General features: G+C 39.6%; 6 protein-coding genes and 1 pseudogene across 10 annotated transcripts in view; 3 read left to right on the top strand and 4 right to left on the bottom strand.

The window, feature by feature from the left end:
• Positions 1-7,677: 7,677 nt before the first annotated feature.
• Positions 7,678-19,004, bottom strand: spmap2l (sperm microtubule associated protein 2 like). 4 transcript variants are annotated; one of them, XM_086258862.1, is made up of 8 exons: positions 18,709-19,004; positions 18,587-18,617; positions 17,004-17,060; positions 16,424-16,558; positions 14,398-14,526; positions 11,144-11,285; positions 10,515-10,649; positions 7,678-9,822 (listed from the first exon to the last, which is right to left on the bottom strand). In XM_086258862.1, exons 1-8 carry the CDS (start codon positions 18,725-18,727, stop codon positions 9,688-9,690), a joined length of 783 nt encoding a protein of 260 aa, XP_086114988.1. In that variant the 5' UTR covers positions 18,728-19,004; the 3' UTR covers positions 7,678-9,687. The 4 variants fall into 4 exon arrangements, with proteins under 4 accessions (XP_086114988.1, XP_086114980.1, XP_086114997.1 ...); XM_086258854.1 differs by having other exon boundaries at positions 16,424-16,604; positions 17,004-18,617; XM_086258871.1 differs by lacking the exons at positions 16,424-16,558; positions 17,004-17,060.
• A 136-nt stretch (positions 19,005-19,140) lies between these two features.
• On the bottom strand, positions 19,141-27,538 carry arl9 (ADP-ribosylation factor-like 9). Its single transcript, XM_086258832.1, has 4 exons — positions 27,037-27,538; positions 25,338-25,515; positions 22,170-22,345; positions 19,141-21,092 (listed from the first exon to the last, which is right to left on the bottom strand). Exons 1-4 carry the CDS (start codon positions 27,322-27,324, stop codon positions 20,916-20,918), a joined length of 819 nt encoding a protein of 272 aa, XP_086114958.1. The 5' UTR covers positions 27,325-27,538; the 3' UTR covers positions 19,141-20,915.
• An 858-nt stretch (positions 27,539-28,396) lies between these two features.
• On the bottom strand, positions 28,397-30,170 carry LOC147338174 (snRNA-activating protein complex subunit 1-like). Its single transcript, XM_086258821.1, has one exon. The coding sequence runs from the start codon at positions 30,048-30,050 to the stop codon at positions 28,953-28,955; it is 1,098 nt and encodes a 365-aa protein (XP_086114947.1). The 5' UTR covers positions 30,051-30,170; the 3' UTR covers positions 28,397-28,952.
• A 1,240-nt stretch (positions 30,171-31,410) lies between these two features.
• srp72 (signal recognition particle 72) lies at positions 31,411-40,387 on the bottom strand. The gene is made up of 19 exons (XM_086258810.1): positions 40,227-40,387; positions 39,651-39,771; positions 39,317-39,437; positions 37,600-37,743; positions 37,330-37,441; positions 37,200-37,231; positions 36,772-36,896; positions 36,572-36,629; positions 36,335-36,466; positions 36,121-36,249; positions 35,544-35,616; positions 35,214-35,278; positions 34,970-35,065; positions 34,696-34,799; positions 34,473-34,550; positions 33,947-34,084; positions 33,745-33,782; positions 33,274-33,433; positions 31,411-32,449 (listed from the first exon to the last, which is right to left on the bottom strand). The coding sequence occupies exons 1-19, from the start codon at positions 40,324-40,326 to the stop codon at positions 32,269-32,271; spliced, it is 2,007 nt and encodes a 668-aa protein (XP_086114936.1). The 5' UTR covers positions 40,327-40,387; the 3' UTR covers positions 31,411-32,268.
• Positions 40,388-40,768: 381 nt separating this feature from the next.
• On the top strand, positions 40,769-48,103 carry LOC147338176 (leptin receptor overlapping transcript-like 1). The gene is made up of 4 exons (XM_086258883.1): positions 40,769-40,907; positions 41,547-41,622; positions 43,465-43,651; positions 45,252-48,103. Exons 1-4 carry the CDS (start codon positions 40,892-40,894, stop codon positions 45,366-45,368), a joined length of 396 nt encoding a protein of 131 aa, XP_086115009.1. The 5' UTR covers positions 40,769-40,891; the 3' UTR covers positions 45,369-48,103.
• A 931-nt stretch (positions 48,104-49,034) lies between these two features.
• Positions 49,035-73,436, top strand: LOC147338177 (uncharacterized). The gene is made up of 9 exons (XM_086258897.1): positions 49,035-49,190; positions 56,319-56,681; positions 58,990-59,147; positions 60,341-60,597; positions 62,103-62,190; positions 64,518-64,630; positions 67,200-67,349; positions 67,458-67,548; positions 73,161-73,436. The coding sequence occupies exons 2-9, from the start codon at positions 56,585-56,587 to the stop codon at positions 73,197-73,199; spliced, it is 993 nt and encodes a 330-aa protein (XP_086115023.1). The 5' UTR covers positions 49,035-49,190; positions 56,319-56,584; the 3' UTR covers positions 73,200-73,436.
• A 64,137-nt stretch (positions 73,437-137,573) lies between these two features.
• The window catches only part of LOC147338178 (uncharacterized), an 8,605-nt pseudogene continuing 1,999 nt past the window's right edge, over positions 137,574-144,179 (top strand). The window contains exons 1-8 of the transcript XR_015124410.1: positions 137,574-137,974; positions 138,163-138,225; positions 140,069-140,494; positions 140,701-140,761; positions 141,341-141,476; positions 141,699-141,794; positions 142,022-142,286; positions 144,038-144,179. The exon at positions 144,038-144,179 is cut by the window's right edge and continues 82 nt beyond it. The product of XR_015124410.1 is annotated as an uncharacterized LOC147338178 (transcript). The remainder of the gene's footprint in view (positions 137,975-138,162; positions 138,226-140,068; positions 140,495-140,700; positions 140,762-141,340; positions 141,477-141,698; positions 141,795-142,021; positions 142,287-144,037) is intronic.

Below are 144,179 nucleotides of genomic sequence, written 5' to 3' on the forward strand. Positions count from 1 at the left end.
TTTTAGTTTAAAAAACCTTTGAATTCAAATTCACTTCTTTTCTGTCAGTCATTTACTTTTATGGGCATCTTTTTGGTTGTTGTTCTCAGACATCATGACAGAAATAATTACGGACATTCCTAATCCTAAATATCTTACAAGACACAGGACTTAAGCTCTTTACGACTCTTGTTTACAAAATGAATGATTTTTAGGTAAAGTATCTATTCATATAAGTGAAGACAGTCATGAAGCATCGTCTCCCAGGCTCCTCCATACAACAGAAAGCAGACCTGTATTTCTGTCAGCTTTCCTCAGATTTTTTTTTGTCAGACTAAGCGACTGAGCCCGCACTCATGTCACACACAGACATACCTTGACTCCATCGCTTTGCAGGGCAAAATCTAGCCACAAGCAGTGATATGTGATATATCGCTGGCTGTTGCTCATAAATAGATCGTTTCTCTTGGAAGGGGTGGTTGGGATTTTTAAGTGCCTCTTTAGCTTGCTTGGCATAGACTCAGCAACACCCAACCTCTCCTGACTGATGATGCACTTAAGGTGAGGGAGGCTGGTGTGCCTATTGCAACTGAAAGAACTGGACAGGGAACTTTTGTGATCCTGCCTTCAGAAAGCATCTTTTTTTCTCCTTTCTTGGGTGTTGGGTCATTTGCACTGGTATTTAATTATGATTAGACAACTAATTAACCTTCTTGCTGTCAAACAGAGCCCTTGATGCTCCCTTAGTTCACATTCCATCTTATTTACCGTCATCCAGCAAACTGTGCAAACAGACTTCAGTTCCCTTTAACAGAAGGGTTTAACTTAAAGGGAATTTAATCTGTAAAGTAAGCAGCAGTAAATTAGTAAATTTTTAAGCAGTTATATAATGCATTAATATCCAAAATATCCTGTGACACACCTGGCTTTGTCTCAAGGTACACCATTTGGGGGCCACAGCTCTGCAGTAGCCTGTAGTTAAGCTTAATATAGTGATGCCATGCAACCACGTTAACCTTTTCTCGTCATCGTATGAAAGCGCGTTAAAGTTATGAGATGACGCGAGTGAAAATGCACTATGCTACTGTATGAACAAATGCTGAGGAAAAACAACAGAGAAATCTCACGTCAGCTCCTTCTACATGATCAGGAGATGAGCAACCAAAACTGGTGCCCATTAGGTCCCCGAAGGTTCTTATCTATATCAGATGCTATGATGTCATTGTGTTGCCTAGCAAGCTCCTACAAACAAGTTAAAATCGCCTGTTTGTTGCAAAAAAACCTTTTAAAGACACTATCTCTACTTTTAAGATTAGGCTTAAAACTTTCCTTTTTGCTAAAGCATATAGTTAGGGCTGGACCAGGTGACCCTGAATCCTCCCTTAGTTATGCTGCAATAGACGTAGGCTGCCGGGGGATTCCCATGATGCACTGAGTTTTTCCTTTCCAGTCACCTTTCTCACTCACTATGTATTAATAGACCTCTCTGCATTGAATCATATCTGTTATTAACCTCTGTCTCTCTTCCACAGCATGTCTTTTATCCTGTCTTCCTTCTCTCACCCCAACCGGTCGCAGCAGATGGCCGCACCTCCCTGAGCCTGGTTCTGCCGGAGGTTTCTTCCTGTTAAAAGGGAGTTTTTCCTTCCCACTGTTGCCAAAGTGCTTGCTCATAGGGGGTCATATGATTGTTGGGTTTTTCTCTGTATCTATGAAGCGCCTTGAGGCGACTTTTGTTGTGATTTGGCGCTATATAAATAAAATTGAATTGAAAGCCATCTTATCATTTTCATCTCATGACAATAACTTCTATCAATTATATACACAAAACTTTCATTATACGTAAACTAAATTATGACATCATCATGTTGCCCAGCAACCACATAACAATGTAATAAAAAGCACAGGAAAAACAATACAGCAGCATGAGCATGTATTAGTACAATGACAATGAAAAAAATTAAATTTAAAGTCTACTCTGAGCATTAACTTACTTATGCTGCTGACGTTTTAGATATGAAAATGTGTTCTGAACTTATCTGAACTGAAAATTTGGTGTGAGAGAAAAGGAAAGGAGGTCTCCTGCCAAGAGGCCAGGAGCAAAAACCCTGATCGTGGGAACTTTCTGCAGAAACCAACACCGACCCAACAGGTAGTTCCACTGCTCATTAACACAGCTGCTTTTCATAGTTGATGTTTTAACTGGCACACTCGTGAATTATGACCTATTAGCGTTTACATTCACAATTATTGAGAGGCTTTAGAGGACTTGTCTAGAAATACAAAGCACACACACACACACGCACACACACACACACAGTGGTGGTGTCTGTTTCCTGAGCCTGGGGGTGTTTTCCTCTGTTCAACCAAGCGTAAAAAGAAAGAGAAAAAAGTCACACCCACCAAAGAAAAAACAAGCGCATTTTTTATAGTCCCTGTAGAAAACACACATTGTATCACAGACCCTGCTCCTCTTCGCCTCCTCATAAATCTCCATCTTATCTCACAGTTTGGATTGCTTAAAATTGTAAATTGGTTTCAGGAGATATATGTGGTTGACTTTTCTTTTCTTTACTGCCTATAACAGTACAAAAGTTCAGCAGGTTTGTTAGAAGATTCACCAGGTTTAAAGGGTTAATATGAGTAGTTAACCATAGTTACCTCATAGGGTTTGCTCTTGAAACTAAGCTGTGTAATTGGCCTGTCTGTGTTTCAATTTAGACGTGTTTAAAGCTACACTTTATTTACACGTTGGTGGCACCATGTGAACAAGGTGTATGGTGCATGTTGTAGGATATTTTCTCCATGTTCATTTTAGCACATGTTCAGTTTCCAACATCAGTTTGTGTTCCTTTAGTCTCTAATCTTCACTCTCTTCTTGTCTTTTCTCTAAAAAAAACATTGTGATGGTTTGAAAATAGGACACTTGCACCTGTTTCTATTCACACCGTGGCTGTGCAGAACAGTCGGTTTGTGGGTGACAATACTTTAGAACAGGGGTGTCAAACTCAAATACACAGTGGGCCAAAATTCGAAATGGAACAAAGTCGCGGGCTAACATTAATATTTATTGAAAAAAAAAATCTTCCTCCAGATATAAGAATGAATCTTTTCTTATGGACTCAAACAAGTTTAGCTGAAAAACTGAATATGGAACAAGCAAAGCTTAATACTAAACAATATATATATTAGCTGTATAATACCAGTAGGCCTGCTCTAATAGTAATTTGGTATGGCTTCGCGGGCCAAATGTAATTAGGCTGCGGGCCAAATTTGGCCCGCGGGCCAGAGTTTGACACCTATGCTTTAGAACTACTCAGCCAGCATGAGCAAGTGTTTGAGGTTATTCGTAACAGCAAACCAAAGATAATAAATAGACACAATCAGGCAGATCATAGACAATAATATAGTTTGTGTAGTTTTATAAAGTTGCGATTGTGAGAATCAGTTTGAGGTTTTTTCTCATACCCCATCACAGGACTCGATTTAGACATAAAGTTTTTTGGGTTCTGGGTTTCAGTTATTATGGTTGTAAGATGCTTGGGTATGTACTTGAACGTCCTCACATAGCCAAACAAGCATGCCTGTGTGTGCATGCACACAGGGTGGAGCAGGCAGCAGTCACTGTTGGTGTAACAGTGGCAATTTACAGCCATAATGTGAGAACTGCTCATCCAAATGGCTTGAAATTCATTACTATAATCACTTGTGTGACCAGTAATGCACAGGCAGACTTTATCTAAGGGAAATACCCACAGTGCATAGTGTTGTGATGTAAAACAGAGAGTTGTAGTGTGAGCTAAAAGTATCCGGTTGTTCAGTCTGACGTCACTAGCCGTGTCTGGGTCTAAACTCCGCTGCAGGTCCATATATCAAACGATCACTATGGCATTACTGAGAGTTGAAAAACTGTCTAAAGTCTTTCATCTTTAATAAAATGATCAGTGTTCTGCTCTACCAGGTGTAACAATTGAGTTTAACATCCAGGCATCCATGAAAACGGAATTTATGACATTTAACGGAGTTAGAAGTTAGCAGGGAGTTAGCTCGCTAGCTTCTATCTAAATACAATATAGCATGTCCTGACTGCGGGGTTTTGGAAACAAATTAAAACGTACAGCTCTGTTATCACTTCCAACATAAATGAAGACAGAAAACTAAACAGCAGTGACATTTGTAGGGTTACTGAAGTTGGGCTAGCTGGTATATAATGATGTGCTACGTGATCGCTAGTGACACAGCTATGTTAGCATAATATAAACAAGCTAACTTTATTTCCACTCGATAAATGTTAACGTGAGTGTTCTCGGTCAGGAACAAATGTAATCGCATGGCAGGATGCTGTAAAAGGACCAAACTTCAACCAGGAGAACAACTGAGATAATCCATCCACAATACGAGGTTAGTCATTCATATACTGCTGCATGGGCTGGGCTGTAGTTACATCCTAAGGTTTTAAAAACTGAGCTTAAATAAATGATTAGTGGTAATAAAAGCCGAGCGAGGTCAACAGTGATCACTGACTGTTTTAGGAGCTTTTTGAGATTAAACAGAAGAAAATACATAACATTGAACATGTTAACAACACAAAAGCCATATTAAACGCCGACTACTTTAGGCCCGGAAGTAGGATTCGTCACGTCATCACTTAACGACCGGATTTGCAGATCATAATAAGGAAAGCCAAAGGAATGCTGCACATTAGATAGAAATCACTTAGGTGAAAAAAAGGCATGAGGCATGTTGTGCAAAGCGCTTTGAGTGCTCAAGTAGAGTAAAAAAGTGTTATATGAGAAGTAAGGTAAAAGGCTGGTGGATGCTCGGATCACCCATAACCAGTGTTATACCAGGGGAGTAACAGAATACATGCACCGTCATGACGTATTTAGAATACAAAATATGAGTAACTGTATTCCGTTATAGTTACCGTTTAAAAAGGTGGTATGTAGAATACAGTTACTTTGTTGAAATAAAGGGATTACATGGCGGTCTTTTCCTGTTTCATATGTTCGACTATGCCCTCTCTATTTTTGGTAATTCCATACCGGTGGAAACCCAAACAAAACACGCATTAAGAGGCTCAAATCCCTGCAATCTCGCATCTCATAATGACGTGAAGAAATATTTTTTAAATTATTTAATATGAAGGCAATAGGCAGAGTGTTACAGGCATTGCTCAAAAGAATGTAGCCTCATGGGCCTCACTTAAGTAATCCAAAGTATTCAGAATACGTTACTCTCATTGAGTAACGTAACGGAATACGTTACAAAATACATTTTGAGGCATGTATTTTGTAATCTGTAGTGGAATACATTTGAAAAGTAACCTTCCCAACAATGCCCATAGGTTCCTTGGCATTAAAATACTCACAATACTAAGAAATATGTTTTGGTGCTGTAACACCAAACATATGTTCGAACACTTCATGAAGTCTCACATTCAGGATTCACCGCTGTGTACACAGGTAAAGTAATTTAAGTGTTTGAGGGCCGAGTGCTCAGGTTTGCTGGTCTGGGCCAAACACTTGCAGAAAAAAACATGAAGACTTCGGCTGATGTTGTAAAGGGTCAAAGGTCATGGAGCTGTGGAAGTGAGGCTGATGTTCTTGCTCTCATCATGTTTGGCAGAGGAAATGTTTGCGCCTGTCCTCGAGTCACTCCAGCGAAAGGATGTTCTGCCTCCCCGATGAGCGTGTGAGCAGAATTTGAATGGAGTCTGGTTTTGTGTGTTGCTAAGAGGACTCTGCAGAGCTGCGAGGAATCTGCACTGCTCAGTTTGCAACTCACTTTTTTTTGGTCCAGTAAAAGGGCAACTGTTCTGATCATTTTAACCACCAGGACAGAAAAACAAAATAGATAATCTCTTTTAGCTTCCTGAACTCTGACTGAGACTTCCTGTGTGTTTTAATCTTTCTGGTTGAGTTGTTTTCTGTATCTTAAAGGCCCAACTTGACGTTTTATTAGTTTAACAGCAGTTAGTTTTAGACTGAACTGATTTCAAACTTTACAGATAACTGAAAATTCATTTTTGGATCATTTGCATTATAAAAACTAACAAAACTGAACATCACTTGATGTTATTCAAAAGCCAAACAGAAGAAAAAACACAGGTAGCCATAATCTGTCATCAATCTAAGAATCGACACCTTGTATAAAAAGCTTTAACTGAAGATAATCATTGAAATTAAGAGTCAGCTTGGTGATCCTGTGCACACAGAAGCATGGGATACTTAGTCTCAAGCGCACACAGTGATGCTTTAAAGACCTTCAGCAGGGTGTCAGACTTAATGCATGTCATTGTTTATGTGCTATTAATAGCAAAGTTCTTTCTGAAAGAACACTCCTCATTTTCTAATAGGTCCAGCACCACTCACTTACTCAGAAATTTCACCCACATATTAAAAGTCAACACATCACAGAGAGATCAGCACTTATATTTGTAAAGATTTGTCCTTTTAAATGGCTATAAAACTAAAAAACAACAACAACACTGAGTACAGATATTTAAAATGCATTTTGCAGTGCTGACCAATGTTACATGATTGCGAAAAGACATCTACACTAACAGCAAACCACCTCTGAACTACTTGGGGATATTAACCCTTGTGTGGTGTTCGTATTTTTGTTACTCAGCCAGTGTTCATGGGTCTGGTGGACCCGCTAGAGTTTTGGCTTTCCAAATTAACACTATCAAACAATTTTATGTTAAATTACTCAACAGATGTTTACTTCATCCCAATTACAAGACATATGAACAGCAAACATGGTTAATTTTTTCCCTTTACCTTTGTTAGATCACATTTATGAATTAATGTGCTTCTCGTTTTTCTTTTATATAAAATGTTATAAATAAATCAGTTATAATCAAGTGGAGTGAGTGGAAAGACACAACACATTTACACGTGAAAAAATAATTAATTGTTTAATTTTTCTTTTGAAAAAAACTGAACACGGGTCTCACAGACCCGAACACCATACAAGGGTTAAAGGAAGTACACAATCCTGTTTAGACACTTGTAGGCCCGCAGACAGACCTCTAACCCGCTTTCCAAACTAAAATTTGAACATCCTTGGACTTATGACACACTTTCAGGCACTTGGGATTTACACTCTGGCATCCTTTCCTCCTCCTGACCATTTTTCACTTATCTGTTTTGTCTGGTTCTGGAACATTTACTCAAAAGAAATAACCCAAAGTGAACTCATATAGAAGTTCTGCTTTTACCTCAACTTATATGCATATAAATGGTGGTTGATTAAAAGAGTTTGCAGACTGAAGTCCAGCAGATGTATTAGTTCAAAACCACAGAAGCAGCAGGCAGAGCTGCTGCTGTGGTTGCCAGGTTCTCACTGCTCTGGGAAATATTTACCAAAGGGATTTTGTTTGTAGAAAGTCCCTGTAACTCCACCCTGACACAGTTGTTTGCAGAGCAATGCCATGCAAACAGGAATGAAAGAGATAAATGAATTCTTAAATACTACGATTTATCTGTGGTAATTCTGAAGGATCTTCATAACCGGACTGGTAAATATTAGTTTTAAACTCGGGTCTAAAACAGGACGGTTTTATAACATGAACATTGTGCCATGAGTGACTGCATCATCACCCTAAGAACATCTCACTTTAACTGCTTCCTGTATTTAGCAGGTGTGGACTAACCATACAGCAGCAAAACATCCTGTGTCAGGCTGCATGTGAGAGATAAAAGTGAAGTGAAACGCAAAGACAGCAAAGACACAGAAACAAAGTCCCGGCGGCAAAACAAACGTGGGCGTGGACATAAAATAAATGGACTCATCATTTTATTTAAAACGGCTCCGTTTATAAGCTGTAAAAAAAGAGGAGTAAAGAAATGCTCACACCCTTCAGGACCTGACGTGCTATCAATATTTCTTGTTTAGTCTCAAAGATTTGCATATTTACACTTGCTACTTTGAGCACACTATTGTTAACCTGGAATCACGGTACAACTCGCATGATAGTTCAACTCAGGAGAGCAAAATGTACCCGCCTCAGCCAGTTGCTGTCTTTTTACTGAAGCTTTTGCTGCTACTTTTTCAGAAAGTGTTTTTCTCTGGCTTTTGCTGTTTTATCCCACCCATTTTCAGGTCAGTCCTGGGATCCTTCAGTTGATTCATCTACTGTTCACTGAAGCCTCAGCAGAAATAGTTTCAGGGTGAGGGTTAAAGCCTGAAAGAAGACATCCTTATGGGAGGGAAACAGGGAGAAAAGGTTTTTGCCAAATTACACAAGAGCTGGAATGAAATCAGGACTCATGGAGTCCAGATTAAAAGTTTTTGATTTAAATCATCAGCAGTATTTCCTTGCACGGAGGAGGTCAGGAGGAGAGGTACAACAGTGAGTCTCTACAGCCATCTGTAAAACATGGTGGTGGCTCTATTGTGGTTTGGGCTGCATTTCAGCCAGTGGTGTTGGGATTCATGTCAAAAGCGATTGAATTGTAAATGCGGAAAATTATCACCGTGCAATATCGTCTGGAAAGCATCCGATTGACTACAGCTTCATTTTTCAGCACGATCCCAAAGACTGTCTTTGGGTGTCTAATATGACAAAATGATAAAGCAAGTCCTTTTTGTATCTGAAATGTCAAAGGTCATATCAGGACAGATGTGGATCTAAACAACAATGTAAACAGTTGCAGAGGTAGAAATTCTTATTTTTTGCTTTACTCTCATGAATAAATGTTTAAGGTAAATTAAGGGGGAACTGTTTAAAATCATGTTAAATGCAAAGCATAAATGGAGAAACTAAACGATTTTTTGACTCCTCTTGCATCTCAGTCAAATTCCCACCTCTGAGAACGTTTTCTCAGCTAACAGGATTTCTACTTTTTATTATTTGCTTTGCCTCCATCCTCGCCACCTCCTCTGCCTTCTTTACACCTCACGGTTGGATGTCGTGATTGCAGCCGGCTAATCCCTGATTAGCCTCACAGTGGGTTGTAGGTTCACTCTAGAATAATGGATGAGCAATTTTTTACAAAGCGCTTAGTTACAGCAGCCAGTGTTGTAAATAAGATAACAGCAGGATTTTCACGATGATGTCCCGGCACCCTATGTCAAAGACATGACCTTTGACATAGGAGCAGCTTCTGAATAGCTTCTACTTTACCCTGAAAAAAAAAATCCAGAGATTTGTGACATGACTCAGAGTGTTTATAGATTCATACACACATGGTTGTAATAAAATGCAGAATCCTGCTCGGCTGCAAAGGCAAAAACCACGTGGATCGCAGTATCGTGCCAAGGCTCAGACAAAAGCTGCAGACTGTAGACAGAGAGAGCCACAGACATGTTTTTATTCTTAACATTACTCCCTCAATCTGCCAAGGCATCAGAGATTTAAACCAGCAATATATCATGTCAGCCATATCCAGTCCAACGATAACTCATTTAAGATTTCATAGACATGCTGATGATGATGACGACAGAGCTACACAGAGACAGACACTCCAGTGTTTCCCTGTTGGATCTCTCTGGCTCGTCATTAATTTCACAGTAAGTCGGGGGTTCATTCTTGGTACTACTTTTTCTGTTCACAAGCTGTGATAACTCGCTCGAAATAACTGTCATAATTACCAGTAAAGAGGCTGTGAATGTAAATAAAGCACAGAAACACGAATACAGGATCTGAATTTCGACCTTTAAATGTTTCTGCTTTAGTCTGGGGTGGAAAACACAAAGAGTTCAGTCTGGTGAAACACCGACTCGATGGCGACGCGCTGGGTCTCGTGGTGGGATGTAGTCCTTGGAAAGCTGCTTTGGTTCTGCCAGCATCTCAATGCGAGCGCTCGCTGTGGCTCTCCTCGCTGCTCTTGAAACCTTATTATTGAGATTCAAACATTAAATTCCATTAATCACAGCCACTTGGAAAAAAAGAATAAGTGAGCAATAAAAATTTAAACTCTAGTGGTAAAAGCTGGTAATTATGCTGCATTTTTATGACCTTCATCAAAACATAAAAGGCATCCTGCAAAACAACAAGTCCCAGAATTTCTCCATCGGCAGAACAACATTAAGTATTCATTTGCCTGATTATAATTATTGGAAAGTGTCACAGTTCATTAAAACAAGGTTTTTATGATGTAAAACAACTGGTTCACACAGCTGGAAAATATTTGAATTGACAGTGTGATGTTGAATACACAACCCTAGCAAACAGTTTTAATTTATGCTTTGCTGAAAGACTTTTCTAGTGTTCCTTAAAAGCTGCACATTACTGGTCTTTGAGCCTCCTGATGGTATTTATTTGGCATCATAAACTTGGGGTTAGACTAATGTTGGTGTTATACTATCTGTAACAGAGTATGTGAGGGTTTGCTGGGGAAATTTCAGAGGTTGCAAAGGTGTAAAATAAGGCCACCAGCAACACCGGCTCTTTTAAGTGGCCTCCAAGAGGATGAAGAAATGATAAAATAAGAACACACTTCTTGTTCTTGGAGTCTGCATGCTAGACTAAAAGTAGTACAGTATTTAGTGACATGGGGTGATGCTGTATTAGTGAGAGCACTTACAGTCCAGATGGATTCCTCTGGACGTCCAAGTGTGCAGCAGATGTTGCTCTCCTTCAGTCTGGGCAGCGACAGCTGGACGAGTCTCTGCGAGATGCGAGCTTTTCTGGATGAGAGAGAGACGATGGAAGCAACGCTCTGCAGACGAACAGAAGGTATTAGTTTCTACTTTCACAACACATCCCTGCAGAGACAGAGGAAGGCTGATTTGTTTATAAATCTGCTCGACCACTTCACATTTAGGTGCAAAAAATTTAAGAGCCCGAGGTTTAAAACATTTAGTTTAGATCAAAGTGGCTGCTAACGATTACGTGGAAGAAAAGTTCCTAATTACCCGAACCTAAAAAGATTTTATCTTTTAAGCTACAAATATGTGGCTTTTATTTCTTTTTTTCCTATTACAGCTAATTCAATGCAGTGTAAACCCCATTAAACAAATTCTTTCACCACCAAAAAAACAACAATTTTCAAGCTGAATCTATGCCAATAAAATATTGAAAGCATATTTCACAAAAGCGTGTGTGATTAAGCCTCCCTGTGATTACACAAGAAGCCATGAGGCACCAAACTGAAAAAGAGCATGGATGTTTGCACGGATTTGTTTCTGAAATGATCTGCTCTGCTCCTCTTACCTCCCTGCTCCTCTGGAAGTCCGGATGTGCGAGTTTGGGTTTGGAAAGCTGCAGCAGTCGAGGTGTGATCACGGCACTTTTCACCCTGGGATCGGTGTGCCACACAGGACAGTTTTTTTCACACTGAGGCGTGTGAGGAGGCCTGTGGGACAAGCAGACGGCATCTTATACCGTGAGAAATAAACCCCTGATAATGCAGAGCTTCGTAATTCTCACATTCTTCTTACATTAGGCCTCGCACAATCGTGTTCCTCAAATAATCCTCAAAATCTTTATCATTCTTGTCAGTACCAGCAGCTCTCTGCCACGCAGCTTCAAAAAATATGCAAATACATGTTAAAGATAAGCTGATAAGTATTCTAAACACTATGGTATGGTGAAACTTTCATTCCCATTGAAGGCACGGATAAGGCCAAAAGCTAGAAAACAAACAGACAAAGCTAAATGAGTAAACCTTACTGGGAAAGTGACTAAGATGTGCGTCATGTAAGTACAACAAAACTCTGTCACAGCCTAATAAAGGAAAAATGTCAAAAAAAAAGAGAATATTTACAACATTTAAGCTTTTTTGGGTAGTTTATTGCCTGATCGTGTGTCCAGTTTGCTTGTTATTATTCAGTCTTCGTGTGCTTCCATTTATGTATAATTATTGCCTCAGTAGTTCAGCTTATCTTCACTACAGGATCAGATACAGAAATGCTCCCAAATCATTTTGGCTTACTCTGCGCTTTTTTCCTTCACAATCTCCTTTTTGAGTTTGATTTTATCTGCTTTGTTTTGTCTCACTCATTTATCCGTCTGTATCTCTTAGAGCAACAAGATGAGAGTCTGGCAATTGTTACTTCTTATACAGGACATTAAAACAGCAATCACTGTGATATTTGTAGCCTAAAAAATGCAGACATCAACTTGTACTGATTTGAAACAAACAAACAAACAAACAAAACAAACAAAACCTGGGATGCATCTCACTCCATCCAACTACATGTTCAGCTGCTGCCGCTGGGCTCGGGATTTATAAAAAGACTTCCGCGGCAGTCCACGAGGGTCCCAGAGGTGCTGAGCCTTGGACAATAAGCTCTATTGTCTCGTCTCCTCGCTCTTCCACAGTCTGTCACTGAAATAACAGATGTACGAACGCTGGCTTCCTCACACTGCACAGTGTTGGGCCTGATCCTCTGCTCGGCCTTCTCAGATTTAACTTTATGATTTGTTACATTCTGCTGGAATTAAACTTGAGACTTTGGTTTGCATGTGAGCTCCTGCAGGGAGAATAAAGGCTTTGGAGTTTGACATGTGATGGGGGGCCGTGGAAATATCGTTTAGAACAGACAGCTCAAAGAGTTTGTCTGGCTGCTGCTTATATGCTTCTCAACGCCGAAGCAGTAACGAGCAGTTTGACATAATGGCAAATGGGGGAAATATATAAATATACCATGTAAAATTTCAAATCCACCAAACCAAACTGAGTCACATAAGCTTTTACTTAATGAAAATGCATTTATTTATAAACTTCTTACTACACAATTGATTTAGTGTTTAGTCTTAAAAAGCTCAGAGTTGCCAAAGTATTGCAACAAAATAAAAGACTCGTGATTTTATTTGCATCAATGCAGGACTAATCTACGGTAAGTAAGCTCCATGTTAAGACACCTCACATCTGGAAAACTGGTAGACGGTAGGTCCTTAATTGTGTGATATATGATAAATTGTATTACTGATCATGTTAATCTCTAAAACAGCAGCATGGCTCATATAACAGGCAAAGAAAGATTCCCTCCGCAAAAAGAAAATCTTTCAGCTTGTCTGCTGCCCCTTTGAGGCCCTCTCCTTGAGCACCTCTGGACAGCTTCCAGTGGTGACCAAGGAAAGATATTTTAACAGTGCTGTGCACAGTTACGGCCATTTTTTGTTGAATGTCTTCTCTCAGACTCGTCAGGATGTTATAGCCCAAACGATTTGGGGAGAAAAGGTTTTTTAAAATGTTTCATTTGGATGAGTCTTGGTATTTAACCTGTGGTGGGGTTATTACCTTCGAGGTGGTCCTGAGGATCGTCATGTGCAAAGATGTCTACCTCACTAGAGGTTAAATACCTGGGAGTTGCAATCGGACATCTAGCTCTCTGTTAATCTCTGAAAAGAAAAATTATGGTGTTTGTTTCCCAGACTAGGATTAAGCCTAGTCCTAGACTAAAAAGATTATCAGTGGTGATCTTTGTGGCATTTTTCCTTATAGTCTGGGACTTAAACCATGACTGGGAAAGTTGATCATGGTCGCTCATTGTGTTTGATACAGTGGTTGATGTTTGCCCTCTGTGCTAATTTGATGTTGCAGATGATGCAAAAACACCAGGGACCTTCAAACACCTTCAAACCGTTTGAAGCACTTGAGGGGAGATCAAGAATAGAATAGCCCTTTATTGCCATTCTACATGTAACATGAAATTATGGGTGCTCCACGCCAACTGTGCAGGAGTAAAAAAATTTTTATGAATAGTAAAAACATCAGGAAAAAAATAGCAAACAGAAGAGATATATACAGTCTAGAGGAATACATATAAACTGGAGGAATATATACAAAACAATGGAAAGGCACACATTGGAGAGCAAAGTGCTTGGAGGTAGTGCAAAGAAAAGACTTGGTCTGAATGGAGTCTGTATGTGAGTGACATGAGTGATGAGAGTTACTCAGACCGTGGCTCAGATTGGTGAGGTGGGTGGGCAGTGGTGGTTTGTGAGGAGATAGTGTTTGTTAACAGTCTAAATGGCTCAGGGGAAGAAGGTGCTGTGAGTCTGGAGGTGTGGGACCTGACTGCCCTGAGGCACTGACCAGGGTCAGTGGTGGGTGGGGTGCGAGGCGTCACCTGTGATGGACCTGGTATTCCTGAAACAGGACGATCTGGCGATAGCCTCCAAGGAGACAACCGTGAAGGAGAAGGTTTTGTGTTTTCATTTTTTATGACCAGAAACAAAAAACGTTTCCATCCCATCTTGTGTTGCATAAAAACATTTAAACCTGATGCTTCTTATGCCTAGACGTCAGAGGAAATAGTATCCCTTGAGTGTCACTGATTGACCTGTAGGTTACATGTAACAGCTGTTTCAGACAGATCATTTGGAAATGGTTCACATTGAAATAGAGAAGTAGAAGTAGAAGATGCTTATTGTGCAGGGCTCTCCAGCTGCAAAGATAATATGTTTGCATGTAACATGAACACACATGGATTAAGTTTAGCATGCACTGAGGCTTTTACCCTGCATCCTGGGAGCTTCGAGTCCTGGTTCTGGGTGTCGACAAACGCAGGGTGTTTTCGTACTGGGACGTCTTGGAGGAAGGTCGCTGGGTCTTCCTGAAGAGGCTCGCCGTCGCCTCCTCCTCCTTCCTGCAGGAAAATGGAAGCCATTAGCGTGCCCATTATGTGCTGTGTTGTGTGTCTGGAACAAAACATTGTCTTGAGCCAGAAAGAAGAAAGTAGGAGGAGGGGATGATGATGAAGGGGCAATTCAGAACAATGGTTAAGTGTCAGTGTTCAGCTGATGACGGGGGAATGAGTGGAAAATGCAGCCGGAAAAACATTTAAATTTCATTACGCAGCCGAGACTGCGGAGTGACACTCGAGGTTAAATGCTCGCTTCGCATTGTTTTGCTCCTCGACGGTGTGTCACCGATGCAGAATCCTTCCTGATTCAAATAACGAGGAAAAAATCTGATCAAACTTTTTATATCAATAAAAAAGACGAATGGCACATAGAAAGATTAACAAATTGGTTTTGGACTTTTCATGGCATTTGTTGACACTAGCAATAAAAAATACAAAATCTTACTCTTTTGTTGTTAATGCCGTTATCTTGAACTAACGATCCACTCCTCTAATCTAAAAAAGCTGAGTAAAAAGTACAAAATTGCCACCACAAACAATTTATCCACACAACAGTTCAAATTTGAGCAATTTTCTCTTAAAAAGCAGAAATCAGAAAATATTTAATTGTTAAAGGTAACTATTGTAAATTCCTGAGCTTAAAATAGTTATAGTTGTCACTATAATGTGAAGAACCAACTGCTATGACTTCATGTCCATAGTGTCTATGTATTATGTATTATGCTGGAGAGACGTTTGCTGAAGTTGAAATGGGGCTGGACTGTATTTTTGTGCAATACCAATTTATACCACAAGATGGTGTATTTAAGTAATGTAGTCTTTTTTCAGAAAGGTATCTTAACTTAAATGGTGACCCGGAAAAGGCAAAAAACTGAGGGCGAGCAAAAAGAAGCTGCACATTTCAACACTGCCCCTTGTGGTGAAACCTTTAATTAAAGGGTAATTAAAGAACGTACCTTTGATTAATGATTTTACATGTTAACATATTAATTTTCTAATACATCTGAAAAGATTTTCAGTGATTACCTATCATCTTTTTAGGCTGTTTTTCTTTACAGATGCCAAAAAAGCTTCTCAAATATATGGATTTGTTGATTTTCTTTGTTTTATATTAACACTGACATCATCTGTCTGGATTTAGGGATCATCAAGTCAAATAGTGATTATAATAATAATAAATAATAATAATTAGCTGCACACCTAATTGGCCTGAAAAATTCAAAAGTTCCAGATGCCAAGTAAAATAATTAACGTGACACTATTGATAAAGAAACCTTGACCACAGAGCCAAATAATCAGATTAGAAATGAACAAAGCGGACTAGACATCTTGCCTGCACTCTCATTAAATTAGGCATTGAGGCTAATTATCAGATACAATAGCCCTGTAAATACATTTAACTGATGTAGCTTACAGCAAATCAGAGGCAGGGAAAAAAGGATCAGTATGTATGCAGTGAGCATCGGGAATCAAGCTCCTCTATAGCTGATGGTCTGCACCAAACCAGCAGGTGATCAGTGTCATCTTCCGTTACAGTGAATTATTACTGCAGTTCAGTGAGCTGCACTTCCTGCGCGTGGGTTTCTGATTGAGTTACACTGAACATCGTTGCTCCTCTCATCCGACAGCTGATGCAGGAGAAACAACAAACAGAAGAGCTGTGGACCTGTAGCTAGCACTAATCGAGCCTGACAGCTCTCGAGGGTGATCACCTGGCATCAGTCCCGAACATCACTTTACTCTGTGCTAAAGAGCTCTGCGAAGATTTCCACACAAATATGTTGATGCATCACAACATAAAAAGCTTGTGTACACTGCTCTGATCACAAACAGCCCTCCCTCTCATGTCTTTTTGATAGAGTCATCAATAATGTTGGAGGAACAGCCGGGCTACAGTTACCTCCGGTGGTCCTCCCTTGCTGAGAAATCTCTTTTGTGCCTGGATAGGTATTGGATTCTTGCACTTGGAGCGGCTCCGAGCGCTGAAGCGGAGATGGGCCATACAGGCCCCTGGTTGCCCCAGCTCAGCTTCTCACTGATCAATGGAAAGGTTTCCAAAAAGGAGCTGTGATGATAAGCATCTTTGTGCAGAGGCAGAATAAATATTTTCCCAAAGAAAAAAAAAAAAGATCCATTCAATCAACAAACCATAAATTCTTCTCATTTCTCTATTGTTTTTCTCTTTTAAACACACATTCGGTGGGTGCCAGACATCTGTCTTTAATTATGCACTTTGGAGAAATTGCACTCAAAAGAAGGAAACACTGACCACATAGGCTCCTGAATTCTTGGGAGTCAGTTTTAAGTCAATTTTCAAATGATGTAACAGCTGGAAGAGAACTAAGTATGCTCAAAATGTTTAGGGCTTTAAAAACAGACGTGTGATGAATAGTGGCCATTGTGGCGTTACAAAAAGTCTGTGTGCAGAAAGAATTCGGTTTTAATCAAGGGGAAGATGCTCGTGTGAGTCAGCTACTCACCAAGGAGTCGTGGCCCAGACTGTTTTTGAGGTTTTGTGTTGAGCCAACTCCAAGATTCTGTCAAACGACACAGCATTCACAAAACAGCAAAAACTAACAATAAATACGAGTGTATTTCAGGGACTGTGGGCCCAAAGCGGGGCTGTGCAATCGCTCAGCGAGTTTCCCTTCTCTGTTTAGGGTTTTCCATATTTTGGCTCCCAAACAGTCTCGCTCATTTTTTTAAAATCTCTGTTTCAACTTTAAATCTTTACCACCAATCAAAAAGCAAAGACGCGAATGCCAGAGTTTGACTGTGAGTCATTCATTTTCATGACAGTGGTTTCCTATTTTGCACCACCACCTCCATTTAACCCCTTTAATATCTGCAATGTTCCAAAAATACTCCCTACTAGAGGTTACTGATTATATAAAACATGGATTTTTACAACATAGCTTTGAATTTTCAGGTGTTGGTTTTAAGCTTGCATCAGTATTAGCATCAAAAGCTTAATCTAAAACTGTAGGCAAACTATTTCCCCCATTTATTCATTATGTTGGTTTCAGCTGGTTACACTTTTAGCTCCTTTAAATGGTTTAATCCTGACTTTTAGCTTAATGTTTCTATTCTTTCTTAATGACTTTATGTTAATTAGATGGTTTTATCATGATTTTACCTAACCTGTTAAGAGTTTTGGTGTTTTAACTGTTTATTGCTGACATTTAAGTTTCAAATTTCTTTGCCAGACTTGAAGCTAAATTTTTCTTCCAGACTTTTTATTACTTTTAACTTCATTCCTGCCTTAAGCCTTTTTATTCTCAACACTGAGTTTTTTTAAAAACTGTTAGCTACTATTGAGGTTTTGTACTCACATGAGCACTCGCCATGTTTAGAATAAGGCCCCAACTACACAGGCCTTGACTGGTCCACGAGTAACATTTTAGCAGTCGCCCACAGTTTGTATGGAACACACCAACTTTACCTGCAACTACTCTCAGAGTGTTAGTGATACACCCCAGAAACTGGAAACAGAGACCTTTCTACTTCATAAAAAACTTTAACTTTTATTTTGCAGTAAAGTTGCGCCACTGCTCAGTTTGCAGACAAGTTTGTATCTTCTATGAAAATTATAGGCAACTGCAGCAATCTGCAAGCAACCAATGCAATTACAAAGAGATTTTTTTTTTTGGAAAAGTATCGTCTCTGCAACCGATTTCCCTTCGCCAACCTATCGGGGGATATTTTTTCCCCCTCACAACCTACATTTTGTTACACCCGATATGGTGGAAAACTCTTGAGCAAGAAAATGCTGTTTCAGCTGTTTATTCCTGAGTTTATAGTTAAATGGCCTGTATTTGTATAGCGCTTTTACTAGTCCCCCCTAGGGACCCCAAAGCGCTTTACACACCCACTCATCCACCCATTCACACACTGGTGGAGGCAAGCTACAGTTGTAGCCACAGCTGCCCTGGGGCAGACTGTTGGTAGGAATGTTGCAACGCACAATATCTCCTTATAGTGGTCAATATTTTACACAAACACACCAAATCTATTGAGAATGATTAACTTTCTGAGAAAGGCATAAAGATCAAAACCATTTCACCTCTGTGATGGACCAAATGTGGACTGAACAGCTGCAAGAATAAAAAACAAAAGCAAAAAATGAGTTAAGGCTACCCCCCAATATTTGATGACTATTTTGCATGTATAAAGTGATAAATTTACCTTGTTTTCCAGACACCATCTCCCCTTGCGGCTGCTGTGAGCTGGATGCGTCAGCTTGATGTCACATTACTCTCTCCATAGCCACAGCAGGAGTCCTTAGCAACCAGCTCCACACCTGAGGACGCCCTGAAACTGGAGTCTGTGTGGTTAACTCAACCATCCGGCCCACTCAAGACTTCAGAAGCTGAACGTTATAAGGAAAGTGGACACTTCTAGGTCAGTTGGGAGGCCTACTGTTGCTGTGGCATTCTGGAGAGCTCGATTCAAAATATAAATGTGCTCCAATGGTGTGAAGTGACTAAATGTCAAGCGCTATGTTTGTGATGAGGCTTTGTGCTCACATGAGCAACGACACAGAGCTGTGCTGTTGTAAACAAAACTATGTGAAAGGTCAGTGGTTCAAAACACTAAAGATTTAATGCAAAAGAATAATTCAGTGGAAACTGTTTATTTAAATGTGAAATAATGGCCAATAAGACATCATCAAACTGTTTACACATTACTGTAAAATGCATGTTTTGGTTTTGGAAAAATAGGAGTCACAAAAAACAAAAAGTAATGCGCCCTTTTAAATCACCAAAGTGTTACATATGAAGGTGTTTCGTTTTATTCAGTTCTTAAGATAAAAAACCAAACTCCTTTTTAAAGCATTAAGACGACACACAATGAATAAGATAACAATGAACGCGTTACATACGTGTGTTTTTAAAGCTGTAACACTCCTGAGCGATAATAAACTCAAAATAAAGCAGCAGTATTGCAGCAAAGAGCCATGTCTTTTAGTTTTTTTCCGTTATGCTTAAATGTTTCAAGATTTTGATATTAACGGCAGAACAGAGTCAAAGTTTGCACTTTAGCGGCCCCACATGGCAAAATGGTGTCACTTTCAGACATTTTAACAGTTGAACCTTTCATGAATTTTTTGTTGTTGTAATTTTGCCTTTTCCCATACACCACCACAGAGGATTTTAAATCAAACAGTCCAGATGTGTTTGAAGAACAGACTTATCTTAAATTTAAGGGCTTCAACAAAAAATGTCAACTGTTTAGGAATTACAGCCTTTTAATACACAGTCCAGTCTCAAAAGTAATTGGACAGTTGATGAACAATTCCCTGCTCGTTTTTCAATAGAAAGCAGATAAATGATTTGAAGTTGCTTCCAAGTGTTAAACTTGCATCTGATAGCCGTTCACTGGATTTCTCAATATGAGGTCCAAAGAAGTGTCGATTAAAGCGGAGAAGGTCTTCATTGATCTGAAAACCAAACTACACCTATCAGAGAGACAGCAAACACTTGAGGAGAGGCCAAATCAATAATGCGGTATCGGCCAGCTCAGCAAAACCTAAAGGCCTGGAAGACCGGGGAGGAAAAATCAGTGAGAATGATCCCAGAGTTCTTTCCATGGTTACGAAACATCATTACTATCTAACCAGTCAAGACTGCTCTCAGGGAGGTGGGCAAATCACTGTTAGTGTACAATCCAGGAAAGCCCGATCATACTTTGTCAAAAATCATATAAATATATATACGTTTGAACAGATTAAACCAAGACTAACTAACAGAATAATGGGTAGAGAAATGTATGGAGAAGGAGGGGTGTGTATAAAAATGGCTGTAATTCCTCAACAGTTTATGCAGCACTTCTATTAAAACCCACGAATTAATACTGAAAGTCTGGACTTGATGTTCACTGTGGTGGTGTACAGTCCAAAAGCACAAAATTTTATGTTTTAATTTGAGATCTCAGTCAGTAAAAGTTAGTTTGGGCCACTTGTCTCAGCTGATATGACGAATTTAAGCAGCTTGAGATTTGTATGCAAGTATGAAATACGCTGACACATTTAAATCATTAAGATCGATTTGAAAACTACTGCAACTGCAGCTCCAAACAACATTAGAAGGAATTAAAAATTTAAAACACAGTAACAGTCTTGTAAATGTTAACATTTGTGGCTCCACACATCACCTGCTGGGACAAAAATAGAGATAATGGTTTTGTGTTCTCCCAGTTTGACACAAATCAATAAAAAAAATTTAACAGGCCAACAAACAGTGAGGGTTTTTTTTCCTCCTCACAAACGTGAAATACCAACAGAAATAAATACCAGAGGTTTAGCCTACAAACGTAGTGAAAACAGTAAAGTTAAAAAAAAAGTGCAAAGAGCTCACTGAATGTGATTAAGTGACAGGAGTTAACAGTGCGTTTCATAAACCGTCACAAACCAACTGGGAGATCAGGGCCTGAGCGTCCTGCACGCCAGAGCTCAGCTCCGTCTCGCCCTCCTTCACGTGGGTAGCGATGAGGAACAAGCGCCGGTCGCCGAGCTCGGACAGAGACAGAGCGTCGTGGAGGTCAGTGATGCCGCAGGAACCTGGAAGGTCCTGGAGAAAGAAAAAAACATTGAGCATTAAGTAAGATAAGGATGATATACTCCTATATTATATAAAAAAATATAAAGATGAACTTATTTGAAGGGCGTAATGTCTGAGAAATCTTTGCTGACATTTTATCCACCACCAAATTACTGCAGAATAAAATTTGCAGGGTTTGCTGCTTCAGTGATTTTAACCCAAAATATGAAAATGAGAAAAGGATGGAAGCCATCTTTCAGATTTTATTTTGTGACATCTAAATCGACATACGTGCTTTTCAGATGGACAGAAAATGCAAACAGATACAAATCAAAAGGAAATGCAAGTGATAGACTGCCACATCATTCAGTTTTAAAACACCTGTCTGTGAAGGTTCTCAGTCATCCAGGTCATCGTAGTGAAAGGAGCTTGCAAAGAAAAGCGTCTGGACTTCTTTAAGTTGCTTGAAGACGTTTCACCTCTCATCCGAGAAGCTTCTTCAGAGAAGGATCAAAGAAGAAGCTTCTCGGATGAGAGGTGAAATGTCTTCAAGCAACTTAAAGAAGCCCAGACGCTTTTCTTTGCAAGCGTCTGGGCAAGTTGCTCTCATGGCTAATCGGTGCATGGAGTCTGTTGACATCACATTTTCAGATCAACTTAGCTCGCTTTGAACCCTGGCCAAGGTGTTCTATCCTTTAGATCGCTATCCACAGCTCGTGCAGAGGGAAGGAGCACACATCTACCAGTAACATCACTGGTGCATGTTAAAATGTTTATGTGGCACAGACATGCCTTTTATTAAAAAGCTGAACATGTCGTACAGAGGAGCTTAGTGAGAGTGATCACAAGACTGTGATGAGGTGTGTTCATCGAAGCCTAATGCAGCCTTCTCCAAACTTCAGGCAGCTGCAGCTTAGCTTGATATCTGAAAATCTCTATTTTGTTGTTTCCTGCTGTTGACATGTTACAAGATAGGAGTTCAGGATAGAAAATAAATAAATAAATGCAATTCTTCACATTAAAAGCCAGTTCTATTTTGTGTTTACTTTAGTTGCATCAGTTGCAAGTCTGAAACAAATCAATTGAACTTGTTTCTTTCACGCCCACCTGTTTGTTGGCCAGCACCATTAAAGGCAGGCTTGGACGAGAGGCCAGCAGCTCGTGTAGGTGTTTCTTTGCCACTGGAAAGAGCTGCGGGTTGGACGAGTCGACTACAAATACCAGCAGCAGTGCTTTAGGGATATATTTCTGCCAATATGGCCGCAGATCCTCTTTACCTCCAACTGTCAAAAGAGAGAGACAACACACACTGTTCAAATACAACTCCCGTGTTTATTTCTGTTACATTTTATGCATTATCAAGTCAAAGTCAAAAGTCAAAGTCAACTTTATTTGTCGATTCTGCCACATGTACAGGACATACAGAGAATAGAAATTGCGTTACTCTCAATCCCTAGATAAATAGCAAATGAACATTTAAATATATTTAAATATAAAAGTGATTAAAAATGCAAGTAAAATAATTAAAAAGTAAAAATTTAAATAAATACAATTTTACATATAACAAGAAAGCTATACAATATACACTATAATGGGTAAGTGACATTGAGTGTAAACCAGGCAGAGTAGTGCAAATAGGCAAATAGTGCAAATGGAGATTTAGTAGTGTACGGTAAGAGAAAGTATAACAACAAAGTCTTATGAGGTAATGGCAGTCCAATGCTCCACAAAGTGACTGGTAACTGGTGCAGGCCAGTGAGTGAGTCAGAGAGTGTGTGTGTTTGTGTGTGTGTGACAGAGTTCAGTGAGACCGTGGAGGAGAGAGGGGAGAGGGGGCAGAATCGGGAGGGAGTTAAGCTTCCTGACAGCCTGATGGATGAAGCTGTCCTTCAGCCTGCTGGTCCTGGCCTGGAGACTCCGCAGTCTCCTCCCCGACGGCAGCAGCTTGAAGAAGCTTTGCATTGGGTGCGTGGGATCAGCCGCTATGCAAAGGGCTTTTTTAGTGAGACGGGTGCTGTAAATGTCCTGGAGGGAGGGGAGAGAGACACCAATGATCCTCTCTGCAGCTCTCACTATGCGTTGGAGGGTTCTATGACAGGACGCATTGCAGGCTCCAAACCACACAGTGATGCAGCTCGACAGGATGCTCTCGATGGTGCCTCTGTAGAAAGTGTACATGATGGGGGCTGGTGCTCCTGCTCTTCTTAGTTTGCGGAGAAAGAAGAGACGCTGCTGTGATTTCTTGGCCAGTGCTGTGGTGTTGTACGTCCAGGAGAGATCCTCTGTGATGTGCACACCCAAGAACTTGGTGCTGCTCACTCTCTCCACAGACGCTCCGTCAATGGTCAGAGGAGCATGTTGGGTGTGCATTCTCCTGAAGTCCACAACAATCTCCTTCGTCTTCTCCACATTCAGAGAGAGATTGTTGTCAGCACACCACGTGGCCAGGCGTCTCACCTCACTTCTGTAGTCGGTCTCATCCCTGTTGCTAATGAGACCCACCACCGTTGTGTCGTCCGCAAACTTGATGAAGAGGTTGGAGCTGTATGATGGAGTGCAGTCATGGGTCAGCAGAGTGAAGAGGAGGGGGCTCAGCACACATCCCTGCGGGGCCCCCGTGTTTAAAATGATGGTGCTGGATGTATTACTGCCAACCCGTACTGCTTGAGGTCTTCCGGTGAGGAAATCCAACAGCCAGTTGCACAGTGAGGTGTTGAGCCCCAGCTGGACCAGTTTTTGAATGAGCTGTTGGGGGATTATGGTGTTGAATGCTGAACTGAAATCTATGAACAGCATTCGAACATATGAGTCATTTTTGTCCAGGTGTGTGAGTGCCGAGTGGAGTGCAGTGGAGATGGCATCATCGGTTGAGCGGTTGGGCCGATACGCAAACTGGAAGGGATCCAAGGAGGGGGGCAGGACAGTCTTGATGTGTTGCATGACTAGTCGTTCGAAGCACTTCATCAGGATGGGAGTAAGTGCAACAGGACGGTAGTCATTAAAGCAGGAGGGAGATGACTTTTTTGGAACCGGAATGATTGTGGTGGCTTTAAAACATGTGGGGACGACAGCCTGGATGAGTGATATGTTGAGGATGTCTGTGAAGACATCAGTGAGTTCCACTGCACAGTCTCTCAGTACACGACCAGGAATGTTGTCAGGACCCGGAGCTTTACGTGCATTGATCCTGCTGAGGGATCTCCTCACGCTGTCCGGTGACAGAGTCATCACCTGGTCACCAGGAGGGGGTGGGGTCTTCTGTGCAGTGGTGCTGTTTTGGACTTCAAAGCGAGCAAAGAAAGTGTTCAGCTCGTTCAGCAGGGGGATAGTGCTATCACAGGTCTGTGGTGGGGGCTTGTAATCTGTGATGGTCTGAATGCCCCGCCACAGGCTCCGTGAGTCTCTGCTGTCTTTGAAGTGATGAGATATTTTCCTGGAGTACTGTCTCTTAGCCTCTCTGATGCCACGGGAAAGGTTGGCCCTAGCTGTCCTCAGGCTTGCCTCGTCTCCAACTCTGAAGGCAACATTCCGAGCTTTCAGCAGCCTGTAGACCTCTCCTGTCATCCATGGTTTTTGATTGGCCCGGACAGTTATGGTTTTCGTGACTGTTACATCCTCAATACACTTGTTGATGTAGGCAGTAACAGTCTCTGCGTACTCCTGGAGGTCAGTGGTGTTGTTATAGGTGGCAGCCTGCTTAAACATGTTCCAGTCTGTAGTATTAAAGCAGTCCTGTAGAGCCTCTGAAGACCCCTCTGGCCACACTTGTATCCACTTACGAACCGGTTTGGTCACTTTAACGAGCGGTCTGTAAGCAGGCATTAGCATGACAGTGATATGGTCTGAGGCGCCGAGGTGGGGGAGGGGAAAAGCTTTGTAAGCTCCTCTCTGGGTGGTGTAAACAAAGTCCAGTGTGTTATTTCCCCTTGTTGGAAAGTCTATGTGTTGTTGTATTTTTGGAAACACGCACTTTAAGTCTGCATGATTGAAATCCCCAGCCAGGATGAGAAAAGCATCAGGATGGGCTGTCTGCTGCTCACTGATGTGCTGGTACAGTTCATTCAGTGCCTCATTCCTGTTGTTGACATTGGAGGAGGGAGGGATGTACACAGCGCACAGGAGTATGGCTGTATATTCCCTCGGTAGATAGAATGGCCGGCACTTAATAACCATTAACTCCAGCACTGGTGAGCAGTACAGCAATACAGCAACACATATGTGATTTTCAACTGGATCATATGAGACAGAGCATACTAAAGATGGGCTCAGGCTTACTTTCCAGAAACTCGATATAGCAGTCATCTTTGTTGATGGAGACGGCGTTGAAGCCCTGTGTTGGCTGTATGTCCTGCTCCAGGCGGCCGGTGGACAAAGACTGCAGCAGGCTGGTCTTTCCGGATCCATCGAGACCCAGAACCAGAACCTGTGTTCCCTTTGACTCCACAGGCTGGGACTGGAACACAGACCACACTGGATCAGAGCCTGATATTCACACCAATATGAAAAAGGATTATTTCCTCTATGATGTCATTGGTTCAGGAAATGTAAATGTAAAAATTGAGTTTTATTTAAAAAAATTATTTAAGTCAAAAAAAGATGTTTAATTATTATCTTAAGAAGAAAATCAGATGTTAGCTGACAGAACTGATATTGCAGGTTAGTAATTAAAAATAAATCTCAGGCTAGAAGTACTGTAGACAGTTTCTCAATCTCAAAGAAACGCCAAAATGTATATAATTCTTTAGAAAAATATTATTTAGGACCAGCTAATATTGATAATATATACCAAACAACTGTCTTAATGTTTCAGATTTTGTTTAGTATTTAAAAATACTGTGAATAGGTCTAATATACGACATAGTGTAGAACTGTGCAGAAATAAGCAGTTTTTCCTGTTTCTCATGTTAAATCTTGGAAGGAAGGTCCTTTTTACTCTTTATTCATAATCATGCCAAATAGTGTCTCTTAACTTGTTCCAGGCCGAGTTATCATAGTTTTGTATTTTCTTGATTAGTTTTTATATTTATTTCACTTTGACTTTTGTTTTTATTTCAGTTTAGTTTCAGTTAATTTCCAGAGTGTGATTGCTCATTTTAGTTTATTTTTATTGTCTGAAAAATGATTAGTTTTAGTTTAGTTTTTGTAAGTTTCAGGGCCAGAGTTTTAGTCTTTTAAAGTATTATTGTATTTGGGGTACATGCCAGATGCAGGATTTAGGAAATTGACTATAGATGTTACAATATAAACACAGAACTTTTTGAAAGCAGTTGATTCCAGTCTTAACCAAAATAACAAAACTTAGCACATTTAATTGGTCTTTTTTTAAAAAAATACTTAGTTTTTCAATTTTTTTTCTTATTATTTTTATATTCGTTAAATACAATTAGACAGATTTTTTTTAAGTTAACTATAATAAGCTTCCGTCCAGTAGGTCGAGCTCAGACATTATTTTAGTTTAGTTAGTAAAATGTAATATGCACTAATAATAATAATAACCTAAAAGAAAAAAAAAATCTCTTTTTTGGTTTACACATCCCATATTTTATTTTAGATATTTCAAAATGTCCATTTACTCAGTGAAAATTTTTTTTACTTTTGTATTTATTTAATTATTTTATTTAATAACTTCTCTTGGGATGTAAATAAAAAAAAAATGAATTAATATATAAAATGTGCAGATTAATCCAGCCGCTGCCTCACTAAACTGTCCCGAAAACCGCCTTTGAGTTGAATGGAACAGCCTACATTTCCCAGAACACCACGTGGGAACCCCAAAGAACGTGCCTATGCATTTGCCGCTGAAATATGTACAACTTTACGCAACATGTAAAATAAGTTATTTTACCGAAACGCTTCTTCGTCTCGTCTTAAGTGTAAAACCCGGGGGGGGGGCAGCTGGGGTGAAGGCACAGATGTAGTGTTTTAGGAGCAGCAGTCTGAACATTTCCACACAGGTGTGTCCGGTGAACGTTACCTGTGATGTGTTCCGAACTTCAGCAGCTGCTACAGGTTCAACCACGGCCGTTGTGGGCTCAGCACACTGTGTCTGCTGCTGCTGAGCTTTAATCACCGGAGTCTCTTCCTCTCTTATTTCATCCTTCTCTCCTTCCCGCTGCTCTCTGTCACTTTCACCGACCTCTCCCAGGCGTGTTTCGGGCTTCTCCTCCCCGGAGGAGGACGCATAGTTCCAGATAAGATAAGCGACTCCTCCCGCCACAGCGACGGAGGCGCCGACGATACCAGCTCTGCTCAAACTCAACATGGTGCTCAACTGCCGGCTTTGCTGCTCTGTCTGGGCGCCGTTTACCCGTTTGCCTGCGACATGATTGGAGTTCTGGTGAAAATGTAAGTCCGTAAGCGCTTCCCCGCCCCTCTCCTCTGCTCAACAAGTGGATTAACAGACCGGAAGCTCCGGAGGAACTTCTCAAAACGATATTTCCGGATAAAGTGCGCGGAGGTGTTGATGCAGTTCTGAGACCGGCCGCCAGATGGCGCAAAATAATCTTGAAATGTTTTAATGCAACCATTTCTTTAACGCTGTTATTCGCACTCTGACCGCTAGGGTGTCCAACTACTGTATAATACACTTGCATTTAAAATATATAAATTACTAGTAGCCAATATAAAGTTTAAATTTTAAGAACAATTACTGCAGTAAAAAAAGAAGCGGTAACTGTTCTAATTATCCTGCTTAGTCAAAGTATAATTTTTTATTTAATTTGCGATATTTGATGGTTTTATGTATTTTTATTTTTACCCCATATTTTTTCATTGTTTTGTCATTATTCCATGTTATTTTATTGATCACTTATTTGAGCTAAGTGCTAATATTAGTTTAACTGTAATTTTACCCAATGTCACACCTTCTTTATTTTTAATGTTGGAAAAAGTAAATATTTATTTTCAAGAATAAAAAAAATTGTGAAAATGTTAAAGGAGGGATAGCAAGCTGGGGATCAAATTGGCTACAAAAGGGTTGAATCCAGACCGCTAGGTGGCTTTAACCCAAGTGTCATTAATAAAATGAACTACTATTCCTGCAGTGGAGATACCTGAACTCATACACAAGAAAAAAAAAAAACTGAAATTAAAATGTTTAACATTTTAATTGCTTGAATAACAGCGCATACATAAAATCCTTCCCTTCTTATTTAACATCTAAGCATTTTGTGATTTAAAGACTGGGATCCATACATTTTAATTAAATATATATTTTAAAAAAAACACTCTTAGTCCCCCCCCCCCCCCCCCCCCTTTCTTTTGCAAATGGATAGGGCATTAGATGCATTCTCAGAATTTATTTTATATTGTTTTTGTTATACAAATCAAAGGAGAAAACTCCAGAGGTAATTCAGACTTTATATTAAATTAAACTCAAAAAGGTTACAATGTGGTCCTTAAAAATGTAAATAAATCTCGCTTAGTAACACAAAGACAGGCTAAATCAAATAAATAAGACGAAATTTATTTCATTTTACAATTCTTATAGCCTAATTTTAACTATGATAAAAGTTTCCTCCTCATTTATTTTTTTTCCCCATTGCAAAGGTGGTACCTATTATATTATTCTTTCTTTCTATTTCCACCCGTGGTATTAAAATACACTTCTGGGTGATTTCAGAGGCTTTAAAGCATGTAAGTGATTCATTAAGGATTACAAAAGGATTCAGACCTGCAACAGTTTAACATGAAATTAACACAAAACACAGTTAACTGGTTTCTAATGTTAGATTCGAAAATGTATAGAAAAATTATTTTAGATATATTGAAGCCTTTCAAATTATGATTTTTATAACAAAAACATTTATTTATAGTTTCTTAACTTATTCCAGTTGAACAGTGACAAACATAGTAGATTAAATTATTTTAATGATCTTCTCTCCTCCTCCTTCACATCCTGTAGGGCTCCGCCTGGTTGGTCCTCCTCACTGGCACCCCGTCCTCCAGCTCAGGAGCACTCAGCAGCCAGGGTGGCAGGTTGCTGTCCTGTTGTTTCACCCCGAGGTTCTTCCAGGTCCGGGCCCGGAGAGAAGGTGGTCTTTTTTTCTGTGGGACCCGCTGGACCTGCTCAGTCCCCAAACTGGACAAGTCCGCTGGCTCACCCTGCCGGTGCCTCCTGGACTTGGGCGCCTTCTGAACATTGCTGTAGCTCTTCTGCTTGATGGAGGACAGAAGCCTCGCTCTTTTGCTGCAGGACTCCTTCTCATCTTCTTCCTCCTCTTCTTCTTCTTCCTCCTCCTCTTCATCTCTTTCCTTCTTGTCTTTGAGTAGCTGTGAGGTGAACGTTTTGTTCTGCCAGGTGATGAACTCTGACATGCAGTCTCTCAGGCGTGAGGTGAAGTCTCTGTGGGTCATTGTGATCTGGGAACCCACATCCTTGGTGGTCTCCTTCAGCTTCTCGTACAGGCCCTGGAGGTTGGCTATCTCTTCCAGGGTGTCTGCACTGATGAGCTCACGCACCGCGGTTGTCCTGCTCAGAAACTCAGGGCACACATGGTCCTTCTTTGGCTTCTGCTGCTTCTGGAAGGTCAGAAAATGCGGCATGGCCGTGTAGTGGATGGCTTTGGATGCCACAAGCTTCTTGTAGATATAAACTACATCAAGATGGCCGGATTCTACAGATTCCTTGAGAAAGGCTTGCACGTGGGTCCAGTCCTTCAGAGCGAGCCGGATCATCACAGGTGGTTCGGCGAGCTGCGTGTGGTAGAAACCAAACATCAGGTACAAGCCCCCCACTCGGATCTGGTAGCTGTATGGAGGTAGGAAGTACTTTACAGCTGTGGCCAGAGTCACCCTGCAGAACCGCTTCAGTTCACCCGCATTGATGGTGCCAATGAAGAGATCAGAGAAGCCCATCTCCCTCCAGAGGGCTGAAAAATCCTCATACCTGACCGAGTCTATCTGCTGGAAGCGCCCCAGTAGCTCCTCCACATCTTCAGTCAGAGGGCCATAGAAGAAGTCTGAGTAAACACACGGCAAACGAGGCATCGTTTCATCCAAAACCCACAGAGATTCACTCAGGCTGGCTGCTCCACAAGTGAGCTGTGGTCAAAGCAGGTGTAGTGCGTTGATGGCAAATTACCAAGCAAGAGCGCCCAGTAGTGGCAGGATGTACCAAGTAAAAACCATTTAAACCAGGTGCATCAAACATACTGGGCCCTAACTTAGCCCAGGGGATGACTTTGCACAATGAGAGGCTGGGTTTTTCTTAATAACAGCTTATTTTGACAAACTTAACATTTCCTTTTTTATGACATTTTGTAAGAGTAAAGCAGTGCTATGGCAACCTCATGCCATACAGGTAGGTAGGCAGGAATAGGACCAGCATGGAGTTGTACTGGCAAAAAGACAGGAGGGTGAGCTGGACATGGCAGAACTGAAAGTAAGACTGGGAGTAACCAGGGTGGACAAGATTAGACAGAAGCTTATCAGAGGGACTGCTCAGATTTAGTGGATTTGGACCAACGTTAGAGAGGCGAGGCAGAGTCCAGGCAAGAGCATCAGGAAGTGAACCAGCTGGTTGGTAAATTGACATTTGTTGCTGTTAATCACTTAGAAATGATGCACCAGTGACCTTTAGATTATGTGCTACTACAGCAAGTGAAATCCATGTTTATTCTGTTGTTTTTTTTCAAAAATGCTGGATTAAAATATTACAAGCACACCACGGTAATCTGATTTTCAGTATAATAGAAGTTCCTCCTATAATAACAAGTAAAAAAGGGATTTTTGGAGATTTTAAATAAATGGCTACACATGTAATTTTTCTCTGTGACCACATGATGGCTTCATATCTCACAGAGCAACAGAGATTATTAAGTATGAGAAAATTTAAGGTGCAGTTTAACTTCCTTTACTTAAATTATAAAAAATGACCTGCGTTAACCATTAAAAAAACCCCCAAATATTACATTAACAGGACATTTTAAAGCATTGCATAATTTAATTTCAGCTACATTTAGTCTTAAATGTCAAAGTTATGATCTTTTTCTTCATCATGATCTGGATCATTTGGCTCCATCTCACATTCATAGCTGTGGTCTTCCTCTTTTCCAGCACATCCACTATTCTCCATACACGTTCAGTGTATGCTCTAATGACCCCAGGAGGTATGTTGTCATGGAAAATTTGCCCCTGAAAAAAAGCTTCTAAGGTGAAATTTTTTTTCTAATGTGTGAGAGTAAGAACTTTGGAGTGATGGATAAAATTTAAACAGCAACCCATCTTTAAGAAGACCAGCAGAGAATTTTCAGTAAACATCAACAAATACATCCAGTCTCTCTATAAACATCTCCATTCATGCACAAAGCCTCAAAATGAGCCATACTAGGAAAAAAACTCACAGCAGGAGCATCGCTGTTCAGTTTTATTTAGACTTAACAAAATGAAAACCTGTTTGGCCAAAATAGTGTCTTTCTGAACACATGCATGTGACAGAATCAAAATCCTTTTGCTTGAATTCAGACAAATAAATTCAAAAATAAATATCTGTTACTTTACTGTAGCTAACTGAAAATACATTGAAATATTAAAGAAAGGTGAAACTATCAGGTGGAGCTGGACACGCTAATACTGAAACTCAACAGGTTTAAGCACCATTACCCTAAATTCTGAACTTTGAGTTACTCTGCAAAAGCAGTTTTATAACGCCCCTAATTCTAATGAAGGATACTCGCTGTTTTAAGAGTACTTAACAATGCTTAAAATGCAATAAAGACATGACTGAGCTCCTTAATGCATACATGATTTAAACACTTAATTCATTTTTGATTGATCAGAATTTGTTTTTGCTTAAAAATAAAGAAAAATGCTAAATACAGTGCAACTGTTAAGGTGTAGAAATATGCAGCCAAGAAGACAATTCAATGGACATTTAATGAGAATATGGATATCTGTGGTGTTATTGATTCAGTGAAAACAAACGCTGGTTTTGCAGAGCAACAAAAAGTCAATTTCAGTGGAACTGTCCTTTCAATCGTCAACTCTTTTTTTTCTCCTTTACTTTGTAAAAAAAAGTCAGATTCATGGTGTCGATGAGCAGCGGGGAGGATTTTGGTTTGATCAAATGACCTGAACAGAAAAAAAAAAAAAGAAAAAAAAAAAAGAAAACTGAATTTTAAAAAAACGAAGGAAAAAAAAAAAAAGCTTCTAAATTCTCTGCTGCTCAGATGCCAACAGCCTTCTTCCTCACATTGCTTCCCACTGTCTACCAGCCTCCTTTGCCTCCTTTCTTCTTCTTTTGCGGTGCTTTCTTGCGAGTGGCGCCTGAGGACGACGGTTTCTGCTGTCGCGGGGGAACTACGCCGCTGGCGGGGGCTGTAGAAGAGCCGGACGCAGACCCTGGTCTCGGTGAGGTAGGGGGGCTGCTGGCAGTCTTACTGGCATCCCTGAAGAGAGACAAGAGCCACAGTGCAGTTAGAAGGGCCGGAAAATTATAGCGCTGAGTTTGTTTATTCAGGATCTGAGTTTCCTTCTGTGACGTGGATGAGTGAAATAAACGTTTGATTAGCAACAAAGCTTTTGTTGGACAGTGTCTCCCACCACCTCCACTTTTCATGTATTTATAAATTCAGGTAGCAGCATGATGTTTGATAAGTTTATCATCCATGTTTGAATAACTGACTTTCAACAGTGACCTGCTCAGCCTGCCATTAGGGTCCAAGTCCAGCTGGTTAACGGCGACTGAACTTTCAAAGAGCAATAAGTTGCATCTGCATCTTCAGACATCCTTGGGTGGTGCAACAACAGCACAAACTTTGTTAGGATTATTAATAAATAATTTTAGCTTCTGTAAAAGAGAAACTGGAGGGCATCAAAGAGTAACCTGCTCAGTTGCTAATAGGGAAACTCAAGCTCAAGGGCTGTAAGTAGCTGGTTAATAGCAATTGAAATTTCAAAGTAAAAGTGAGGGTATGTGCAGAAAAATCTGTTGTAGATGGAGTCATTCTCTCCCCTGTTCTGTTTTGGAGCTGCGGTAGTTCAGATGAATGTTGGCAGATGGATTTCTCCTTTAGGAGAGACTGAGAATAATTTTGTTCTCAACAAGCAGCTGCGGCTCTGATCTGATTTCAGAGTTCATTGGCATGAAAACAAAAGAACAATCTCAGTTGCTTTTCCTCCATTAGTGCCGTTAATAACTGGGTTTACAATTACAGGAAATTGCACCCAGGCGCCTCGGCTGGTTGTGCGTGTGACTGCGGAGTTTACTCACAGCTCTGCTGAAGCTCCTGCCGTCGCTCCCTGTGTGCCTTTTCCTATTTGATCCTTCTTCTTGCCCTTCTTCTTCCCTCTGTAGTAGGAGCGCTCCTTCATAGGAAGCCACCTCTCGGGGTCAGGGGTCACTTTGGGGTCATAGTTCTTGGGCAATTTTCCTAATAGGAAGATGGTATGGTGTGAGTACTTTATGAGCAATAACTAGACAAAATATCTTCAACAGAGAAAACAAAAAAAAATCTGAATTATTCTCTTTTCCTAACAGTGGTTTTAATGTTTTGGCCGCTCAGTGTGCATTTGAATTTCCTACATCATTAATCAAACTCTTTTTCTCTAAAGAGAACAAAAAAGATACAATTAGATGTTTTTGCTCATTTAGAAGAAATAATTTCATGGCCTTTTGTATGTGTAAATAAAAACTTCCAGAACAGATTCAATCTAAATCTTAGCAAGTGATTGAAAGACATACCTTTCTTTTTCTTCTTCTTCTTTTTGATTTCACCATGGCTTTTAAAGAAAATAAAGGAGAAAAAAAACAAAGAAACTTGTCAATGTGTCCCTCGTTCTTTTGAATGTTTTGTTTACAACCCCCCCCCAAAAAAAAACACAACAAAACACAAAAACAAAAAAAATAACAAAAGTAGCCACAGAAGAGAGTAACAGACATTTACCCTTGTTCTTTGGGAGGGTTTTCTCCCACGACTTTAGCGGCTTTTTTCCTGACGTATGTGGCTCCGTGGGAATTCTCCAGCTCGTCAACGTCCACGTTGAAAGACATGGTGTCTGCAGACGGTAGGTGTTTGCTGAGCCTGTAGAAAAAAGCTAAGGATGCAACAACTGCTGACATCCAGATTACATCCTGGTCTTCCTGGGTTACATTTACTTCAATAAGGTATGGATCATTTGTAAAATTAATAAACTATTTTGTCAACATAATACCAAGCTTTGTTGAAAATGAGCTAAAGAAGGTCTTTTTATCTTTTTTGTTTTCTCTCTGACTTCCAAGCACAAAAACATTAGTTTCCCACAGAGAAAAATAACAAATCCTCAAATTGAAGGAGCTAAAATCAGAATATATTTGATATTTTTCACAAAACAAATGTTATTTGAGAATCCAAATATGTTCCAGTTAGTAAAAAAAACAAAACAAAACCGTTTAAGCATCCATAAGTTGTATTTAATAATATGAAAGGATACGATTTGGCTTTATCCGTGTCCACTAGAGAATATGCAGAGATGAGTTGTGCCAATGTGTGGACGTCCTTGGTGTTTTGTCTGTTTTGAGAAAAGTGATTTTTATGAAAACTGTTTGATGACATTTGAGGTATATTTTATAAAGAAATAAAACCAGCATCTGTGAGATTTAAAAAGACTTGACACATGTTGAACCAGCCGAGTGTTTAGCAGGGATTTAACTCACTTCCACAGCTGCTCCAGATCACTAATGGCTTCTTTTTTCCGTCCATACTTCAGCTTGAAATTGGCAGCTTCTCTTACAAGAGCCAAATGTGTAGCAGATCCAGGCTGTGTAGGAGAAAAGACACAGTGGGAACACGTTCACACGTCTAAAATGAAAGCTAACTGAAATCAAAATGCACACTTAAAAAGTGTTTGACCTATACACAACAGAAATTAAAGTGTAAAACAGTGGTTCAGACTTGCACAACACGAACCACCATCCGTGACACACAAACCTGTTCAGACTGGTAATGCTCAATAGCTTGTTTGAAAACATCGATGGCGCTGTCGATGTCTTCTTCATGGGAGTACATTGTTACCAGAGCTGAAACCTGAAGAGACGATGACATGGTCAAAATAAATATATGAGAGAACAAAAAACGTAAAAGTCAACAATTTTGACATTAACGGGGCATTTTAATTAAGAAAAACAACAATTTAAGAAGAAAAAAAAAGTCAAAGTAGCATCTTTAGTCTTACCATCCCTGGTTTGTGCTTGAACTCTTCAATGGACCTCAGGACATCACAGGCTTTTGTCACATGACCTGAAGACCAAACCATTCATTGGATTATAACACCTAATGAGGAGCATGTATCAAAATTAAACTGCTCAAAGTTTAAAGGTAAAAAACCTTTTGAAGTTGCACTCGTTTGTTTCTTTATTAATTATTGTTGTTTCAGTACTCAGGCGATAATAATCAATGTGCGTGTTTGTTTTAGGAAGCTAGAAATATGAAATACTATCACGTCCACAGAGAAAAAAAACAGTAAGACAGAGCGGGGTGTGTGTGTTCGAATGCAGATCACTACCTTGTACTAAATAGAGTTGTGCCATTGTCAGTTTGATGCCAGACGCACTCTCTGGATTCTGATCGGAGAATTGCTGCAAAATAAAAAAAAAGAAAAGAAAAAGATCAGTTAACAGAATTAATGAAACTATTAATTACTGAAGGACAAAATACGAACATTTTCATCCAAACCCAATAGTGTTGTAAGTGTTTTAGGGCATCTTTTTTTTGTATCCCTTTTTGTATTCCCGTCTTCACAGTTAAGCATCACTTTTAACTGTGAAGACATTTTTCAGTATTTTTAAAAACCACACAACCACAGTGAAAACATTTCGTAGATGAATTCTTTTAAAAAACAAACAACAAAAAAAAAAACTGAAAAAAGCAAATCTTTCAGTACTTTTTTCTGCTTCTATACTTTTTAACATTTTCATTGAAGGATTTTTAAAGTGCGATATTAACTATATATTCAATCAGCTTTCACCACTGTGATTTTTTAGGTTAACTGGTGCATCATTTGATCATTTTCTCATAATCAGACAAAAGGAGGAGAATGTGTATCGGTTCTCATAATAAGGAGCAGTGTGCATCATTAATACCTGGAGCAGCTCTATGGCCCTGCTGTGCTGCTTCTCTCTGCACAGCTGAGCCACCTGGATAAGGACCGGCCGTGGATGTCCTGGATTTTGAGCCTGAAGACTGGATGACAGCTTCCTGCACTGGTCAGCCTGTTAACGGGCAAAAGCACCATCGGTGTGAAAATAATTACCTATTATTAATTAGTTTTCATTCCTCCTCCAATCACACCCGTACCTGATTAGTGTACATGGCCAGCAAGGCTTTGTTGAAGTCAATGGCCTGCAGCTGTTTCTTTGCCAGCTTGTACTCAACACCTTCAGCATTCGTCAGCTTCACCTTTTTCTTTGAGTCAAACACGTTTTGGTCCTGAGGAAAGAGACCGAGCCTTAGCACCAGCGTCGTGGCTGAAATTTTAGTTTTATGATCCCTGTTTAGCGTCTGAAAGTGGATTTCAGGGAGGTTCAAACCCACCTTGTTTATGGTGATGATATTGTTGGCAGTCACAGCAAGCAGCCCCACGTCAGATGGCCTGAAATTAAATCAAAGAATTAGAGCAAGCTGAAAATCTATTTAACAACTTAATGCCTGCCTCTAGATGCTTCTGAACTGTCTAAATGCATCCCCATCATCTTTTTTGAGACTAAATTTGATGCGATGATGCCACAACTCACTTGAGCTTGATGACCTGGTTGTAGAGCTGCAGAGCCTCATCTGTGCGACCCTGCAACTGCATGACGTACGCCATCTGAGAATGGATGACGGCCAGCTCCGACTGGATGTCCTCCTCAGTCATATCCTGAAAGGGACAAACAAGAAATGATGGTGATTAGCTGGAAAACGGTGAAAACTAAGTGTTACAAATACAAGATAATTATGAACAAGCTTAGCATATCAATATACATATATGGCCAAAATATGATTACAGCAAGGTTATTCCCATACAATTTTTATGTAAATAATGCATAAATGTAGAATATTTTAAGACTTAAAAGTATGTTAAGAGTGGACTAAATTTCACTAGACTTGTGACATACTTCTGGACCATCGTTTAGGTGAACTTACTAGAAGTGAAATTGAAATAGGTCTCAAAAACACTTACAGAATCATCTGCCAGCGAGACTCTGCAAAGCTCTGTCAGAAGAAATGATCAGTTTATGTCTGAGGTCATTACATCATTTTAAAAATACATCAAACACCAGCTTGATAGCAGAGACTGAATATAAACTGACCTTCTGCTTGCTGTAGTTTATTGAGGGCCTCTGTAAGCTTTCCTTGGCCAATCAGAGAACAGGTAGCATTGTAGCAGAGCTCATACGTTGACTCAGGCAGACCCAGATCTTCCTGCAAAAGGAAAACATAACATGTTCAAACATGAGTTTATTCTAGTTCTACTCAAACAGTCCGACTCCAGTTCTGTGCAACAAAGTGGAGGGAGTAAGTTTTTGATTTAAAAACTCAAATGAAAAGCTGACTGATGAACTGTGCCAATGAATGCTTACCATTGGAGCCTTCTCCCACTGACTCATTGCAGCCACCACAGCGGCGAGGTTGGTCTTCCTCTCCTCTTCGTACTCGTCCTGGGAGTTCCTGATCAGATCCGTGTAGACAGACTTGCACTCATCGTAGCGCTCCAGTCTGTACAACTGCACAAAGAAAAGAGCTGGTTCAGATTAGCAGACGTCGTCACTCTTCTCACAACAAGACGAAAATAATATCCTGTTAGAAATACACAGAAATTGCCAAGCTGACCATTTATTACAAATCTCTCATTCTCACTCACCAACCAACAAAACCCAAAACACTTGTGTTCTCAAAAGAATGTCTCACTGTAATAAATAATAATAGTAAATCATACAGACTGCATAAAGATTGTAACAAGCTGATATTCACAAATATTGGGGATAGTTTTAACAACACTGAAGTTACTTTAAGACAAACATAAATAGAGCAGTGGCGTTAAGAGGTGAAAATGCTTCGCTCTACAACCCTGATGTCTCCGTTTCAGAGAAAAATTGCTCAATTACACTTTTGCTATCTGCTTTTTTACAATGTTACTTAACAACATTTAAATGTTTTTACAATCATGTTTCAAATACAGAAGCCACATATTCAAACAGCAAGCTGTTTGCATTTATTGTATACCGTTTAATTTGAATATGATTTGTTTGCAGTTCTGATGCTAGATGATCAGATTTTAAAATGCCACATATTAACAATCAGCAGCTTTAAAGGCCTCAACACTTTCTTTTCTTCTAACTTTGCTGCTCTTTTCAACAAGTAGATGACCAATGACTGACTTCTTTAGCACAAACAGTAAATATACACTAAACTGTATAAAAAAAATGTAAAATAAATAAATAAATAAATACAGTAATATAATCTACTTCTATCAACAGCTCCCTTTAGGGATCATCTGCTTCCATCTCACCATATTCCAGCATACTCTACTGTCAGATCAACCCTCTGCATGCCCTCCTTCACTACCATCCATGAAACTTCTCTGTGGTCTTTCTCTTTTCCTCCTGCCTGGCAGCTTCTTGTTCATCATCCTTTGTCCAATATATCCACTATCCCTGCTCTGCACATGTCCACACCATCTCAGCCTTGCCTCTCTAACTCCTATCTTGGTCACTCCCAATGAAAATTTTAACATCTTCGGCTCGCTCTCCGTTCTTTTGGTCAGTGTCGCCAACATCTTCAAACCATACATCATAGAAGTCCCCACCATCTTGTGAACCTTCCCCTTCCCTCTTGCTGCTATCTTTCTGTCACAAATCACTGCAAACACTAACTCCACCCTGCCTACACTCTCTTATAAAGCTCTCTGGTGTACTGTGTGTTGCTTTGGATGACTGACAAATATTTAAACTACTCAAGATACACCTCTGCTCCTTGCGTCTTCACTGTTACATCATATATTCCGTTTTGCTTCTCTGTCTTGCTGTATTTCTGTCTTACTACAAATCAGTCTTATTTGTGAACATCAGTCCACTGAGGCTCCTGCCTGACCTCATCTGTCGACCTGCAAGTCTCTATTGCCACCTCCTTACTGTCCTCATACATGTACTACACTACCCTCACATATTTCTCTGCCGCTCTTAAAGCAAAATTCTATAGTGCCTTAAGGTCTTAACCTAGCTTCATCAACTCTTTCCTACAGCTTCCATCAACTGCATGACTACAAACAGTAATAATATAATATAATATAAGCCTCACCACTTGACCGTAAAGCTCCTTCAGCTTGTCTGTCTGCTCAGGAGCACTCTCGATGGTCTTCAGGGAGCTCTCCACTCTGTTCAGCCGGTACTCGCAGTATGCCTTCTCAAACACCACCTCACTGAGTGGAAAAAAGACCCCCATCCACCCCCGAAAAAGGGTTTAAATGTGCAACACACCATAAAGAACAAACCTTACAAGACTTTTGTACGTTTTTCTTAGAGCATGGCAGAATTGCTGTGAAACTATACACCGTTAGACACTTAAATGTCAACAGTGAACTACAGGAGTAATTTATACGTCAAGCACAGGTGAGTGACAGCGTGCCGCTTACCTGCCGAGCACCTTTGAGTGGGTGTTCATCACATTTAGCGCCTCTTTGAAGCTCCCATTCTGGATATGGCAAACCACTTTACAGTGCAGTGCCGTCACATCGTCTCTGTTTTCGTGTAAAACTGCGACAGGACAGAAAGAAAACAGCAGTGAACATCACTCGCTACGAACAAAAAAAAAGATTTTGCCCTGACGCTGATGTGATTGTGCAAGGACAGAGGAGTGTAAAGCAGCCGCTTAACGTTTCCAGGACAGCCGCCTGGCTAATCATGGGTTAGCTGTCGTGGTTGGCTAGGGACACGTCAGTCATGAGACAGTGGATTTAGGGGGCTAAATATTATTTAACGATGGCTCAAAGTCACACAACAAATAGCTAATTCAGCAGGTATATATATATGTTTATTACACATCGTTAATCGGAGCTTAATACACGAAGCTCCACGGGTGTATTTAACACCCTGACTGCCGTTAGCTCAGACACATGCTAACAGCTGGTACTGCTCTGCGGGAGCAGAGGGGAAAATCCGCCGCGTGTCCGCTCTCTGGTTCCGTTTTCAGAGTCAGCCTGTATACCTACTTTTAGTAAGAGCTTTGAGGGCTCTGGTGTAGTCTCCATTCTGTCCGCAGCGGTTGACTTCGGTCCAAAGAGAAGCCACAGATACTCCTCCACTCGCCATCTCCGCTGAGTGGACGCTCTCGGTGCCGGAAACAGAATGTGTTTACATCCGGGACAGCAACAAATACGTTTATTAATTTTTAAATAATTTCTGTGCGGAATAAATGAAACGTAGTCATAAATTGGGACGCTCTTCCAATGTTAATAAAAGCCTACTATTTGGGGGGCATGTAGTTTTTAATTTCAAAATGACGCATGCAACTGACGCATTCACGGCTAACCCTACTACACGTTAAATTGAAGTGCAAACATAGTACTTTATATTAAACTACATTTATTAGCCTACACATTAAGGAAATTATATTTATGAATACTTTTGGAGGAGTTTATAGAATTCTAAAACGAACAGTTCTGCGGTGTCAGTGCTTTTAATTTGGGTGCTTTTAGGATCGTAGTGGTAATTATCGGAATTCCTACATTTGTGTCAGCATATGAAAGCAGCACGGTGGGCAGGGTAGGAGCTACGGGGAGACTCGGTTGGCTTCGGTCAGACTCGGCTACCGAGCAAAGGAGGGGGGACTGTTGTCATTCGTCCGGGCTGTGTGGCGAGCTTTTGTCCAGCAGAGATGGCCGGGATTAAAGGTAAGCAGCAGGGGATTTTCATTCCCTTCAGAAAGCTTCTGAACTCAGCCTCTGTTTATATAATTTCAACAAAATGTGCACAAGGCACGTTTGTCACGCTCAGATAAGTAACGATAGAAGGAGTTAGCGCAGGGCCAGTACTGACAGACGTTAGCATTAGCTCGGTGATGAACCTGCACTGTTTCGGTAGAGGCAACCGCAACCGCAACATAACAAAAATAACCAAACCAACTTCTGCGTTTCGTAATGAAAATAATGTAGCAGTGCAGCGTGCTGCATTCTTGCGCCACAGTTAACGCCATTCTTGTTTAATACTACAACAACGCAGAAATAACCGTAACGCTAATGCTAGCTGCGCCTTAACTTCCCACAGCCGCTGACTGATTCCAGGCAGCCGCTGGGATTTTAATAGAATTTAACCAGTGGCCGCACGGACTATGGCTGTCTGGGTTTAACGTGGACCCATGTTAGCAGGGTTTATGCTGCTAACGTAGCTGTCACACACGTGAAATCAGCTGATTCATCACATGGTAGCCCCAAATCTCCAGGGGCCCTGCAGCCACCATGAGATTAGTGATTTCCTGTGGATAATACCCTGTGCTAACACTGGGGTCCCCCTATCCTCTGCTTCTCTTGCAGCTCTCATCAGCCTTTCCTTTGGAGGGGCCATCGGCCTCATGTTCCTCATGCTTGGATGTGCCCTCCCTGTGTATGAGTAAGTATAACCATCACAGACCATGTGAGCCTAGTACTTCCTGGCACCTTTGATGATCCCGTCACAGCTTCACAGCTTTAACTATAGCTGCATTCATGACCAGATTAGCGTTCTTAGAACATCTAGAGCATAAGGACACCATATAAAACCAGGGAAGTGTGACAGAACCTGACCACTTTTAGTGGAGGAAAGCAGGATTGCATTAAATTAAGCAATTATCAGAGTTACAGGCTCTTGAAGTACATAAATGTGGGCTGGAATTTGGTACTTTTAAATTTACTTTATTTTCTCATGCCTTTTTGAACAATCATAACTTTAGGTTAAATGTGACTCACATCATCTTCACGTGTCACCCCCCTCCTAAAAAAAAAAAGAATAACAAAAAAATAGAGGTAAATTCAACATACCCAGGATATCTTTACCTTTTGTGGCTTAATTCATCCTAACATTGCCAATCAGATGTAGTGGTCATATGAAGCTGTTTGATGATTAAATAATCCTGGTTTTTCAGGTCTATGAATGTACACTGGCAACAAACAGAGAAAATGATCCTAGTGGAGAAGAGTGAAGAGGTTAAACATATGATGTATGTGATAGGAAAAGTGCTGTGTTAATGTGTTCATGTGGCTTTTAGTGTAAGTGCAGTTAGTGGTTTGTTAGACTGGAGAAATTCTACACATGCAGTCTGTGTAAAGATAAGAAGGTAAACTGGAAAAAAAACATGTTGCACAATTGTTTCGGGATGGGAAGATGTTGTAATAAAACTGTATCATTTTCATTAAATTGATGTGCTGCTTAGATGTTTCCCGATGGTGTTCAGGACTGTTTTAGTCTTATTCTTGAAGCTGGAATCTTGATGGTATTAAATGTTCGAAAGGTGCGATTTAAACCAGTAAGTAGGCTGATTTACTGATGCTTTTATAAAAGTAAGGCTGTTCAGTTTTGAAATCACATTTAGTTTGGCCATTAATGAGAAATGGTTATTTGTTAGAATTACTCACACTCTGGAAAAACAGTGGCTTTATTTAAAAGTACAAGCTTACTTTTTGCCATCAACGTTAATTATAATTCACCTTAATAAGATAAATAATTAATTAAATATATGTGAACTGAACTAAACCTGTAGAAAAAAAATAAATAAGCATCTATCTCAGCTATATTGTTATAATAATCTGTGTATTATAATTTTAAGTGATGTGTAATTGCACAGCCATAGTACAAAGCCTGTTTTAGAATTATAGCACTTTATATACACTTTTAGGTTAATAGAAGTTCTTGCAGTTTGCAGGATAATTATACTCTTTACTTACAAGACAACCTGATCAGTTTTGTGTGTGTGCACACCATCACACCTCTTGGTTATTATTCTAATGAGTGCAGACAGTTTCTCGTTTGCTGTATGTGGGATGAGCAACAGCAACATATTTGGCCTTTTTTCATCTAATTTGCATTTCAGCCATTGTATTTACAGTAAATAACAGCTTCACTTCAGCATAATGCGTATTTATCAGCCTATAAGTGACAAGAAAATGCGTAATTCCTTGGATATATATATATAGCACAATGTTTTCCACACAGTTTTATTTTTACAGTTTTATTTTTTTTGTTCGTTTTTCATCAGTGAAATATCTCCTGCATCAGGCCTGCATCTGATCTGTATTCAAATCTAGAGGTTACAGAAACGTAGCTCCTGCCTTATGAAAGAAACCCCTTAAGTTGGCGTGTGGAGTGCTCAGCAGCGATTCCTTCTTTATCCTTCGATTCACTTCACTGCATCCTTTGTCATCATAGCATGTGGGTGTTTATGCCCCCTGTTTCTCTCGCTTTTTCGCCTCTCTGCAGCAAATACTGGCCTTTGTTCCTGCTCTTTTTCTACATCCTCTCTCCCATCCCTTACTGCATCTCGCGGAGAGTGGTCGATGACACAGACTCGGCCAGTAACGCCTGCAAAGAGCTGGCCATCTTCCTCACGACGGGCATCGTCATCTCAGCTTTCGGCCTGCCAATCGTCTTTGCAAGAGCTGAAGTAGTAAGTAACTGAAACCTGTTAATTCAGCGTGTACTGCATGGTTATTTAAGCAGTGGTTCCCAAACCAAGGGTCTGGATCCTCTGCGTTGGGCTTACTTTAAATGTTCTGACTTTTGTCTATATAAAGTACACACAACTATATAAGGGCTTAGTTTTAAGATAAGCTAAAAGCAACAGCAACCAAAACATGAAAAAAAAGTGCCTTGCTCAATAAAATAAATACAATGACATAAAACAAGATGGCTAAAAAAAGCTATACAAAAGTATCACAGAAGTATGGAAAAATGGCGAAAGCAGAAGAGCTCAGTTAATCAAAAATCTAAGTGTAAAACAATAAAGAGCTAAACTCTGACAGATAACTGCAAGTATAGTGTTGTGAGGTCATAGACTTCCTGTATCTTTCAGTATTTACGCCCAATGAAAGTGACAGTTTCATTGTGTGGTCAGCCAGCAGGGCCAATTATAAACAGATTATATTCACCACCAGCAAGTGATAAATGACTGCAAAGGTGCTGTAAACAGCATCCAGTGTTTCAAATGATTATCAGTTGTGCAGATAAATGCAGAGGTTCTGCATTTCTCTATGAGCGACATGCATGCAAGCACATCATTTCTTAGGACATTTTAGGTAGAGTGCTGGAGCTCAGTCATTAGTTTGAGGAAGTCTGATTTGACTTTCTGGTCCTTAGCAGTCTCTGTAGTTTCTCCAGCCATCCAAAAAAAAGATAGTAGACTATATTATATGCAGTTTGCTTTAAAGCATTCATGACACAGCTTGTTGCAAAGAAAGAAAAAAAGAATATAACCAATTTTGGGTTATTTTGGTTTTAAACTGGCTGAAAGCAGCCAGCAAAGGGGCCTAAATAACATAATCAGTTGAATTAATTAAAAGAACAGTAACGTATGCTATGAAATGATCAGGGTGCACAACAGCATATATAGTCTTTAATCTGATTTTTAAATATGATTTCTTAGTTAATGTTAAGGGGCGATCGTGGCTCTAAGAGTTGGCAGTTCGTCTTGTAACTGGAAGGTTGCTGGTTCGAGCCCCGACGTTGTGTCCTTGGGCAAGACACTTCACCTACCGCCTACTGGTGATGGCCAGAGGGGCCGATGGCGCGATATGGCAGCCTCACTTCTGTCAGTCTGCCCCAGGGAAGCTGTGGCTACAACCATAGCTTGCCTCCACCAGTGTGTGAATGTGAGAGTGAATGAATAGTGGAACTGTATAGCGCTTTGAGGGCCCTGAAAGCGCTATATAAATGCAATCCATTATTATTATTATTATTATTATTATTATTATTATTACTGCACCAACTGATAGGACAATTTAGCAACTGCTAAATACTGCTTGTCAACGAGTCACCGCCTTGTTTCGTAAAAGGTGGAAAAAAGTGCAACAAGGGTGTGTGAACGATTGTCTAACTTTAACTGTCAGTTCCTTTTTGTCCAACTCTGAAAAAGTACTTTGCATGTTAATGATTTAGAGCTGAATTCTACAAAAAGCAGGTCTTTAAATCAGCAAAATAAAATGTCTCAGTTACCCAAATAAGCTCTGTAGCATTCAGCATTCACCTGAATTTCCTTTATCACTTTACAGATTGCCTGGGGAGCATGTGCGCTTGTGCTAACAGGTAACGTAGTCATCTTTGGGACGATCCTGGGCTTCTTCCTGGTCTTTGGATCCAACGATGACTTCAGTTGGCAGCAGTGGTAAAACGGCAGCTGGAGGGGACCTTAGTCTGAACTGTTTTTATTAGCGTTACAATTATTATTATTATTATTATTATTATTATTATTATTATTACTACTACTGTTATGGTATTACCGTTCTTGGTTCTTGTTGTTATTTATATGATGACCGCCCATCCATAGACTCACATCAAACCAGTGCAATACTTTTTTTTTTTTTTTTTTTACCACTCACATCATGCTGAACTGACACAAGTGAGATGGAAAATGCTGACTTTCAGTTGGATTTTTTCCCATTTTTAAGTTTCACTCTTTCTGACTTTGTGCTGTGAGTCTTTGTTTTCCATCTTTTTGTATGTGTCCACTTTTATTTAAAGGATTACAAGCTGGTGAACAACTTTTACAGTGTAGTATCTTTGAAGATGTGTTAAAAAGATTTCAAAATGAATGACCAAAAGGATACGGTCAGTAATGTCTGGCCTTCTTTTTGCAATTAAAAACACTGGAAGGAGCTTCTTCTTTGTGAAATTAATGTAAGTCAGCTGGAAATTGAGGAAAAATCTGCACAATATGAGCCAAAATTTCATCAGACACGTCTCTGTTTCATACAGGTCTTACTGGATTTGAGTGTCAACAGTTCAGCTGATATAATGCAGGCTTTTCTCAGCTTTCAGTCAGTAAAATGTGAACAACACTAAGCTTGAGTGTTCTTGTGAAAGCAGCAGGCTGTTATTGCCACCAACAGTACCTAACATGTGAACTCCATTATGTGTAAATGTGATATAAATTTTTCTCATGACACAAAGTGAGGAGGTGGTGTTCAGGAGCAGTGTGCAAGGATTCATTTTAAACTCCCTCTCTATCACACCAGAGATCAAATTAAACTGACTTAGTGATTTCCCAGGTGCAAACATGGCGGGCTGCTTATTCACCAGGTTTTTCTGCATCCAATTGGCTCGTATTCCAGTTTGTGTGAGTTAGCGTTTTTCTGTTAGGTCAAGAAAGCATGCAAAGCCAGTAGCAGCCGCCAGCTAGCATTGGATTAGCTCAAGGACAGCAGCCTTGTTGGAAACTCGGCCAAGCTACCCTAAGAGCCAGGCTACTTATAACTGAGGCCCAGTCAGTCATTTAACAGCCTTTAAGCTTTTGAACGCGACTCCCTCAAAGTGAAAGAATCCAGTGACTTTGCTCTGCATTCCAGCTCTGGCACATACTGTATTTCCTCACACCAGCAAAACAAAAAAAGAACAAAAAAACACACCGTATGATTAAAGTTTGAAAGTACTGGGTCGTGTAAAAAAAGTCTGCATGCTGGTTTATGTAATCTGCTGCAGCTTCTTGAAAATCAGGGCCTGCAGTCAGTCAGGTGCAGCGCCTCAGACTGCTGTTACATTTAAACTGCATTAGTAGTGACTAAACAAAGAGTAAAGCAAATGCTACCCTGTAAAGAACTGCAGTGACTAATGGAGCTTCAGGTGTGTTTTGTTGCTTTCTTTGGGTTTTTTCTTTTTGGTTTTTTTGTTGTTTTTTTTGTAGATGGCACTGTTTGAAAATCTCTGAGTTTCTCCAGCCATTACAAGAATCCAATGTTTTGTTTCCATGCAAATTTCCAGTGGACATCTTCACACGTTTTGGCCGTCAATCAGTTTAATTTCCATATTTAAATCGTATTTTTAGGGTTTTAGAAGCACACATCCAGCAAATAAAACAGAAACAGTCCTACAGGAATTGTTTAGCATTTTGGTGAACTCGCTCACATGTCTTGCATATGAAGCTAGACGTGATTGATTGCTTATCATAAGAACTTTCACAGGAGGACATCTGGGCTCTGAAAGAAAACCAAGCCTGTCAACAAGTCCAAAGTTCAACATTAATCAGAATTTACTGAATTTGTTTTAATCCATACAACTAAAGTTTAAAGCTATTTGTGATTTTAGAGTTAGTTTTTGAGCTCTAACTACTCTTTGTTAAGAAATATTGGTAATTTTGTATTTTAGTTTAATTTCCCTTTACTTACAATTTAAAAAGTAAACTTTAGGTATTTTAGCAGAGCTGTATTATAGCTGTGTACCCCTTTGTTCCAGTCTTTAATGGTCAATTAATTAGATCTGTATTTGAGCTTTGTCAAATCAGACTTCGAGTATGACTCTTACAGTATTTCCTGCATTAGTCAAAGACCATCCAAGAAAATCATTAGGAACCATTTGAATGACCCTCTGGCTGAAATATATGGGCTGACTGACCTTTGCTGGGTTAATTTGAACTTGTGATCACAGAGCTCATATTTCCGGCCTTCGTTCAGCCCTACGAAAGATACAAATATTTTTAAAAGCAACACATTGACGGCAGATTTTTGTTTTATGTTAAAAACATGCTTTAAAATGTACTACTGACATGATTTGTGCGTATCACGATGTAGTCTGTGAGCCTGTCTGTGGTTCAGACAAGCAGGGTAACTCTGCGTGGTGTTTCTGGGACGTGCGCATCTGTATGACACGTTTAGCTAAACGTGTTCTAAATGTTCTCAGATTTTCTGTTTTGTAGTCTGCCGTTAATTCTGAACTGTCAGTCTGGCGTGAAGATGTGGGATTATTCTTAGGTTTCTCTCACAGATCTTTGAAGGATGTTGTATTTATTTATTTGACTGAATGCTTTGTGTCAAGGTTCAACGCCATTTTCTATCTCAATTGTTATGTTGAAGATGAGGAAGTCAGCATGGTGGTTTCTTTTTTTTTAATAAACGCCATTTTTGAAAGTCTTCTTCATTTGAATGACTACAGATGCACTTAGCACAACTGTATCAGGTGGAGAGATGCTGATTTGTCTTCAGAGGGAATAACTGAGTGAGTTAGTGATGCTGTTAAGAGACGCTCATGAGTGTGAGGGGGAAAAAAAACAGCGAAAACGTCTCATAAACCCTCTGTAGGTTGCAAGAATAGTATTCTGATATGCTTAACATTTCCATAGTTATTTTTAAAGACACAGAAACACGGACTCCGATGTCTTCCAGTGTCTTATTTTTGTCTAACCTACTGCACAAAATCCCCCAAATATCCAGTTCACTCTTGTGTAAAATAATAAAAAGAAGAAAGGTGTCACTCCTCAGAAGTTTGGTAAATATCTCCTGCTTGCTTTAATAACTTATCAAAAAAAATCTCCCAGTTAATTTTCTAGCTCTGCAGTTATGAACACAAATTTTGATAGTGGCAGAACTTTTTGTTTCACTTTCACTTTTTATTCAGATGCATTCAGATAATCAAATCCTGATTGATGGCGATCCATGCGTGGTTATCAGTGCTCCACATTGATCACTTTGTTCTTCTCCTGCCTTTTTAGGCCTGATTGTAGATCCAAAATGGAGATCTCTGAGCCTCATAGCTATCTGCTACATTTGCTTTGGGACATGGTTCTCCATTATGGTGGAAAATGTGCAGATTGTCACCAGAAAAAGCAAACTAAATAAATAATAGTACCAGTTAATTAATTAAAATATCAACTTATTTTGATTATGTTTTTTAAAATAATTTCAATATTTTATTATTTATTATTTTCGTGTTCCTTTGCTGGGCTTGTAACAAGCTTTGCGGCTGTCTTCATTTTAAATATCCATGAATGTAAACCTAATCAAAAAAAATGTCTTCGATTGTACACACAGGGGAGTGGCTCTTAGAGGCAGTGTGTCTCCCTCTGGTGGCAGAAAAACTGGACCACAGGTTCGAGAGCGAACCACAGTCCCCTCTCGAGGTGTCCAGCTCTATTATATAAAGCAGGAGAAAGGATTTAGGAAAATAAAGACAAAGCGTCTCCTTTATGAGCACCAATGCGCCGTGGCCTCACACCGCTGAAGGTAAATTTGTCCTAAAAAGTTCAAGACTTCCTGTACATGACCTCAAATAAATGGAAAAGCTGTGTATCACTTACAGAGAAGGCTTTTCCGTGTTGTTTGTAAAGTAAATAACAGTCAGTGACCTGAACACGCTCACCTTCACCAAGGCTGCACAGTCCTCTGGATTTTTTTACTTGTGTTAGGTTCAAAATATTGGGGATGGAGACAAGAGAAAAACCACAATAACAACACTGGTCCGGTCGGGTTGAGTCAAACGATGATTTAATGATCACACACGTGGGAGATGGACACTGATGCAGACAGCCTCAAATCTCAAAGTGGTGGAGCATTGCTCAAACTCTTATAGCCTCTGGTTCTCCCATCTTATCATAAAAGCCTAAACATTCACATGCTTCTTCCTTTTGTGGTTTATAACCTTATATTTTATTTCAACCTACTTTGTCTCTAAATATTTGAAGAATTTTTCAAGTTCGGGGTCAAATTTTAAGAATTTGACCATAAGTGAAAGTTATGGTGTTATCACCCCCTTTGGGGCTTACCTTTCCCAGTTTGATGATATTCCTCCCCATTCTTTATTTTTTGCAAGTACCCCTCTTCGGTGGCGAGAAACTGTTGGTGTGATCAAGCGGGTGCTGTAAAAACAAAAGCTCAGGACAGAACAGTCACCAGTCATGTACTTCATTCAAAATTAACAAATATCAAGCTTCATATTGATCCTCTGAGTGTAATGGTACATTTTAATTTGCACTTCTCAAAACTAAAAACAATATTTTCTTTATTTTACTCTTGTTCTTGTGCAGCACCACCCCTCAGCACATGCCCCTGTTATTTTATCTTACTTTTAAATTGTTGACTACTTCAAGATGTCACCCAAAAGGCGGGGACCAGTATTTATCATTACATTATCTCTATTTTGCGTGTGGCAAGTCTATCATTCCCTGTTATTTATAGGCCTCGGTAGAGGGTTTTTTCTTTTTTTTTCTTTCTTTCCTCTATAAAAGTTACTTGACTCTTTACAGTGACCCACTATGATTAATACTAATAACATGTTCAGTCATAAGTGAATTCAAACCTTTTCTTCATTTTAGCATTTAACATTCCCAACCATTTTATAATGGTACCCTAATCGAAACACAGCTACTAAAACACAATTTTTTATGTAAGCATCAGTAACTCCAACTTGGCAACCCAAGGGTTAAATCCGCAGTTCACACTCCTGTGAAGCTACAGCCTCCCCCCTCAGTCTCTGTCAACCTTCTGCTCTTGCAAAAACAAAACAAAGCAAGACAAAACATCCACCCTTCTTTTACAGGCTGGGTGAACTGTCTGTGGACATTTACTAATCCTAAAGTCGGTACCGTCTTTGTCTCAGTACCAAGTCAGTTAAAGCTTTTAGTCGTCAGTCCATAACAGTCCAGTCACATGCATACATCCACACACATTCATACCAGATATTGCTGATAATGGAGTCTCACGCGCAACCTATTCGAGGCTCCTTCACCAGCAAGATGACGTCATCATTTTAAAGGAAACAATTCCTTATTTATTGCTTTTTCTTGGACTGGATTGACTCGCTGCAATCCTTTTAGGATCAGGACTTTTCATTCGACCAGTGTCCCATACAAGTGAATTTCTCCTCAGCCCATTATAATCATGGAGAAAAATACTTCGCGACTGTTTTCAGTAAGAATATTTTATAGCACTTTAAAATTCACTCTCTCAGGCCTGGATTAAGGAGCCGATTTGTTAAATCAGGAGCTCACAAAATACCAAAATATCACCACCGGTGGATCACACCTCTCAGATGTTCTTATCTCAGTGCACTGTAACGAAAGCAAACACAGACGTAACCAATTAAACACTCATATAATAACAGATACTGGGGCCCATTACAAACATGCCCAAGCATAAAACCATCCTTTTCTCTCTCAGAGAAAGAAAACAATCCAAACCTCACTGATAGAATCAACCTAGTATCAAACAAAACCCAAAGATCAACCAAAACTCCTTTTTGCACCAACAAAACATGTTGGATTTACTTGACTCAATAGTGGACACTAGTTACACACCAACTCTTTACTTTGGCAAAAACGTAAACAACTAAGTTGAATCAACACAACCTTTTCATAATCTCTTCGAAATAAAACTCACACCATTCATTCATCATTTTCGCTCTGTACCACTGCTCCTTGTTAGACTGTGTGAAGCACAGTAAACAATTCAGTGGAGGCTTTGAGCCATAAACAGACATCACGCACAGACATTGTTTTCATTATCAAAGTGCTTCAGACCATGTCCTCTAAATCTACACAAATGCCCTCTGCGTGGCATGAAATACATTTAAGCAATAAATAATCAATCAGTTCTTGCTGTTGTAACCAACTCCGTATTTGGATGTTTGTGTGCAGCATTTGTTAGTAAAGCATTCTTCATTGCATCAGCGTGTGTGTGTGTGGATCACTTCTCAGTTCATTGAATCAACATTTTAATTTGTGTGTGTGTGTGTGTCATTTCTCCCTCAATCAACGAGTGCATATGTTCATATGTATGTTTCTTTTCACTCTGAGTCGGTGCATGTAGATGTGTGTGTTTGTGTGGGTGTTTGTGTTCATCACTTTCCTGTTGTAGTGTTCTGGGTAAACCACGGCCTGAAGCGTGCCCTGGGGTCCTGCCCTCCTCCTTTTCAGTCCGTTTGCATCCGTTGGTGCTGCTGCTCAAAGTTCTGTCCATACTGGTTCTGGCCCCAATTGAGGCAGTCCTTTTCTCCAGTGTCCAGCATCTTCTCCTTATTTCGCTCCTCCTTAACTTGACCCTTTTGCTTCGGTCTTCCTTCAGGGTTTTGATACGCAGCTCAATTGTCTGGATGTCCGTTTGTTGCTTGCAGAAGTGCGACTGCTGTCCGTTTGTTTGCAGGTGGAACGGCTGACATCCAGAAGGTGTATAGGAGAGTCTGCAGCTTCCACCTCCCCAGTGGAAGACCTCAATCTTTGTTCTGTTAGTTTAACACAGGCCTCAAGGCTCTCTGGGATCCCTGCTTGCACTTTCAAGCCCACGGCTCAGGTCGTAGTCGTGGTCCCATTCCAGGGGAATGGAGTCCATGGTTGTTTGGGTGTCTCGGCCCGAGCGTTCAGTCCGGAGCTGGGCAGCCCAGGACGCTGAGCGATCGGAGGACGGCAGAGGCGACAGGAAGCCATCCCCCTAACGTTTGCTCCATAGCAGACCGGACAAATCACACTGCTCATCTAGCTCCAGGATGCTCCGGCCTGATTTCAAGTCCGGTGTCTTGGACTCCAAGCCTGATGGGTTCGATTTTCAGCTAGCTCCTCCTGGGCCATGCTCAGTTTCTGCTCTGATGCCTCGAGGTCTTATTGAGGGCAGAAACCTCAGAGTCTTTTCCGTAGAAATCAGATTAAAGTCCATTGATGTTTCCCTTGGACCTTCTGTGGTTCTGCTGTTCGGCTCTTCCCAGAGGTCAGCTCCTGTCTGAGCCCCGACCCCTGTGCCTTCAGCTTATTTTCTCCTGGTGTTTTTCTCCATTCTGAGGTGCCTCCTGTCCTCAGTTTTCCTTTGTCTGTGGCACGCCCTGTTTTGCTGCCCGATCATCAGTGTTGGTCCGTCACTGTCCTGCACAGTTTTAATGCAGAGTTGTTAAGGTCAGCATTGTTTTGCTCGGCCTCACTTTTCCTCCGGGCTTAATGGGCGTGTCGTCACAGCTCTGTCCGCTGAAGCTGTCTTTTTCCATATGGCAAGAATGTGAAGAGTGTGTGAGAGGGGTGTGTCCGATCAGGCACTGCCTGCTGTGGATTGAGTGCAGGTCAAGGTGTTCGGAGCGGATGGTGCGCTCAGCTGCTCGCATAACCCTCTGTAGAGCTCGTCTGTCCGGCATGTTGCTGTTCCCGAACCAGACAGTGATACAGCTGCTCAGTATGCTCTCGATAGTTCCTCTATAGCAGGTGGTCAAAGTCATTGGTGGGAGCCGGACCTTTCTCAATCTTCTCATTTAAGAAGAGAGACTGACGGAAATCTCCCCGTGTAGTGAAACGGGCCTTGGATTTAACACTCTCCATCTCCGCAGCCTGATATCGTTTTCCTGCAGCACTGTTGACATTTTCAAGCTGTTGTTATAGGTCCAGCTGCTGTAGCATTTGGTCAGGGTCACTTCAAAGATGGTGGAGGAGTGAGCAACGATGGTGGAGGGGAGAGCAGGCGTCCAGGTCAGCCTCGGCTTCCCTACCTGTAATCAAACATAAAGAGAAAAAAAACAAAAAAAACAAAACAAAACAAAACTAAACTAATGATGTTGTATTGGCTATATCAGTCAGAGAGGGGAGAAACACCGGGGCCAGGCCCTGTGTCAGCCTTCACTCCCCCTTTTTTTTCTCTCCATATAATCCTCTCATAACCCACCAAGCTGACAGGACGACACAGGTACATTTTAAAATTCTTAAGATTGTATTTAAAGTTCAAAATGGAATTTTCTTTCATTCAGTAATCACCTATATTTATCAATCGGCAGAAAACTTGTCACAATTTGACTTTTCTAACCACTAAATTTGTCATATCTTCACTGGTTTGTCAGACCAGTTTTTTTTTTTTTGTTTTTTTTTTTGAAGTTAAGATGTTGTCCTGCAACCCAGAGAGTTTATTCGTTAGTAGTGGATAAACTTTATTGTGTAACGGCGGGTGTATGTTAAGCTTCACTGCTTTAAACTTGCTGGAAAATCTTCACATGTTCATGGGTGTAAGCTGTTTCTTCATTGTGTGTATGTGCGTTTGTAGGTGGGTTAACTTAACTTTTTGTTTGCTCATGGGGCCGGGTGGTCCAGGCCCGTAGCCACCTGTATCAACACACTAAGAGATTTATTTAATATCATTTTCATCACAATCACACTCTGCCGACTGAAGTGCCGATCTTACTCAAACACAATTTATCTCTTCTATATTAAAATCCAGCCGAACATCAAACATTCAGCGTAGTCATTCAAATCCTTATTTATAATATTATAATCAACAAAATCAGCGTTTTTATTACAAGCTTGTATCATTATTTGCAAATCCCACAAAACACACTAAACAGGAAGCAAAAGTCCTCTGTGTAGTTCACAGCTCATTTGCATGTTCACACACAGTCTAAAAATAGCCCTCAGCGCCGCAGCTGCACGTCACACACAGTCTCACACCAAGCTCAGGCAAAACTCTATTATTTTATATTACAAAAGACGTCTTGTATTTACAATCACTGACAGGCCTAACAGATTGAGCACCTAAGAAATTTCGACAAATTTAAAATAACGAGTAATCAATTAACCAGTATCTGTTTCCTCCAGAACAGCCTATGGCCTGATTTCTAAAGAACCTAAACAATTTCGACAAATTTAACCATAACGGGTCCAACCGAAGAAAGTTAACTTTTTTGTAATCAATTAAACAGTATCTGTTACTTCTGGAACAGTTTCTGACCTAATTTCTAAAATCCCTAACTCAATTTAACAGTATCCAAACAAGCACATGACACCGTTTAAAACGGTGAGGAGGTCAAAGCCGCGCGTCCACGACTAGGAGGGGGCGTAACCCCCGGGCTATGTGCTTCTTAGCAACTTCTGGTGCCGTCCTATAATAATTTTCACCTAACCGATTTTGAGAAATTTTACCATAACGGGTCCAACCGAAGAAAGATAACTTTTTTACGACCAATTAAACAGTCTCTGTTACTTCTGGAACAGTTTCTGACCTAATTTGTAAAACTATTAACCAGTCTCTGTTACTTCTGGAACAGTTTCTGACCTAATTTGTAAAACTATTAACCAGTCTCTGTTACTTCTGGAACAGTTTCTGTCCTAATTTCCCTACTAAACTACCTGAGCCTTCAGCTCACTATCCAGGGACTCAAACCCAACATTCTCTGTTACTTCTGGAACAGTTTCATATTTCTTCAACTTCATTAAATACTCTTAAGCAACTTTAACTGCATAACACACGGTGATTCTCATCAAAATCAAAACAGACACTCTACCAGTAATTTCAGTGAGTAGACTTTAATTTAGTCATATCCAATTTGGCACATTTTGGAAATAATTCAACAGGTAGTGCCTTACCTTTAGATAAGCCGGCTTTTGTCCACTCAAATCAGACCACTGGCTCATGCCTGTCCGTTCGACAACCTCGGACCGTCCAAACTTTTAAATTCCACCCCAATACCACAGGACGAGCCCCCAAAATGTTAAGGTTCAAAATATTGGGGATGGAGACAAGAGAAAAACCACAATAACAACACTGGTCCGGTCGGGTTGAGTCAAACGATGATTTAATGATCACACACGTGGGAGATGGACACTGATGCAGACAGCCTCAAATCTCAAAGTGGTGGAGCATTGCTCAAACTCTTATAGCCTCTGGTTCTCCCATCTTATCATAAAAGCCTAAACATTCACATTCTTTCTCTCACACGGCGCCTAAGCTACGACCTTGGCTCCCTGTTTATCTGCTCGTGCTGAGATGGGGCAGAAAACTCCAGCATGTTCTATTCTCTTCTAATCAGACAAATAAGGCGATGACTTTCTGCGAACAGTATTCCTTATAACTCAACAGTATAATGCATCATAAACAATATCATTCATTCACAATAAATCAGCAGTCTAATGCAATGCAAATCAGTTTAAATACTGCAATAATTATCACCTTCTTCTAATTCAGGAGAATAATGCCAACTTAAACTACATAATAATTCACAATCTTTATTTCGGGGTCTAACATGGCATAAAATAATATCATAATTTTACACTAGCAACAAAATACTGAAAACATAGTGAGCTCATCTCCATGGCAATATATCAAACCTAAACCAACACATAGACACTTTAACAGAATACATTTGATAAAGTTCTAGATTTTAATGCACATTCATGGGATTTTCCTTTATTAAACCTCTTATGCAGTCATATATAATAAAGCACTAACCTGAGGCTGCTGCCATAAAGACTCCTGTCTGCTAGATACAACATGCCCAACCTCTTCAGCTCAGCCACTGCCTCGGGGGAGAACTTCACAACACAATTTGCATATAAAATAAGATCAGCCTTTTACTTTGTGCATGATGCAAACTTTAGTTTTCCCTCTTTATTCAAGTAGCAGGCCAGATGGCAAGAAAATCCACAGAGAGACACCGCAGCAGCACTCGCTTCCATGTTGTGACAACAGCAGCTTGTTTTAATGCTGAAACCTGCCCCTTGTAGGTGTGCACCAGGTAGGAGTCCTCTTTAAGACCTTCAGGTAAGGTTAAATATTGCGGGAAATGTGCACGCTATGTCCTCTCAGACCATGTGGGACACACCCGCCCTCCCCCGAGGATCATGGGAAGGCGGTTTTAGGTCTTTCAGGGAGCAGATGAGACACAGATGATCATGAGGCGGTTTTTCCGAGCACACCGGGACGAGGACTTCAGTCAGATCCAGTATCTGACGGCCAAGTGCACCCGCCTAGCTCATGACAAAGGTAAGTCACAAAGGTCAAGACGGGTTCAGCTGACTGTTAATCTCTTATCTACATGAAAACTGCTAGTTTACTACAAGGGAAAAAAAACCCTCTTCTCCCTTCAGGAAGGTTATAATGTTGAGTCCACTGAGGCGTTCAGATTATAGTCAAGTAGTAGATCAGATGAGCACCACACAATGTCTATACAGCTAACAGTTTAAATAAGATGGAAATTAATATTTAAAATGTCATCAGAACTGCAGAAAGTGCTCCCATCCTTTTCTTTAGTCAAAGTATTGCTGGCTTTATTATCATGCTTTGCTACAAGTCAAAGTCCTGCACAGAAAAAGTTGCTTAGTATAATTATGTGACTGTTGAAAATGGAAGTGCTGCTGCTTACTTATAGATTCATGAGTTTTTAAAGATTGCTTTGTTTGTAAAAATAGTAAAGGTAATAAACAAATGCCCGTCACAAATGTCCATAGTTAGACTTTACTAATAAATCTGAAAAATAAAGTAATAATAATTTGAAAAATGTCTTGGAAAAAAAGAAAGAAAAACTACATGAAACATGGCAAACATGTTTCAAAATATAAATTGATTAGCTTCAGTTTAGCTTAATTTCTAAACTTAATTTAGCTCAGTTTATAAAATGTATTAATTTTATTTTACACTATGATAAAGAGCATATGCTGAATGCATATTAATACATTCTGCATTCCATGTATAGGAACAGTCTGACCTGCTGTTTCATCTATTTATATGTAAATATCTCTTTATGTGCTGTTGCATTGTGTGTGTGCATTGGAATCCACTTGACCCAGGGTCAAATTTCCTGAATGGAAAAACACGCTTGCCAAATAAACATCAAATTCAATCGAAGGTCACAGGTTTGTTAGAAGAACCACACATGTTTTGCGTGAAAAGAAATACTTTCATCTTTACGCTGTCAAGTAAAATGTGACGAACTAAAACACTGATCTTTAATGAAAACAGGCTTTATTGCAGGGTCGCTGCATTAGTTTGAGCCCGGTGTTCTTAATAAACAGAAAACAAAGTGCATGTTTCCTGCAGCAGATTACACTTTAACAGAATCAACTTTATAGTCATTGTGCAACAGTTTCCAAGTCAATGCAGTCACAGTTACAGGGTATCTGACTAGAGCAAAGTTTATTTACAGAAATTTCTGGTAGTTTTTTTTAACATGTAATATAACTACAGTTTGTATTATCTGTTTTTATTGCAATCTGGGTCAGTGTTGATCTACTTAAAGCCCATACTGAGTTACAATGCACATTTACCTCTGTAATAAGATGTAAGAGTAGCGAGTGGTGACAGTGGTGTTATCTACTTTTTTAATTCAATTAAATTCCATGTTTAATTAAAATTTTATTCCATGTTATAAAATTAAAAAATATTGTAACAGGCTAAATCCTACATTAGTACTGATGTTAGTACTTGAGAGCCTTTCTGGTTGTGTGTTTATTGTTTTGGTATCATAAGGATTTAGAGCTGTACTGACATAAAAACTTAACAATGTAACTAAGTATATTTACTCAAGTACTGTATTATAGAAAAATATACTATAGAAAAAAATCAGAATGTAAGTATTATACTCTACAAAATTGTGCTACATTACAACTTTTTACTCCTTAAACATATCACACACAAAAATAAGTACAAGCAAAACTAAAACAATCAGTGGTTAAAGTTCACATCTTAACTTTGTTTTTAAATTTTATTTATTTATATTCATTTATTCTTTAAGAAAATGTTAATCCTGAATAAAAAATAATTTGTTGCAGCAAAAACAATTATTGAGCAGCTACATCAATAAAACTACAACAATTCAGAGTTTACTTACTTAATGGTTTAAATATAGAACTTTTAAATAACTGAGCTAATTAAGTATAACTGACGGAATCGGTATTTTTAAGTATCAAAAGTAGTCTATGCAGTAGATTTTCTGCTTGGTAAAACTGATGTATCAGTTTTTAAGCAGAATTTATTTATTACATTAAGTGCATTAAGTATTATAATAGACATACTGGCAACTGTTATACAAACTACAGAGAAGTTCTGATACACTGTTCATATTTTATTTTTAAAATATGATTTATTTTTTAGTTAACTTACTTTTTTGTTTTTTATTTTTTTCCCGCACTAATCAGTTAATGAAATGAAACCATCAGTGATTAATGTCTTTGGAGTGATAAATGTCTGCAGTACAAAATTGACTGTTTAACATTAAGTATTTAAGTAAAGTCAGCCACACAGTTACATCTAATGTGCTCAGTTTAACTAACTCTTCTTGGTTTTGTGGCCTCAGCGGTGTTGGACAGAGAGTTTCTGGTGTCCCGAGAGAGGGAGAGAAGGCTGCAGAATGATCTGGAAGCTGTGACCGCCCAACTCCTCAAGCAAGACCAGCTCAATATGGACCTCAGGATGAACCAGACCCAACTCATCAGCAGGATCCAGCAGCAGCAGGTGGACCGATTATGACTTATCTTTTACATGTAGACAGAACAAGGCTGTCTGCTATAAATGTTACATTTATATATTCAACATAGATCAAATAGAGTAAGTTGCTAATAATTTACTAATAAATACACCGTAAAGTTTTACCTTCACATCTTACTTGCACAAAGCTCTGAGGTATTCGCTTTTAGTTGAATCTGTAATCACTGCCACTTCCCAATAGTTCTTGCTCATTCATACGCTACTCATTTTACAGTAGAAGTGGAAATAAATTACATTTTGCAGGATGTAAGTATTTGTTGGATTGTATTTGTTACTTGGTTGAAATTTAAACTGTCACTGAGTGTTGCTGCTGAGTGACATCTGTGTATATCTATAGATTTTCTTATTGGTTGGTTTCTGTACAGAAATCTCTCTCTTTTAAATATATTGCTTCTAGTTTAAGTCTAGTTTAAATCATTTAAACTAGACTTAAACTAGTTGAAATATTCTTAAGAAGTAGTGGATAAATACAGCTTATGAAATGAATAGGAAACTTTCCATTTATCCACATAATCTGTACCTCTGACATCAACAAATCAGCTCATCTTTGCTGTCTGTTAGTTACAGTGGAATTAAGTTTACAGTAAATGTGTTTGCACATGGAAAATGCTGATGTTTTGGCATTGGTTACTTACAAACTGCATAAGTATGAGCTACAAGAAGTAAGAGTTTTGAACCACAGAGACATTTCACTGAACTAAAGAAATCTAATGAGCATCAAAACAGCTTTCTTGTCATATTAATTTCCCTGGAACTTCTAAAATTAGGTTAAAGTTGTTTCAGCAGCTTATCAAAGTGGTCAGAAGGATTATTTTTCATGCTTTTAGAGACACAAGTCATTTTTCAGCAGGGCACAGCTCAGCATTTATCCTGTGTCCTACTTTAAGGTTGCACAGTAACAAATTATCAGGCCTCTTAGAGACATCAGTGGTATTTATTACAGTTTTGGAGAGCTTGACTCCTTCACTTTCCCCTCAAAGACAGTATCAGGTTTAGGCTTGTCCCAAACTCTTTGACCTAAAGGTGTGTCTGATATCACTTATGCAGACTGTATTGGAGCATAGCATGTCTCCAGTGAGATTTGAAAAGGATAGGAAGTGCTGAAGTGTTCACGTGAGCACATCTGCAGTATTCTCAGTATGTCCGTGTCTTCCCCGCAGGACCTGGTGAACTTGCTTCGGCAGCGCGTGGTCCTGCTAGTGGAGGCGAGCTCCCGGGATGCAGAGCTACTGCGGCAGGTCGGCGCAGAGCTGCTTTGCCTGCAGAGCTCTGAGGTGAAGCTGGAGAGCCTGGTGGAGGAGCTGCAGGCTGAGGCCCAACACAGAACTGAGGTGGCAGAAAATCTCCAGACAGAGCTGTACGCTGAGGCCCAGCACAAAGCTACACTCACTGAGAGCCTCCACGCAGAGCTGCGCAGGTAAATCTTCAGTCTCTCCAGTATGACAAAACACGGAATCATGTTTTCTTTCTTTACTTTACACAGCACAATTTGGTTTACGTTTACTTAGAAAAACTTGCAGAGGTAAGCCGCAAAACACACAATGAGTTCATGTAATATAGGAATACATTTTTTTAACTTTAAGTTAATACTCTGACATGCTCCAAAACAGACGCACATTTAGACAGTGGAGGGGTTCGGAGACATGAAAGCACCTCCTTATGTTTGATGAAGACAGTAGTTTTGCATCTTTTTCACGTTGTTACATTTTCTTTGTGCCATTTTTATATTATATTAAGGTATCTTTGTATTAACTTTTAAATCTCTTTGTGGCCATTTTGCATCTCCTGTGGTAGTTTTGCATCTCTCTGTAACTGACACCAGCTAGTTCTGAAACAATTTATACGTTTTGTGTCTCTTTGTGGTCATTTTGTTGCTCTTTGTAATTGTTTCAAAACTCTTTGTTGTTATTTTTAATAGAAATCTTGGATTACTTTTTAACTTTATTTTCTTTTTGTGGTTGTCTGGAGTCATTTTTGCCATTTTTAACATACTAACATTTGACTTTAGATGTAAGAGGCTCAGGACCTCTACTCTGGGCTTTAAAGCCGTCATTATAATGCTGTGTTCTTACTTCGTATTCTACACAAAAAAAATGGACTAATCCACTAATTACTGTGGGTGGCACAGTGGTACAGTGGTTAGCACTGTCACCTCACAGCAAGAAGAGTTTTAAACCCCGTCTGGGACCTTTCTGTGTACAGTTTCCATTTTTTAAAAATTGCATAGCTCTGTCCTCTGTATTGCTGAATTGTTAATGACTTGATTAAAACCTTATCGACATTAAAACATACACAATGAACATTAACCCAGATAAGGCTGCAGACAGAAAAAGAAAAAACATTAAAACGGTTGACTTTTGATTACCATCTTGTGGAAACTGAAGCCAAGTAAAGCTGTCACGGGCTGCCCGGCACAGAGAAGAAAATTGTCTCAGACTGTTGTTTCAAGGCTGAACAAAAACATCGAGTCTGGACCCGCGACTTTAAATCAGCTGAAAAGTCCTCCGAGCAGCGGCGAGCTTCAGTCTGCTGACGTTAAATCCCTGCAGAGTGTCGGCTTAGTGTCAGAGTTTGTTATCACATTATGACTCCAGAAATGCAGATGAAAGAAATTTGGGCGTTCGCAGAGAGCAAAGTATTTACCCTAAAACTTTTATCAAGACCAACATGTTTCCTTATCTGATGGCTACAAAGAAATGAATAAATGGAGTGTGAAAAAACAAAATACATCTAAGCACACTACGATAAGAGTGAGTATTTTAGTTACTTTAGTAATGTAAATTTTAAATATGAGTGTTTATCTTACAGTAAACTTTACATTGATGAAAGATCAAATAAAGATACTAAAATTAAACTGGCTACAAGCAGAGTTTAATGAGCTGACACAGGTAAATAAGACATTTTTCTAATTGTCATCAACAGTAAGACAGTGGAGCTGGAAAGGCTAGAAGAAACTAACAGGATGCTGACAGAAGAGCTGACGGATCTCCGCAGAACTTATCAGAAGGAGGTGAGAAGGAAGAGTTTAGGAGTGACGTGGGTCAAAGCTCAGAGTTTACTGCATATAAATTCGAAACAAAAGGCTGAAGGTGTAATATTTGTGGTGCAAAGACTTAAAAAGTGTCTCTGAAAAGTCATGCAGAGACTGTATACAAAGGATGGACACAGCCACTGTGTTGTGAGGTCCTGTTTTGAACCATCGACTTTTTCAGGGTGGTCATCTTCATTCTTTGAAAGTAGATATCACAGGTGAGGGGGCAGTGAGGGGAAGCTGCACACTCATGACGTTAGTAACACTCAACAAGCTACTCATACTTTCCAAAACCTTCCATACTTTTAGTTCTCTTTATTGTGTAGCAGTTTACACATTTGCCAAATCTCTTTGGGGTTTGCGTCAGGAGGGGAATCTGCTGTAAGAAATCTGGATACAGTACGTTTTATTGAAATCGCTGGTAAATGTGCAGGTCTATATTTTGAATGTAAAACTATTTTAAAAGTAGTCGGCACCAGCCTGAGCTCCTTTGGTAATTTGTTCCACATTTGAGCAGCTTCACCATGTTTTTGATGAGTAGTTCAGGATGAGCCAAGCGGAGAGAGCTGCAGTGTTTGCACTGCGTCTGGAGATCTGATACGCGTCCTTACTGATGATTAGGATTTATGGAAAAAGCAAAAGTATTTTAAAATGATTCTCTGCTGTGATCTGAGAACTGTTAGATAAACACTGCTGAAGAAACAAACTCATATCAGGCCTCTGAAGCAATAAAGTAAATACTGCTGTCGGTAAAAGCAAACTGTCCATAGCATCATAACAAAAAGTACACAGTGCTTTATTAAACTGATTGAATTTAAATAAAATAATAAAGGAGGCAAGAAGTTTCCTGTGTGAAACTGTCCATGTGTTTGGACATTGTTGAGTGTGATCTTGCTTGGTATGCGCAAAGCCACAGGTTCAAATCGTGAATAAGCTCACTCTGATGTTATAAAGACGCTGGACCCACGCGGCAAGAATTTTAATTACGTTAACATTTATTTAACAAAGTCAAACATTTCTGGCTTAAACAAGAAACTGCAAGACAATAAAAAAAGAACGTTGAGAGGCTCATGGGTTTTGTCAGTTATGTTGATTGTTTGTTTTTAATGATCTTCAGATAGTGTGTCACTTCGACTTATGAGATAGCCTTACTGCATTTCCTTTCATAAAGGATGAGCCAGTGTGTCTTGTGGTAAAGCAGGTAATAAAGGAAGCATCAGAGCAACATTCCTTAGTATGTATATACTCTGACCAGCTCTTATTATGGCTGCTACGCAGATACTCATGGGTCACTTCATTCAATTAGGAAAATTCATAAGCAAAATTGACTATAAACTGCACATCGAGCAAGTAAAGTAATTTCCTTATTGAGGTAAGAGCAGTCAAGCATTTGTACCTGAAAGGTGCAGCATGCAGGCAAAACAAGGAGGGCTCAGGACTATCACATATAACATCAAAATCCTCTATTCTTGGACCCTGAAAAGAACCACCCTCTAAAACAACCTATTAGCTGTACATGATGGGAGAAATCTCAGCAGAAGCACCGGGGGAGACATCCCTTCATCAAGGCAAATGCTGCTGGAAAAGAAAAAAAGTGTAAAATGCAAGACTTTGGCTAATGAGGAGGTTCAATAAAATCATCAGTTTAGTGATTGCAGTGCTGATTTTGTCCAGCAGATGTCAGGATCAGACACTTATTTAAACACTGCTTTGGCCTTTTTTTGGGGTTGCCAGCTGTGAATAATGATCTGCCGCTGGATTCCGAAAACCTCACGGTTCAAATTTATGTACTGTGTCCAAATTTTAAAAACTACAACCACCCAAGTGAGAGCACTAATTCAGATGTTGCTGGCATTAGGTCTGCATTGGTGTGTGTCGGTGTGTTGGGTCCAGGCATTAGCGGAACATTCCTCATTTATTTACACTCGGCTTCAAAGACTCACTCCCGCATTGGCGTCTGCTTCATCCAGTCCATCAAACAGCAAACAATCCAGGTCTACAATTATCTTTCCTTTGAGACATCTCCACAAGGCCAAGAGAAGAGAACAACAGACTGCAGAGTCAGTGAGAAACTTCATGAGAACAATTATTTGCAGGGGATAAGGCCTGTAAATTATTGTGAAAGGTCTGGGAGCAGAAGATTAAGTCTGACTCCACTGGACCCGCTCATCTTTCCACATGACATGTCGTCTTTTCCTGATTTATATTTACACGCCCACATCATAATTTTCTAATTTTGTTGTCTTGGTCACATCCTGGTTTTGGGAGAAATATATTTATTTATTTGTATTTTTTTTTTTTTTGAGGTGAGGGAACTGCAGCAGGAAAATGAGGGAAGCCTGAGGAAACTTCAGGAGACGGCAGAGCAGTTCGAGTGGCTTTGTCAGCAACAGCGTTACTGGATGTCTTGTGTGAAGAGGTGAGTAGGGTTCTTTTTTTGTTTTGCTTTGTTTTTAAATATATCTCAGCTGTGTGTACCAAAAAACATAACAGGATCAGATTTTAAAGTCTTTATTGTCTGCACACATGCTCAAAGTTGATGTAAACGAAACCCTGAAAACCCCTTCTTAATATAAATAATGTGGTTCTGCATAGAAAATACATTTGTAAATGATTATTGGAAAGGAGACTTATCTACTTGCGTTTTTATCTAGCTGGAAGTGAGTAAAGTTCTGATTTCTTATAATATACAAAGCATCTACCAGAGTTAATGCATGTCAAATGTGATTAAAATAAACAAGCAAACTATTCCAGTTGTTTAACTGACTGTCATTTACTCAAACACAATTATTTTTTATTTGTATAGAAATACTTGATTTATTCTAAACAGTGATTAAAGGTACTTTTTGCAATTACCTTCTGCAAATGTCATTAAACATTTCACCACAAGATGGCAGTGTTTTACCAGAAGGTTCTAGTGTAGTTGTCCACCTAAAACACAACAAAAGTGTGATAGTAACAAGAATTCTTTAAAATGTTGCGTGAATACTGCTGTAATGGGTGTTTTTGGACTTAAATCAGATTAGACCATAGGTGTCAAACTCTGGCCCGCGGGCCACATTTGGCCCGCAGCCTAATGACATTTGGCCCGCGAAGCCATACCAAATTACTATTAGAGCGGCCTACTGGTATTATACAGCTAATATATATATTGTTTAGTATTAAGCTTTGCTTGTTCCATATTCAGTTTTTCAGCAAAACGTGTTTGAGTCCATAAGAAAAGATTCATTCTTATATCTGGAGGAATAAATATATTTCAATAAATATTAACGTTAGCCCGCGAATTTGTTCCAGTTTTGAATTTTGGCCCACTGTGTATTTGAGTTTGACACCCCTGGATTAGACACTCAGTGCACCATCATGTGGATCAAAGTGGTATTACAAGAGAGCACAGTCCATCCTGATTTCTTGATATCACTGCAACACAATACAAAGACATCAATAGATGTAACATCATAGCTGTTTTTGAGAGATTTGGATGAATTTAAAAAGTTTTTAAACTATTTTTTAAGCATTAACATCTTTGATCTGTCTGTTTCTTTGTGGCAGAACTACAAAGCTACCTAAAATTCCCATGGTATGATTTGGCCTTGTTATGATGTTACTGGTAGCACTGTGTTAGTATGAGCTACACATACTCACAATAAGCAGACACAGAGGGACCTAATTGACTTTGTAGTCTGCTTTCTACCCATCTTATTTACTTTAACTCCGTCTTCACCATCTTCTCTGGGGAAAAAAACTTCAAAATTCAATTCCCAACAAGCCTCTGACTGCATCTTTGTGCTGCCATGCAGGTTGGTTTGTCACAGCTGAAAACAGCTGTCTGCACCAGCTGGAAACAGCAGTGAGGGTGCACCACAGCACATAAGCTGCTACAGGTCGTAAAACTGAAACAACATGCTTAAAGGTGCTAAAATGTTACGGACAAGAGATCTGGAAAGAGTGTTGTAGCTTCCAAAAATGTCACAAAAACCTCTTTTTAATACTTTTATATGTCTCTTGTAATTAAAGAAAGACCAATAAGTTAAGATAGAGGTCTGACAGCTGAGTTTGCTAGAAATTAACTAAGTACTATAGTGTATGTGGGTAGGATACCACTCATCATCATGCATTTAGGTCACAGAAGTAACCATAAGTTTCTTTAAAACTAACCAGCAATGTTTGTTCATCAGTCAGAAAGCTCTGCTAGAATCCCCGAGGCCCTTCTAACACACTGGATGATATTTTTAAAGCATCTCCCATGTTTCGCCTTTATAACTGAAACAAGAAACATTGCAGCCTTAAGGAATCACTTAAAATCTGTTTTCGTGAGTCACTAGATCAACTTTATACAAAAAAATAGAGATTGATGATTCTTGAAGAAAGTTAAGTGCTTTCAAACATCTCCCCTCTGTGACCCAAATGTTTCCTGTTAGTGTCCCAGCCGTAGGCCCCAGAATTCCTCACATTAAACTTTCCAAAAGATTAATACAGATTTCATGTTTAGGATAAGTTGGATCGTATGACAGTCTGTCAAGGACAGGGTAAGAAACTAAATTGTATTGTTCTGTTGGTCTGGTGTTTACATCAGAGGAATTTTGACTGAGAGCGTAAATGTGCATTTTCCCCCCTATCTTTTCACTTCAAATTGATACATTGATATATTACAAGCCCCGCTCCAGAAATTTCTAATGCAATCAGTACAGGTAGTGCACATAATTCATATTCTGGGCCCTGCTTATGCACATTGCATTAGACACATTGGCAAACTCGTATCCAAAGCAGCTAAAATTTAGAAAGCACACGGGGGTTCAACATCTTGCTTTAGGACATTTTTACATGTGGATAGGAAGGTCTGGAAATCAACCCTACAATTTATAACCCCCTCCTCCAGCCAGGCTACATGCTGCTGCTGCTTCCTTTATAGATTAATTAGCAAATATTTAGAAACTCGTGAGATTATGTACGCTGTGCTTGAAGAGTTGCTGAGTTATCATATTCTACAGGTTCAAAGACTGCCTCATGGAGGAGAGAGAAGCTCTGCTGCGACAGGTCAGCAGGTTGGAAAAGAAAGCTGAGAAACTAAAGCATTCACACGACGGCAGTCCAACACGGAGACTTGTCTGCCCCCTTCAGGACGCCGAGGGCTGTGACAGGTAGTGATAGATGAACAGATTTAATGAGGAACTAGTTCATTATTATCTGAGTGTCTTTTTCAACTTTTACTCACCTTATAACACATTTAAACTTCCTGTCTCTTAAAGCAGTATAATATCATGGGAGGCAGACACAGTGACCAACCTGGAGTCTCAGGTGGAGAAGTCAAACATGCTGTGCGAAGAGCTCCTCGACCAGGTATCACTTTAATTTTTTCTTCCTGAATGGTTTTCTTATCGAAATTTGCTGCAGAAGAAATCTTCTCACGGCAGCTTAAAGGTTACTCAAAATGTCTCCACGCCTGTTCGGTCTCGTGAAATCTCTGATGACACGTGGAAACCTTGGACGTGAAACATTAGACCTTCATTACAGTGCCAATATTCATTCGAGTATGGTTGCCAGTCCCCAGAGGAGCTGCCGTGCTGTCAGTTCTTCCAGAAATTACAAGTGTGCTTTGGATAAACGTGTCTAACATCTCTGCTGTGGATCGTCTAAAGGGCACACTTTAAGGTACCTGTGTGGCTCTGTTACTTCTCATGTGTGGAGCACGGCGGTGATTATTTTCTGTAATAATGTTATGAGAAACTGAAGTTTCGTGGCAGCTCGAAGTTTCGAATGCTTGCTGGCTCTCTTCGCGTGTCACTGCAGCCCTCAGATGAACCTTTATTTTAAGAAATCTGGTGGTGATCTCAGGACTGAAATAGAAGACATGAAAAAAGAGAGCTAACATTCATCTGGATGTGACTGCCAGTCCCTGAAGGAATTGTCAAATATCCAGGAGACTCACAGTCTAATAATTGTTTTTTTCTTTTTTACTTTTTATGGTTGAGTAGTCTTCAAGTATTCAGTGAGTAACTGCTGCGCGTTCCCCAAATAACCAAGTTTACATACATACAGTTCTAGTGTCCTCTTCATGAAGAAACTGTGACAGTTGGCATAATATGTGCATGTAAATGTGTGCTTGTATTGTCACTTTTACTGACCTTTCTAATCTTATAATACACTGTAACTCAGCGTATTTCAACCCAAAGCACCATCCTTCATTGAATCCTTGTATTGGGACCCTTGTGGGGGCAGTCAGATGTACTGCCTCCTAGGTCAACAATCTCTGCTTTAACACTTCTGTATGGAACTACAGAAAAAGGTCCAATTTAATCATATAGATGGAGTTCTTGTTGGCTGCTAAACGTAAAAGTAGGCTGTTTGAACAATCGGCTCGTGCTGTGCTTTCTTTGGGACACCTGAAACATCGGCTGTTTCCTTTGGCCTTAGAATTCACGAACCAGTCTGTAGTTCCCCCCCTTTTCCCCCCTCCAATGTCACCTCTATCTCTACAGCCATCTTTTCAGTGTTTCGAAATATTTGGATCAAAAACAAGAGCAGACTCGTGTTGAAATATTAGAAATCCAAACCATATTCATCTGGTCACAGCTGCCAGTCCGCTGTGGGCTCATTGCAGTGCCAGAGAGTTTTCCAAAAGACTCTGAACATTCATGTGCACTGAAGTATCATCAGTGTTTTTAAACATGGACACACGAGTCTGTACAGCAGACTGCATGCATATAGGAGGACTAAATAAGCCAAAAAACAGAACATTGAAAAAATAACAATCTGGGTAAAAACTGGATTTACAAATATCCACTCAGCACATAAAGTGGAACCATTCGAAGTTTTAGAAAGTCACCCTGCAGGACTGCTTCCAATAATAACTGATGGCAGTCGTTGACTTTTTAGGTCTTTGGAGAATCCAATAGTGAAACACATCTGAAAAAGTTGGGGTAGCATAACCAATGTAACAGATGAAAACAGATAGAAATAAATTAGTTATGATTATAGGCGGTATCTAAAAGATGGTGTAGGCACAGTGACCTCACCCACTGACTTCTGGATTTTTCCATTTTGAACCATCAGCTTTAGTGTTTTTGGTCACTGCCATGTTGTTTTTGTTTAAATGATGTTGTTGAACCATCTAAGCTATCTCCTTGTAACTTGCTCTTAAGATGGGAACCAGGTGTGCAACCACTTGCAATCAGTTGTTATCGTCAAACCGACTTTGAATGTAAATAGTTGGCAGCAGACTGTCTCACTGGTGTTTTATCACTGTCTTAACACACCGGAGTCCAGTAAGACCTCATAGATTTTGAAACAGAAATTCCTCCACAAATAGTGACATAGTTGATGCAGAGCGGCAATTTAACTGCAACACGGCACAGGTGCTTGGTACCCTTGTATTTATACAGGAATATAACCACAATGCAACCAGTTGGTAACCAGTTTGGTTGAATATTGCAGACAAGTTGCATTCATTGACACAAACTCACTCAAACCTTCACCAGTCTGTCTCAGAGTGATTGTAGTCAGTCTGAGACAGACTGCAATTGCCTCCCACCAGGCAACCCATGCAGTCGCCTTGCTATCGACAATAGTCACCTAGAGTCTGAAGATGATGCATTTCAACCTCTGGGCGATCAGTTATTTGCCACATCTGCTTGAAAACTGGTCACAAAATGTGAAAAAATGCAATGCAATCACCAAACCAGTTGTTGGAAGGGAGTTCTTCTTTCCCACTACCTAATTTTTATGCACTGAAAGTTGCAGCTTAGTTTATGACATGTTCATTGCATATTGGATTTAATCAAAGTACCAGTTTAGATTGTGTTAGTAGTTTTTAATTCTTTGTATAACTGGGGCTTTTATTATTTTATTTATACACATCCATAGTATGCTACACTCAGAACTGAGTACACACAGTTTTCTGTTGTTGTTGCTGTGATGGCATTGATAGGGGCATCACATTTGCTGAATTTTCTGAAATGTCTTTGATGCAAATCGCTGAAAAGCTGAATTGAAAGAGGAAACTTGTTCAGGAGGATTCATATGTCTGACGTGTTGTGTTTGTTAAAGTTTAACATTTTGAGAGATAAGCTTAATGGGTTTATTTTCAAGGGTTAGTTGAAAGCATTGAAGCCTCTTTCTATTGAATATGAAGCTGGAGCGAGCAACTAGTTAGCTTAGCTTAGCATTCAGAACCGAAATACAAGGAAACAGTCTAGTTTTGTGCGCAGGTAGCATAATCTACCACTGGCTTTTCAGCTTACTTAGTATTGTGTTTTATATTGGTTGTTTAATCTATAAAATAAACAGTGTGAAAACAACAAATATGTCATTACTGGGATGTTTTCCATCACTCAGCAGATTCACCAGTGAGTCACTGCTCCAAGCCAAGAAAAGTCCTCTGCTTAATGCCCATAAAACCACAACGTTATGTTTTTCCAGTTTAGTTTTTCCAGTCTTTATGCTAAGCTAAACTAACCATATTTCTCCTGAGTGTATTCATTTGAAGAGCAGTGTGCAGATAGTAGCAGCCTTGGGATTGTTGGAAAGGATTCTGTAAGAGTGACCAGTGTAATGTTTTAAAATCTTTGGATAAAAGAAGAATGCACAACTCAAGAGCAAAACAGACATTCAAAACAGCGATAGTCATGCGAGGATGGCTGCCAGTCCCCTGTGGACTTGCAGAACAGCCAGAGCATTCATATAACTGATACTTCATGGGTACCAGAGTCTAATCAGTGTTTTGTTTTTCTGTCTGCAGCATGCTTTAAAAAGTTAGAGGGCTTTGAGGAACTTGAGGTTTCAAAGCCATTTTGCAATCAAATAGGAACCCCACGATGTCTCACAAAGAAGTCCTTCAGGAAGAGCTCACAAATCCTGACAGGACCTCAAACACTTCATCCTCCTGCAGGATTTTTATAGTGGAAGGTGTCTGCCTGGCCACTTTGGGGATTTTTCAAAGCCCTCACATCTTCAGAATGACAAGTTCAGTGTTTTAAAAAATGGGGATAAGAGGAAGCCTGACAGACAGAACATAAGGCTAATAATCGTGTGCGGATGGCTGCCAGTCCCCCAGATGAGCTGCCAGGCTGCCAGAGACTTCAGAGGTGGCTGATATTTTTTGGGCTCCGGATTCACATCAGACCTTTTCACTGTCTGTCTGTCAGCTGCACATGGCTTCCTCCCAAGCCATTCGAGTCCTTTTCCAAAGCAGCAAAGAGATGACTAATAATGACTGGAGGGAGGTGATTGCCAATAGCCTCTGTGCTTCATTCCCCTCACCTCTCACAGACTCTGCAGTGCATTTCTTGGGATAATTATTCTGATTGAGTGCAGATGATGCAGAGTGGGTTTTTTTTGCAGTCCTTGCTGAGCTGAGAGAGGGAAGAAATTTAGCTGGAGGAGCAGGGAGCACCGGAGTCATAGAGGAAACAGCCATGAAAAAACACATTACCAGCTCTGACATGATTTATACAAATGGGAGATTCACATTGTGTAGACATAAGTATTGTTAGATGACAGAAAGAGAAAAGGAGGACGCTTACTGTTCATTGGGCTGACATCTGCAGAGATAGAGAGATGTGCTATTTCAGACAGAGTGGTGCTGCTGAAGTACAGGTGAATAAAAAAAGTCTCAAATTCTTGGCTAAATATCAGTGTGAATCTTCTTCTAGTGTTTAGATTAAGTAACTTATTGAGAGACCAATAAGTCTAACTCTGGTTCTCTGGGTAGTTTTGGAAATATAGGAGAAGATACTCTGCCTTTAAAAAAAGAAACCCTTTTAAATCAGAGTATGGCATCAACTCAGTTAAAATTCTGGGATATTGATCTGTTCAGTTGAATAACAGAGAGGATTGTTAAATAAATTCTGGTTCTTTTGTGTTAATTAAATTTACAACAGGTCCACTAGATGTGGAACAATGAGACAACCCCAAAACAGGAATGGTTTTACAGGTGGAGGCCACCGACCATTTTTTCCGATTGCTCAGTATCAATACGTCAATACATGCCATTGCAAGGTTTGCTGTGTCTCCCAGCACAGTCTCAAGATCACAGAATATACCTGATACCATGTAGTCTGATTGGCATTTGCCACAGAATACCATAATTGGCAGGTCCACCACTAGTGCCCTGTGCTTTTCACAAATGAGGGCAGCTTCACCTTGAAGACATGTGACAGATTTGAAAGGACCTGGAGAAGCTGTGGAGAACGTTATGCTGCCTGTATCATCGTTCAGGGAGGGACCACGGAGGGATGCACTGACCTCTACAGACTCAGCAAGTGGCATCCTGACTGCCATTAAATATCGGGGTGAAATCCTTGGCCCCACTATCAGACCATACACTGGTGCAGTGGGCCCTGGGCTTCCTCCCGATGTATGACAAAGCCCGACCTCATGAGGCAAAACTTTACAAGCAGATCCTGGAAGATGAAGGAATTGATAACACTGACCCCCACGCACATCTGACCTAAATCTAATAGAATGCCTCTGGGACATTATGCTTGTCCATCTGACGCACCAGATTGCACCTCAGACTTTCAGGAGCTCAGTGATGCCCTGTCTAGATCTGGGAGGAGATCCCCTAGGACACCATAGGAACAAGTGCTGAGTGCCATTTTGAGTTTTGAATTAAATTACAAAGCAGACTAACCTGTTATATGTACAATTGCGTGTTTTGGAAAGCTGCAGAGAGCTTGCACTTTTTGCTATAATATATGCTGCTTGCAAGTAGATTTGCTTTTTACAATCGGTGTGGAGAATACACAGAGTTACGACAGTCACATTAACAGGAAAATACAGCTGGTTAAAATAGAAATATCCCTCAATCTCACTTGTAGCATTCATTTCCAGCCATCCTTTGACCTGTACTTACTTTCTTTGAGGTTTTTTCTCACTCTCAATTCCCTTCTTGTGCACTCTTATGTTTATTGTCTTTGGTCATCTTCACTTACATTTTATTTTTCTGCCCTCAGGCAGGGAGCCCTATCGACGGATACCAAAAACCTCCATGAGGACAGAAGCCTGGATGTCTTTGCTTTCTTTTCTCACTTTCTGCAAGCCAGGAGATGCAATGTTTTATGTGTTTGTGGTTAGCTTACCTTCCAGTCATTGTTTTGAAAAACCAAACACCCTTGGAAAAACACACCCGTGAAACCACACACGCATTGTTTTGTTTCCACTATTGTTCATCGTGATATATGACCGAATTAAAATACAATGTGCTCCTGTCCCGCTTTTGATGTCACACATGCACATCACATGTGCCTCGACTCTGTCTGGTCACATTTTTCAGTAATTGTCCATTGTTCAAACCTTGTAATCAACACCACTAACAAGAGCACAAGCACCTGCAAATGTTCTCTTTTTGTTGTTTTGCCAATGAAACGTTGCAGGACAACCAGCAGCTGGCGTGCAGAGGAAGCAACAAATGTTCTTTCAACCAAAATGAAGCAATACTGATTATCCCCCCACTGGTACTGCTTGACTCTGATGAGCAGATCGCTTCATTCATCAATTTGCATGTGGCTCAGATTAAACACGGTGACTCAGACGCTTTATCATATGTGAACCATATGATACATGCTTATTGCAAACGCAGTTTACACACGGTGAGCCAAGACATTTAAAGTATGCATTCTGTCACACCACAAACATTACACTGCAATCAACATGAGGAGCTACACGTTTATTCAGGACTATAGCAAACTTTCAACATGCATAAAAAAATCTTAACAACACTAAACCATTAATGATACAGGAAGCATCATTATATTTCATCGGCGGTGCTGGGACAACATTTTTTGTTAGCATGACAGGGGTTCGTTTGACAAACAGCGGACAAGATGTGTGATTTAAGTTTTGACTCCATGTTCAACAGGCTTTACACAAACTACACCACAGTCTCATAGCTTTAATGGCACGACCACCAAGCTCCTGCACTCAGTCCGATGATGCTGAATAGCAAACATTTGTTTGCAAATATCAAACATATAACTAAAACTTTGGGTATATTGCTACACATTTTATGTTTAAAGCTCACAACCAAAAACCTGCTGACTTCATGATGAGTGGAACCATTAAAGTACTTACTGGTTTCAGGGCTTGATCCAGTATTTGAGGTAATCAATTTTTAGCCTGGAAATATCACTAATTCTCTATGTGAAATAAAAATTATACATATATATATATATATATATATATATATATATATATATATATATATATATATATATATATATATATATATATATATATATGTACCTCTGTTATATGTACCACCGGCAGATAGAGGAGGTGGCTGATATCCAGAAATCCTACCAGTGGCTGGACAAAGCTGGACTGAAAGACAGCACAGAGGCACTAATCATGGCAGCACAAGAACAAGCTCTGAGTACAAGATCCATAGAGGCTGGGGTCTATCACACCAGGCAAGACCCCAGGTGCAGGCTGTGTAAAGATGCCCCAGAGACAATCCAGCACATAACAGCAGGGTGCAAGATGCTAGCAGGCAAGGCATACATGGAACGCCATAACCAAGTGGCCGGCATAGTGTACAGGAACATCTGTGCCGAGTATAACCTAGAAGTCCCGAGGTCAAAATGGGAGATGCCCCCAAGGGTGGTGGAGAATGACCGAGCTAAGATCCTGTGGGACTTCCAGATACAGACGGACAAAATGGTGGTGGCTAACCAACCGGACATAGTGGTGGTAGACAAACAGAAGAAGACGGCCGTAGTGATCGATGTAGCGGTTCCGAATGACAGCAATATCAGGAAGAAGGAACACGAGAAGCTGGAGAAATACCAAGGGCTCAGAGAAGAGCTCGAGAGGATGTGGAGGGTGAAGGTAACGGTGGTCCCCGTGGTAATCGGAGCACTAGGTGCGGTGACTCCCAAGCTAGGCGAGTGGCTCCAGCAGATCCCGGGAAAAACATCGGAGATCTCTGTCCAGAAGAGCGCAGTCCTGGGAACAGCTAAGATACTGCGCAGGACCCTCAAGCTCCCAGGCCTCTGGTAGAGGACCCGAGCTTGAAGGATAAACCGCCCGCAGGGGCGTGCTGGGTGTTTTTTTATACATATATATACACACATACACATATATATACATATATATATATATATATGTGTATGTTCATAACTTACATGATTAAGTTATGATTAACTTACATGATTAAGTTATGTTGGCCCATAGCCTATCAGACCATAAATTTTACATGGTGTACTACAGAGGAGAGATAGTTGGGCATTAACCTATAAATTGTGTTATAAAAATGAAATTCTATATTTCAGAACTGGAGGACATATTCAACTAAATCACACCAGGACCACATCCATCTTGGAGCTCTGCCTTTGCTTCATTGTAAACCCCCAAATTGAAAGGTTTCTTGACTCTTTTGCTTAGTTGTTATGGTAAAAAAACTGACAGAAAAGGAAGTGACTTATTTGGTAGTTTATGCTATTATAGAATTCTTCCTTTTGCAAAATGAACTTATGCTCTTTAAAAATGAATTTATAACAGGTTACAAGCCTGTCTGACAGCAAATAATCCTCTGAACATCCACCTCAGTACTACGAAGCAGGACTTTCTTTTGTCCAGGTAACTTTAGGGAACCCTGGGTTTTCTGGTTCACTTCTTTCCAGGGTGGTAACTTATTCTGCGACCATAACCTATTCCAAAGCAGGTTATGTATGTAGGGATGTTAAGAGGTTAAAATCTACACTGAAATGTGTGTATTCAACATATAAGAGTAGAAACAATTTAAGGTTTCACGTAAACATTGCCACTAAAATTTTAGCTACTGACATAATGATATTGATAACATCAGTGTCAATTAGAAACTTACGAAAAGGTTAGCTTTATGGAAATAAATAAATCACAAATACTTTTGCTAACATTCAATTACATTTTTTTTTTTACATATTTGTGAGATATATATTATGTAATCTTTTTGGATGTACTTGTTTGAATTTGAAAGGACCAAGACACACCTGGCAGATAACTAAAGACAGTACCATATATAAGTAAGATCTATATTAATGCTTAAGGGTGTGTGTGGATAATGGATAACACTTTGTACCTTTTCAGGGGATGTAATACGATTAACCTTCGAGGCCGACCAAAACTTTTTAAGCAAATACTTTCTACTGACGCTTTATTTTTCAGTCTGAAGATTAGTTCAGCATCTTAGTCATCAACCAAAACACTGAATTTCATCACCTCTTCCTGTGTGATAATTAGACCACACACCAAAGTTAATCCTGCATATTGAGGTCGATGTACACTGAGGCTGACTTTGCATGAAGTTGAATCACAATCGTGTTCTTCATTTACTCTCCAACTGATGCCAGATGGGTCACACATCTATTAAGCACCCAACAGCAGGGGAATGTGAGGATTTAAAGAGGAGTTTGATGGGTCACAAAAGTGTAAATATCTTCGAAGAAGTACCTTGAAAAAAATGAAAAGCAAACCAGAGAAAAGGAAAAGAATCAACTCCTAACAAAGTGGCAGATTTTTTGTGAAAACACATTTACACAAAGTGGAGATACTGGAGTGAATACTGACGATGGATACTCATTGCTCAGGCATTAAAGTCTTTTTGTCATTTTAAATGATGAAAGAATATTTATGAACACTTCAGCCAAGTCTGTCTTTTTTTTTCTATTATCCATGTGATAATTAGGCAGATTTCCATTTGAGGATCTTATATGGTGGCATTCAAGGTCAAAGTTTCCCTTCATCCACTGGATGGCTTATAAATTTTGGACTTTTAACGGTGTACATGCAGCTATTCCTACTAATAAAAACTCCTCCGATGGCCATTAATACTACACCAAAGTAACTAAGTAATAGAAACAATAATATGAGAGAAAGGTTTGAAATTTCTACAGTAGATAGTGAAAAGTTTTTCAATTTCAGGCTGTTTTTTAAAAGGCCATTTGACTTCAGTAACACAGGTTTAGAGACAGGTCAGTCACCCTCCTACCACCAGTTGCTAGGTAAAAATGTGGATTCCCTCAATGGTTGGCCAGTGGGTGCTGACAGTCACAAGGGGAAATTAGTAGCAAAGCGATATACAGTGATTGCTTTGGTCACTAGCAGATTGCAGTGGTCACCTGCTTTTTGTTGTTTCCAAGTGTTGCAGACGAGTCAGAGTGTTAGAGGCAAACTGCAGCAATGTGCAAGTGAACTCTCACGATTTCGTGTAGGGCAGATAGTGTGGAGAGAATGAATTGGACCCAAATGCAGAAAACAGAGAGATGAAGGTGGATGTCTAACAGAAAGTGAGCCTTTATTGTTGGCTGCACAAAACACTACAAAACAAAAGGCGACGGGGAACTAAGATAAACAAACAAACAAAAAAAAAACCTAAATGAGAAAAACTAAACAAGAAACCTGAGACATAGAAATAGATAGAAAAAAACCTGGAAATGCAGAGGCAACACGGAGGAAGACATGCAGATGACAAGGAACACAGGAAAAACGCACTACAGGGAGTGCAGAATTATTAGGCAAATGAGTATTTTGTCCACATCATCCTCTTCATGCATGTTGTCTTACTCCAAGCTGTATAGGCTCGAAAGCCTACTACCAATTAAGCATATTAGGTGATGTGCATCTCTGTAATGAGAAGGGGTGTGGTCTAATGACATCAACACCCTATATCAGGTGTGCATAATTATTAGGCAACGTCCTTTCCTTTGGCAAAATGGGTCAAAAGAAGGACTTGACAGGCTCAGAAAAGTCAAAAATAGTGAGATATCTTGCAGAGGGATGCAGCAGTCTCAAAATTGCAAAGCTTCTGAAGCGTGATCATCGAACAATCAAGCGTTTCATTCAAAATAGTCAACAGGGTCGCAAGAAGCGTGTGGAAAAACCAAGGCGCAAAATAACTGCCCATGAACTGAGAAAAGTCAAGCGTGCAGCTGCCAAGATGCCACTTGCCACCAGTTTGGCCATATTTCAGAGCTGCAACATCACTGGAGTGCCCAAAAGCACAAGGCGTGCAATACTCAGAGACATGGCCAAAGTAAGAAAGGCTGAAAGACGACCACCACTGAACAAGACACACAAGCTGAAAAGTCAAGACTGGGCCAAGAAATATCTCAAGACTGGTTTTTCTAAGGTTTTATGGACTGATGAAATGAGAGTGAGTCTTGATGGGCCAGATGGATGGGCCCGTGGCTGGATTGGTAAAGGGCAGAGAGCTCCAGTCCGACTCAGACGCCAGCAAGGTGGAGGTGGAGTACTGGTTTGGGCTGGTATCATCAAAGATGAGCTTGTGGGGCCTTTTCGGGTTGAGGATGGAGTCAAGCTCAACTCCCAGTCCTACTGCCAGTTTCTGGAAGACACCTTCTTCAAGCAGTGGTACAGGAAGAAGTCTGCATCCTGCAGGAAAAACATGATTGTCATGCAGGACAATGCTCCATCACACGCGTCCAAGTACTCCACAGCGTGGCTGGCAAGAAAGGGTATAAAAGAAGAAAAACTAATGACATGGCCTCCTTGTTCACCTGATCTGAACCCCATTGAGAACCTGTGGTCCATCATCAAATGTGAGATTTACAAGGAGGGGAAACAGTACACCTCTCTGAACAGTGTCTGGGAGGCTGTGGTTGCTGCTGCACGCAATGTTGATGGTGAACAGATCAAAACACTGACAGAATCCATGGATGGCAGGCTTTTGAGTGTCCTTGCAAAGAAAGGTGGCTATATTGGTCACTGATTTGTTTTTGTTTTGTTTTTGCCTAATAATTCTGCACTCCCTGTATAAACGCAGAGGGCAATGGTAACAGGAGGGAGACACAGCTGAATCTAACTAGATGAGACGAGACAGGGAGGAAGCAAAACAGAATACACTGACACAGGACACGAGACTGTCAAACTAAATCAGGAAATACACGAACATCAAAACCAGGAGCACTAGACGTAACACAAGGAAAGGGAGGGAGGCACAGTGACAAAACCTAAGGGCTGGAAAATCACTAAAGTACTAAAGAATAACTAAGGAATCTAGAAGTGCAAAAGACATATTCATGAAGAATCACTAAATAACAGAACACTAAATAAACAAAACATAAACACGAGGTCACCAGACCATGACAGTGAACAAACAACCAGTCAGGGAATACAGATTTTTACCTAGCAACTGGTGGATGCTGGGGTCGTTGATTGGTCTTTGGGCTTTTGTAACTGAGATGGACATTTATTCAGTTTGTTTCTTTTTTGATTAAGAAATTGTGAATTATGAATCTTACTACAGGTTGTGATTAATTATGGCAGGTTTTTGGAAAGATCCTTTGCCATTACAGGATCTCCAACACTGGACACATTGTGCCAACTTCACAAATATTAAAATGAAATGAGAGAAATTGGAAGACATCATCTTCATTATTATCAAGAAATGAAGTAATCTTGCTCTCAACCGTCTGGTTTGTGGGAATTTTTAGCCTTGGCGGCGATATGTGGTCTTGGACTGCTCTTGTTTTACTTAAGCTTATTTATGTGTAATCATGCAACAAATTCACACATGTTCTCGTGATTGACAAAGATGAGCTAATGAGCATGCTCTGGCTCAAAACTGGGAAACTCCAATCTCTCTTCATCATCATGTACCTGAATGTTTTTTGCAAACTTTTTTGGCCTGTGCACCACTCAGCAGTTTTGTTTTTTTTTACTGAAATTAATGAGTAGCCATCTTGTAACTGGAATTCAGTTCTCCCTAATACATCTATCCCAATCCATTCAGGATAGTTGCCGGCAGTATACACAGGCCAGCTCTCAAGCTTAATAAACAAACCTATTGGGTCATACATTAATAATCCAATTACATCCCTGCTGTCTGTAGGTCAGAGCCAATTGCAGGCAGCTTGTGAAACTACTGTCTGTGTGGCTCACAGCACAAACCTTCAAGCAGTCATTTATAATAAAAACATGCATAGAAAAAGACTAGTACTCTTCAGCCTGATTTTAAACACTCGATAACTTCTCCTGAAAACCAAAAATTCTTAACACATTCTTACATTTCAACTGTGTCGAGTACCAGTACAGGTGGTCCATGTGCGCCCCTGCCACTTAAACCATGTGCATGTCACTGGAAAGCAATGTGCGCACATCGGAGGGTTTTGTAATACCGAAACCTGAGGGCATAGGTAACTCCGGCGAGGTGATGCTGTTCTCAATTTATCGTACGTCTCGTCAGAAAGGTGTGGCCCCGGATTTGCGGTGGCGCCCTTTACCACGAGGGACATCAGTGGCAGCGGCAGCAGCCTGCCCTCTGACTGCAAAGCGCTAAAAGAGTCTGACCCAAATGGGCTGTGAACGGCCGAGGTGTAGCCAGAGATTAACAACGTGTGGCAGCTGGAAACGGGTCGCCTTTGCACACAGTAAATACTCTTGCACCCTTCCATGCAGAACGAGACTCAGACGTTATACGTGTTATTAATAGAACAATTATAGGTGCGGCAAGAATAGCATGTTTATGTCCGAGCGTCGTCACAGCCAGGGAAAACACATTACAGACATTTAACACCGGGATATACCCATTAAAAAGTGAGGCTTGTTAAAACGCAGAACGGGAGACTTGTATTTCCACGTGTGACTTTTGTCTGTGCACTTGCTTGTACAAACACAGATTATTGGGAACAAGCATGTGGTGTCCATAGCTTATGTGGATTATAAAGAGCACCACATGGGCTTGGAAATGGTTCGGTTATTGCAAATAGAAAAGTGTTTATTAAACATTTATGAGTGCTGGGGTCCATTTGGAGAAATGTCTCCACTCACAAAACACACAAAAGTTGTTTGCGGTTTGGAGCATAAACTAAAATACAAAGAGTTGGTTCAACACGGAGTCACGACTTTGTCGTTTCTCATGGAGATGAGACTCGAGTCCAGCGGCGTTAGAAGTTGTTTACCCCTGTATCCTCTGTGTATATAGCTGTTTGGTTTCTTCAGATTGATTACTATGGATGCTTTGGGACTCCTTTTTGGAGGAAGAGTCAAACTGCTTGGTCGCATGCTAATGCAAAACAGAGCGAGATGATTCGGCTCTCCCGCTGACACTGTTTGGACGAGTATGTAAATATTTAATAGTGGCGTGAGTAAACGCACATGAAGGTTAGGTGTCGGGATTTGAGAGGGCCTTGTTTGGCAGCTGTTGACAACCAATGCCGAGTACTTGCGAGCAACCTCGCAGCACAAAGCGTCATGTAAACACGAAGCTATCGTTGCCTTAAAGAAACACTGATGTCACATGGAGAGGAATCCTCAAAGACCAAACAAATACCTAAGATGCAAAGCTGGCAGTGTAACAAACAGGCAGTCTTTACTTAGCAGTTTGGCAGCAAAAGAAAAGCAAACAGCACACTTTAGGCATTTATGACCAGTGTGCTTTGTGTTTTCAAATATGGATGCAAAGAAGAGGCATAATAGAAGTTCTCTACAGACACAGACAGCCTTGACTAGATGGCAATAGTCAAGGATGTCTGTGTCTTGATTGTAGATTTAATCTTGAAATTACTTTTTTTTGGCCACCTGGGAGCAGTAGAAATCTGGCATATTTTAAACATAGACTGTAAATAAATGACTGATGTCACCTTGTGCTTTCTGGACTGGGCATCTTTAAATCTTATTGCTAACACTCTGGTTTTTTAAAGCGAGAACTGACCATAGAGCAGAACACAATGAGGAAAAACCAACAAAAATAGAGACACAGCTCACAGAGAGAGCACAGATCATTGTAATGGTCTCTACCTCACAGCAGGCTGTGTTATGTGTGATATATATTAAAGACGACCCAAAAGGCATCAACAAACAAACATGACCAAGAGGTCCAGTTCAGCAACTCCAATTAGCTAAAGTCTATTTAGTAGCTGCCTGTGTCAACATGCCTTGACGAATTCCAGATGGATGACTAATAAAACTTTAAATGTTTTATAAAATAATCATTAAAAAAGTTATACAGACCACATCTGTCTTTGTACCAGAGAATAAACATGTTTTTCATATTTATAGTCAGGTATTTTTAAAATTGAAAAATATGGGCAATGAGGAAACCCCAACTGGCCATTAAAGGAACTACACCCTACTTTTTAGAACCTCCACTTGTTTTTTCAGTCTTCGACAATGCCGCTTGATATTAAAAGTTGACGTCTAAACTTTTAGCTTTAACCTAAAACCAAGTCTATGGTTATGAGCACGTACCAGACTGTAAAGCAGGGCTTTTGGACATCTAATTCATTTCACTTTAAAATCTGAGAGTAGATTTAAATTCAGCTGATATTTCTCTGCTTACTCACCACTGTGACATTGTTCATATGAAAACAACTAGCCACTTACGTTAGGCATATACTGAAATCACATGATCCGTAAAGTCTATTCATATTTTTTATACAGTTTTTTTTATAAAACCACATTTATATTTACCACAGTGGTATATAGATACATTTTACATATAGTTTAAAATGATACAAAACCTAAAATTGTAATTTTAATCAAAAGGGGCTTGAGTTTCGTAACAGCTAGCCCTACTAAGCTTTTACTTATTTTATTATCAAATGTATACTGTTACAGTGTATATTCATTCATATTAAACACAAATAATGAGGTCAGCGTATTAGCAAGTCCCAGTAAACCAAAAACTCAACTTTAGGCGCTGTATGATATCAAGGAGAACAAATATTCGTAATATGGTCAACTGAGACACAGAAGCCCCGCCCACCAGCTATTCAAACAATCTGTTTGGGAGGGGCAGCCAATCACAAGAAAGATGACTTAAAAGGAAGGTAGTCTTACCAAAAATCACTTGTTCAACATTTTAGGCAACGTTGACTAGGGGCCTGCAGTAGGACCACTATAACTAAAAGAACATATATATTCTTTAGATTTCTTAACAGGGAAAACTGCTCTAGTTATCTCTCTCTCTCTCTACCATAGCATGTCTTTTATCCTGTCTTCCTTCTCTCACCCCAACCGGTCACGGCAGATGGCCGCCCCTCCCTGAGCCTGGTTCTGCTGGAGGTTTCTTCCTGTTGAAAGGGAGTTTTTCCTTCCCACTGTCGCCAAAGTGCTTGCTCATAGGGGGTCATTTGATTGTTGGGTTTTTCTCTGTATGTATTATTGTAGGATCTACCTTACAATATAAAGCGCCTTGAGATGACTGTTGTTGTGATTTGACCCTGTATAAATAAAACTGAATTGAATTGAATTAAATAATAGAGCTTAAGAATTTAAAAAAGACAATGATAGTCCTTTAAATTTAGCATACCTGAGATGGCAATGCTACCCTGCGAAATGTACAGGAAGACACCCTCTGCTCTTTGATAAATGAGCTGAAGATTTCTTGATGTGGTGACAGGATGGTAGAAATATGGTATGAAATATCAAAGATATCAAATGAGTGAAGTATCTGAGGTTTCTGACAAGGTAGGGGTTTCTTTAACAGGAGAAGGAAACTATCTCACTCAATGCCCCTTTGTATTGAGTCTCTGCACACGAATTATGGGTGACGTCAGGTGTAACAGTGTCTGAGTTGGTGTTTTTTTCCCCTCCTTGGTGAGGTCTTTGTGGTTCTTCAAGTAGCATTTACAGGTTTGGACTTGGGTTAGATTTAAGGTAAAAGTTGTGGTTTTGCATGTAGAGCTGGAAGGAAACTGGTTTGACGTTAGTGCAGTAATATAAGCATGTGTAGCTGCGTCTTCTTGCTTGACAGAGGCAAGACGCTGACATGCAGTTGACCCCTATCTGGCATGTGGCAGTGGCTTATTTTACACCCCGTGAACTGACTGAAAGGTGACTCTGTGTGTATGCGTGTGTGGAGGCAGCGATGAGCACCAGATGGATGGCAAAGCCACTGGGACCATCGAGTGCACAGGTGAACCACAGCGACGAGGTCGATCAGGAACAGCCTCCCTTCGCTGTCGTATGAGACTAAATATCAGTGGTCTGGAGGACAGATGTATTTTATGTTGAGAAATGTTCTTTCCACTCTATTGAGTGTTTACACTGGCAAGACTGTTTGACTGACATTATGGTGGCTGTTTCTCATTGTTATTGCTCTGTCGATATTGCCAGAGTTCTTGCTAGATTTTAATAAATGGCTTTTAGGGAGATTTTCAGGATGACCCGTTGACCAGATGGATGGAGGCTAAAGCTTTAATTTGATTTTCAGCTATTAAATCAACTTTTCATGATCTCATTCACACACAGATGATGTAGATAAAGTTTTTCTTCAGCCCCTTAGCGACATAAATTGTGAAAACAAGGGTAAAGGTTCAGCTATTGAGTCCACGTGATGATTGAATGATTCCCATTCAGCCGTTTATTTTGTTATTCTTGACATGCGACTATACAAATCTGGAGAAGTTGTGATTCTTTGTAGAGGAATAGTTTTGGGAAGTAGGCTTATCTAATTTCTTACTGAGAGTCAGATGAGAAGATTGGTCCCACTTTTACATCCGTTTCATACATTTCATCTATGCTGAAATTTAAGTGTTGTTTAACAAACTTTATGGGTGTTAGTTGACAGATTTTTCTTCTGGACTTGAGCAGCGAAAAACATGGGATTCTCTGTCAATTTGCATATCTACGTAATAATTAAAGTACGGTCATGGAAACTGAAGACAGGAAATAGTTTTCCATTTCGGTCTGCAGGGAGCACTGCCTGCTCCCCACAGTACTTACTGAGGGGCAAAAAAGAAAAATAAGTTGTCAGCAAATAATTTTCAGATTTTACATGTGGTCAGTCACATATTTCAGATCATACTCAATAAAAATTTTAATTAAGTAGTACATTTAGAATAAAATAGAATTTTATTAACCCCTTGGGGAGGTCCCCTCAGGGAAATTATGATTCCAGCTGCGTAACACCAATTCACATTACTGGTGTGAACTGGTGTTGTGCTTGGATCATTCTAAGTCTAAGAAAGTGGGATTATCCATGATATGCTAATTAGCTAACAACCTGTCGATCACCTATCAGCCAGTGTCTAAAGTGCTTGAACTGGAGGCAGCTGGACTCGTTCTGGACTCCTGAAGATGTTTTAAGTCGCTGGAGAAATCTTGATGGGCAAATTCAGGTATATAACCTTAAGGAGACGAGTCATCCTGGTGGTATTTTGACATGCCATCAACTTTCAGAAATTAAGAAGCATTTCGAACAAGTGATAAAACATCTCAAGAACCTAAAAGACAATTTACCTTCAACTCAAACTACTATGACCTGGATAACTGAAAATCTATACAGACATCTTTAGCTGATGAGAGTGCAGATTATCACAGTTTGTGAGGCAAAGCATGTGGAGATGATGGAGAGTGGACCCAAACACAGACAAACGGAGGTTAAACTGTAAGTGGGTGTTTATTTACAGATACAACAAAAAACATTACAAAGCAACAACAAAAAACATTACAAAGCAACAACAACAACATGAGGAACTGAAAACACTAACAAAGCCTAGACTGGGAACAGCTAAACAAAGGAACAAGTGAAATGTAGAAAACATAGCAAAACCCGACAACCAGGAATGAGGAGCCTGAGACATGAAAATATCAAGGATGATTCACAAAGGTATGCAGGGGATGAATCACAGAGGCAATATGGATGAAAACACGCAGGAGAAAACACAGACGATCCAACACTAAACAAAGGAAAGCACAAACTGTATACACACCAGGTAACGAGGCAGGAATGCACAACAGGAGGGAGACACGGCTGGGATTAATCGGACATAACGAGACACAGGAAGTAAAGCAGACTACACTGACAAAGGACCAGGACTATCAAAGTAAAACAGGAAACACACAGGCTGAACTCAAGACACGTAAAATAACACAATGACCGAGGAGACACAGAGAACATAGAGACCTGAAACGTGGGACAGGAAGACAAAGAGCAAACACAACACGGAACACAGGGAAGGCACATAACAAAACCGGAAAACTAGAAATAAGGAAATACAAAAGAACTATGGAGCTAGAAATACTGAGACAGAAACTAGCAGTGGTAAATCATGAACTCAAAAACTATTTCATAAATAAAAAAATACAAAACACTGGGTTACCGACCCAGGACCGTGACACAGATTCATAGTCAGATCCTTGTTATTGTCACAACAAGATGGTGATGGTGCTCAGCCTGAAGCTTAGAGTTCATCAACCAGTGGGTGATGTCACAGTGGCTACATCTGTCTTTTGTACTACACTGTCAAGAGAACTAAATCATGAAGAGTTGTCTATAAAAACCTTTGACAGGACGTTTCCAAACTTGTCTTCCAGCACTCACCAGTGAGTTACAGTTTAGTTGCCTCATGGAGACCACGAGTGCTGCAGGAACCTGCGAACAAAGCAAATCTCGAGAAGCCTGAAGACTTGGCTCATGCAGCCGGGGAGCAATTTGAATTATCCAAGGTACAACCAGTCAGGAAACACAAACAACAAGCGCACATACTGTATCTTTATTAGCTGACTTTCCTACTGGATCTGTAGAGAAAATAATAATAACGAGCCCTCTTTAAAAGTAGAATAACAGACAAAAAACGAATAGAAAAATATCCTAATAACAAGAAACAGCGTCTTAATTCCATGAAAAAAACTGAATCTCATTGTTGTCAGTCACACTATTATTTATGTTTAACTTATTCTTATTCTCTTGTATATTATATTCTTAGTCTTTTGCCAATTTTTTCCCAATTTATTGGGGAATGAAATCCATACAGCATTTCTTGCAAAATGTTGAGTGAATTAAATACATAAATATTAAGTTACAGAAGGATAAACTACAGGACTGTATTTTTTTAAAAACATGCTTGAGGGTGACAGCCTCGCATGTAGCGCAGATCTTTGCTTGCTTGTTTAGAACATTAAGTTCTGAAAAACATGATGTTTCAATCACAGTTTAGCTTTCCTGTATTTTGCTGGAAGCAAAACGTGAAATAATAAAAATAATAAAGACATTTTATTTTTTGGCCACATTGCAGAGACCTGATTTGTACAGAGTCAGACTTGTTTCCCCGTTTCCAGTCTCTATGTGGTAAACTAACTGTCTGTTGCCCCTGGCATTGTATTTACCACAAAAAACATGAGAACGGTATCTGTCATGTTGGTGAAAAAGCAAATAAACACATGTCGAAGCAAATGTCAAACCGTTCCTTTCAGGAATGCAGAGTGTGATTTAGATCTGATGTCATGAGAAAATGACGCCATAGAGGAGAGAAATGGCCTCTGTCACGTTTTTGGACAATTGTTTGGGCCGACTTTCTCCTTCAGTGTAAAACCAGCAAGACTTTGAGTCCTGTTGCTGGCACCGACGTGCTATACAAGGTGTACCGAGGTTGTAAACATTTCCTCTTCAGGTTTTGGCTCCAACAGCTGCAATCTATTTTCCCCTCAGACCTGAAATGGCTTTTGTGTGCCAGGGCAGGAGTATTTTTACTTTTCTTCCAAACTCAATCTATTTCTTCTTTTTCTCCCATTTTAACGTCACCAATTCTTGTATTTCCTTCATTTGGCACCTTAAAAGACAAGAAGTCATAGACCCTGGCAAGAAACTCAGAGCTTTGTGTCAGACATCATTAGTGAAGGAACGACGTCTTACTTCGGCCATTGTTTGTTTAGCCTTTAAAGCAACAGTTTTACTCCTGCTGGGTGTGTGTCATGTTGTCTGTGTCGGGACTCTTTTAATCAGGATGAACCTGAATACCTGATGAAACCTGTTTTAAACTTGATGTCTAAAACTGAGAAGAAAATGTTGGCGCAGCAACACAGATCCAGAATCAGCAGTTTTACACATATTTGTTTGGTCCACGTTCTGGTTCATTCCTTCAGATTACGTATTTTTCAAAACATTTTTTCCAAAACTAAATCAAAAAAAGCATTTTGTACAAAAACAGATCCATTGTAACGTAATGATTGCATTTAAAGTACATCTTTTTAAACAGAAGAACTGCAAACTAAATTCACAAAGTGCTTTAGCTGTAAAAACATTCACTGAAAGGTAAAAAGTATCACATTCTGATAAATTATTAATAAACAGATCCAAACATTTTACTGAAACAATCCGAACAGTTACTGTACGTGTTCATCTGCTCGATCTTTTGTGAACTCCACTCAATCATAATTGTCATTTCTACATCGTATTTGATACTTTGACAGGCAGCAGTATATCATTTGTGAGTGCCACAGCCACTGGAGGTCTCTCTTGCACCAGGATTGCAAGACAGTGAAAGCTTATTCAGCCTGCAATGCAACATCTTTCAAATGTGTCTTCAATTAGCGATCTGCAGTCAACACCATCCTCCGACTTGGAATGTCAGCTGAGTTGGAGATAACCTCCTCGGTTTTCTTTTATCTCACCATAAAAACCCCAGCGAGGGACAGCTCAGTCATAGATGTCCTGCACACATTTGTAAAGCAGATCCAGAGTCACGGATAACAAAAAAAGCCACTTCTAAGAGCTTTTCATTTTTCACTTCAGTTTCGATGATATGACTCATGTTGGCACGATTGTGTAATCTTGCATGTGAAGTTTTCCTTTCAGTGTGTGCAGGCTGGCGGGTGCTGCAATACTTGTGCACAGGCTGCTTGGCTGTCATGTAATGAGGGAGTAAGATAAAATGATGAACTCGGTCCACAGGTGAGGATTCTTTAGCAGCAGGGAGTATGGATAAAACACATGCATGTTTTACGGTTCGACCAGCAGTGACTTTGAAGACAGTTACGGATATTAGGTCCTGATATTCAATATCCACACATTTGACAAATTAAATCCACAAATATTACAAGAATTCAGTGTTCACATTACTGTGGGAAAGCCATAGGACACAAAACCAGTCACCGAGATCCAGACCAATAAACTATTTTAGGATGAACAAAAAAGCAACTTGTTTTAAAACTAAACAAAAAATGTTTTGGGTTTTTTTTTTGAGGGGGATATAAAATATAATGGATATTGTTCTTTTTTAATTTAAAAAAAAACTTGTAGAAATTGTAGTAGTAAAAAGTGTGGTATTTTAGTGGCATTCAGCATGAGCAGTAACTTCAATAGTGTGTCCTGCAGCTGTATGGAAATGTATCCCATTAACTGTAATGTCATGTGCTAATGATGTTAGACAGAGGAGGAGAGATACACAGTGAAAAGAGCTGGACATCCCAACTGATACTAAAGATAATCCAAATGGCAAAGTTTACCTCTGGATGGTGAGATAATTAAATAAAAATGCAAAAGTAAACAACAGCACAAACACTTAGATTAGTTGGTTGAGGCCTAGCAGACATCAGTGAAGCAGCCAGGCCTCAAAGGCTTCCAGTAACCAAACGGATGAGTGGGTTACAATCAAAAAGAAATATCAATAAAAGCCAAAACCTTTTACTTAGATGAGCCAATAACATGCTTTTTGATTCAGTTTTAGTGGGTACTTTAATATTGGAGTGACACTTTTGAAGTCTGCCTCAAGTGACCAATAGAAGAACTGCAGTTACAGGTACTTCATTTGTTTTTTGTCTCCAGATGTTGCTACTTGGTTTTGCAGATCACCATTTTAAAAAGGATTTTCTAGTTTTGTCAAGGATGAAGACAGCCCTGATGAGGAAGACTACTGCATTCCAGATACCTTGGAAGTTGAAACTCAGATGTGACGTTGAGTCCGTTCTGGTAGCAAAGTTGGAAAAGCAAAGATATACAGGATTTGTTTTGCTACTTTGTCACTAACAACAGTGCAATACTTTTGTGTGTGTGCCTGGTCAATATTCTACGTATGGATTATTTAGCGATTCTCAAATACACAACAGTGGCCGAACAGATTCAAAGTTTAAGTTTTATTACTGTTTACATTCACTGCCGCCATCTCAGATTGTTAACTAGCGGTTGGCGGGGCTGCTCCGACTTTCCAAGATGAGGGGGTGTTGTAGAAAATTTGAACTGGAAACTTGAAAATTCCAGTTTGCAGCTTAATCTGGAACGCACTATATGGTAGGGTAAGTTGGGTCAGACATGTGATGCCAACCAATCAGCTAGCTTCCTGCGTTTTACCCCTACATGTAAAAATGCAGAAGCAAACAGCAGCTTCAAAATTGCAAAAAAAAAATGTGAGGCAGATTTTATCATTTCTGATATGCGCTCATTTTATCATATTAGATATTAGATGAGTAGATATCAGCTGAAACTAGCTGAATTCAGTCTGACACTGTCGTTCAATGTGAAAATGCGAACGGAGCACGTATGCACTCATTTCCTCACAAACACCCATTCCCTTAACTCTAATGTGATATTATTGCAAGGTTTCCCACCTGTCTGCAGCTGTCAGCAGGACCTTCTTGCTACAGATACAGCACAGTTAACCCGCACAGTCACACAGAGCAACAGTCATCTCCTACCCAGCCGGAGATGGACCTTGATGAGCACAAAGGCTGAGTCGCACACCGCTGGAATGCTGATGACTTTCTACCAAAATTAGGTATGACAACAAAAAAACTACTCAATTGAACTTTTTGTACAAACAAGCCAAAAAGAAAAAGAGAGAAGACGAAGTTATTCAAGTAGAAAACGACACCTTTGAAGCTCTTTTTCGCTCTGGGGCTTTTTCAGAGTATCGCTCCCAGGCAGCCACATCACCGCCAACAGTATGTTTTGAATAAAGTGCAAGTGTGGCGCGTGGCACACTCATGTTGTAGCAACGTGAAAAATATGATTGTGGTGAGGTAAATATTAATATGACTGGGAGTGCATGATGTTTTTTGTGTATTTGTGTAAACAGTAAGCCCGCTCATGTTCTAGTTGTGTAGGAAAGTGAGTGGAGGAGTTGATTTTCTGATTTTGCTTTCATCTGATGAAGATGAATTTTTCTTCCACTTTTTCCACAGTATCACAGTTTCTTTCAGATATTTCTCACATTTACAAAACTGTTACTAGAAAATGTATATTTTCTGCAAAATATGGAAAAATGTGAAGGTTGAACACAACACAGCAAACGTGCAGATGATCATTTAAAAAAGGTCCAACCGAAAACAGATGTGCATTGGTGTAAGTGTGTGTGCATGTACTGTTTTTTTCACTTGATGTGTGGCTTTGCTTATTATAAGGCTACATCCACCCTACAATACTCTCATTAAAAAGCAAACAATAAAAAACAGTGTTAATAACAGTTTATAACAGGTTTAGAGGTAAGGGTTACATGACCTTTCAGCTACACTGGGCATGCCCATGCTGGTGAACACACAAAGTAGAGGGTTGGGTACTTTATCAGTTAGCTGTCAGACCAAAACAGGAAGTGGCCATGAGGTTCAGAATATTTTCACCTTTAAGTTTTGAAACTGCACATTTAAACAAACAAACAAAAGTACATTTTGGGATAACCTGTGAAGCAAGTAAATGGATTTTCAGGATCAGGAATACATTTCTGGAGTCTTCAGCCACACTGTATTGATTCTGAATCTGCTGCAAATTTGGGCAAAGGTGCAGGTGTTAACTTAAAACTCCTAAAAATATGACCAGGACGATCCAGATGTTTCATTTCTAAAGCTAAAGGGATATAACAGACAAAAGTCTGGTGACTTTGACCCAAAATAAGGGTTAAAAGATCTTTTTGTCCTTGAACTCCTTTGCAGTTTCAGAGCAATTATGCATTAATTAGCATCTCAATACAGCATGCTGACACAGTCTCACTGCTCATGCTATCAGAGCATAGAACAAAGGCTTTGCTTATTCATTTAATAGATACAGATAAAATAAGGCAAGAAAAAATGTAAAATAATTGTTTCCTACATCTTTACCTCAATAACAAGAAGTGTACTCCATCTAAAATGGTGGTTGACACCTCCTGTGTAAACTGAAAGCTCTGAAAAATTTCCAGTAGCTACGAGTTTTTTTTTTCAACTGTTGGTCCATTTTGGTTTCATGGCGTAGTTGTTAACACTGATTCGAGATCAGGAGGAGACACAAACCCAGCTTCAGGCGGTCACAAGCTAGTGTAGTCGTAGTGCCAGTCCCAAGCCGGGATAAATATTGGGGCTGTATCAGGAAGGGCATCCGATGTAAAAGCTGTGCCAAATCACACATGCTGATCCATCTGCTGTGGCAACCCCTTGGGAAACAATCAAGCAGCCGAAAGTCCCTATTTTCAAAGTCAACAACGAACCTTCAAGTTCAACAACTGAATTAATTCATCAGTATATGAGGGTTGACTGACTGCTAATAACCTTGGGAATAACAAATAAGACAAAAAATAACCAATATGAATATGAAAATGCCAAACACTCACCCAGCTCCCTAAATAATTAAAAATGACACAATTGCAGGGACTGAATATTTGGACTGCAGCTTAAAGACAGCATGATTGGTAGCATCATGGAATCATCATTTTATAACATCTTATCAACAAAACTTTTCATAAAGTTAGAAAATAGCTAGCAGTAAATGAAAACTATTCTTTTTTAGCAATCCATCTGCAAGTATTCCTTGTTTTGTTTTTTTGTCTGGCTTTTCACCTCAAGTACAGAACTGTTAGAATAAACATTTGGGACCACTCCACCAGTTTTTGTATGTTTGTGATGTCCTGCGTGGCTGTTATTGCTCTGAGTCATTTTCTTTTTCTCATTTTGATGGCTTAAACTGCAGCTCGGTTAAAGTGTCTCTGGATGAGAGCGTCAAGGAAAAGCCTCCAATGTAAATGGAAAAAATGTGTGCGAAAGCTCTCAACACATACATGCGTGACCGCGTATGCATTGAATCCTATTTGTGTGTGCATCTGTATGCATGTATATACAGTATATGTTCAGTATGTGTGAGTAAATCCTTCTCCACTTGCTCCTCGACATCTCTGCCAAGCAGACGGGGTGACATGAGAATTGAACCATCTGCTTCTCCCCCGCTGGCCCGATTGCCAAACAGCCAGTAACTCGCTCCAGCTGTCTGGGAATGGAAAAGACGATCCCGAGACGTTCCGTAGGAATGGCAACCGCGATACAAAAGAATGAAGGACGAACAAAAAAACAAGAACGACATGAGACGAGGCAGATGTAAGATGCTGCTTTCTTTAAGCTACCCATCTTAACTTCTTTTCAGTGACTCGTCTCCAGAAACTCAACCAAAAGAAAACCTCACCAGAAGCCTCTGCAGAGCAGGACAGGACTGCAGGTTTAACGCGTGTTCGCATGATGTCTCCATGTCAGTACTGTCAGAAACACAGCAGGCCTACAATAGCTGGGGAACATGAAGAGTGAAATGAGCTAAAGGCAATAAAATTGAAGTTACACATGTCACTGTCACAGCGGCTGGGCTCTATCGTTTGGCGCTGGACAGCAAGGACTTGGAAAAATTAAAAACAGTCTTTCCCTCTGCAACTGAGTACAGCAACACTTAATCATAAGACTCACAAATACTTAACATTACAGCTAACCCATATGCAAAGGATGCTTCTGTGGTTTAGCCTTAAATTTGAATCAGTTCTTGTTGTTCAAGGCATGTACTTGTTTCTCTTCATCTATGCAGCAGTGTTTTTCAGACATGGACCTTTCACTTGCCTGGGTTTTTTCATATATTTGTGTTTTTCTTTCTATGTCCATCCAAAACAACAGAGTTGATCTCAGTCTTTTCTAACCAGCTTTTCATCTAGTTTTATCTTGAGGGCAGGGACACCAAGTTGCAGTTTTAGCGGTGCTGGATGTCGTTCAGCTGTCTTGAATCCAGCTACTAGACAGACACCAGCGCCACCTTTTTGAACTCCAACTGGGAACGATAGTCCTTGTTCCACTCTGGAGATCCACAGCAAGCCGGAGGGCTGCTTTAAGCAGAATCTGCAGCAGGTGGAGAACTGCTGCTGCTGTGCAGAGTGCAAAAAGGCACGTTCATATAAAGATGGCTTTATTGTTGATTACTATTCTGTTATGACATAAAGTTAAAACAAATCTCCAAAAACCCATGTAAAACTTTTATATATGCTCTGTGAACCGAATGAATGGAACTGTAATGCACATGCAATAAGACATGCAACCACACCTGATATTCTTTTAAATGTACTTCTTTACATTCAAAAACGTTGGGTGTTGTGCAGCTGTAACAGGTCTCTGCATATTGAGGCCAAATTGGGCTGCAAGAACTGGTGAAAGTATGAAAACCAAAATATTTCCAACCATGGCCTGCCTGTAGTCCGTTGAGGTGAACGTGAAATCTGCCTTATTTTCTTTTCTCCTGCACTGAACTGTAGATATCTGTGATAACTCTAAAATCATTGTTTGAACAGACTGCATTCCAGTCTTATTTGCAGTACACTAACAAGTAGGCAGATTTTGTTGCTGAATGATCTAATGGACATAAAGCCAACTGAATGGAGCTTCTGAACCCTCATAAGTCCTAGAGCGCTCTCGACTGAGTAAATGCTTACCTGATGTTCACTCAGGTTGTCCTTCTGGTTTCTATCACAAACCCTCTTCATGTTCTTTGTGTCCTCAGACTATGGGACTCTTTGTTTTGCTGAATAGAGATTTCACATTTAAAGCAGCTCTTCAAGGTATTTCAGGACATCGAGGAACTCTACCAAACAAAAACTTTATACCCTGTGGAGTGGAGTGAAAAAATGGCTTTTGAGTAATTGAGTTTAACACCTATAGTATTATTATTTAACAGACACTATGAAGTGCAATGAACATAAGTTGAAGCAAAAAACTTGTGCTGAGAGTTCAAACGTGTCATGTTTAGGGTTTCTGGAGCTGCCCGTGTGCTCTAAAATTTAAATGATAAAGATACGTGTGTGTTTGTTGTGTGATGAGCAGCACAGAGACATTAGCAAATGGCTAAAAAAGAGCTGAATGGTTGAAAAGTTTAACTGAGCTGAGCTGCTGTCAAAACAGTTGATGTAAGGCTGTCAAAACAAGCAGCTGTGAGTAAATCCTTGATTACAGAGGAAGTGATGCGTCTCTGCAGTATTGTTATGGATACAAAGACCGGCGTGCTGCTGTATGGTCGCTTTAATGGGGGGAATGGGGACTGCGCATGACGTGCGGTGGCCCGTGCATCTCCAGTGGCCCTCCATCCAACCACCCAGTCGTCGGACGAAGTGGGGAGGGATCATTGCGTTTTCTTTATTAAAAATTAAAAATTAAAGCCCAGATAGGCATTAATTAATTACTGTTATTTTATTTAGTTGATGACACACTCCAAGGCGTGATCAACCTTGGGAGGGCCTTCCTTGGAAGAGGGTGTCTAGTGATAATGGCCGAAACACCCAATGATTCCAAGGTCCACTACTGATGATGTGTCCTTAAATATTACCTTAAAAAATTAAAATACACAATAATGTCAAATTAATGAGACAATAAAAAGATAATACAATAAAATAAATAAAAAGAAAACGTAACAATAAATAATAAAGGATTGAAAAGAACATGGATTCAGACTAAGAAAAGTATTTAAACAATAGGTTAAGTGTGTAAATGAAGGGCACCATATAAATGGGGAGTGGCCAAAAGTGCTGTCTCAGGGTCTCCTGGGGGCAAGCTGGTCACTTCTCAAGGACAGAAGGAGGAGGACTGAGACGGGGAAGGGGAATGGGGACTGCGCATGACGTGCGGTGGCCCGTGCATCTCCAGTGGCCCTCCATCCAACCACCCAGTCGTTGGACGAAGTGGGGAGGGATCATTGCGTTTTCTTTCACAAACCCCTTTCACAAGTCCCCATTTAATGTATGGTCGCTAGCTCTGTGGTCGGCATGAAGCTGGACACTCTGGTGACAGTGGCAGAGAAAAGGACATTAAAGAAACTGATGGACATTATGGACAATGCCAGACATCCTCTGCACACGGCCATTAACAACCAGAAGAGTCTGTTCAGTGACAGGTTGCTTCTCCCAAAGACAAGAACTAACAGACTTAAAAACTCCTTTGTCCCACACGCCATCAGACTGTTTAACTCCTCCCTGGAGGGGAGAGGGAGGGGAAACAGGAGGACAAAGGAGGGGGGAACAACTAAGGTGTAGTGCCTCTTCACCTCACTGTGCAATACCTTTTGTGCAATACTTTTGTAATAGTCAACGGTGCAATAGACTCAATACTTGAAATGTGCAATTCACTTGTATTTTTATTTTTATTCCTATTTATTCTATTTATCCCCTTCGTATATTTTATTTATATTGTCTCTGTATTTATATATATATGTGTGTGTGTGTGTGTGTGTGTGTGTGTATTATATATATATATATATATATAATATTCTGTAACTCTGTAACTTCTGTCGGTGCTGTGCTTTTTTGGAAATCGAATTTCCCAGAGGAACCCACCCGAGGGATTAATAAAGTTCTATCTAATCTAATCTAATCTAATCTAATCTAATCTAATCTAATAGACAGTTCATGTTTAACCCTTTTGGTGATGTTTGATATACTGTTTGTGTATACGCTTAACATGATAGTGGTGTAGTGTCATTCACCAGTTTGTGACACTGAAGAATCTCATGACAGCGAATAGATGTAATTTAGTGACATATTTAGATTGTGTTTATCCATCTTCTAAAAGATGGGTTCAGATGAGTAAGAAGAGAATAAACACGAGTTTAGTTTGTCTTTCTTTTTCTACATCACTTTATGGGTGTGTCTGTGGGTGTGTTAGGTTTGTCAGTTTCATCCATGAACACAGTGTTAATCTGTAAAAAGGTAAAGCTTCAGCCTTCAGTGATTTGCTGTCCTTTATTTATGGAATTTGATTTATTTGCAGTACTGAAATCAGACATAAATTAAAGTTAGCAGTTACCTTACGTGTATTACACATGCTGCCTGAGTAAAATAAATAAAGCAGTGATTTATGCAAGGTAATGATGGCGTCTCTCTGCTACCCCGGTCACAGCAAGGTTGGTGCTGTGGATGTATATAGATGGATGGATGTAGCCACTGTGTAGCCACCAAAACCATTGGTTTTGGACTCTGCTCAAAATGACTGATTTCACCTCTGCCAGTTTGGGATTTTTTTTTGTTAATAGTAGTGGTATTGGGCGACACCTGTTAATCTTTGAATTCGGCTCTTTTTTTAGTCCTATTGGCACAAATGCATAAAACAAAACACCAGTCTGCCTTTACAAACATTTATCAGAGACTGAGTCATTCTAAAGAGCTCTCACTACTGTAAGAGGATGCCACTGTTGCAATAAGTTAGTCCATGAAATATCTTCCCTCCTTAATATTCCACAATCAACATTGGTATTACTGCAAATCGGAAGTATTTTGGAGCAACAGCAAGTAAGCCATGTAAATTTACAGAATCCCCAGGTGCTGAGGTGAATAGTTTGTAAAAGTTGCGAGTGCTCCTTGCATCCTCTGGTATTAACATCAGCACAAAACTGTGTGCCAGGAGCTTCATGGCAAGGGAGTCCCATGGCCAAGCAACTCCTGTAGGTGTAATGTTGGTTTGGCCCAGTGTTTTGGTTGACATAGGGTATATCTACAAACTATATATGTACACAGATAGCTAGTAACTACCTGTCAATTAAAGTGGGGATGAATAAGAAAAGGTCCTCGTCTGCAGAGGTGTCATGAACAGGGAAAGTATCATACTATGTCATACTATCATACTGCATAATACTAGGCATTTAAAAATTGGTTGGTTGAGCTCTGGATCTGGTAAAATCACATCTTGATGCACTCATAAGTTTGTAAGAAACAGATGAAATATTCTTGATACAGTCACCTTAAGTGCATGTAGACCTTTCTTAGATAGTCTATAAAACAGTTTTGAATATATTCATCATTTTGATATATGTATGCCCATTCTCACTACTGGTCCAAGTGCTTGGCTCCCATTTTCCACATTGCTGTGGACAAATAGGCTGCCCTGCATGCCACTGTAACAGTTAAGTTTAATGCCAGTTAAATACGTGCACCAGTCTAAAGTCTGAATTTGGTATCAAAACATAAGGAACATATTTTAATACTCTTTTCTGCACAGTGCTGCTGCTGTACATCCATTAAATTGCCTCCGAGTTGAGGTCCAAAGCACTTCAGGACCGCAAGCTCCCCAAAGAAAAACAGCACATTGGAAAAGAAGAAAGAATACCTATTCATCTGCAGACCAAGGTATTTTTCTTTGCGGCATGCTTGTGCCTTTTTTTAAATAATCCTATATGGTGAGGTTTAAATCTTGATTTGGAAAAAAAAGTCGGTTCCCCCCTCCTAGATATTTTCATTGTCAATTAACCCGTATGGATTGGTGTCAAGGGGTGGTGGTTGACTTCTGCACCCCAGACAGGTTGCAGAATGTCTGGCTGTAAAAGAGAGGAAGAGGCGTCTGGGTGTAGAGCTGGGACTTTCTGGGTTTTGAAAAGTGAGTTTACAGCTGCTTTTATACCGTCCTTCTTTTTTCAGAGGCAGTACGTTAAAGCAGCGGTCCCCAACCTTTTTTGCGCCACGGAACGGTTTATGCCCGACAATATTTTCACGGACCGGCCTTTAAGGTGTCGCGGATAAATACAACAAAATAAAACTAGTACCGGTACCGAAAAAAAGAAGATTTATTCATAACACACATGAAAAGACCCAGGAAAACCGAGTTAACGATAAAAACGATAACAAAATAACGCTGAAAACCGATAAAAACCATACATTTCATACCTGAGCCTCAACTCTCGCGGCCTGGTACCAAACGACTCACGGACCGGTACCGGTCCGAGGTCGGGGGGTTGGGGACCGCTGCTTTAAAGGTTTTTTTTTTAAATTTTGAGGTATTTTTGCAGACCTAAAAGAAATAAACAGCAGTGTAAACTTTTATTTCAGCACAGGAAAACAAAAACAAACAAAAAATGCAGATAAAGTACATTGTTCTTTCATGGTAACCATGATAGCTCTGCTTTCATGTTCTTAGATGTGCAGGACTTTATAATCTGTGTTTCATCGTGAGATTCTGTGAGAACTGTACTGATAACATTAATATTCTCATTCTGGCAATGAACTCCAATTGTACTCCACTTGGACTCCTTCCAAAACCCTTCAAGGAGCATTTTTGCTGAAAAAACACACTGAACTGAACTCAAATCAGATTACAAAGCCATAAGCACAGAATGCAATTTCCACAATCTCTCCTACAATCTGTAATCTACAGTTGTTCATCGATCAGTGGGTTGTGTGTAGTTTATTTTAGCACACCATACATTGCTTACACAGTTGCCAAAGAAACAAGTGTTTTCAAACAACAGACCATCCCCACTAAGTTAATTAGTGAGGTAATTATTGGGGTTTGAATAAAGGCCAGCACATACTGCAGCATACTGTACACTGGTGAGAGGGAGAGGACATGCTGCTTTGATGCAACTTGGATTGGAGGGGATTTAGGCATGACAGCACTCCAAAATATGATGTGACCTCTATGACGAGCACATCTGCGTTGTTGGTTTCACAAACCTATACCATGCTAGAACAGGAATAAAAAAAAACAGAAAATGTTTTGATTATAGTTGGACTACAGGAACAGAAGGCTGGTAGGACAATGTAAAGTAGCTGAAGATCATTAGTTCAAATCTAAAAGTCAGTGGGAAAAATCAAATGACACAGGAATGTTTTGGCACAAATGCTTGGAGATGATGCAGCACTCACATTTGATATCTATGTTATATTTATATTTTTGGGTCCAAATCATTCATTTGCAACTAATATCTCTCTCTGTATATGTATCTGACCAATTCTACTCCTCTGCTTTTAACAGGTCCGATGTGTCGGGAGCACGTTGAACCCAATGAACTCAATAAAGATGTTTTCAAACATGTAGAGCAGCCCTGAACTTTTCGAGACATTACCTAACAGAGCAACCTGTGAGAACGCAAATGTCCAGTGCAGTCAGATTGGACACCAGCCAGTCTTTTACCTGCTAGTGAGAAAGTCCAAACACCAAGTGATAGCTGACTGGGGTGATGTGCAAATAGCACAGTTAATATTCTGATGCATGTACTGCTAGTGAGTGGCTGTGATGTGTCCTGGCAGCTACTTCACCTGAACCACAAAGAGTATTACCAGAAGTGCTAACACGCCTAAAGAGGGCCATTTCCTGCTGTGTGCTACATGTGAGAATGAATCACTGCTGAATTTGAACAGATTCATATTTATACTCTGCAAAAGTGACACAAAGGAAAATAAAGTAAAAAAAGGAACTCTATTTAAACTAAAGTCATACAAAATAAGAGACCACAGCATTATATTACGGAATTTTTAAAGGCTTACTATTAATTGTTCTCATGATTTTTAAAACCTTTTTACTGTGGATCCTATGCACTTACCTTTGTAGTGTGTACATTTTGACAAGTTAATAAGTTGTACACTTGCCAGATGTGATGCTAGCAGCTGCATTTTGCAAATATTTATAATTTGTTGAGTTTCTAGCAGGACAAAATACAACAGTTTTTATACAGTGAAGACAACACCTTACCACACATAAACGTCAAACCTGTATCAAAATACTCTGTTAGCTAATTAGCATCATGTGGTGCCGACAATTTACCGGCCTCCTGCCAGGTGAAAATTTGCTAACAATACCGCCTCTTCTGTGTACAGAGCTCCAATAGAGATGATGTATGAGAGCTGTTCCACTTCCCTTTAATTTCAGTGAAATTAGCTAAAATTTAACTGGTGCACAGCAGGAGTGCACTCAAGACAGTCCTCAATGAATAGGCATGAATGGCACTAAATGGTTAAAATGATTGTTTGCAACTTTTTTCCAGAGAAAAAAACCCTACATTCTTTTTGTTTTTAACAAAAAATGTTTTTAACAAATGCAGTTTTGATAATATGTCACAAGTGAGCTAAAATGGCAGGGAAAGGGTTTGTAAAAAAAAATTATATTAAAGCAGCTGGTGTTGGTAGTTGAAGACGACCGCTACAAAATAGCTGCTACTAACTTTATACTTGAAATCACAATGTGGAAGACACACCCTCTAGCAGATCATTACATGAAGGAACCTTTTAAAAAACAAAACAAAAAAACAAACAAAAAAAACAAACAAAAAAAAAACAAGCGCGTCCATGCTCACAGGTGTACACACGGGTGATCACACCCACAAACTACACCCTTTTTGGCTCCTACCTCAAAGCACACTGTGTTCTGTTGATCTTATGTGCTGCACAATAATGTTTAATATTTAGTATTTACTGTCATATTCCCATATATCATTGTGATGTTGTTTATTCTATTACTCTTGTTCTCTTCTGCTTGTTTTCTTTTTTCTTTCTCAGCAGGTGATCCAGGTGATTGATATATGCATTTTTTTTCTGCCCGTTCTGTTGGTTTTTGTTTTTTGCCCTTCTCCCCCGTCCCTCTTCTCAGCTGTTTCTCTTTCCCTCTTTCTTTCTCCCCTTCTTTCCCCCAGTCAAGTCTGTCCCGTATTCAGTAAGTGAAAATAAAATAAACAATAAAAGGTGAATCAAATGGACCATTACGGCAAGGCTGGGATGGTCAATTTGGTAAAGTAAATCCGTTGGGCATCTTTCTTTGCCTTTAGACAACAATTCTGATGGCAAAAGAGCCAAACGGGACAGGCAAAAAAAAGAAAAAAAGGAAAAAAAAAAAGAGATGATGTATGAGAGCTGTTCCACTTCCCTTTAATTTCAGTGAAATTAGCTAAAATTTAGCTGGTGCACAGCAGGAGTGCACTCAAGACAGTCCTCAATGAATAGGCATGAATGGCACTAAATGGTTAAAATGATTGTTTGCAACTTTTTTCCAGAGAAAAAACCCTACATTTTTTTTGTTTTTAACAAAAAATGTTTTTAACAAATGCAGTTTTGATAATATGTCACAAGTGAGCTAAAATGGCAGGGAAAGGGATTGTAAAAAAAAAATTATATTAAAGCAGCTGGTGTTGGTAGTTGAAGACGACCGCTACAAAATAGCTGCTACTAACTTTATGCTTGAAATCACAATGTGGAAGACATAAAGTTTCTCCTGGCGCACAAGTCCTTAATACTTACAGAAAGATATTTTACTACACCAAAAAACAATTAAAAGTCTTAAATGAAACTCTCTATTCAATTCAATTCAATTCAATTTTATTTATATAGCGCCAAATCACAACAAAAGTCGCCTCAAGGCGCTTCATGATACAGAGAAAAACCCAACAATCATATGACCCCTATGAGCAAGCACTTTGGCGACAGCGGGAAGGAAAAACTCCCTTTTAACAGGAAGAAACCTCCGGCAGAACCAGGGTCAGGGAGGGTGGAGCCATCTGCTGCAACCGGTTGGGGTGAGAGAAGGAAGACAGGATAAAAGACATGCTGTGGAAGAGAGACAGAGGTTAATAACAGATATGATTCAATGCAGAGAGGTCTATCAACACATAGTGAGTGTCTTAATCCTTTCTATCTAAAGTTGCTGGGAAAAAAATGGGTCTATAGCTTCATTCACCAGATTCATTCTATACTGCCTCATGATTCCAGAGAGTCGACTAGGTGCACATAGTGCATATTGCCTTAATTGTCAGTGGGAAGACACTTATGCATCACTTATGTAAGTATGGAAGAATATAATTTGAGACATGGTGAAAGAGGCAATGACAATGCTAACATACCAATGTTTAGCAGAAAGAAAATGATTAGATTCACTATGTTAGTTTGCCGTTTTACCACAGGTATAACAGATGCTAATTAACTTCAAGTGGAAAGTCCAGCTGAAGCTAAACCAAAGCGTTGTACAAATTAAAGTGGTGACATGACGATACCTTTAAATGAAATGAAAATATATCCTCAGGGAACATGAATTTCACAGTAATCTATTCAACAAATGACTCATCTGGACATGCCACAAGTACTATATCACAATTTGATTTGATTTTTTTTTAATTCCAAAGGGTCTGCTTTGCTTGTGCCAAATAAAAACATTGGAGGTGATAATGGAATATAAACACGAAGACAAAATGATAATATTGCATCAGATTACATTCATTTGGCAGACACGGTTGTCCAACTTAGAATGATCTATTGATTGTTTTGTTCCAAAAATGTACATCATACACCACAGGACCAGAACAAATGAAACAAATACATTTCTGATTTTTGCAGAAAAGAACTGCAACACAAAGTTCAGGAGACTGGGCCAGACACTGAGCATGTGTGTGTGTTGTGAGTGAATATGGGAATACAGGCAGTTCAGATTTCAGGAGAAATAAGTGAATGATTGCAGATGAATGTTATATATTATGACATTTTCAAATAAATATGTAGATATATAGCTACTCTCTGATTGCTATAACACTCATTGTGACTCAAAATACAGCAAGTTCACGGGAGCTTTTTTATTGTTGCCGTTCCAAACACACAATGTTTGATTGGCTTCTCTCATGAAAAATGCACTGGCTGACAGACAGTGATGTGATTAACATTTCCAGTCTATTTGCACTGAACAGAAAAATGACCTGTGATAGTCAACGGTGCTGCCCACGGGATTTTTTACATTTCTTTTTTTTTTTTTTTTTTTATCAACATAAGGTTTTAAGACTATTGGCAGTCCTGTTTGATTGGCAGGTGCAGTGCGGAAACGTCCTGTCAACGAGTGTGGAGAAGGATGAAAAACAGTGGAAAATTTGTCCTCCACTTTCTATTGTAAGGCGAGTGATCAGATGGAATTTTAATACTCACCCCATACAATGACTTACTGACAAGGGCAGCAAAATCTCCAAATGTTCCCCTTCAAATCTGTTTTTGTTAATAGCGTTTCCTGCGCTGTTGCCTTTTCAGACTGGTTGGTATGTTTCCTGGCATGAAATCCAAACTGGTGTTGTGATATTTCTTGGGTAAACTCAGTCTGAAATTACTTCCTTGTTACTCGTTCTCTGTTAGAAGGCTTTGTTTTAACCACAGTGACACTGAGGCAGCATTAACAAGTGTTGCCGTAGTTAGCATAAGTCAAGGATAATTTATGCATTTGTGGCAGAATGTCAGCCGAATGAGAAGATGCGACTCCTTGTTTGACAGCGCAAAAAGAACAAAAGATCGTGATTTTCCATTAGGTCCTGACTAAGCCTGAATAATAGATATGAATTATTAATAAAGTTACCAACTGTTAGGCTTCGGATTCTATGGATCCAAAAATGTTGAAGGTTTTTAATAAAGTCAAACAGCTGTAGTTAAAAAATGTAAAATTTGTGAGTTTTCCATGCCAATTTTGTCCATGACAGCATCTCAATGTATTTAGGCATGAAGACATGGGAAAGATGACCTGCTGAAGTTCAAATGAAACAGGATGAGGCAGAAAGGCGATTTAAGAGATTCTGAATGTGTCATGGTTGTTGGTGTCTGAAAATTTCAGAAATTGCAAATCTACTCGGATTTTCCCACTCAGTTATCTCTAGAAAAATGTGTGAAGCTCTCAAGTGAGCGACATTGACGCCAGAGGTCAAAGGAGAATGGCCAGACTGGTTTGAGCTGTTGGGACAGCAGCAGTAACTCAAATCATTAAAGCCAAGAATTGCAGAAGAGCATCTCTGAATGCAAAGGGATTGAACTTGGAGCAGGTGGACTACAGCAGCAGCAAACCACACTGGGTGCCACTGCTGCCACCTAAGAACAGGAAACTAATGCTTTAGTGGGCACAATAGAGCACCAGTCTTTTAATTGCTACATTCCAGTTGTTTATAGAGAAGCTAAATGTAACCATTTAGCTAGCTCCACTCCCTCCCATTCATTGAATAATATTAAATAAGATTTCAGGATAACATCGATATATAAGCTCGATTGTTTCTCCAGGTACATAATGACATCTTTGCAGTTGTTAAGCAACACTTGCATGAAATGTATCTAAACTCTGACTCGCAGCTTTTTACAAAGCAAAACAGTAAGTCAGCTGTACAAGACTAAACAAAGGCAGGTATTTCTGGTAGTTTCACCACTGCAAGTTTTGTTCTTGGTGTGTGTATACACACTCTCAACAATGAAAAAAGGCTGACAGTGTTACCAAATCTGAGACGTTTGTCATATGTTAAACATTTCTGAAAAAGTCTGTAATTAAAAAAGAAAAACTCCTCTTTAGGTGATGCAATTGCAAAACCAGTTATATATAAAGGCTCCCTGGACAAAAGGCAGGAGCCCGGAAGCAATTAAATGAGCTGAACCACCAGACCATAATGAGAAAAGCAGTGCTATGCTAATCTAAAGACTAATTCAGCTGTGCTGTAAAGCAGCTAGTGAGCAGCAGTGGTGAACATGCTTCCACTGTTTTCTGAGCAAAAGTATCGACTTGTGTGCCGACCAGAGTGAGCTGAGGTGTGCAATAAGGAAGAGAGAATTCAAGAACGAGAGAATGAAATAAAGCCAGAGTGAGAATTCATCTAGGGTGGCCTTGTCCTTCTCTTTAAAAATTTTCCCCCATTAGAGACAATGTGTATGAAACCGGTATAAGATTTTCCATTTAAAGGCCCTGGAATACAAACTGGAGAGCAGATAAATTTAACCGTGATTATTGAATTAATTTTAGCTCATGTGTGGTGAACTTAAAGAAAAATGAAGTCAGATAATATCCCAACTTTCAGCAGGTCTGATGAAAAATAAAAATGCTTGAAGCTGGGAGAGATGACAGCTTATGGGTTTTCCATTTTTTAACCTTGAATTCATAACTCTATAACTCTACTTTTGTATAGTACTTGATGAATGTCGCAAATCAAATTTTGGTTTTTGGGGTTTCTGGCGCTCTCAGACATGTGTGATGTCTCTGTTATAGTTAGGAAAGAGCTCAATGGGGTGAACCTCTAAGTGAGAATAAAAACTTTTGGCTGAGGTTAACATAGAGATGTAGACACTGAAAAACATTTGAAATGCATTTTTGTTCATTTTCTGTGGCACTTGGGTTCGTCCTCCAAGAGGACAAAAGGCTGGGTCGCAATCGAATTTGTTTCCAAGTTCATGAACAAGTCTTCTTTAGCCCTTTGTTATTTGTTTCTACTGCAGCGTAAAGCCCCCAAAGATTTGTGATTGCTATTTTACAGAATTCTTGCTCACAATACCAAACAATACTAATTATTTTTAACTTGTGTGTTGTGTGTTGTGTTGTGTGACCAGTAAGTGAAGTAAGGCTCTGCTCTGAACCTTCAGAAAGGGAATTATTAATATGAAGGTAGAATAATTCCTTCTGGATCCCCATGTAAACCTTGATACCTCAAACGAGCCAGAATCCAACAGAGTTATTGGAGCACAGGGATTCGCAAAAGACGGATAGTTTTTGTAGTTGGAGAGAGAAGTTTTTTGAAAAAAAAAAAAAAAAATATATATATATTATGGCTCAGTCACACTAGAGTAAAAATAGGAAGGCACTCTCCATGTGACCAGGAAAAAATCATTGGTTATCCAGTGACTGCCCGGATTTTTTGTACTGCTACCAACTGATTGCAAGTACTTGTGGTGATGATTGCCCAGAGGTTTAGCACAGGTCACCCGGTTGGAGGCAACTCGACTCCAAACAATCGCAACTCTCAGACAGATTGCAGAAAATTTGGAAATAATCACAATCTAATGTTTAAATGTAAACAGATTAGTGACATGTTGCAATCAGAGTCAGCAACACTGATCAGCTGCAAATGAATCCACAACTTAAGGGTGGTGATCATGAAACTTTATTAATAATGAGTGCCAGCTGTTAGCAAGAATTCATGTTACAAAGTGTAATTTCAATTTCTATTTTATTCATATAGTGACAAATCTCAACAGCAGTTGCCTTATGGCTCTTGTTGTAAGATAAAAACCCTACAATAATTCAGAGAAAACCCCAATAGTGAGATGACCCATCATGAGAAAGCACTTTGGCGACAGTGGGAAGGAAAAACTCCCTTTTAACAGAAAGAAACCTTCAGCAGAACCAGGGTCAGGGAGGGGCGGGAATCAACGACATCTGGTTGCCGACAAATATGAAAATATAAATATCAAATCATGGTGCATATTTGAGTTACAGATGCCTCCAAAATATTTAAGAAAAAATTATAATTTGTAATATTATATATATTTTTGCAAATTAAAGACTTTTTATGATCTAGATGAATTTGTGTAAGCAACCAAATTCTTTTACAGAAATACATTTTGATACTTTTTTCATGTACTGTTTGTAGTTTGTGCACCAGAGTAAGTACTTAACACACAAAACCCCCTCAAAACTAGCAAATATAAGAACAGATTGTCCTGTGCACTAGACAGCTCCCATGCAAGCACAAGCACAAGACTTCAGACTTTGTTTTTCTTTTGCATGGTAGAATTTTAGAAGGATTTTCTCCAGCAAGCATTTAAGTTAAGAGAAGAACCTTTCGTGTTTTGCATGTGCAATTGCTGACAAGTTCACTTAAATCTGGCCTTCAGTAGGTCTTTAGTGGAAATTCCAGGCTTGTCATATTTTAGTCCGTAATATCCGTAACTCTCACTTCAGCTCACTTCACCTGGCCAAACGCCACATTACTGCTTCAGAATACAGTAAAATCTATTTTTAGGGTATTTTTTACTATTGTGCTTAAGAAGCTATGGTTGACTGGAATCCGGTTGTTCAGTCTGACGTCACTAGCCGTGTCTGGGTCTAAACTCTGCTGCAGGTCCATATATCAAACGATCACTATGGCATTACTGAGAGTTGAAAAACTGTCTAAAGTCTTTCATCTTTAATAAAATGATCAGCGTTCTGCTCTACCAGGTGTAACAATTGAGTTTAACATCCAGGCATCCATGAAAACGGACATTTATGACATTTAACGGAGTTAGAAGTTAGCAGGAAGTTAGCTTGCTAGCTTCTATCTAAATACAATATATCATGTCCTGACTGCGGGTTTTGGAAACAAATTAAAACGTACAGCTCTGTTATCACTTCCAACATATATGAAGACAGAAAACGAAACAGCAGTGACGTTTGTAAGGTCACTGAAGTTTGGCTAGCTGGTATATAATGATGTGCTATGTGACCGCTAGCGACACAGCTATGTTAGCATAATATGAACAAGCTAACTTTTTTTCCACTCGATAAAAGTTAACATGAGTGTTTTCGGTGGTCAGGAACAAATGTAATCGCATGGCAGGATGCTGTAAAAGGACCAAACTTAAGCCAGGAGAATAACTGAGATAATGCAGCCACAATACGAGGTTAGTCATTCATATACTGCTGCATGGGCTGGGCTGTAGTTACATCCTAAGGTTTTAAAAACTGAGCTTAAATAAATGATTAGCGGTAATAAAAGCCGAGGGAGGTCAACAGGGATCACTGACTGTTTTAGGAGCTTTTTGAGATTAAATATAAGAAAATACATAACATTAAACATGTTAACAACACAAAAGCCATGTTAAACGCAGACTACTTTAGACCCGGAAGTAGGATTCGTCGCGTCATCACTGAACAACCGGATTATTGCAGCCATAATGTGAGGGAGTAACATAATGTGGTACAGTGGGCAAATATTATACATCCTGCAACTGCTCTTTCTTTACTGGAAACATGTGAATGCAGACAAACAGCTGCAACCTGCTTTAGCAAGACATGTAAAAAAAATCTGCTGCTTATTTACAAACTTTAAACATCCAAACGTATTGAAACGGCTCATCGTAGAATATTTCAGTCTTTTGTGTGTATCCAGCGTTAGTGTGCTAAAAGTCAGATCCTGTATTGTTTTTGTTATAAATTAGTGCTTTTCGGGAGACAGCATTTACAGCTTTGATTAAAAAAAAAAATCTATGAACTTTCACATTTCAGCTTCCATCCAATCAACCACCCCATGTTAGTCTGTAACAAGACAGCAAATACATCATGGAAAAAGAAAAAAAGTGGTAATGAAGGAAAATATGAGCTCTTGTTTCATGCACAGGCTTTTGAGCACTGAAATCAATTTGAGTGTCCAAAAAGTCACTTCAAATGAGGCAGAACATTCATAAAAGCCGTAATACTGAACATTAACTTAAAAATGCTACAATTCTGCAGCTCTGAGGTTTCATTAATGCCTGCCAATATATACCATTTTATCCTGAAATGTCCAAGATCTAGTGAACTATTTTTACTCTCCTCTGAGAGTGGAGACCTCCAGACCAACATAATTGGGCACTTTTTTTCCTGTTGAGGATATTATTCACCCTCAGTCTTTCTGCTCTCTCTTAAAAATTGGCCTCTTTTTTGCATTTATTTAGTTATACTGACCCGTGTGGTTGTGAATCAAAGTTTTGTGATCCATTCATTTCTATCAGGACTTCCTGCAAAAATACACAGTAGGGTCTTCCTAAATATCCTCTTCTCTTTACTGAGGGAGAGTTAAGCAGAAAGCAGCCAGACTCACCGCAGCATTAACCTAAATGCATTCATAGAATTCTCTCAAATTGCACAGTGAGACAGGTTTGATGGCTGTGTGGTCTATGTCGAGCGTCTCGTCGCGACTCTTTCTGGCCCTCTGACCAGTGACGTTTGTGTATTCTGGGCCACAATGCAGTCCCGGGTCCAGCCGATGTCAAAGCTTGGCCAGACGAAGCACACAAAACTGGTTTAGGCTCCAAAGGAGAAGCACGACCAAGGTCAACAAACAGACCTAAATACACAGGAGGAAGGCAAAATAAGCAGGACACGGACCGCGCTCGCTGCCTGTCGCAGGAGGCTTGGATCAGCCTTGGAGATAATCCCGGGCTGCCGCCTAGGAAATTGATTGGCTAAGAAAAACAGGTCTGCTGCGGGTGAAGCATTTTGGTGATAGTTTATATAAGAAGTGGCTATAAGCCAAGATTATGATAATTAGATTCGCCTGGCTTTGATTATTGCTGTGAAACGAGATACCTCGTATGAAGGCCCCACAGTCGAATCACGATGAAGCCAGATCCTTGTCTTTTTCAAACATGCGACACACAAAAGGGTCAAGTTTCTAAACCACTGCTTCCAAACCTCGGGTGGCTTTTGGCTCTTCATAGCCAAGCGAGGCCTTTCTAAGTCCAAGTGACACACTGTGCGATGTAAGCACTTCAAGAGAAAAAATATGTTCCCATTGTTTTATTTACACTCAGGATTTGAGAACAGTGACATAAATCAAGAGATTATGAGTCTCCAGAGATGGCAGTGTGGGCCAGTACTGCACTTTGGACGGGGCTGAAATATCTCAATAACTTCTCGATGGATTGCCTTTTATGACTGAATTCAGTGGATGACTCCCACTGATTTTGGTGAACCTCTGACTTTTCCTGTACTGCCACCAACAAGTTAAAGTTTGCAGATAAAAAGTGTCAGGATCTGCTATCAAAATCTTTCAACAGTGTTTGCAGGATGTTTAATATCCTCCTTGGGATGAACTGTAAAGCCCAGCTCCACGTTATGCTTTGTGCTAATTGAAAAATACTAGAATTCCCACCGTGGGCTTGTAAGCATGCTGATGTTATCACTGCAGTTCATTGCAACAGAGCTAAATAATACTGCTTGCTTTAAACCACTCCTGAGCCGACGTTAAAAATAGAGACTCATCCACTGCCACTGTGTAATTTTGAAGGTATATCATTCAGAGGGAAAAGGATGCCCAGAGGATTTAGACACAGAAACCCTTTTCGGATGCAAGTTTCATTTCTGTAAATAGTTTGTAGAGTGTGTGGTTTCAGGATCTTTATGGTGCAGGAGGCCAAGGATAACCTGCATAAAAATAAACAGCAAACAGAAGAGAGAAAAGGGCTTCTCTGTCTCTGTACTGTAAAGAAATCATGCTCTGTGGTTTTGCGAGACATACAGTAGAGCAGCAGATCGAGCGCTACCGTGGCATTTATCAAAACCGGCCAAAAAAAATGAGGTCACAATATGATTAAATATGTGGTATTTTCTACCACATACTCTTTGTCTAATTTTCTCTTCCTCTCCACCAGGATATGATGCAAAAAGAAACTGTTGCAGCTTTTGAACCAACACTTTTCCTCTCCACTGCTATGCAGCCTCTTCAGCAACAGTGACCTTTGACCGTTCCAGGAAGAGGGGCATAGTTGAGCTATGGCTCTAGTAACTTAGTAGGTCCATTTCAGTGCAGTTCAACCCTAAACAAATAACTCAAGGCGTGTATGCTTTGAACCTCACAGCTCCCCAGATTTCCAAGGTTAACACCACTCCTGCTTCGGAGAGTGATCTATAGTTACATGCTTTGTCGTTTTTATCGAGTCCTTTGCCCCTGCGGTCACGTGGGGTCATTTCAGTCAACCAGATGAAACCTTCAGCAGTAACAACAGTGTAATTCCCCTCATTGAAAGCCTAATGGTTGCACGCACTCAATAAAAAGGATACTCAAATAGCGCTTTGGCTGGAAAGTAGGCCTGGCATAAGTATCAAGTCAAATAGGAGGTCAAGGTCTGGATTTCTTGAAAGCGATCTTTCACAATTTAGCCGTTACAAATGTTAAATAAATGGGAGTCACGGTGGCAGCTGTGACATGTCTCATAACTCTTGGAAATGTCACCGTCAATCAGCTTCAATCAGCAGGACTTTGCTTCATGGTAAATGATGAGGTTTTTGAACTCGTGTCAGTGTTACCAATCTGAAGAGCCTCCATATGTTGAATATGTTGAAGTGTAATTTGGACTCTGCCGAATTCTGGCAGGAAATATCCTCAAAAGAGCCATGAACGTGTAGATGACTTGTGAAGACGGCGTACCTGCACAGCCTGCACCGTGTCACTGCTTTCCCAAGCTCATTTATAATTTTTATTGGCTACTTCAGTACGCCGCTTTACAAATGAAAGGTTTCAATCCAAAAATACAAATCCAAAACATTTCTGCAAGTGTGTTATTAAATATCTTGTGAATGAGAAGTTTGAGGTTTTGAACCAAGAAATGAAGTTACAGAATAATTGGTTTTAGTTTCTCGCCAGCTATGATTCAATAAAAGGTGTCAGTTACTTGAAACTATGGCTGTTTCATTTTAAACCAGATTATTGTCAGTGTTTTTCTTTGGTATTTAAAGCCCATAGTCAGTCAACATAGAGCCGTCGGTTTGACCTGGCAGATAATACAGTTTCAGGTTTTTTTGGTTAAATATACTCACATCTAAAAATGGGTCTGTTGTGCCCACTGAGGTGTGTTTGCAGTTTGTGGTGCTATAACACACATGGACAGAATAAAGCCTGGGGGCTGGAGTGGTTAATGGACCGTCTTAATCTAGATCCTGATTTCCTTAAAGAAAAATGTGACAACCCACCCAAAAACCAATAAAAGCTGTAGTTGTATAAGCAGCCAGGGTATCTGGTTTGCTCAGTGTTTGTCATTCCCTCCCTCTTGCGTTGTGCTAGAATTGGGAGAGCACCTGTAGGTGTAATTACCAGGTGGCATTTCCCCAGGATATAATCAGGCATGTCTCCCTTTTGCTCATTAAATCCTTTGTCTTCTTCTGTAGCTTGGTGAAGCGCCCACTGGTGTAATTCAGCACAATTTTAGGTAGTTCAGGTCTTTTGAAATGACTTCAACTGTGGCTACTCTACTTTTGGCCATTGTTGAGGAAGCACGTTTTTCTCTGCGGTCAATGTTTGCTGCTACAGCAGCGCCTTGGTCAGCGGCTGGAGTCTCCGTGTTTATTGATGCTCTCCGGCTTGTGGTTACACCTAACCAACCCAGCTGGGCTTTGGTGATGTCCCACATTTTAACACTTTGTTATGGTTGTTATTTTTATTTTGACATGAATACTGTGTACACGTGTACATTTCTCTCATCGCTGTAGAGTTGTAAAGTGTGTTTATTCATTACGCCTTGAATATACTTGTAGCAGTTTATCTGGAGTGTGTGATCCCTGCAGTGTTAAGCACCAGGAATCTTAGGCTGAGTTGCTATTAACCATTGAATCTAGTTAATAGTGATTTTTACTGATTGCTAATGGTATTCTTTCCTTCTCCCCACTGTGGGAAAATACAGAGGGTTTTCCCTCAAAATTCACCTTATTATACAAGACTTTGGGTGTTAAGTTTAGTGTGTAGTGTGCATTACTGTTTCTTTGTCCTCCTTCTTCTGTGAACCATACACAGCTGGTATACACCCACCTTAATCTTCTTTTTAGTCTTCATAATGCTGTTTTGTTTTAGGGCAACATTTAGGCCTGCAGACAGGTCTTATTTAAACTGTTTCTTGTTGTGTTAATATATATATAATATTTTTCAGTAAAGTTATGTTTACATTTAAAACCACATTTCTCATCTAGAACTTTTAAACCTGCGAAGCCTGCCACACTCGGGTAGGTGGAGGAATCCAGTGTAGTGAAGTTCACCAGTCTGCTCCTAAATCAATTGTGTTGTCAAAGATGGATGAATAAACTGCAAAATATACTGGAGCACTCACTGGTAATATACCTCAGCAGCCTACCCAGTTAAGTCTATGTGTGGGATACACTGGAAATAAAAACAAATATGTCCATAAATATTAAACTTTTTACTCTAAGTTTTCTAGGTGATGTAAGTCTGATGTTAAAGTTTTCTACAAAAGTGAAAATTCTTCAGTCTCATCGTGGATTTTAACATATTTCTTCACTGTATTTTCTACATTTTCCATGGTTTTGTCTGATTGTTCAATGTGTGGCTATTTGCTTACTTTTTCTAAAGCCAGTCTAGCCTTTTGAGAAAAAAAGTTATTATAAAAAATAAATTATATAAAAAGTTATTATGCAGCATTCAACAGAACATCCAACTTTAACAGAACGAATGGTGTTTGTCTGTTTCCAAGTGATGTTGGTTTAGCAGGAATAACTATGGTTATTACATAGATCTAATATAGATCTATATAAGTCCAGTTTTTATTTTAGTCATAATGTGACACTCTAAACTCAACCAAGTCACATTTTTTATGGATTTATGTTGACAGTCTGGTGGTTAGGTGGATAAGCTAGTAATTAGCTAGTGGAGCAGTGGTAAACAAAATTCTCTTGCAAGTGTGTTTATTTTATGGTAACAGTTATTAAAGTGTTATTTACCATCATTTTCACAGTTAAGGTGCTTAATTGCTAGATGTAGCAATTTAAGGATAATTGCATTACTTTGCTAGAACAAATGCACTGCCAGAAAGTTTTTGGTGGCACCCTAAAATTTCCTTTCCAGGACTTCAAGTATGTTGACATACACTTCACACAATAAGTGTGCTACACCAACTAAGTCTTATTCTGGCACCAGGCTGACTACAAACATTTCAGAACAGATATACCAGAATAGCTTGCCATATGTATAAAAGGTAGCATATGTAGATTAGACTAAACTATTATGTTGTTTTAAGTAAACACCCTTAAACTTACAAGTTTCTTTCACCCACTGTTTTTCAATCTTCATGTTTCTTGCACTTTTTCTATTTCTGGAGCCAGAAGTCACCATACTTAGATGAAAATGTGTATTGTAGCCGACTAATAAACTGCTAGAATTTCACTCACTAGAAGCACAAACATATGTGTCAAATCCAGCCATGTATGTTCAAAATCTCCAGATGATATCAACAAAACATGTAGAAGGTTAGTTTGGTCACTGTAATTACAAAAGTGAGGTTACGGTTCTGTAATTGGATGGTTATAGCCATACAGTTGTTAGAAGGTGAAAACTATCCATGTGCTGTGTTGTAAACATCATTTTTAATGCTGCAGGGTTGAACATTTGCCTGTTTGGACTGACCACTGGAGAGACTGTTGGCTTTATTTTCAAACCCTTGAGGTTGCCGTTTGGTTCAGCACTATTAACTGCTCCTAGAAACTGCAATTGTAAATTATGTTTGATGGATGACCTCGAGAAACACAAAACAGCTTATAGGACATCAGGTCAATCCAGTTGTCCTGTTTATAAAGTTAATATACTGATATCAAGACATTAGATTTGACCATTAATGGGTAGGAACAGATACAAATAAAGAAATGTGAGACCTTAGATGTTTAATTCACTGACTGACCTTTGTTAAAACTTGCTTTTGCCGTAAATGATAACACTCCATTACTGCAAAGAGTAAAAGACAGACTATAATATAATCATCCTGCTTCGTAATTGTATGTGTGCGTTTTTTTTAAATATGCAGGCTATAAATTTTGTTCCCGGGGCCAGACATCTGAGCACTTTGCCAAGTTAGCAGTCATTTGCTGCTATGCAACAGAGAAAATATTTCTTGTTGCCTCTTAATGTACAGGGAGGGAAGACAACATTTACATTATGTAGAGATAATCAGGGCTTCATCTGTTAACAGCACAACTTATTGATGTTGGGCAGGGACATCTATGATGTGTGTGGCGGAGCAGTAGCCAGTCTAATGGAAAAGTGTGAGCCTTCACTTCATAATAAATTTATTCCCAAACCCGGGTGATACTTGAGTGTCAGCTAATAAATCTAAACAAGAGAAACCTTTTAGAGACTGATGGAGTCCCTACTTCACTGCTTTCTATCAGCACTAACATGCAACACTTGGATTGGATTACAACGACGCTAATGTATTTTGGCTCTTCTTGTAGGATATATAAGAATGGGTTGATTTTGGTGGGAAGCGAAGTGAAGTCTGGGATCTAATAAACAGCCTTCAAACTTCTAAGCTTATCAAAAATCTGAGCAGCTGTGGTCAGAAGACAGGGAAGTTGCGCTTTGGGCCCATTGATGGTCACTACAGCTTGCCAACGGTGGTTGGGAGGATGAAACGCAGCTGCTTCCTTCACATTCTGAAATGGTGAGGACTTGGTGGATGGATGTGAATTGGCTTGTGTGAGGTCCTGGGGGGGGGGGAGACTCAAACCACAGCTGCAGGGCAACAAGCCATCCACCCGCGTCTCTTTACTTCCTCGCTAGCATCTACGCCCGTTTCCTGCCTAAGTGAGGGTATTGCACAGCTGATAATGACGCGTAAAATAATAGCTGCACACATGATGAAAACACTTGACCCCCGACCTAAAGGGGATTTACATCCGACCTGAGTAATGCAGAGCGAGAGTCTCCAGCCGAATCAGTGCCTTCTCTACTTTCTGTGTGGCCTCAGGAAAGTGTGAAAGGAGACTGATTTGTGCGGGCTTGACTCAGGATGGGAGTGAGGAGCTGTGGTCACAACTCAATCTGTCCCATATGGGAGAGATGGGAAGGGATGAGCTGCATGAGGGGGATCCGTTTGTGAGGGTTTGTCTCATCAAATAGGAACAGGACTGCAGCAGATCAGTCATGCTAAATACCCAAGTAAACTGAAACATGTTTATTTCTTTTTTTTAAATCAATATTCATCATATAGCAATCCCAAGGAGTTAGACTTTGTGCAAGTGTTTAGTGACCCGCGTGTAACAACAGCTTTTATTGTTGACAGTATAAATAACAGCCAATAGCTAACAAGGAATTGGAGCGGTATTGCTGTGAGTATCAGCCTCTAGAATCCAGTAGCTGCTGGAGAGCATTTATAGTTTTTTAACATTTCCCAGACTTCCTTGATTATAATTTTGAGTAATACTACATTTATAATCAACAGCAGCTACCATTTTTTTACCTCACTGCCTAAACACAAGACATGCTCATGAACTTTTGGCTTATGAAGGTACTCACAGGTTTTCTTTGGATGCTCTTTCTTTCCAGTCCAAATCACACAACATCCATTCATTTTCTGAAGCCATTGCTCATATCCCAGCTGTCGTGGGCTGAGAGGTGGGGTACAGGTTTTGGGTGGCAAAGATTCAGCTTAATTGTGCTAAGTAAGTTAGACAGGCAGCTGTCAGTCGGGGAACATTTATTCAAATAGTAAAATGACCAGTGTGTGTTCCCATCAGCTAAATCCAAGCAGCGCAAAGATGACCATGAAGGACCTTTCCAGCTGGACACAGAGCCTGGATGAGGTGCCAGGATGAGCCTGTTTAGCTGGAAAAGCAGCTGCATGAGCTGGTTTGCATTCAACCAACGAATTAAGCTAAAAAATAAATCCTTAATGGAATAGGAGGAACTGATGATGTACCTTGTATCAGGTGAAAATAAAATAAAAATGAGTAACTTTCCAGAGAAGGAGCATACCTTAACTGCTACAGTCGGCCTAATTGGGTTAATAGTCTTGGTCAATTTGGTCAGATTTGTCTAATAAAAACGAATAAAAGCTGAAGTGAAAGTCAACATTTTTTAAAAAGCTACAACTAAATCAAGCAAACCCACTGAAACTGAGCAACATTCATAAGGCACTAGTAAAAATAAATGATAATAAAAACAATAAATCTGATTGCTCTACCCTGTGGTAGCCTTGTACAACCCTGGACTGAAAAACCCCTTGAGAAAATCATGGCTGGATCACAAATGATAGCTTTAAATAGTTAAATGTTACTGTTACGCCCTCTTTAACCCCTGCTGACTTTGCAGTGACAGTGCAAATGTCTGGGATGATTTACTAATTCTATAGCGGCACAGGTTGGCTTCGGAAGAACGCTTCTTCTTTTTCCTCGTTTTAACTTTTAGCTGATCTTATTTAGGAATTTAAAACACAGCCCCCAAACGCTGTTATTAGTCTCCACTTCATGCTTAAGAGAAAGCTTATAACAGTTTCCTTACATTGTAATTACGGTTGATTAGTAGTTATTGGCATATTTCCTTTCATTCTGAGTAAACTCCAGAGCTCAATGCAATGTTTTAAAAACGCATTACTGGTTTGCAAAAATCTTCTCTGTTCTGTTTCTAAATGATACAAACACAATGACTAAATAGAACTTTTTTTAATGAATAACCAAAAGCAAAAAGTAATAATGCACTAAAAGTTCTTCTGTTGGAGCCCGATTTATTCTACGGTTTGTTCCACATCTTATCCATCTGCTGACATGTTCAAGTGGGTTTTAGTGAGACAAAGAAATCCTCTCTCGCTGACGTTGTAACACGTATTTATAAAATGTAAACCAAGGAGGTTGAGAAATGTGTTTACAGTAAACTTTAGAGGATGACGCTTCTTTCTGGAAAGACGCTGGCCTTTTAGATTACAGGAAGCCAACAGGATGCCCTCCTGCTTGTAGTTCCTCTATGATTTAGGCCCTATTACAATTCCCAGCAGGCACCTGCATCATGTAACTCCTCAGAGACAATATAAAGAAAAAGGGACCACAACACAGAGGGGGTTAGATAGGTTACAGCTGGGTTTATCCTTTTCGTTTTTCCCCTTCACTGAATGCAAGCCTCTGTATTTTTATGCTTCGGTGGGATGTGTTTGGAAGGGGTCCCTGTCTATCAGCTGGGTTGATGGGACATTGTTTATAGTCAAATGAGCCGTATAGCATTATCCTCATGACAGACACTGTAATTACCTCATTCACACATGGACACCATAACATTCTGAAAAAAATCACACACACTCATGGACATCCATAAACAGTTGCTGGCTTGTGTGCATGAGGTGCAAATATGACTCACTGCATTTGAACCCAAAGACTTGCTAATGATACGATACATGCCGTTTAAACACTCCAGACATTTAACAGCACCGTTGGTCTAAGAGTATGCTGAGGGACTGGAAGAGAAAATTAATATAAGGACATGATCATCTGCTGGGTCAAAGTTCACCTTCCAGACTTGGAGAATGTTGTTCATCAGAGCACTTTGGAGACCTATTTGGATGCTGTTGCAGCTCTCAGGAAAGCAGTGGAAAAAGACCAGTAGACAGCAGCTACTCCATCTGTGAGTTTTGTTCATGATCTCCAGATGTTTGATGCTGATGACTTTGGCAAACTCGTAGCTTTAGTACAGAGATGAAATTCAAAAGGTGGGCTTCAAGTTTTTCGCCTTCCTGAACACAGTCCTTCATCTGTCCGGTCTCATATTTACTGCCTCATGTCCATTTACAGAAAATAAATACTTAAAAGAATTTAAAAGGTGCAAAAGCCCAGATTATTTTTTTGTTCAAGTATCAACTCATGAAGCGGCTGGGAGGTTTGGAAATATATGTGAATTCCACGCTTGGTTAAAGAAAGCATTGTGAAAATTTGCACATTACTGCAGGAGGCATAAACCTACCTAATCTAATTTATTTAGTTAAAACATGGTTTTCATTTCACTTGCCTTTCCTCAGAATCAGTAAAGAGCAAGATTCAGGTTTGGTGTCTAGTTTTTTGTTTCCATTTTGGTGAAAAAGCTAACATCCAGCAAGAAGCAGAAATCCCCTTTTCCAGAAATGGCTGGGGAGTATTTGAGAACTAAGGTGTAACCTCGACAAAAACACGGTCCAACTCAGTCTGTGCTTATTGCATACACCGAATCCCTTTTTAATAGGCACCCCCCAGCACGGGCTGGGCCTCATTGTATGATTACACCTAGAAAAAACCTTTTACCTTGCACCTATGGAACCAAATGCTGAAAACATGTTCGTAATAATATCCCCTTCCAGTGATGGATTGCTTGCTGAGGCTGGAGCACTGGCAAAGTGTCTGTTTGATTTGGATAGCTCCTCTAAGCATCTCTCCAGGTTTCGTTTTTCACTGTGTCCCGCCTGCTAATTTACCTCTTTGTATGTTAGTGCAGCTCTCACTCCCTCTCTCTCGCTCTCATTCTCTGCCTTTGATATTTTAATCTACAGTCAGAGATGGAAAAAACAACACAATGAGTTTAATCAAAGAGTTGTTGAAGACATATTTTTACTTTTAAGAAATAGAAAAAAGATGAACGGACTTTTAATTTATTGTTAAAGTGATTGAGAGGAAGAAAATCACTGCTGCTGTGCATCAATACAGGTAATACAATTTTTGATTTTAGTCGTTTTCGTGTTACCTACAGGTGAACCTTGGTTTAAGGCATACACAACAAAACTTGTTTTATGGTATCGGCACTGAAAGTAGACCTCCTGCTAACATAAATTCTAAAAAAAAAGAAGAAAAGAAACTTCTGGGAAGACACATATCTCTAAAGTGAGCTGAATCCTGAACACTGATTATTGTAAGCCCTCTGTGGCTGCAATCACGAGTAGCTCTCCAAGTGAAAACTCAGCCATCAAATGCACATCTAGAATCCTTGAGATCAAGAACGGAAACACAGTATTTGTAGATCAGCCAGAGAGGCCAGTAAATCCCCAAACTGACAGACTACATTCAGTATTTTATCAGCTCCTAGGACAGAGTAAGGAATCCAAATGATTGTGGTTTGCCTGCCAGAGTACAAGAAAAGATTTAGCAGTGTTGGCTGTAGGTTGTTGTCAATATCAATTTTGTTTGATCAAGCTACATCCGTAGATTTCCATTTAGTTTTTAAACATACGGAGGTAATGGTAAGGATTGTCTGGAAAGATGTCAGAGAGACCCCTTTCTTGAGGCTCACAAAAATAATGTGAAAACTGTAAAAAAAAAAAAAACATTACATAAAAATAATTTCAATACACCAAAATAAAAATTGAGCAAGGAAGGGAAGCCTAAAAAGAACTGGACATAAATAAGGGACTGAAAATCAGTTGGAACAGGTCTTATGGTGGGATGAATCCATATATTTGAAATCTTTGATTACGTTTTGATCAGTATGTATGGATCTTGTCAGACAAGACGTGCAATGGTGAGTATCTACAGTCATGGTTGAGGGTCTGTAATGTCTTTGCCTGAAGCGGTGTTGGAATCTTATAAAAATGGAATTACAAACACAGAAAAGTATAATCAGATTTTGATCCACCTGGAAATCCTGATTTGCACACTGTCAGTGCAGTAACAGCATCCATAGCTGGAAAAACCTATAGTGGAAAACTCTGAGTCATGTATTGGCCTCCCCAGAGCCCAAACATTAAAATTATTGAAGCAGTGTAGGATCATCATGATAGAGAACAGAAACAAGGGCAGCCAAAACCCAAAGAAGAGCCCGAAGAACTAGTCCTGAAGACCACAAATTACAAGAGAGTTCAGGCTGTGCTGAAGAATAAACATGGGCATACCAAATATTGACTTTCAGTCTCATTAGAATTGGCTGAAGACATGTAGATCTCAGGACATTTATAGTCACATGAATCCTGCCCGCTCAGCTGCAGGAAAAATATGGATGTGATGTGATTAAAACCATGCAGATAATTGGTTTTGCTAAAATCATTAGTGTCCACATGCATTTTCATGTTGCTGTTCATGATTAAACTTTGCACCCACTGGATTTTCCAATTCCTACAGGTCCGCAGCGCTTTAATTTGAAACTCAGACATTAGATGGCTCATCACTCATGCAAACACTGTGTGCAAAGAAACAGTAGTACAAATCAGCTTATAAGTATTAGACAACTCAGATCCATATGTGAAGCATGGAAGCATGGGGGAATGCCGTCCTTGGGAAAAGGCAGTTTTCCGGCACTTCTGCGAGCCAGCATGCCCTTTATTTAGCCGCCAGAGCTAATCACACATTGAGCCAGATTTAGCAGGGTGTGTTCTGGCATTTATTTACAGTCAAGTCCACAGCCAGGACATATCATCCATGATTCAGTAATTCACAGAGCCTGCTCTCCAGCACAGGCACAGTTCCTCAACTGCCACATTCACAGCTACAATCCTCCAGTTACTTGGGATTGAGCTCAAACAATGAGGTCATCCTTCATCCAGCCACCTACTGCACTTCGTGATTGTGTGGACTGGCTGGGAGCACTGATGTGAAATGACCTTGTAAAAACCACATACAGGCGCTAATTCTACTGGCGCAGAGGGACTTCACACCTGATGACCAGCTTCAACTTGTTATATTTTATTTGATACCAGCAGTAATAAAATAATTGTGTCTAACTCTACATGGGGAAAAAAAATTAAAATCCCCAATCACCATTTTCCACCATGTATCAGGTCTGGATCAAATTATACTTTTCAAAATAATGTATACAAGCCTGTTTCTTAATCTCACTAAAACAGGAGATCTGTGTACCAAACAATTCTCTCAGCGCAAGAGAGCACGTCAATCAAAGAAAAGCTTCCTTGGTTTACTTGGATTATTACCTCATTTATATACGTGTCCTGAATTTTCCCATTCACAGGTGCGGTACACGTCACAGTGGATCAAAAAATATAGCTGTTTATGCTCATAGAAATATGATCATGGCTTCCCAGTTGCGGGTAAAGTGGGTTCATCTTAGTTGGGCCAAAGGCCTCCAAGTACATAAACATAAGGCCTGGAGCAGCACCAAACTTCAGAGCCACAAAGCTCCATGTTTTGCAGCTTTGGAAAGTTTCGATTCCAAAAAGGAAACCTTGCCATTATAAGGCAAGTGGGCAATGAAAATTCAATTAAGGCCCCCACACCTTTGGTGCTACTCAGCAGTGAAGTGAAACGACACAGCTCGCCGTTGGAGGGCCTCCTTTTTCAGAATTACGGCTTTGGTTACCATTTGGATTGAAAGCCCAGTATTCCATATCCAATTATCTGAACACATCAACACAAAGCTGGAATCACAGATTTCGTCTTGCGGTTCACAAGAATGTGGCTCCATGTGAGCTCATCTGAAATATGTCATTTTTATGGTTTGTTACTTGGAGATGATAATAAATAAACAAAACCGCTGTTGGGTGAATAAATAATTATGCTAGTTGCTTTGTCAGAGTTGACAAATGTGCTATTGTGGAAACATTTGGCTTTGGGAGCATTACCCTTAAATATAATACAACCTTTCGGTCTCTCGGTATTGAATAATCACTGAGTCGAAGCAGACAGTGAAATTCTCTCCTGGTAGAAATACAATCCAATTGTTCGATTTAAGTAAGACTCTAAATTTGCTCAGTTGGCTGTCCGGGAAGGGAACACATGGTGTTTTACGGGATATTTTTTCTGGTATCTAAAGTGTATTTCGAGCTGTATACCCAGCTGTATTTAATCCTTCGTTTTCTTTAGTATTTGTGGGTTGCACTGAAGGCCAATAGCAGTAGAAACAGTGCTGATCTCGACTGGGTGAAACTGAAGTATACTTAAATGATATATGGAGTCCACAAAATATAATTATTAAATCCCTTTTTATGTATAGTTCATATAATTTTGGTTTTATTGTCATAAATTTGTTTCAGGAAAAGAAACTGCAAACATTGGATTTGGTGTAATTGATCTTCCCTTTTTTGTGTTGTTTTGCATTTTCTCATTTTCTTGTGTGTTTTTTGTATTTGTAACAAGTAGTGTACGTATATATTGTCATTGTTCTTCTTGTGAATATTTCTTTGGTTTTATTAGTGGTTTTTTTGAAGATTTTACTTACTACTAGAGCCCCACTAACAACAAAAACATCATTTATGAATACAAAACTGGTTATTCTGTCATTCAAATATGATCACAGGGGAAAAACTGCCAGTGAATATGAATGACGAGTCACAAGCACACACACACAGAAAGTGATTCATAAAATCCTCTAAAGGAGTTGGCTACAAATTTATGACCGCTTGTCTAAAAGAACCAATTTACTTATCAGGTAAGGTTTCCAGCCCTAAAATGTCTATCATTAAGTTTAAGTGTCGACACATCAAGCCGACATGGAGAGACATTGGTATTTATTTGGAGTCATGGTTGTGTCTACGTCATACAGCTCAGTACAATTTAGAAACTCTAAAGGGAAAATCTGGCTCTTTCTGGGCTTCCTCTATTCATTGCCTTATGTGGAACAGATTCGGTTTAAAGGGGATTTACCATAGCTTTAAATGCCTTATCACAGTTACTATCTTCTTACTAAAGGCAAGGAAACAGCAGTACTTATATACAGGAAACACAGGAAATACAGGATCTTGTCCAATGTTGACATGTTAATTCTTTACCCCTTTATGCAATATTTAACTCACAGTACACCGTTACAGTCACCATCACTTTTCAGGTCCTTCTGACTCCCCACAATACCCTTCAAGCATTACTGCTCTCTGTAACCAATTAAGAATAATTTATTCTCTGACTTGATTCAAGCCATATTGATATTTCCTCTCCCTCCACTCTGGATGGACGCAATGAGGAAAAACATGGCCTTAAAGGTTGTAAACATGAAGAGGATCTGGTTGAGAGATAATTACAGCAATTTCCATGATTCATTCATAGCAAAGCATGCCGATAACGTCCATGAACTCGGCAACATAATGACGACACTGAGGGATGCGAAGGAACGCTGAGGTTTAATGAATCACATTCAGTGCAGTGACTCCAGCGAGAAGTAAACAACACTGAAGCCATAAAAGGATAGCAGCGTCCTTGTGCTTCTCTCAGGCAGCCTTTGCCAGAAGCCAAGACCTCACTTTTTCATCACCACAGCACTTTGAAGCTCTAATCTCCAGAGTCCCATCCAGTCTCAAGCTACCGCTTCAGTTTCAATTAAAAACAAAACAAAAAAAACAGCAGTTTGTATGATGCTGCCTGACAGACTTAAAACTACGTTAATGAAGCAGCTTTATGTATCCAGAATCAGGCCTCAGCTCAGACTTTGGAAAACCTTTAATACGATCACTACTGTTCTTGCTGCGGCTAATATCCCTCCTGTCATTATTATTATGTCACTTGCTCCTTAGCTGCTATTTCAGTTCTATGGTCTCAAATGGTTGGGTCCAGGCATCAAGTGCTTGTAGTTGTTTTGAAGGAAGGCAGAGCGAGGAGCTAGTTATTATAGAGGGGGTGCACATTTTAAGTCTGTCTCTTCTGGCATATATACAAAATCCAGTCAGAGTAACGCAGGTCTGCCCACTGGCTTCCTCCCATTTAGACGCTGCTCTTTGAAAACCTCTATGGAGGCATCCTGTTGTTTCAGTCAGAAACAGAGCTCATGAAAATGGGTGAGGGGAGGGAAGTAGATCAATGCCAGATTAGAAGGACTGCTTCACAGCAGAAGGAGCAGAAACTTTAAATAATCCGCAAAAACACTGAAATTAATTGGAGTCAATCACGGCCAACTAAACTAAATAAGTAGGTCAGGATATAGGCTTCTTTTTTTTTTTTTTTTTTTTTTTTCTAAATGACATCAGAAACAGCAGTATGCGACATTACGTGATGGCAGAGCTTCAGTTCATCCTTTGTCATTTTTTTTTTTTTTTTTTTTTTTAATAAATAGGACAGGGGGAATGAATGAGAGAGAGAGGGGGAGAGAAAGAAAGAAAACCAAAGGGGAGAAGAGACGGTGAGAAGGGGGGGGAAGAGAGACAAAAAAAAAAAAACTCCTGGGTCACCTGTATGGAGAAAAAAAACAAACAAACAAACAAACAAAAACAAACAGAGGAGACAGCAAACAACAAAGAGCAACATAATAATAGAGAAAACAAAGCACCATCACAATAAACTAGCTAGTCATAGATATCAGTATTTACTAAGTAATAAACGATATTGTGCAGCACGCAAGATAGACAGCGCACAGTGTGCTTTGAGGCAGCAGCCAAGAAAGCTTTAGTCCGCGTCTGTGAATACCCATGTGTGCATACCTGTGTGGATCAGCATGCTTGCATTCCAAAGGTTTCTCCATGTAATGATCTGCTAGGGAGTGTGGGGGGGCCACAGCCCCGTCCTCCAGGGTGTGAAGCGGGTATGGAGGAGATCAAAACTCCAGACATCCAGAGGCCCCCAGAACACAAGAGACCATGGAAGACCAACAGAGGGGCAGCCGCGCCACTGTCCCAGTAAGAGCTGAGGAGAGTCCCAGATGAGGGCTCGCCCAGCAGCCGCGGAGCAGAAGTCAGGGGGAGTTGCAGTGACGCGCCCGTGAGCTCCGCCGGCCCCCAGCTGCGCCTGAGTGACCGAGCCCTAGGCCGAGAGGCCGGGGGCACCCCACCTCCAAAGGGGCCCGAGCGAGCCCCAGGCCCCAGGCCCCGACAAGCGGCCGCCAAGGAGTGAGCCGGTGTGGATATAGGCTTCTAATATAACAACAACGTTTCCCATAGTTGTGATGGTAGCTCTGCCTTTGTGATGTGTGTGCATGCAAAGAGAGACACACCCTGGCTTTCTTAAACTATCATTCAATAAATTGTGACAAATAAATGAACAGCGCATTCAGCTGCCTCTTTCTCGTCTCCTAGGCGGACTCCAATTTTACCATCAACTTTACCAGAAGCAGCTCACAGCAGATCTCAGAACAGGTACTATCATTACAAGCTCCAGTCGAACTCTGTGGACCACAAGACAGGAGACTCTCTGGAGATGCAGCTGAAGGGCAGCCACAACCGTGACCTGCTCTGCTCCCTAAAGGGCTGTGTCTAGCTAATAAAACAGCTAGTAAAAGGATTAATAGCACTTTTGGATGGAAAACCATAATAATGATTAAAAAAGGCTAAAATGAGTCGCCAAAATATACTCGGGCGGCCTGCCCAAGTAAAGTATATGTGTGAGAAACACTGAACAGTTACTGCTACTTAAAAGGATGCACACAGGCAAACATGCTGCTATAAATACATCCACAGTCTGACAAAGGCTCATATTACTTACTCATACTAATAATGTGATACCAGTAGCAATAGCAACAACTTTTAATGCTAAATCATCTGTTCCAGCTGTTAGTGCTGGCAAATATTTTAACTTCTTATGTTGACAAACGACAAGTAATTATAAACAACCTTTACAGACGAAGGACAAAGAGCTGAAAATGAAAGAACATGCAATATCTGATATTTATTTACAGCATACTCGGTCACAAAACAGGCACAGTCAGTGGGGATGGAAAGATATCAAAACAAAACCCATCACTGCAAATGTGTTGAGAAGTAATTTAGATGACACTTGAAGGCTGTTCTCATTATGTAGCTCTGTGTTTGGCTGTCCAGACCCCTGAGCTCCTCCTCCTCTGAGCCGAGTCTGCTTCCAGCTATGACGGCTTTGTTCTTCCAAGGCCTCTTTGGGGCCTGCTAATGCAATCAGTGCGAAAAAGCTCGAACATAAAATATAATAGGGGGGAAAGAAGCGGGAAGAATTATAGGGCTGGGATGAATAGTTTCCCCTTTGAGTTGGTTCCGTTTTCGTTCAATTTATTGCTCTCAGCCAACTCCTGACCAGAGAGCTCTCTCTGTTTCAGCTCCACACCGGAGTCTGCAGCTCCCTGACCTCGTCTGCGAGAGCCAAACACATGTTCTGTTCAGCAGGTTCCCCTCAATCACCCCGACGCAGCAGCAGGACTTAGTTTAATCCGTATGAATGCTAACATGTTGTATGTTGTCATGGAACGGCCTAACTGGAGATAAATGGGACTTTAAACGGAAGAGCCACGTTAAATCATCAAGATGTAGTTTGACTTTGCGTGACTGTGTGAATGGAAGTGAACTGAAGAGGCGAATGCACTTTAACCTCTTTAAAAGTACTTAAATAGATAAGTTTATACCTCTGAGTCGCCAGAGCACACCCTAAAGTAAAACAGCTATTTTTTTTAATTTTAGAGATAGAGTTTGGAGCGCATATTCTCACCTAATAAAACATAAACTTGATAACCTACACAGACATATTTTAGTCATCCAGGTCAGGGTAATCTAAGGAGCCTGGAAAGAAAGCGACTGGACTTCTTTAATTTTCATAAAGATGTTTCACCGCTCACTCAAGAGGCTTCTTCCACCATTTGGTTTTAGAACTGAAGATGCCTCTTTCGCTTTCTTTCCAAGCTCTTTATTTTACTCATTAAAAATATAACTTTTAAGAATGAAATCCAGGGAGCAGTAAACTGTGAAGGTCAGAAAGTGTCACAGAGCTTGTGACAGGAATTTCCCCAAATTGCTCTTTTTCCATTCAGGTGTGAGCAGATGCTTTCAGATCTACATCACAACATGGCAACACAAACGGATGTTTTACAAGAGGCCAAACACATCAGTGCAGTCCACTGTGAGTCAATAAACTCCCCACGAATGCTGTTCTGTTTTAAAAATGGATGCTCACACCCATGTCAAGCTGAGAGCAACATATTGATTTTATTTGATTGCTTTTAAAACCATTTAAACTTCAGCTTTTAGCATCACAGTTACCCTGTTAACAGTTAATTAGAGGTGTCTATGTGATGGAAAAACCTATTTTTCCCTCTGTTATCCTCAGGAAGCATACACATCAAGCCCAAGATGGGAAAAAGTCAGAGTCAGACAAACGCTTTGTGGATTTTGATTGGAAGCAAAATTAGCTTCAAGCGTTGGCTTTTTGAGACATGTTTAGTTGTGAAAAAATGAGTCATTCCCTCATGTTTCAAAAACTGAAAAGCATCACTTCGCAACTTCTGTGTCCATGATTGCTGGTGCATTCTCACCAGCGATGGGGCTGCACGGAGTTGGCGTTTCTTGCTGAATGACCTCAACATTGCCTTTAGGAAATCAGACTCTGGTTCCAATCCCAACAAGGACATTTATGTTTTTCCTGTACAGTCATATAGACTGTTTGGAGCTCCAAAAATGGAACCACACGCATGGATGACTTTACTGATGATTTACCTTTACGGCTAACGGTTTGACTGCTGTGGCTGATTTAGCTCCAGCAGGCGACATGCTGTGAGGTGATGTATTGATCACAACAATCTGTGTCACTTTGCAGAGAACACTGCTTTGATGTAGTGATGCCAGAGGCTCAAAAGGCACTTTTTCATGTGACAGTGAAGTGGTACAGAGCACAGTGGGATATTTTTCTGGTTTCATCCTATGAATGATCTCAGTCTGGATATTTGGAACTCATCATGTGAAAAAGGCCTCGACCCTTATTTTTTTTTCCTGGACTCATAATTTAAATTTATGGTGTAGAAAACTGCAACAGAGAAGCCCATCATTAACTAAGACGCCAAATAATGTCTGTATTTGGCCGAACAAAGTTCTGGTTTGGGTATCGCGCATCATCTGCGGACACAAAGGGACAAATAAGTCAAATAAAATCTGGCAAATGAGCAAATCTTTATTTCAGTTTTACAGATTTAAAGATTTTTTTTTCATTTATGTATTTATTCAACATATTCTTCATGTGTAGGGCTACAGTTAACAAATGGACCAACTTGATCATAATACTATTTTCAAGTGAAGACTTTTGCACATTATAGTGCAAAGGTCTTCAGCCACCTCTCGTTTCTTCATATTTTGCCAGGAAAATGGTAAATAGGTGCAGAAATACATTTAAATACAGTATATAAAAGGCAAAAACAGAGTTTGTACAAATTTAATAAGCTTAAAAGTCAATGTTTGGTATTGACACCTTTGTTCATCAAGAGAGTTCAGCTGGAACTTCTTTAAGTTGTCTTCAGGAATTCTTGATGCCTTTTGTTCTGTTCTCTGTCAAGATGACGCTACACTGCTTCAATAATATTGAAGGCCAAGGTCTGGAGAGGCCAGTCCATGACTGCTAGTGTTCCACCGTATATTTTTCCAAACTTTTACTTCACTGGTAATGCATTTGCGGTCATTGTCATGCTGATAAATGAAGCCACTGACAATCAGAAGCTTTCTAGCATTGTGCATCAAACATAGCCCCAAACACTGACTGAATTCAATTCAATTCAATTTTATTTATACAGCGCCGAATCACAACAACAGTCGCTTAAAGGCGCTTTATATTGTACAGTAGATCCTGCAATAATAGAAGCAGAGAAAATATGACCCCCTATGAGCAAGCACCTTGGACGACAGTGGGAAGGAAAAACTCCCTTTTAACAGGAAGAAAGCTCCGGCAGAACCAGGCTCAGGGAGGGGCGGGGCCATCTGCTGCGATCGGTTGGGGTGAGAGAAGGAAAACAGGATAAAGACATGCTGTGGAAGAGAGACAGAGATTAATAACAGGTACGATTCAATGCAGAGAGGTCTATTAACCCATAGTGTGTGAGAAAGGTAAGCGTCAACGGTGTTCTATACATGGCTGTAGAAACTCACTATTGTACCAACTCTCTCTCTATATATATATATTGATATATTGATCACGACTTAAACCACAAATTTCAAACTTGGATTCACCACTCCATAAGATTTGTTGCCATTTGATGTATGATGTATTTTTGCAGCAGGCTGCTGGTCACAAAGTGTTTAAAGAAACCATTTCAAATCCTTTCTTTGCCAAGTTGTAGACATAACACTGGTTCATCACTTGAGTTAGGAGCCTTTTCATGCTTCAGTGATTCATAGGTCAGCGTTAAGTGGCTTAAGAAAAAATAAAAACATTCATCTGAACATCACGTACAAGGATTGAGCCCCACCCTCTCTCTTAGGCTGAGTCCATTTGTGCTGCTTGCATCTCCAGTTGTGTTCTTTCCGTCATTACTAACAGCTCATAGGTGAAATAGCGATCCCTTCACAACAAAGCAATCTATATGACTACAGTTGGTATTTTTTCATTCAGTGTTATCTATTGTGATTGCAATTTATGGTATTGTGTGCAACTATTACTGCCGCTAGTGTAGGTCACTGTGCAAACATAGTGAAGTAGTCCTTTAGTGAATTGTAGTTATGAAAGTATTGTCCTTTGTTAAATGCTATATCATAAAAGGCAGGAAGAAGAAGCTAAAATGTCAGTTTACAGAGTTTCAGTCAATAATTTGTATTTAGGATTCTGATAGATATTCAGCCAACTTAAACCACTTTTATCACCATATTGTTTTTGTTGTATTGATCTTATTATTTTAATAAAGGATATGTTTGTTATATTTGGAATGTCATTCTTGAGTGTCCTGACATTGTTTAGACTGATATTTATTCTGTTTATATGCTTCTTTAAAAAGCTATTTTAGTCTTTTGTCACATAAGTACTAATGTGTGGTTTACATCCATTGGTCACGCCTTATTCGGCTTCCACTCCTTATCACAGCTATGATGTATATGCTCTTCTGTGAAATAACACAACTGCGTTGGAATTGCAGTATAAATGTGTTTGAATCCTGGTCATTATTTACTGTCTGCTCCCATCTAATTTCTCTGGTGCTACTTTTTGCAGAGTCTCCGCAGGAAAAACGCCGCTACCCCATTTGGCCATTGTTAGAAAATGATTTACGAGAGAAAACCTCACACAGAAAAGTAAGATTTGAAACTTGGAGAGAGGTTTAAATTCCTGATTGTTTCTGTAACATTTTGGTTTCAGGCATCGTTGCACGTGAAAAGTGAAGTCAGTTCAGTTTGAGCTGTAAAACCTCTGCCTTCCCTTTCGTCACTTCAGCGTAATCATGTAATATGTTTTAGGTGCTGGTCTGCTTCACCTCACAAAACCATTCAGGAACCGTTTCACTGTCTGGCTTTCATCACCGAACGCTCCGTCACTCCTCCTTGACCGCTGCATGTTGTTTAATCATCCTCACCCGAGACGTGCATCGTCGAGTCTTGGACGCTGTTGCCTCGACTGTATACGTGTCGAGGCTATTGCCTCGAGGCTTTTAATGTTCTGACATTTCCATGAACACACCAAGCAGCTCTAGCAGGGATGCTGCCATATGCTACTTCTAACACAACCATTTACACTGATTACATTTGGTATTGCCAAAGTTTGGATAGTTAAAACTAAAATTTAATGTTTCAAAGTAAAGGTTTTTGACATCTTCATATAAATAAATGCTAATTTTTGCCCAATTCTGTTGCTGATTGCTATAACATAGCAGTGATTCAATGTTTCCCATCTGTGATCTAACTTCATAAAAGCTTTTAAACTTGGCATTTTGAACACTTTGGATTTTCATGAGAAAAATCCTTTGGCTCACAGGAAGCAAAGCATTTTATGATTCCAGATTTTTTGTAATAAAGGAGAATGACTGGTTTGGGGAGGTGTTCTGTACTTCAAAGACAAAATCCTCAAGCTAAACTGCACTGTACTGAATTATCAACATCACTGAGTATCACGCTATACACTAGAGCAAATCAAGTGCTCCCTAAATCAGTAAGAGAGGGCTATAGAGTGGTGTATGCAATGCAAACCAGTACAACTAATTTATATAACTGCCTGAAAAAACACCACAAACTCCAGGATAATTCATGTATTAATTATTTTTCCAAAGTGGCAAAACCTGCACTTTAGGAGTTTTCTTTTATTTGGTTTTAGGAGATGCACTTTGGTCAAGCAAATAAACATCATATGTCTGCAGTGATGTTTTAATTACCTAAAATTTAGCATCCTATAAAAGTGAGAGCAGCTCCCTTTTGATTTAATTAGTATTTCTATTTTTAAAGTTCTTCATTATTTACTAAATTTTGGTTAATAAGAAGGAGCAATGACTGTATAAAATATGGGCTACCTAATATTTCCCCCAAAATGAAGCCAAAACGTCTCTATCGCCCCCCTGGGGTCTGGCTGCAGTATAGGTCTTAAGCCTGCCTCCTCGGGTCAGACTAAAATACTAAAGTAATAGATTGATTGATTGATTGATTGATTGAATCTTTATTTTTAACATGTTGAAAAAGTACAACAAAATAGAATTAAAAGAGACAAATGAACAAAGCAAAACAAAAGGAAAACGAGCAACCACAACTCCAAATAAAGTTCATGTTCAGAAAGGAGCAGGAAGAAGCATAAGCTTATTTAATCCCACCCCTTTTCCACTATATAGTATCAATAGACTACAAAAATACCTCCTTGCAATTACATTATATGTCATGTGTAATTTTTATTTTTATTTTTTTTTTTATATATACATATATGTTTCTGTCTATCCATACATACGTATATACACATACGCACATATACACATTTTCACCTCAAGGATACACAACCTACAAATATATATATATACCCATACCAACATACCCGTGCACCCGCAAACACATTAGACAAGAACACCCTATCAAATCTCTACCTTTCCCTGTACCCTGTAAAAACCATATCCTTAAACCGCTTTTTAAACTGCGCCATGCTTGGACATTGCTTCATATCTTTACTTAGTCTGTTCCACAGCTTCACTCCACACACAGAGATGCAAAAACTTTTTAATGTTGTACGGATACGAGGATGTTTTAAATTTAATTCCCCCCTCAAATTGTATCCCCGTTCCCTTTTAGAAAACATTTTTAGAATATTGTCAGGAAGCAGGTTATTTATTGCTTTATATATAATTTGTGCAGTGAGAAAATGAACCAGATCTGTGAATTTTAGAATTTTTGATTTTAAGAATAGTGGATTTGTATGATCTCTGTAACCAGTTTTATGGATTATCCTTAAGGCCCTTTTTTGTAATATAAAGATTGATGATAGCGAACATTTGTAAGTATTGCCCCAAACCTCTCCACAGTAATTCAAATACAGTGCAATCAGGGAACAATAGAGAATGTGGAGTGATTTGTGGTCCAGAATGTGTTTTACTTTACTCAAGATTGAGACACTTCTTGAAATTTTGTTATGTATATGATTTATATGAGACTTCCAGTTTAATTTATCATCTATAATCACACCAAGAAACTTATGTTCAAGTACTCTTTCAATTTCCACACCATCTATATGAATCTGCACTTGTGCATTTCTAAGGGAATTCCCAAATAAGATAATTTTAGTTTTACTTAGATTTAGCGATAGTTTGTTCCTGTTAAACCATTTTTTAATTTTGCACATTTCTGAAGTAATTGTATCCAGCAGCTCCTTTAGATTCCCCCCAGAACAAAAAATATTTGTGTCATCTGCAAATAATACTAATTTTAATATATCAGATGCTTTACAAATATCATTTATATAAATAATAAATAATTTTGGACCCAGTACAGAGCCCTGTGGAACACCACAAGCAATGTCCAAGCATGATGAGGAATGGACACCCAGCTTCACAAATTGTTTTCTGTCACTTAAATAATTTTTCACCCATTGCAGTACAACCCCCCTGATCCCGTACCGTTCCAATTTATTAATTAATATGTCATGATTGATTGTGTCGAATGCTTTCTTGAGATCCAGAAATACTCCAGCTGCATACTGTTTCTGATCTATAGCATTTGTAATCTCCTCAATTGATTCGATTAATGCCAGAGATGTTGATCTTTTTGATCTGAATCCATATTGACTGTCAGAGAGTAATTTATATTTATCTAAGAATTTGTCTAATCGTTTATTAAACGGGTTTTCTAGGATTTTGGAGAATTGTGGTAGTAAAGAAACAGGCCTGTAATTTGTGAAGTGGCGTCTATCCCCGGTTTTATACAGCGGCACAACTTTAGCTATTTTCATTTTGTTTGGCACTTTTCCCGTCTGAAATTATTAGTTGCAAATATATGTTAGAGGTCCTACAATTCCTTCAATGACCTTCTTGACGATTTTCATGTCAATATCGTTACAATCAGTAGATAAAACTTTCTCTCTCTCATCACGCTTATTTGTGTTCAAGGGGTCTCCTTTTTCACAAGTTTGATTCTAATTACTACCAAAATGCTGTTAAATTGGGCTGCAACGTCATCATAACAGCTTTGACTGGCAGCTGCAGTCCCAAAGAAACTTGCATATCTCTGGGAATGGCAGAAAGAGCGGGGACAAACGGAAAATTTTGGCTTCATTTTTGTACAATGGGAGGAAGTGCAGCGAGGTCGTCCATCTTTCATACAGTCATTGAGAAGGACCAATATGATATTGATGCAATAATTTATACATTAAAAGGAATATCGCACTATGTGGACGTGAAAGCAGTGTTATGTTTAAGTGCAATAAAAACATTCATCACTAAAACGAGTGAATAACCTTGGTAAGTAACTTGATTTCAATATTGATCAAAATATAAATATAATCGTAATATAAAATCAATTTGGCCATAATCATACAGCACTGCTTTACACCATGAACCTCTGCCTTTATTCAGGATACAAATATCCTTTTAAGATTTGTGGGTACGTTATTGACAATCCAGGAATTGTCAAATTTCTCCTCCGACAGTTAAAATATTTCTGATAAACATACATGCCTGTACTCGGACAATAAAATAATACAGTCATATTTTTCTGGATGGAGTATTTTAACTTCATTTTCATGTTAATACCTTTACAAGGAGGAGCTTTTTTGAAGGGGTACTTTTACAGCATTGCCAAAGATGGAAGTACATCTTCCAGCGCTGTATATTTAGATTTCTCTCCAGGGCCTTAAAAGTATATTTCATGTTGGTGATCAAAGTGTATGAACCTGTGGGCAATACTACACAGAAAGTCAGAGAAAATCCAAAAAAGTAGAAACTTTGTTTTCTATATCAATGATTCATTTTGAGGAGCTGGCCCTACGACTTGGTCATTTGAAGTTTTTTTTTCTGTTTACTTCTGCTTTACCCCTGAATATCTCCTCTTAACATTTGGACTGAGTGACTTACACCTTCAGTCATTTTCAGGAGTCACAATCCTCCAGCTTTCTTTTGTCACTCATTATTATTTTTTCTCCTGGCAGACTGGACCCCATGTGGCAAATTCCTATAGTTCAAATGCAGACGTTAAATTCAACAAACCTCTTATGTAAATCCGTCCTTTAATACATCCATGTTAGTAATTTGCTTTTTTCTCACTTAATGTTAATGTTTCTTCAGCTGTCAAACATCAAAAATCCCTTAATCTGTTGTTATGACATTCATTTTTAACTAATACCACAAATATTATCTACAAATACTAACACACAGTATAAAAATTATCCTTAAAATATCATCTTAATTAAAGTAGACCATGCTTTCCTCTGCTACATTCATACAACTGTATATCATCATTGAATATACAAGTCATCCCATAAGCAGCAATAATAGTCCCCATGTCCTCTTCTGAAGTTGTTTGTATAACATATGGGACACATTTGAGAGCAGCTGTGAGCGTTTTCAGTCACCATTCTTTATATTGTCATATGGCGAGGTCATTCAAACTCTATGTTCAATGAATGTTGTGTTCCTACACAGTTCGCACATTCAGTAAGAATCAGTTTGAAGATAGTTTGCCCTGCTGCTTCCTTTGACTTGTCAGAGTAATCAAGAAAGGAGTCAAATATCGAATGCGGCAATGGAAAGCTGCAGATGAAGGAAGGGAGGAAGGAAGTCAGATGCAGGAACCGCACAGATCATGGTTTTCAAAATAAACACTCTGACCAAATATGCTGCATCCAAATTGCTACTGGTGTATTTTGTTGTGGTGCAGAGGTCAGAACCAGAATGCACCACAGGCTGGTATCTCTGTGTTAAAGACAGCAATCACCACACCTCACAATCAGTGCACTGACCAATAGGGCTAATGCTCATTTCATATTATTGCATCAATATGAACTGCGTAGTGTTTACTGATGAGTCAAACACAGACTTTACTGCCTGCTTGTTTTATTAAAGGTTTCACTGGTGACGGCCCTTTCATGCATCTAGTGTAAGGCTGAAGTGTAGAAAACCATGAAGTCATCAGTAAACTGAAGATAGGCCGAAGCTCTTCATCGGTATCAACAGTGCTGTAATTGTTTATCATTGTTTGTATTGTACATCTGAATGTTGATATTGCTGATTAGCTTAAAATGAAAGTGAAGGCAATGATTTCAGTCAACAAGGCAACAGAAATTTAAACAACCTGCATAAACAGAATCTGCAAAGAGGAAATTAAATATGACAAAATAAAAATCGACCGCAAAATAATTGTGACATCTTACGAAATGATCAAGCGCGAGAAATCAAAATATTGTGGCACTTTAAAAAAAAAAAAAGATAATGAGATACTACAGCTTTTGAACAGTAAGCATGACAGATCTTTCGAAATTTCTGAGTGACTCCAGGTGTTTCCAAAACAGATGGTGTGTGCAGGAAATTAACTCTTTAATTAAAATTCCCCCGGTAGTTTGACATTTAACGTCATAATTAAGAGAGCCAGGAGCCTGTGGGAGCCTGTGGGGGTCCGAATCCCCTCTCCACCATCATTGAAACTCTTAGCCGCTTAGTCATGATGCAACACTGCTGCTTTACTTCCTCAGTTCACTGCGAGGGGTAAGCATCTGTTTCCACCTCATTGTAGCCTTTAAAATGAACGTGTGCACACGAGCGACCTCTTACTGTAAATGTCCTCCAGAAAAACACAAGGGGTAGATTGGATTTTTTCCCCTTTTTAGTGCACGTGTGGGGGTCTATATACAGCCACAATGACCATATATGAAACAGAATGCCCAAACCACAGCCATGCAGCACTGAAACCCATTTAAAGAAATGAATAAGACAGACAAAAAGGTCAAGATGTGAAGGATCATGATGGAGTTTAAGGTTTGAGGAGGACGAGGTGGCGTCTGCTTTGTGTCCTGCACCTCCTGCAGCTAAAATCTGAGACTATTCTCATTCTTGGGACATGATGCTTAATTCTTATGGGGCGCCGTTTGTAAACTGAAACATGCCGAAATTAACAGCAACATTTTTCCACATTTAGCTCTAAATCTTACAAAAACATGTTTTTTCGAGTCATTTTTTACAACATTTAGTATAATATTTGTAACTTTTCATATTTAAAACAGGATTTTAAATGTTAAATGTAAATGCTAAATGTTAAATGTAAATATTATATTTAAATGTAAATGTTAAATGTTAAATGTAAATATTATATTTAAATGTAAATGTTAAATGTTAAATGTAAATATTATATATAAATCTAAATGTTAAATGTTAAATCTAAATGTTATATATAAATCTAAATGTTAAATGTTAAATCTAAATGTTATATATAAATCTAAATGTTAAATGTTAAATCTAAATGTTATATATAAATCTAAATGTTAAATGTTAAATCTAAATGTTATATATAAATCTAAATGTTAAATGTTAAATCTAAATGTTATATATAAATCTAAATGTTAAATGTTAAATCTAAATGTTATATATAAATCTAAATGTTAAATGTTAAATCTAAATGTTACGGGAAACTAAATATTTAGCTAATATGCAAATTTATTGTACGGGTCAACGGAAATACCAAAATAAAAGCTTCAAGAAAACCTCCCGCGCTAAAGTGTGCCGGTCGCGGTCAGGTTCTGTGTTTGCGCTCCTCTTACGGTCACTTTTGACTGCCATGAGCTGCTTCGACTATTCCCTACCAGCATGTCCAGCGATTTAGCTGAAAACATTGGAAGAGCCGTTTTGTCGGCCATCCAACGATTCAGCGGTAATGCACCCTCGACCTCACAAACGCCGCAGCACTTGGTAAGTTTATTGTATAGCATTTTGGACGGGTTGATAGCAGTGTTAGCAAAACTAGCAAAGCTAAATTACTTAGCTAGTCCTCAATTATTTCATTTGGTAGGCAGCAGACAGAGATCGAACATCATACAACTCTATTTATTTATTTGGTAGGTAGGTAACAGTCGTTCTTGATGTAAATGTTTCCTTAGGAATCCAGCAATGCACCTGGACCAAGTAGACCTGCCGTCTCCACTGGGATACCATACTGCTCGGTAGGCCTTCTTACACATATCATTTAATTCATTTATCATGAAATTTCCCCTTGTGGGACTAATAAAGGTATGTTATCTTATCTTAGCTGACTGGTTTTGATATACAGTCAGGTTCATAAGTAGTTGGATACAGACACATTTTCTAATGTTGCTTCTGTACATTACCAGAATGAATTAAAAATGAAACTACTCCAATGCAGTTGAAGTGCAGACTTTAAGTTTTAATTCAGTGGGTTGGACTAAATGAATGCATAAAAATGTGAGAGGGAAAAATTAATTTGTAAACACAATCCTATCATTTCAGAGGCTCTAAAGTAATTAGACAAATTAAATAACTGAAAATAAAATGATAATTTCTATTACTTTATTCAAAACCCTTTGTTGGCAATGACAGCCTGAAGTCTTGAAGTCATGGACACCACCAGATGCTGGCATTCCTCCTTACTAAGGCTCTGCCAGGCCTTTACTGCATTGGCTTTCAGTTGCTGTTTGTTTGTGGGCCTTTCTGTCCTAAATTTAGTCTTCAACAACTGAAATGTATGCTCAATTGGGTTAAAATCCAGTGACTGACTTGGCCATTCAAGAATATTCTATTTCTTTACTTTATTAAAGTCATGGGGTGCTTGGACTGTATGTTTTGGGTCATCTTCCATCTTTATTATTAAATGCTGCCCAATCAATGTGACTACTTTTAGCTGGACTTAAGCAGACAAGTATGTATCTGAACACATTCAGCTGCTTCAGTCCCGTGTCACATATTCAGTAAACACTACCAGTGCCACTGGCAGCCATGCACGCCCAAACCATCACACTGCCTCTGCCATGTTTTACAGATGATGTGGTATGCTTTGGATCATGAGTCGTTCCACCCTTCTCCATACTTTTTTCTTGCCATCATTCTGGTAGAGGTTGATCTTGGTTTTATCTGTCCAAAGAATGTTTTTCCAAAATTTAGCTGGCTTTTACTAGATGGTTTTTTTTTTTTTTTTTTTTTGTTAAGTCCATTCTAGCCTTTCTATTCTTGAGGCTTATGAGTGGCTTGCACCTTGCAGTGAACCCTCTGTATTAGGGCTGTTCGATATGACGATATGAAAACATCTATCATTTCATATTATACGCTATCATTTGTTCTGTGGTGTCGCAAAATAAATTTTACGTCAATATTTTTCATCGTTTTGATGGTCACTGTAGTGGCTGTATTAATTTCTTAATTTTCTTTTTTCTGTTATGTTCTCTTTGACCGCATGTTGTCTGTTCACAGTAAAATTTTCAAAATGCAAACACTACGTCTCAAATCAATTCCAGGCCTTTTATCTGCTTAATTGGTAATGACATCATCATTTTAATATGGATACCCTAAATTAAAGCTTAGTCTGCACATCATGTCCATGATATAATTTTGATTGGAATATGTTTCAGTAAACGGGCAACAAAATAAAACTTGTTAGGGTCCAAATACACACTGACCTAATTGCAGGCCTTTGCTACTCTAATTGAGTGCTCAAAGCACTTTATACAACAGATCTCATTTACCCATTCACATGCACAGATTAATACAAGCACTTTTTCTGTCCAACATTCGCACACAGTCATAGTCGGATAAACTCATTGGGAGCTCTAGATTAGAGCACCTGGGAACTGAATCACCAACTTGACCAACAATCACCAAATGCTAATCTACAAGATACAAAAGGTTCAGTTTTCTGTGTAATGGGTAGACAATAGTAAGATGGTCTGAGTCTACAGTTTGTTTGTTTGTTTTTAATGAACAGATAACAGAAACCTTACGGATGTATTGTAATGCATAGGTGTCTATCTGTATCTGTGTTTGAATTCATTTCAGGTTCCTCTTCCATCAGTTCCTCAAGCTCATGCTACGCGCTCACATTTTGTGAGAAAAAACAAGACCTGCAAACACTATACAAAAGATGTTGTGTGCTTGCCCTTGTCTTCAACATCAACGTTTCTCATACCGAGAGGAGATTCACGAGCAAAACTAGCACAAGATGGCCTTATTGGGAAGATATCCTTTACATCTGACTGGTCTGAAGCACAACTTAGAGAAGAAATAGCAGCAATCTTCAGAAGAACATTTGCACTGTCAACTGGCCAGACATTCCCTTTTGAGTATTTGAGTACAATTAGAGGATGTAAACGACTAATGAAACCAAATGTTTCTAGCAGTTTTCTTTGGGGTGGCCAAGAAGTTGGCTCGATTTGTTCCACCACCTGCCTCTATATAATGGCAGGGATACAAAAACCTGCACAGGTAAACATTTTATATTGCAGTGCAGAAATATTTATTGTCTAAAAAGTGAGTCTGTTCCCTTAACATAATTTTATTAATTGTATTAATTAATATTGCAGTTTCAGCAGGTGTAAACAGTTTTTAGTGCAGCCATGTGCCTCTGTGTTACCAGTGATTTGGTGCAACTGTATTTGATTTTATGTAGAACATGCTTTCTTTTCCCTCAGGAGGAACCAGAAGAGCTGTCTGATAGTGACTTTGAAAGTCCAGTCTGCCGGAGAAGACGAGGTATGTGATGTGAATGAAAACCTAGTGAGGTTCTAAGCTCGATGACCAGTTAGATTTTGTTACTGCAGTGCGTAATAATTCCTGGGGGGTTTGTTTGATGAGAGCATCGTTAATTTGTCCGATTGGGGCGATCGTGGCTCAAGAGTTGGGAGTTTGCCTTGTAATCGGAAGGTTGCCGGTTCGAGCCCTGGCTCGGACAGTCTCGGTCGTTGTGTCCTTGGGCAAGACACTTCACCTACCGCCTACTGGTGTTGGCCAGAAGGGCCGATGGCGCGATATGGCAGCCTCGCCTCTGTCAGTCTGCCCCAGGGCAGCTGTGGCTACAACTGTAGCTTGCCTTCACCAGTGTGTGAATGGGTGGATGACTGGGTGTGTAAAGCGCTTTGGGGTCCTTAGGGGGGACTAGTAAAAGTGCTATACAAATACAGTCCATTTACCATTTTAATGTTTACAAATTATCACAGGTGATTACAGCCAAGGAGGAATATGTGCCCAACTTTCACTTAAACTAATATAAGGATATATAAAGGCTGTTAACATTATGAAGCTAGTCATGCTGACCTTCTTTCCTTTGTTCAGTGCATCATGCGTTGTCTACAACACCAGGTGAAAGTGAGGCCAAGCATCAGGAAACAGAGAGCTGCATTCAAGAGAGTGAAAATGAGGGACAGGCAGAGGGACAGCAGATGTTTCCATATAATGTGGCAGAATTTGTGTAAGCTGTTGTCTAGGGGTTAAAGAAATCCTTCATTTTAGATGTTGTTTAGGATATTGTTTTGATGCAAGTTTCCAATTTGCATGTTTGGGTTTTTTTTTGCTGAATGACTGCAACTTTAGGATTTACATTTAATTTTTTTTTTTTTTTTTAATGATGTAGTGTGAGAAATTCTTCAAGGCTGACATGTTTTATGATTTCTAATATCTCTTATCTACTTAGCCCTATTTTTCTGGAGGAAGATGAAGCTCTTGAAGAGGCAATTCAGCGTAGCCTCCTAGAAGAGTCTGATAGACAGAGTGAAGTTCATATTTCAAGGTAAGATTTGAAAGTAACCTTTGATAATTGAATATTTTATTTGCATCTTTACTTGCATCATTTTTTTGCAGTTACACAATTACAAAGGTAATTGCTCATTTCTGACTAATTTAATATGGACTATCACAACATAATTATATGTTGTAACTCTGTGCACTTGAGTCAAATGTACAGCAAATTTCCATTTTTCCCCAAGATCTGTTTGTCATTGTCCCTTTTTTATATAGGTCTTTTAAGAAGCTCAGCAAAGAAGAAATTGAAGGTCTTCTTAGAGCTCATAGTGAGAAAGTCATTACACCAGGAACAAGACAACTCCATATCAGTCGAGCCAATGTGTGGTCGACTGCTTTGCGTCAGTTCAAGAGACCCAAGTTTGCAGAAAGCTGTGAGATGCTTTATGTCACATTTGCAAGCGATGAACATGATACAGAGGAAGATGCTGCTGACCTTTACTGGTGAAGGCCATCTTTCAGGACAGTGGTGCTTTTGAAGGTAATAGGATTTCACAGTCAAACTAACTAACTTACTTACTTACTCAAGGCCTAAAGGCTTGTTGACGACACTCGTTTTTATAATGTTACAAACGCAACAACCACCTGATCTGAACATTGTTTGACAGAACATTAACAAGTTAATAAATGACTACAGATAATAAATCTGTTATGTTCTGTGTGTCTGAAACAGTAAAAAAAAAAAGTAATACATTTTTGTCTGTCAATCTCAAGATATCAGTTTGGGGTCTGTACAGAATATACTTTTTTGTGTGTTATTTTTCAGCTACACCAAATGGATGCACACTGAAATTTAACATCCTACACTTGCAAAATGGAGTATATCGAACCATGAGGAGAGCATGAGGGTGGGAATGGATGTTTGTGTCTGTGTGTGCCTGTATGTCTGTGTCTATATGTCAGGTTGGGTATCAGACGCCACCTCTCTGGGGACACCTCAGGCCCTCCAAGGTTTGGAGGCCTATCTCCACCCACCACCACTTCCCCTGCCGGTGGCGGACTCCCTCAGGTGTCGGTGTGTTGGTGGTTCTTTGTGTCTGGGGGTGGGCGTCCGGGTGCACACCGGCTCACTCCTTGGCGGCCGCTTGTCGGGGCCTGGGGCCTGGGGCTCGCTCGGGCCCCTTTGGAGGTGGGGTGCCCCCGGCCTCTCGGCCTCAGGCGCAGCTGGGGGCCGGCGGAGCTCACGGGCGCGTCACTGCAACTCCCCCTGACTTCTGCTCCGCGGCTGCTGGGCGAGCCCTCATCTGGGACTCTCCTCAGCTCTTACTGGAACAGTGGCGCGGCTGCCCCTCTGTTGGTCTTCCATGGTCTCTTGTGTTCTGGGGGCCTCTGGATGTCTGGAGTTTTGATCTCCTCCATACCCGCTTCACACCCTGGAGGACGGGGCTGTGGCCCCCCCACACTCCCTAGCAGATCATTACATGGAGAAACCTTTGGAATGCAAGCATGCTGATCCACACAGGTATGCACACATGGGTATTCACAGACGCGGACTAAAGCTTTCTTGGCTGCTGCCTCAAAGCACACTGTGCGCTGTCTATCTGGGGTGCTGCACAATATCGTTTATTACTTAGTAAATACTGATATCTATGACTAGCTAGTTTATTGTGATGGTGCTTTGTTTTCTCTATTATTATGTTGCTCTTTGTTGTTTGCTGTCTCCTCTGTTTGTTTTTGTTTGTTTGTTTGTTTTTTTTTTTTCTCCATACAGGTGACCCAGGAGTTTTTTTTTTTTTTTTTTTTTTTTCTCTCTCTTCCCCCCCCTTCTCACCGTCTCTTCTCCCCTTTGGTTTTCTTTCTTTCTCTCCCCCTCTCTCTCTCATTCATTCCCCCTGTCCTATTTATTAAAAAAAAAAAAAAAAAAAATGACAAAGGATGAACTGAAGCTCTGCCATCACGTAATGTCGCATACTGCTGTTTCTGATGTCATTTAGAAAAAAAAAAAAAGGTAATAGGATTTCACAGTCAAACTAACTTACTTACTTACTCAAGGCCTAAAGGCTTGTTGACGACACTCGTTTTTATAATGTTACAAACGCAACAACCACCTGATCTGAACATTGTTTGACAGAACATTAACAAGTTAATAAATGACTACAGATAATAAATCTGTTATGTTCTGTGTGTCTGAAACAGTAAAAAAAAAAAAAAGTAATACATTTTTGTCTGTCAATCTCAAGATATCAGTTTGGGGTCTGTACAGAATATACTTTTTTGTGTGTTATTTTTCAGCTACACCAAATGGATGCACACTGAAATTTAACATCCTACACTTGCAAAATGGAGTATATCGAACCATTGGCAGGATGTTGTCCACGATAATAGTGCAAGGTGGAGAAGCACCTGCCTTTCTCTCTCCACATGTAGTAGACTA

Source organism: Aulonocara sp. 'chitande type north' Nkhata Bay, linkage group LG2 (assembly GCF_057382095.1).
Source record: "Aulonocara sp. 'chitande type north' Nkhata Bay isolate Kocher_YH1m ecotype deep benthic linkage group LG2, A_spYH_male_GT1.1, whole genome shotgun sequence".
Classification (NCBI taxonomy): Eukaryota; Metazoa; Chordata; class Actinopteri; order Cichliformes; family Cichlidae; genus Aulonocara; species Aulonocara sp. 'chitande type north' Nkhata Bay.

Excerpts from the sequence above, each read along its gene's own strand:
- spmap2l (XM_086258854.1), bottom strand. The coding sequence starts at position 17,079 with ATGCTGTGTCGTTTGACAGAATCTTGGAGTTGGCTCAACACAAAACCT. Across the intron at positions 14,527-16,423 it reads GCAAGGGAGGACCACCGGAG|GAAGGAGGAGGAGGCGACGG; the intron begins GTAACTGTAGCC and ends ATTTTCCTGCAG. Across the intron at positions 10,650-11,143 it reads ACTTCCAGAGGAGCAGGGAG|AGCGTTGCTTCCATCGTCTC; the intron begins GTAAGAGGAGCA and ends GTTCGTCTGCAG.
- srp72 (XM_086258810.1), bottom strand. The coding sequence starts at position 40,326 with ATGGCGAGTGGAGGAGTATCTGTGGCTTCTCTTTGGACCGAAGTCAAC. Across the intron at positions 37,442-37,599 it reads AGTGGGAGAAGGCTCCAATG|GAAGATCTGGGTCTGCCTGA; the intron begins GTAAGCATTCAT and ends TTCCTTTTGCAG. Across the intron at positions 34,085-34,472 it reads GACACGGATAAAGCCAAATC|GCTCAGCAAACACCTACCGT; the intron begins GTATCCTTTCAT and ends TTTTTTCTACAG.
- LOC147338176 (XM_086258883.1), top strand. Across the intron at positions 41,623-43,464 it reads TGTGCCCTCCCTGTGTATGA|CAAATACTGGCCTTTGTTCC; the intron begins GTAAGTATAACC and ends GCCTCTCTGCAG. Across the intron at positions 43,652-45,251 it reads TCTTTGCAAGAGCTGAAGTA|ATTGCCTGGGGAGCATGTGC; the intron begins GTAAGTAACTGA and ends ATCACTTTACAG.
- arl9 (XM_086258832.1), bottom strand. The coding sequence starts at position 27,324 with ATGTTGAGTTTGAGCAGAGCTGGTATCGTCGGCGCCTCCGTCGCTGTG. Across the intron at positions 22,346-25,337 it reads CTATATCGAGTTTCTGGAAA|TTGGAGGTAAAGAGGATCTG; the intron begins GTAAGCCTGAGC and ends CTCTTTTGACAG. Across the intron at positions 21,093-22,169 it reads TGGTGCTGGCCAACAAACAG|GACCTTCCAGGTTCCTGCGG; the intron begins GTGGGCGTGAAA and ends TTCTTTCTCCAG.
- LOC147338177 (XM_086258897.1), top strand. The coding sequence starts at position 56,585 with ATGATCATGAGGCGGTTTTTCCGAGCACACCGGGACGAGGACTTCAGT. Across the intron at positions 59,148-60,340 it reads GCAGGATCCAGCAGCAGCAG|GACCTGGTGAACTTGCTTCG; the intron begins GTGGACCGATTA and ends TCTTCCCCGCAG. Across the intron at positions 62,191-64,517 it reads GCAGAACTTATCAGAAGGAG|GTGAGGGAACTGCAGCAGGA; the intron begins GTGAGAAGGAAG and ends TTTTTTTTTGAG.
- LOC147338174 (XM_086258821.1), bottom strand. The coding sequence starts at position 30,050 with ATGCCTCGTTTGCCGTGTGTTTACTCAGACTTCTTCTATGGCCCTCTG.